We start from the raw sequence: 142,671 nt of genomic DNA on the forward strand, positions 1-142,671 counted from the left end.
TTCAGTGAGGCTCTATCTTAGATACGCATTTACATTTACATGCATACATGTATAAATACTATTTTAAAGTCAGATAACTCAGGGAAATCTGACGGAGAAATCAATAAAGAACTGTTGAGCTCTGTGTCTTCTTCCACCTCTTTCAAAATCTGGACTTCTTCCAACCTTTTGCTGTCAATTTCTTTTTAAGATTTATTTGCTTTTATTTTATATGTATGGATGTTTTACCACTCACATGCAGTGCCCTTGGGTTCAGGGTGCTACAGACGGTAGTTAACCACCGTGTGGTGCTGGCACTTGAACCTGGGTCTACTGGAAGAGTGGCCAGTGCTCCACACCATGGGTGCTCCACACCATGGGTGCTCCACACCATGGGTGCTCCACACCACGGGTCCATCTCTCCGGCCCTACGGCCAGCTTCTTGTTCAACATCTAATTGTATAACAGAGATACCTGCTGCTTTTGAGGGCAACTTGATTTTTTTCTATGTAACTTTTCTTCTGCTTACAAAGACACTTCAGGGCTTATTATAAAGAATTTGGAAGTTGGGCAAGGTGGTAGCTGTCTGTAATATCATTAAATACCAAGGTTTAGGCAAAGGATAGCCGATTCCAGGTCTGCCTGGGCCATGTAACATGACCCTGTCTCCAAATACTGAAGCAAAAATGTTAAAAAATAAAAATAAAAAATATAAAGAAGCTAAAAATACTTTATAATTATGTGTCTGAAAATCACCACTGTTAACATGTAAATTCTATTTTAATACACATTCACATATGCAAATGTAGACATTTTTGTATGATTAAGTTTCTATGTTGTACATACAGTCTAGCATCTTGCTATTGATTGTGGTGTGTGTGTGTGTGTGTGTGTGTGTGTGTGTGTGTGTGTGTGTGTGTGTGTGTGTGTAGATAGGGTGTTCTCATGGATATGCAGGTATTCACAGAGGCCAGAGATCAACCTTTGATGTCATCTTCAGGCACGATCTACTTTGGTTTCTGAGGCAGACTCATCACTGACTCAGCTAGGCTCTGGGTCAGGGAGCCCTCAGGAGCCTTCCATCTCCACCTGCCCAGTGCTGAGATTACAAGATTGGGCCACTACAATAGGCTTCTTCTTCTTCTTCTTCTTCTTCTTCTTCTTCTTCTTCTTCTTCTTCTTCTTCTTCTTCTTCTTCTTCTTCTTCTTCTACTTCTTCTTCTTCTCCTCCTCCTCCTCCTCCTCCTCCTCCTCCTCCTCCTCCACCTCCTCCTCCTCCTTCTTTTATTATGTATGTTCTGGGAATTAAGCTCTGGTTCTCAGGCTCACAAGATGGGCAGTTCATAGCTGAGCTATTGCCTGAGCCTGTTGATTGCTTTTGAAGACCTGAAAAATGACCCTATGTATCTTATCGGTGAAGGACAGTCAGTGTCATAGCACTTATCACAGCTCAGAACTTGAGTCAGATTTCAAAGCAAATAAAGATGTCTCGTCAGAGAACTTATATATATATATATTGGTGTGTGGAGGGGTGAGTCTTGAGGCTTTGAGCTGTCAGAACTTATATTTATATATAAGTTATATATATATATAGGAGTGGGGGGTGGTAAGCCTTGACCAAGAGGCTTGACTTGTGGTCCCCAAGGGCAAACGCATCTGTATCCATTTGTTTCCCTATCATTTTAACAGAGAAATCAGAAGTCAGCTAATAGCCATGGGTCTTGCTTCCTTGGTACACAAAAAAAGATAAAGCATAGCCTTCCCACTCTACAAGCGAAGTGTTTCTCTTCTGTGGCTGCAATGGCCCCCTTTCTCTCCCCTTCCCCACACATCCCCAGAGTATCTGAGATCTGCTACTAAAGCACTGAGAGGTCATGGTCGCTGCTTTGACTACACGCCCCAGGATGCTAACAATGAAGAGCACAGGGATTTACGAACAGGGAGACTTCCTGTGGATTCCAAGGGCATTTCAGTGTATTAAGCAGAGTCGCCCACCTTGATCATCTCCAGCCTGCTATGGGTTTGGCTTTGGGGAGATATTCCTGAAATGTTGGCAAGGATCATGCACTGAGCCAGCTAAAGTCTGTGCAAGATGGAACAGTCCCTTCAGGTTTGGGAACCAGAAGGACAAGGCTGGCCTATTTAGTCTGTTGTTCTCTGGCCACTCCCAGATGGCAGGCCTGGGGACTTCTTTATTTCCTCATGCAGACAGGTGTTTGAGATCTGAGGATGCGCTCTACAAACACAGAAGACAGAACTGCATCTCAGTGGCCTTGTGGGCTTTTCTAGATTTTACTGAGAAGAGCCTCAGGACGGTTTTTCCTGTCCACTCTTCGGTGGGGGGAAATGGGAGTGGGGCTGACCCACGAGAGTGGATCTGGTAAAAGATCTTAGGCTTTGGAATCAGACAATCGGATAAACTGCTTACCCACACTGCGGTTCGGATTTCCCACTTGAAAAAGGAGTTCGGTGACGCCCACGTGTTTTCCGCCTACCGTGGGGACTCTAAGAGAGAAGCGTGTTTCTGACAAGAACACCTGAGTCATTGTCCCCTCCACCCGCACAAACCCAGCAGTGTTTCACATGCTTCGTGTGACACACTGTGGTTGTGCTTGAGAGAGCACACCGACTCAACTTTGGTCTAGTTTCTCTTGCAGCCCAGACCTCTCCTGGTTTCAGAAAAGCCATCATAGATCGGTGCCATCTATTGTTGGCTTTGTTCTTTTGAGACAGGGTCTTACTGGCTAGCTCCAGTTGGCTTTGAACTCACCACATACACCAGGCTGCCCCCTGCCTCTGCCTCCCAGGTGCTAGAACTGAAGGTGTGTGCCGCCATGCCCGGAGTCACTTCATCTTTTCCTCCAGCACTGGGGACTGAACTTGGGGACTCGTTTTTTTTTTTTTTTTGCTGGGCACCACTCTACCACTGAGTCATATCCCCAGGTCCAATGTCACTTTTTGTTGGAGAGTCTTGTGATTTCTTTTCCCAGTCGTCAATGGGCTCCTCCCCTGAGATCCCATCCACCTAATATGGCTGCCTCCCTCCTGTTTGTGGCATGCAAAAATAATTTTAAGAGTACAACAGAGCAGAGCAGGCATGCTAACAGCATCGTGAGCAGGCCCAGCTCTCTAAGCTATGAACGCTGAACTATGAAGGGAGGAAGCAATACCTGCATAGAAATGAGGTATAAATATTCAAGAAATACCATGATCCTCATTTCACAGATGAGGAAACAGGCTCGTGGAGATTAAAGGCTCTCTCTGAGCTGGAGCACAGATGGCAGTTTACATAGGACCTGAAATTCATACTGCTACCTCCGAGTTCCTGTTGTTATACAAGAGCCAAAATGTGCAGGGCGGCGGTGGTGCACGCCTTTAATCCCAGCACTTGGAAGGCAGAGGCAGGTGGATCTCTGTGAGTTCGAGACCAGCCTGATCTACAGGGTGAGTTCCAAGACAGCCAGAGCTACACAGAGAAACCCTGTCTTGAAAAACCAAGCCCCTCCCCCAAAAAAGAGAGCTAAACTACCCATCTCTGGCCCTGTCCAAAGAACTAGCTACTTGCTCTGTCTGCAGTTATGTGCCACATTTTACACACATTCACTAATTCTCTTGACTTTAGTGGACTTTTGAAGTGGGCTCTAAAATATGGAAGATAAAAAGCACCTGTCTATTATCAGTACTTTTTTATTGTTTTTTTTTTGTTGTTGTTGTTGTTTGTTTTTGTTTTTGTTTTTCGAGACTGGGTTTCTCTGTGTAACAGTCCTGGCTGTCCTGGAACTTGCTTTGTAGACCACACTTGCCTTGAGTTCACAGAAATTCTCTTGCCTCTGCCTCCTGAGTGTTGGGATTAAAGGTGTGTAACACCGCTGCCTTTTTTTTTTTTTAAATTTATGTTCATTGGAGTCTTGCCTGCATGTATGTCTGTGTTAGGGTGTCAGAAGCCCCAGAACTGGAGTTATAGAAGGCTGAGCTACCATGTGGGTGCTGGGAATTGAACCTGGATCCTCTGGAAGAGCACCAGTTGCTCTCAACCACAGGGCCCTCTCTCTCCAGCCCCTAGTACTTTTAAAAAAGATTTCATTTAACTTATGTGTATATGTATGTGTCTGGGTGTGGGTATGTGCACATGAATGTGGATACCTTTGGAGGCCAAAAGAGGGCATCAGATCCCCCTGAAGCTTTTTGTTTGCTTGCTTGCTTTGAGACAGGATCTCTCTATAGAGCCCCAGCTGTCCAGGAATCCACTAAGTAGACCAGGCTGGCCTTGAACTCACAGAGATTTGCTTCTGCTTCCTAAGTGCTGGGATCTAAGGTGTGTGTTTCCACACCCATCTTTGATCAATAAGTGGTTTTAACCACTGAGCCATCTCTTCAGACCTTGGTCTGTAGTGGATACCTGTTCTATCTATGATCTTGAAGCACCACCCCCTAGAGATAGGTAACTTTCCTATCTATCTATGTCCTTGAAGTATCTGCCCCTGGGGCGTGGCCTCGGGCTGCCCTTAATACCTGAGATGCACTTACGAAGCTCTCTTCTCTCCTTCGTGGGCTTGGATACTGGGGAGGACTCAGGCAGAAGAACAGTGTGGGACTGTACCTTAGCTTTCCAGGACCCTACGATAAATCGCCTGTTCTGTAGTGAGTCTTCCTTCCTAATAAATTCCTTTACCCTTTAAGCAGACCCCGTGGATTTCTTGTAATACCTGGTGCCCAACATGGGGTCACAGAACAGATATCCACTACACTAGTCTTTGTTCTTACCTGTCAGCTTGACTGGATTTGGGGTGCCCAGGACATTGGTGAAGCACACTACTAGGCATCCCCGGTGAAGTATCTAGAGACCAGTAGACCTAATGAGTGGATTAATCTTGCATGGATTCATAATTCAATGGCATTGTTGGGATATGATGAAAAGTAGGAAGTGGGGCCTGGTTGATGGATGTTGGTCCCTGCTGGGCACTCCCTTGGGGGCTATAATCTTGTTCAGGCCCCTTCCTGTGTTTCCCCTTTTTTCTTAGCTGGTTCTATTGTCATACTATATAATATAATATAATATAATATGATATGATATGATATGATATGATATGATATGATATATGATACAATACGACACAACACGACATAACATAACATAACATAACATAACATAACATAACATAACATAACATAACATAACATAACATAACATATATTCTATGTCTGTCTATTCCCTACCATGATGGACTGAAACTTCTGAAATTGTCAACAACAACAACAACAAAACCCTCCTCCCTTTGCATTGTTCTCAGTGCTCCAGTTATAGACATGCAAAAATAAGTAATAAAGAAAATCAGTAGCCAGAGAGGGGTAGCTGCTGTGACTAAACCTACCCATGTGGTTCTTGAGCTTTTGGAACTGGCTGGAAGTGGGAACCTGGAAATGTTAGGAGCTGCAGACTAGAGAAGTCCTGAAATATTACAAGCATGCAGATAGTTGGTATCCCAGAAGACAGAAGCAGACAGTAAAGGGAACTCACAAAAGTTCATACGGAAATGGTTGCTCCATTAGGAATAGACCAGGGCCGACTCACCTACATCCTGACGAAGATCTTAGCTGCATTTTATCTGTGTCTGGAGGCTTTGTGAGGCTGAATTTTAAAGTATAACCACTGGGAATGTAGCCCAGTCTAGCACCCAGGAACCTTGGGGTTTAGTCTCTAGCATTGTATAAAGTGGGGGTGTGGTGTGGTGCATGACTATAACCCCAGCACTCAGAAGGTGAAAACAGGGGGGTCCTTAGTTAAAGGTCATTCTTGGCTATAGAGTAAGTTTGAGACTCCCAGAAGCCAGAAGACGGGGTTGGATCACCTGGAGTTACAGGCATTTGTGAGCTACCAGACAGGGGTGGGTGCTTACTAAAATGTCTCTCTAGTCCAAGAACAGAATATTTAAAAAAAAAAACTGCAGTTTGAAGCTGGCAGGATGGCTCACTGGGGACAGGTGCTCGCGGCCAAGCCTAATAACTTGAGTAATCCTCAGGACCCACATGATGGAAGGAGAAAATTTATTACTACGTGTTGACCTCTGACCTCCACACATGTACAGTGAGACAGTCACACCATACACACACGAATGCGCGCGCGCGCACACACACACACACACACACACACACACACACAAACTAAACAAATAAGCATTTAAAAACTAGCAGTTTGACTAAAGAAGAATGAAGTTCTAGACAAGGAGGGCATGGTTGGGAAAGAAATTAGGGCCTTTAAAAAGAAACCAATGGCCGGGCGGTGGTGGCGCACGCCTTTAATCCCAGCACTCGGGAGGCAGAGCCCGGTGGATCTCTGTGAGTTTGAGGCCAGCCTGGGCTACCAAGCTAGTTCCAGGAAAGGTGCAAAGCTACACAGAGAAACCCTGTCTCGGAAAAAAAAAAAAAAAAGAAAGAAAGAAAAGAAAAAAAAAAGGAAAGAAAGAAAAAAAGAAAGAAACCAACAAATTTGCATTGAGACGACAGAAAAGACTCTTTGGGGGTACCTCAAGAATTGCCACATTAGACCCCACCCCACTGCAGGCTCGTGGGTATGAAAGAGAAAAGATTCTGAGCTGAGAGATCCAGGGGTCCTGCTCACACTGGGCCACCTATGGGAGCTTTTCCCAAGGGTTAGCCACTCTGGCACTCAGAGGAAACTCGAGTCAAGGTCCAAAGGAAGCCTGGCAGGCTGTTTAATCATCTGCATAATGCTTGTTTTGCAAACGTGCAAAACTCCTGAGTTATGAGGTCACAGAGACTTCTACCTCTATTTCAAAGGAAGGCCCGAAGGACAGTCAGGATCGTACAGGCAGTCCTCAAGAGGACATGTAAAGCTGAAATGAAGACTTGGAAATGCTGGAAATGCCAGGAGCATAGGCCAACTGGCCAGTAAAACCACAGGGAATGAGTTGACCCTGCCTGAAGAGAAGGGCATATGCATTCTAAATGACAAGACCACATGGCTGGAATCACAAGTCACAGCATGACACCATGTGGCCCAGTAGGGCCAGACATGGAGCTACAGGAGTCCACATTTGTTTTCCAAGTTTCGGTCTTTCCTTAATCAAAGCATTCCTTCCCATGTCCCCATTCTTCTTGCTTGGGGTGGGAATGTTTATATTGGGAGTATGTAAAGTCTGGATTTTATTTTTTTTGTACAGAGGTTTAAAGTCAATGTTGCCTTGAGTCTCAGAGGAGACTTTGGCTTCATTTAGTTGGTTTTGTTGCTCTGTGTGTGTGTGTGTGTGTGTGTGTGTGTGTGTGTGTGTGTGTGTGTTTTATTTTGTTTTCTGTGTTTGTATGAATGTGGGCATTAGTGTACCATGTGTATGGATGTCAGAGGTCAACTCTCCTTTCTACCATGTGGGTTCTGGGGATCAAATTCTGGTTGTCAGGCATGGTGGCAAGTGCCTTTTTTAGCTGAGCCAGCCCTAGGTTGGGCTTCTGAGTAATGTTGGAGCTGTAAAGACTATGGGAATTCTTGGAGGCGAGCTGAATCCAGTTTGCATTACGAGACAGATATAAGGCTTTGGGGAAGATCACAGTGGAATGTTATAAACAGCCTCATTTGGATGTCAGACTGACAAAAAGTGATGGTTGATCTTATTGTCAACTTGAGGACCTTGAGAAGCACCCAGGAAATGTGTGAAACTTCCATGATGTAGGTTTCTCTGCGCTACCTCTGAAACCATGAATCAAAACAAGTTGTTTCTGTCGGGCCCTTTGGTCGCAGGATGCAGAAGTAACCAGTCCCCCGACATTTTCCCAGGAACGACAGGAAACCAAGTGAGCAGTTCACACCCAGCAGTGAACAAGGGTGAGCTCTCAGCACACACACTTGAGGAGCTCCATCCTCCTTGGCTTCTTTTCTTCCTCTTGTCTCCCACCTTCCTTTCTTCCCTCTCTTCTTTTGGGGATTCTGAGTCGGCCCTGGTGTAAACATAACACATGCCTGTCACTCACCAATTCAGCCACTTCAACTATCATTGATGGCCACACTTGGAAGGTTAACTAGACCCTGGAGGACCATAATGAAGGCAGGAGGTTCCTGGCTTCAAGGTCTGAGTCCTGAGGTACAGAAAGCCGCACCTTGTCTCAAAAGTATCAATCAGTAAAAGAAATTTTAAGCTGGGCGGTGGTGGCGCACGCCTTTAATCCCAGCACTTGGGAGGTAGAGCCAGGCGGATCTCTGTGAGTTTGAGGCCAGCCTGGGCTACCAAGTGAGTTCCAGGAAAGGCGCAAAGCTACACAGAGAAACCCTGTCTCGAAAAACAAAAAAAAAAGAAAATTTAAAAGCATGAAAAAAAAATGGAAGAAAACCAAAGTGAGTGAGGTTATCAAGGACCATTTTTTTTTTTTTTTTTTTTTTTTTTTTTTTTTTTTTTGGTGAACAATGGTAAGCCAGGTCAGAGCTGCTGGAACATTCAAGTTACAGCTTAGTATTCACTTCTGCATTCTCAGCAAGCAGAGCTAAGAAACTCCCTATTGTCTGTCCTGCCCCCCACTCTTCAACCCAGAGCTTTGTCTCCCTTTTCTGTTCTCCGTGTGTGGTGTGTGCGCAATGCATGTGTGTTGCAGACTCATGCAGAAAGCAGAGCAGGACACTGGACGCCTTCCTCTGCCATTGTCCAGGTCATGTCTCTCTCTGAACTAAGAGGTCACTGTGTCAGTGAGGCTGGCCGGCCAGGGAGTTCTTGAGACCTGCCTCTCTCTACCGCCCTAGGGTTACGGGTATACACAGTCATGCTTGGCTTTTCACAGGGGTGCTGGGGATTCAAGTTCAAGTCTTCATGTGTGCAGAGCAAGCACCCTTACCCATGGGTGGCCTCCCTTTCCACCCTGAGGCCACCACAGGAAGCAATAGACACTCTTTCCACCGCTAACCATCCCAGACCCAGCAGGACCCAAGTTCATCTCTTGGCAGTCAAGCATCTCATGTCTTCATTCATTGGTCTTCCCAAGCATGTTATCCTAATTCTCTTTGTTTCATGGCTGGGCAAATAGCCAGCCTTGGGGAAATATGCCCATCTGCTTGTCTCACACTGCCGTAAAGCAAGCTGGCTGTAGCTAGGGGACCATAACTCTATATTCCCTCATCTCCTTTAAGCTTCTGATTTGGGGTTCTGCCCAGCCTTTGATGTGGTTCATAAACAAGTTACACAGAATGTCTCCGATCCAGTCTACTCCCGCCCTCTCACACTGCTCCTCTCTTCATGTCCATGATGCCTCTTCTCCATCTCCACGCTCAGTAGAGGACTTTGTTCACCAAGTCTCTGAGAGCAACGAAGTCACCACAGAGCCTTCCCAGCCTCTGTCGCTCAATCAGAAGCTGAATTGTTAAGATAATGACAAAACCCTCACAAAAGGTATACAAATAAATACTTGTGACTTTGAATTAGGACATGGTTTCCACAGACCACAATTTGCAAACAACAGAAGAAAGATAAAAGGAACTTTATTCAGAAATTTTTGTTGGGTGTTGAGGAGGCTTGGTGGATGTATAAAGAAAGCATGAGGACCTGAGTTCCAATCTCCAGTACCCATGGAGACAGCCAGGTGTGGCTGCACATCTGTAACCCCAGTGTGGGGGTGCACAGGACTGTTTGGGGTTTGCTAACTTAGCTCCAGGGTCAGCGAGAGACCCTGCCTCAAGCCAATAAGGAAGTACAATGGGAACCACTTGGCCGCTGATCTCTGATCACTGATTTCTGTCTTACCTAGTTAGGTCATGACCATGCCTGGCACAAAGCTGGTATCTGGTATCTGTTTGCTTAATGAATAAATTCTTGTCCTGATTTTGCTGAACATTGTAATATTTAATAATTTAATAAATATATATTAATCACTTAACAAATACATATTACTCATTGCCCTAATGCTATATCTTTAATGTACCAATGGCTGGCTGTACTGGCTGGTTTTATGTCAACTTGACACAAGCTAGAATTATCTGGAAGGAGGGAGCCTCAATTGAGAAAATGCCTCTAGCTATAGACATTTTCTCAATTAGTGATCAATGGGGGAGGGCCCTGTCCATGGTGGGTGGGGCCATCCCTAGGCTGGTGGTCCTCGGTTCTGTAAGAAGGTGGCTGAGCAAGCCATGGGGAGCAAGCCAGTAAGCAGCACCCCTCCATGGCCTCTGCATCAGCTCCTGCCTTCAGGTTCCTGCCCTGTATGAGTTCCTGTCCTGACTTCTTCAGTCAACAGTGATGCGGAAGTGTAAGCCACATAAACCCTTTCCTCCCCAACTTGTTTTTGGTCATGGTGTTTTATCACAGCCACAGAAATGCTAGCAGAGACACTGGCAAACACTCTGGGAACACACTTCGATTAATAACCGCAGAGGTCAGGAATGTCAGACTCTCCAAATTCTTAACCCTGTTGCTCACAGCACCTTGTGGCCAACATTTCTAGAGAGCCGCCGGCCACCGTGAAGGTGTCTGAAGTAGAGCGAACCCTCCTGTTCAGTTCCCAGTTCCCTCCCTGCAGTCAGCTCCGATGACCACACAGCTCCTCCCAGTCCTGTTTCTGAGTCGTCCCTGTGCCCTGGTGGTTGGCACAGCATCCCACACGCAGCAGGCTCTCCAGAGAGGCACACGCTGTGGGCCGTTCCACCTGACCCGATGGAAGAAGGCATCCGTTTGGCCAGAGTCCAATGGGAGGAACTCTGTGGACAGAGGCCAAGAACCAAGGGTGGGAAGGAGGTGGCAGGTCCTGTCATCCTTGTCCTTCCATGCCATCGAGGGGGAGGCCACACCCCCTCAGCCCAGCACCTTGGGAGGACAACTCAGGCAGCTCCTGAGGGTACTGGCTAAGGCTCTCTGTGTGTTCATATGCCGCATGCATGTATGGACCCATTTGTGTGGAGGTCCGAGGCCAATGTCAGGTGTTCTCCTTGACTGCTCTCCACCTTACCCTTGAGGTAGTCTCGTGACATCTGGAGCTGGCCAAGGCAGCTGGGCTGACTCCTGTCTCTGCCTTCCCAGGGCTGAGATCACAGGCCTGGGCTGCAGAGCGCAGCTTTTTAAGACGCAGAGCAAGTACGTCACGGACAGAGCCATCTCCCCGGCTCTCTCGGTTTCCTTAGAGAAATTCCTAAGACCCCTTTTAGAGTTGCTGGGATCATCTGCAAGCGTCTTCCTAAGGTAAGCAACTTCTCCCTTTGTTAACTCATTTAGCAGAGTGGCATCCTGGTACATGAATGTGGTCTAGAGACAGCAGATCTCCTTTTAGCACACCATCATTTTTTTTTTTTTTCTGAGACAGGGTTTCTCTGTGTAGCTTTGGAGCCTGTCTTGGAACTTTCTCTGTAGACCAGGCTGGCCTCGAACTCACAGAGATCCGCCTGCCTCTGCCTTCTGAGTGCTGGGATTAAAGGTGTGCGCCACCACTGCCCAGCTTAGGACATCATCATTTTTCAGGAGTATCCTTTTGGCAAACAGGAACTGTGCTAATAGGGAATTTGGGATACAGATGTTAGAAAGAAACCCACATATACCTGTAATCCCAGCACTCAAGAGGCTGGAGGTAGGAGGGTCGTATAGAGTTCAAGACCAGCTAGAGCTACATAGGAGGGAGGGAGGGAGGGAGGGAGGGAGGGAGGGAGGGAGGGAGAGAGAGAGAGAGAGAGAGAGAGAGAGAGAGAGAGAGAGAGAGAGAGAGAGAGAGAGAGAGAGAGATTGAAGTCATGGAACAGCAGCGATTTTTTCTTATTCTTTCCTGGGATGTAGGTAGGTGGCAGGTGGCTGTTCCAAGCCCATCAACAGACAAAACAGATTTCTGTGACCTCGGCGACCGAGGGAGGAAAAGGTGTTCGGGAAGAGGCTGGGCCTGACCTGAAGTCCGATGTCTTCATCTGCAAAGGTATGGAGGGTGTCTGGGGATGTTTTGTTCCCTAGACCTGCCAGGTTGCTAGCTTTCCAGTTATCCCTGCCTCCCCCACACCCACACTCTGCTTTCTCACCCTCCTCCTTCTTCCCAGGGTGCTGGACCAAGACCAGGGCTCCATGGACCAACCTCCAAGATAGGCAGACTCCACTCTGTCTTCCACCTGCCTCTGCTTCCTGGTGAGGCCCTGTGGGGAAACTGTGGAGACTGCATATCCTGGCCCCTTCTCATCTCTTAACCAGACTGCCATGCTTTCATCCAGGCCTGCACAGAAGCCCCTCCTCGGCAAGAATCCTGCCATCTTCTTACCTGCTCTGTTCCCGCTAGGCAGGGATGGGAGAAAGCCACAGTGTGTCTAAGAAGACAGGTGTTCAGGGAATTTACACAGGATAGACCCATGGCTGCCTGGTCCACTGTGGACTGGAGGTCATACACAGTGCGTGTTTTCCAAGTGGAGGGTGGTTAATGAGTGAAGGAAATGTTCCCATCTAGTCACTCGCCCTGTTCGGTGTGGACTCGGCTATCTGGCACTCATCAATTGTTTCTCTCCAACCCAAGAAGGAAAGGCTGAGTGCTCCTGTGGACAACACCTGACCCCCTTGCATCTGAGCCACATTCTCCAAGGACCTTTTCCTGCTGTCCTTTGAGCTGCCCACTCCTGTGGCCACACCCTGTGCCTTGTCACCGGCTGAAACTGCTCCACCTCTGAAATCTTGAATTCCGGGATCCCACTCTCTCACCGCAGCCTGCGGCTCCTCCCACCCCTGGCTTGCCTGCCTCTGCACCTCCCCTTCCCCTACACAGGCCTCTGCATTCTGTCACCTGCTGGTCGTTCCCTTACAGCCGGGGCCTGAGCCCTGGCTGGCCGGACCACCTTCCATGCACACACACCCCTCCTTAGCCACTGCCTCTTCAGCACACAGATTTCACGCATCCACCTCCTCTGCCCGTCACCCCACCTTGGTCCAGCGAGGGCCTCTCATGTAGTGCTCTCCTCCTGCATCTCGGCCAAGCCGGAAAGAGCCACACTGCTGGACCAGCTGGCTCCGCTCTTGGCACAGGACCTCTCCCTAGCTGTCCCTTTCCTTCGGCCACTTGGCTATTCATGCATTCAGCAAATACACGCTGCACACTTGCTTTCGGCCGGCGCCGGGACTGTGGGAACAACAGTGATGGGCCACACAGGCCCTGATCCTGGGTCTAACCTCTTGATGGGAGAGGCAGTAAACAGAGGCAACCCCCATCAGAGAGCAAGATTAAGGGATGTAGTTCAGTGGTTATCATATACATATGAACAACTTAAAAGGAACTTTTAAAAGGGGAGAGGAAGGCTCACAGTTTCAGAGAGATTTAGTCTATGTAGTGCAGAAGGCATGGCGGCATGTCTGGGTGGTAGTGGGAGTCTGGGGTGTGGGGTTCTTCCTTTTTTTCTTACAATTTTGTTTTGTTTTTGTTTTTCTGAGACAGGGTTTCTCTGTGTAGTTTTGGTGCCCTTCCTGGATCTCACTCTGTAGACCAGGCTGGCCTCGAACTCGCAGAGATCCACCTGGCTCTGCCTCCCGAGTGCTGGGATTAAAGGAGTGTGCCACTGCTGCCCGGCTCAATTATTTTTAATTTTTAATGTGTCTGGGAGCTTTGATGTCTGTGAAACATGTGTATGCAGTGCCTGAGAAGACCAGAAGAGGGTGATGGAGTCACAGGTGGTTGTGGGCCATCATGTGGATACTGGGAACCAAACCTGGTCCTCTGCGAGATCAGCAGGTGCTCTTAACCACCAAGCCATCTCTCCAGTCCGCAAGGTTCCTTCATTGTTGAGGACCAGGAGGTTTAAAGAGCTGCCGAGAATCAGGAACAGGTCCTAATGAGAGGCCAGTGCAACTTTTTTTTTTTCTTTTTCTTTTTTTGTTTTTGTTTTTCAAGACAGGGTTTCTCTGTGTAGCTTTGCGCCTTTCCTGGAACTCACTTGGTAGCCCAGGCTGGCCTCGAACTCACAGAGATCCGCCAGGCTCTGCCTCCCGAGTGCTGGGATTAAAGGCGTGCGCCACCACCGCCCAGACAGTGCAACTTTTAAAGCCCAGGCTGCAGTGGTACACCTGTCAGTCAGTCCACACCCCTTCACGGCTTCAAAACCGATGTCACAAGCTAGGGACTGTGTTCAAACCATGGGGCTGTCAGGAAGAACAGTTCTGATTTGAACAGAACCATTTCCGGAACTCCTTCTTGCCTCCTCAGTACTGGGATTACAGGCCTGAGTCATCGTGCCAGGCTGAGGGCCCGGGTTTGATCTTATGGCAACCACAGAACAGTGGCCTCCTGCAACTGTGTGTGTTCTAAAAAACTGGTTTATTTTTTATGTGTTTGAGTGGTCTGTCTACATGCATATATGCATACTGTATGCCTTGTGCCGAAGGAGGCCAAAAGAAGGTGCTGGAAAGCCTGGGACTGGATTTAAGGATAATTGTAAGCCTCCATGGGGGTGCTTAGAGCCTAACCTGGGTCCTTTGCAAGAGCAGCCATGCTCTTGACCACGGAGCCATTTCTCCTCTCCAGCTGTTTTGCTTGAGGCAGGGTCTCAGGGGGGCTGGGCGGGGCTTTCAAGTGTTACAGCAGAGGATGACCTTGAACTCCTAGTCCTCTTGCCTCAGTTTCCTAAGTGCTGATATTACAGACAAGAGCTTTATGCCGGGCCAAAGCCCTGGACTGGAACCCTGCCGTTGCAATAAGCCAACAGCAGAACAGTGGCTTCCTTATTTAAAACATACTTAATGTGGTGTTATTACTACTGTGTGTAAGGATATGTGATGTGTGCGTGTGCTGTGAGTGTAAGGTGGGGCATGCGTGCCACTGTGTGCGTGGAAGTGAGAGGACACATTTTGTAGTCAGTTCACTCTCTACTCTAATGTGGGTTCAAGGGAGTGAGCCCAGGTTGTCAGTCTGGGCTGCAAGTACTTTTACCCACCCAGCCCTCTCATTGGCCTACATTTTTTTCTTATTTTAGCCAACTAAATATTTATGTACAATCTGTTGTGGGTTAGCTTCCTACTTTCCCAATGACTACTTGTGTAGAAGACATTTGCATGTTTTTTATTGGCCATAAACATACTGATTTTTTTCAGATTATTTTATCTTTATTGAGAACCGGGAGTTCTGTTTGGTTTTTGTTTTATAAATTCTATTTATTTTTTTCTTTACAGGCCTGGAGATTGAACCCAAGATCTTATATACTAGGCAAGATTCTGCCACCAATTACAGCCATTTGTAATTTTTTTTTCAATATTAAGGCAGTATCTCCCAAGGTTACCTAGGATGGCCCTGAACTTGTGATAAAAATCAGATTGGCTTCAAACTTGCAATTCTCCTGCTCCAGCCTCTTAAGTAGTTAGGGTTATGGGTCTGTGTCATCAAGGCTGGCTTTTCTTTTCTTTACAACCTCCCCTGCCAACAGGGTTTCTCTGTGTAGCCCTGGCTGTCCTGGAACTCACCTGGTAGTCCAGGCTGACCTTGAACTCAGAGATCTACCTGCCTCTGCCTCCTGAGTGCTGAGATTAAAGGCATGTACCACCATGCCTGGCTTAATTTTATTTTTAATTTTTGTATGCATGTGTGTCTGTGTCGGGGAAATGTGTGCCTGAGATCAGCTGCCCTTGGAGGCCAGAAGAGGGTGTCAGAGCCCCTGGAGCTGGGGTTTGGGTTGTGAACTGCCATCTGTAGTTGCTGGGAACAGAAAAACAGCAAGAGCAAGCACTCTTCACCACTGATTCATCTCACCTAAGTTAGCTATGGACTATCTTCTTGCCTTAGCCTCCCCAGGGCTGGGATTACAGGGCTATGTATACCACATGCCCAACTAGGGCCTCTTCACAGGGCCCAAATACTAGTTTGTTTTTTGCTAGATATGTATTTTGTAAATATTTTCTCCCAGTCTTGATACATCTTTTTCCAATTTTTTATTGACATACGCATCTGTGTGAATGCACGTGTGTGTGCTTGTGCAGGTGGACAGGCCTGTGAGCACACAGAGATCAGAAGGCATTGGACCCCCTGGAACCAGAGTTACAGGTGTTCGCCAGATGCCTGGTTTGTTGTGCGGCTGCGGCTGCTGGGATGGAAACCCTGGTGCTCATATTGTGCGGCTAGTGCTCTTCACCGCCGAGCCGCCAAGTCGCCTCTCCGTGCCCGGGCTTGAGAGACCTGTATTCATTTTCCTAACCAGGCCTGTTCGTGCTCACCGCTAGGATCGCTCTTCGCAGCAGTGGTGATGGGGGAGTGTGTGCCTGCCTGCTGTCATCTCTGTGTCACCGACCACATCACGCAGGAAACGAAGTGTTCTGTGTCTTTCGTCTCTTGTCACAACCTGTTCGCCACGATTAAGCTTAAGTTAAACATTCACAGTGCCATGGTCCAGTTGCTCAGATCTGCCCTCCAGAGCTAAATGGTGACGATGGACCAGTGTCGTGTTCATGACACAGATACGCTGCCAAGCTGTCTACACTTGTTGAAAGCTGACTCTGGGAGCGAGGAGGCCCTCGCTTGTCTCCACCAAAACCCCCTGTCCTGGGCCAGGCCGGTCGCCTGACTCTTTAGGGGGGTAGAAGAGAAAAACACAAACACCTAAAAACACTGCATCAGGCTGAAGAGAGGGCTCGGCCATTAAGAGCAAAAACTGCTCTTGCAGGGGACCTGGGATTGATTCCTAGCACCCATGCTAGGCAGCTTACAACTGTAAGATCCAACGCCTCGAGGCTTCATGGATATCCACATGTACACACCTATAACCAGTCACAACCATAGCTAGAAATAAATAAACACACTATTTTTAAAGACTTCGTATGGCTGAGAACAGCCGCAAGGGGAAGTATTTCCAACAGATGTTACTGTTGTTTAGCTCATGTGCAGTGGGAGAGAGAGGCCCAGAGCTCATCCATGGCGAGTTCAGTGGGACCCTCCAGCTGACTGCCTCAACCTCGCTCCTTGATTTCCGCGGGATGTTCCTAAGCGCACAAACACGTGGGGGGCTCCCCTGACAAGTGAGGGTCTGTTCTCCCAATTGGGCTGCTCCAGTCATCTCTACCGCATGTTCCCGACACCCAACTTGATGACGGTTTCTGTTTATCCGCTGCTTTTGCCTGCTTCGTGCTGTTTGTTCTTTTACTTTCGCTTGCTTTATACTTAATAAACGCATTCAAGCCCCAAGTATGGCTATTCTAGGTCATTTTCTGGATCTAGAGAACAGCCATGACCCTCTGTGGTCAGGCTCTGCAAGTTGCGAGGGCATGAATTCAAATGTGGTCACAGTGCCAGGCACAGCATCACAAAGACTGGGGTTGGGAAAAGCATCATGCGCAGCAGTCTTGTGGGCAGCCTGTAGTCCACAGACGTATTTAATTAGCTTATGCTTGTCTCAGCGAGTATCTAGCCATCTTTAGTCAAAGGATTCTTTCTAAAAACATATCAAAACATTTTAAGATAAAGGAGCGGGGAGACAGATATGTGGGGCCAGAGGACAATTTGAATCAGTTTACTTCTTCCACCTGGGGACCCCAACCGGTTGTCAGGCTTAGCAGCGAGCACCTTTACCCTCTGAGCTATCTCTGGCCCTTGATCAAAGGATTCTACAGCTGAACAGCTCAAACCTGGTGTGGTGGCACATGCTTTTAATCCCAGTACTCAGGAAGCAGAGGCAGGTGGATACTTGTGGGTTCAAGGCCAGCCTGGTCTGAGTGACAGACGCTCTGGAATTAGTGATTTACGACATAAACACATGAATTTTCACAACAGCCAGCTGCAGCAGGAACTGTCACAAGCCTCATTTTTTTTTCAAGGAGGAACCAGAGGCAGGGGGTTAGCTCTCACTATTCACCAGCACAGGTAGAGCCAGCAGTGAAGCGCAAGCAGCACTCGAGCTCAGAAGTCTGGGACTTAGCCTGACTAGCAGGCATGGAACACAGCCTTGCATCTAAGTTCACTGCTACCTGGGGACCGGGTGCCGCCTGGTTAGACAAGACGCAGCCGCAGCGCTGGAGCAGTCACACTCGGAAGGCGGCTGCTGCCTCCCCAGAAGCCTGTGGGGGAAAGTAGGTCAGCCCCTGGGGCTGCGAGTGTGCAGAGACCTTGCTCAGTTCAAGCAAAGCCCGTGTTCTCCTGCGTGCAATTGCTGACTCTTGGTTGTGCTGCTCTGGTCAGAGAGACAAGTGGGTGTGCCTTGAAGCAAGACATCATCTTCATGGAGGTGTGCAGCATCGGCAACAAAGGCTGCAGCGTGTCCAACCCTGAAGGACTCTGGGTCAGGATGACTTTTTCTTCTCTTCTTTTTATGTGTGTGCGCTGGGGATCACACCCATAGCCTTGAGCTTGTGGGCAAGCTCTTTACCACTGGACTACACTCCCAGCAAGGAGTGCTGTGCTGTTTGTGTCTTCCCCAAATTCATATGTTGAAATCATAGGCCTCAAGGTGACGATATGAGGGGGAGGGGTCCTGGAGGGTTGCCAGGAGGCGTTCTGTGGTGTGACAAAACACCCACGAAAGCAACCTGAAAAGAGTACAGGTTTACACTGGTTCATACTTTCCGAGGTGTCGGTCCATGGCTGGCAGGCTGCGTGGGCTTCAGGACTGTGGAACGATTGACCACTATGTGGCAGGAACATGTAGCCCAGGAGAATGTGTGCCTCAAGGCGCCAGGAAGAGAGAGAGAGAGAGAGAAAGAAAGCAGAGGAAGAGGAAGAGAGAGCCTCCAAAGGTATGCCCCTGGACTAAGCAGGCTCCAAGTTAAAATAAAATAATAAAAAAAACTTAGTATTTTATTATTTTGTGTGGGTGAACATGTGTCTAGAGGTCAGAGAACAACTTGCAGGAATCACCACAATGGGTCCTGGGATCGATCTTAGGTCATCTGGCCTGGTACAGGGGCCGCTACCTGTTGGGCCATTTCACTGGCCCAGGCCCCAACTCTTAAGAGCCTATTCAGCTATCTATTGATCAAGTTGGAGTTTATGATTCAGTCACTACTCAATGTTACCATCAGCTGGGGACCAGAGTGTTCAACCAATGAACATTTTAGGGAGTGTGATAGTTCATATTCAAACCATAGGGGGGGGGTGGAATGCTGGGGTTGAGGGTGGAGTCCTTATGAATGTGACTGGTGTTCTTACAAAGTAGGTTTGGGGAAGCCCATTGTCCTTTCTACCAGGTGCCTTACTTAGCAGTGAGAAAACGCTGATGAAGGAAATCAGCTCCTTCCGGAGCCTGAGGGTATCTTGGTCTTAGACTTAATGGCCTTCAGAATTGTGAGAAATTCTTGTTGTTTATAAGCTACCCAGCCTGAGGGGTTTCGTTACAGCAGTCAGAGTGATCAACTGTTTCATTTTGTCAACAAGCATTTACTGAAAGGGTCCTGTAACCAGTACTGGCTCAGACAAGGGCCACAGGGATGTCACTGACTAGAGGTGAGGGAGGTGGTCAGGAACTACAATCCTTGATGCCAATTACCACAGGTTTGTTTCAAAATAGCCAACAATTCAAGGATGGTAAGGTCCCTAGTGGACTGTTCGAACTGGGTGACATACAGAGGGTCGGAGTATTTGATAGTCATATATTACATTTACAGCAGTCTAATGTAACACACAGGTGGGAGAAAGGAGACACAGAGACAAATACATTAAAGCAGAGCCATTCCCCGGATGAATGAAGATTTACAGGGTCTTTAAAAATGACAGTTTTGGGAGCTGGAGAAGTGGCTCAGTGGTTGAGAGCACTGACTGCTCTTCCAGAGGACCCCACGTGGTTTGGTTCCAGCACCTTCACATTACCTGTAACTTCAGCTCCATGGGGTCCAATGCCTTTGGGTAGGCACCTGCGCTCCTGGGCACATTCATACAACACACACAATTAAAAAATAAACAAACAAACAAATAAAAAAATGTGTTTAATTAACTTCAGGTGGACCACCGTCTCACGGAAACTATAGTGTCTGAAGAAACCAGCCAAGTTTAGAAACAAGACACAGCATTACTTTGGGGCGCAATACTATCGACCTCGCAGGGTGTTTTATATAATTGGGCATTTTGCTCATAGAAATGGACCAGTGAGGGGGAAAAAAAAATCCCAAATCTGTTGTTAATAGCATTTACACAACACAGAAAAGTCTTAACAGCAGATCCGCTCTGCCCAGAGAGAAAAAGCAGACAGGAGTGTTGGAGCCCTCTCAAAGCCAACAGGTACTAACTAGTGAGCCGCGGCCCCGAAGACACATGAAGATGAAAACGACCGGCCCTCGGTAGACCCGAGGGACCTTGAGGATGAGAGCTCGCTTGCCTATGTAACCAAGGGATCCCAGGGGGAGCCAGGAGGTTTGGCGGTCGGTGGTTCCTTCCACAGGACTCTGGAGAAAGCGTTACTTAGCCGTCCTCTCTTTGCATAATGTGGTTTAGCGGGAAGAGGACATCGAGAAAGACTGGAGAGGGCCCTGGCTGGCCGTCCCAAGTCCTCAGACCCGGACCACGGAGGCGGCCCGTGCTGAAAGCGCAACGCAATTCCCGTAAATGGGGAGTGCGGTTATGGATGTCACACACTTGTCTCACCTGCCACCAGATTCGAACGCCCTCCCTCCCCTCCTCTCGTGCCTTCTCGTACGAGCTCCCTTTTTCCTTTTAAGGTTCTTCCCGCCCCGTCTCTCCAGACAGACTCAGCTCTCCACCGGCATCTGCGCTCCCCGTCGCCGGGAGCCCGAGCGGGCGCGCACTTCCGGCGCCCGGAAGCGCGTCACCAGCCCGCGCCAGTCCCCGCACGCTGCCCCGGTGCGCCTGGGATTCGGGCGCCGGACGACTGCAGTGGTCGGGGATCTGCGACCGGCTTGCCGGGTCCCGGCTGCTCCGCGCCGCCATGCAGGTCTCGAGCCTCAACGAGGTGAAGATTTACAGCCTCAGCTGCGGCAAGTCCCTCCCCGAGGTGAGTCCTCATCCCACCGTCGCCGTCGCCGCCCCTCTCATGGCCCTAATAGAGCTTTCATTTACCAATGGCTGCCTGCCGCCTGGTTTTATGTCAGCTTCACACAAGCCAGCGTTACCCGAAAGGAGGGGACCTCAGTTGAGAAGATGCCTCCGTAAGATCCAGCTGTAGGGCATTTTCTTAATTAGTGATGGATGGGGGAGGGCACAGCCCACGGTGGGTGGTGCCATCCCTGGGCTGGTGGTCCTGGGTTCTATAAGAAAGCAGGCTGAGCAAGCCATGGGGAGCAAGCCAGTGAGCAGCACCCCTCCATGGCCTCTGCATCAGGTCCTGCCTCCAGGTTCCTGCCCTGTGTGAGTTTCTGCCCTGACTTCCCTCAGTGGTGGACCGTGATGTGGAACTGTAGCAGAAATAAATTCTTTCCTCCTCGAATTGCTCAAATCTCATGGTGTTTTATCACAGTATAGAAACCGCAAGACAGCACTTTTGTTCTGCTTGTATTAGGTTCATGTGAGAACGTGCTGATGTCTAGAAAAGTATTCTCACGTCCTTTAATTAAAACATCATTGCCTGAAATACAGCCAGAGCAATCTAGTCACAGAAAGTAGCAACTCGCTAACTGCTGAGAGAGAAGGGAAAACTCTGGCCCATCCCCAGTCTCTTCAAAGTGCTATCCTGGTGTACACAATGCCTCAGTGTATACTTAAGGTCTTGAGAGGTGAGCCTGCATGTCTAGAGACTTTTTTTTTTTTTCTTTTCTAAGACAGGATTTCTCTGTGTAACAGTCCTAGCTGTCCTGGAATTCTCTTTATAGACCAGGCTGATCTCGAACTCACAGAAATCTGCCTGCCTCTGCTTCCCAAGTGCTGTGATTAAAGGCGTGTGCCACCACCCAGGGTGATTAGTGACTTCTTCTAAAGATTATTCTGGCATCCAGTAAGAATAGTACATTGATTTTGTTTTGCCCTTTTAGAAGTGTTGGCCTTTTTTTTATTATTAAAAAAGATTTATTTATTATGTATACAGAGGAGGATGTCAGATCTCATTACAGATGGTTGTGAGCCACCATGTGGTTCCTGAGAATTGAACTCAGGACCTCTGGAAGAGCAGTCAGTGCTCTTAACCTCTGAGCTATCTCTCCAGTCCCCCAGATTTTGTTTTTTTTTTTTTTTCTTTCATTTCTTTGGGGCTCTTCACTTTGAATCTGTTGACATTTTGAGCTGGACAGTTCCTTGTTGCTGGTGATGTTTTATAGGATGTTTGCAGCATCCCTGGCCCATACCCACTAGATACCAGGATTACATCTACCAGTGTGATGCCAGACTAAATCTTCAAGAATTGCCATCAGCCCTCTGGGGAGCAGAAGCTGCCCCGGTGGAGACCCATCCACTCAGTGTCACTGTAATTGACAAGTGCGTCCTCATTGCTGTTCTTTCCCCTGCTGTCTGTAGAATCAAATCTGCGTTCAGCGAATGAATGTGTCAGTGAAAAACACCACTTCTTATCCAGGGCTGGCTATCAGGCCAGTCGTAGATCCGCTCTTATTCTTCGTAAGAAACGCATTTTGGTTGGCAAAGGGACACATTTATAATCCCATTGTGTGGGAGGCTGAGACGGGAGATTGCGAGTTTGTGTTGAGTCTGGGGTACAGAGCTACAGAGTGTGACTGTCTCAACACACAGAAACATGTACATGTGTACATGGGAAGGGGTGCTTGCTCCATATAGAAACTAAAACCCATCATTGAGAGCTTCTGCTGCTATCTCTTAGCTTAGATGGACTAGTGTTATTCTTTTTTTAAAATGCTTTGTGAAACAGCTGTCCAAGGCTGAGCGGTGGTGGCGCACGCCTTTAATCCCAGCACTCAGGAGGCAGAGGCAGGCGGATCTCTGTGAGTTCGAGGCCAGCCTGGACTACCAAGCGAGTTCCAGGAAAGGCGCAAAGCTACACAGAGAAACCCTGTCTCGAAAAACCAAAAACAAACAAACAAAAAAAAAAAACCCAGCTGTCCAAAAATTTTTGTTGAGTATATGTAAATGTATTTTTAAAAATCCAGAAAATATGCTATCATGGAGTTAAGATTATAGAATAGTCCCACTTTCTGAGCCAGGTAGTGGTGGTACATGCCTTTAATCCCAGCACTCAGGAGGCAGAGGCAGGCAGATCTCTGTGAGTTTGGGGCCAAGCCTGGGCTACAGAGTGAGTTCCAGGACAGGCTCCAAAGCTACACAGAGAAACCCTGTCTCGAAAAACAAAACAACAACAAAACAAAACATAGAATACTCTCACTTTCCGTTTTATTGTTCCTGTAAGCTTGAGTTTTCTAAAATGAAAACAATTCAGGCGTGTTTTACATTGCCGCGTCTGTTTTCTCCTAGTGGCTTTCTGACAGGAAGAAAAGAGCCCTGCAGAAGAAGGATGTCGGTGAGTATTCCTGGTGCTCCTGCTCCTGGTGCTCCTGCTCCAGCTGTCTGCGGCCCACGGGACAGTGTCCTCAGCTGTCTGGCTTTCCAACGTAGGGTATGGGAACCAAGCTTTGCATCCTTCTTTCTTTGCTGTGATTGTCTTGTTGATGGTGTGGACCTCAGTCTCACCCCCCTTTAAGCTAATGAGTTAGCCTCTCCCGGTTTCATGGATGGCATCCAGGCTCCTGGGTCAGAGTCACAGCCTTTGGTACTCATGATGCCGCACAGATGGCCCGAACATCAGCGTGGTTGGGGTTGTCCCACTTGCCCCTTGAGTCCCTTGGGAGGGCTTCAGCATGGCCTGGATGAGGCATGCACACAGTGGGCCTGCGTTTCAGGGAGAAGCCCAGGAGGGAAGCCCACTGTTTGCTAGCAGGCAGTGAACAGGCCTGGCCTTCTGTGACTCCTCCGTCAAAGTTCTCAGCTGCCAGGAACCCTGAGACATGGTCCAGGTGAAAGTGGTTAGATGTTTGCAGGACTTCCACACGAGACGAGATGCGCAGGGACACGAGGGCCAAGGGGACGGCCTTTCCCACAGGTCCGTGACTGCGTTCTTCCTAGTTAGTGTGTCAGAACCTTTATGTAGCTGACTCTCAGTTTTGCAACAGAGAGACAAGAAACTTTGGCTTGTCAAGACAGGGTTTCTCTGTGTAGCTTTGGAGCGTGTCCTAGAACTCACTTTGTAGACATTGCTGACCTCGAACTCACAGAGATCCGCCTGCCTCTGCCTCCTGAGTGCTGGATTAAAGGCGTGCACCACCACTGCCCGTCAATTAACTTTTTTTTTTAATGAACAAGAGAACTTCAGGTATATAATATCTGAATGTAGTCAATGAGATTGGTTTGTTACTTAACTGACCTTGATAAATTTGTTTCCATTAAATGTTTTCCAGTTGAGGTGCCGTAGATGAGAGGAAACTTATCTTCCTGTAGATTTCATTTAACTGAGTCTCTAAAAATTGAACACTAGCTGGCTGATTGAGATCTTTTGGCAAGCTTCTTGGAAAAATAGACTTTGTATAGTACTAAAGTCAGGTAGAAAGTGGGATTGAGATACATATATATATATCCCCGGAGCTGAGGACCGAGGATTTGACCCAGGGCCCTGCGCTTGCTAGGCAAGTGCTCTACCACTGAGCTAAATCCCCAACCCCGAAAGTTGGATTTTTAACTCAGAAGGAAACAAACGCTGTTTAGAGCTTACAGATTCAAGTTTTATCTGGTTCCCCACCACCCCATCCCCCTCTCTTCTACCTTCCAGTGTGCTCATGTAACAAAATGGATTCAGATTATTTATGGGAAGAATCTGTTTTCTGACCTGCTCAGGACTAATGGGTGTCTAGCAATTCAAGTGGTTCAGTCTTTGATTTTCTTTTGTTCTTTGGTGCCAGGGATCGAACCCAGGGCCTCACACATGCTAAGCCTGCTCTCTGCCACTGAGCCACCCCAGGCCTTCTCTAATCTTAATATTTGGGCTTTGTAAACAAAGCATAAGCACGTCAGAGATAAGCAGTCCTCCCAGTAGTCACGTTTATATGGCAACTGGTCAGAACTCCTGGTAGAAAACATGGTTGGTTGTTTTTCCATGAGAGTAGGTGTTAGTGCTTTGATCCACAGAGGCTGGGCTAGCTCTTCTCTAGCCTGGGGCATCTTGACTAGAGAGGGCAGGAGCTAACAGGCAAGCATCAGCATCAGCTCTAGGATAATTTCTTTCTTCTTCTTCTTTTCTTTTTTTGTTTTTTTGTATTTTGAGACAGGGTTTCTCTGTGTAACAGCCTTGGCTGTCCTGGAACTCGATCTGTAGACCAGGCTGGAACTCAGAGATCCGCCTGCCTTTGCCTCTGCCTCCCAAGTGCTGGGATTAAAGGCGTGCGCCATTCTACACCCAACTTTCTATGCTAATTTCTTATATAAGCCTCAGGTTTTGGAACCTTAGGCTTAGAGATATTTAGGTAAAAACACTCTGATTTTTGTTGCAGCTGTGATTAATGATGGTTTAGTGTTTTCTCTGTTCCTCCTTGATCTGGGTCTTAAAACTGTGCTGATTCCTGTGGTCGTTTTCATTTCAGTTAAAGAAGATGCCCTTTCTTTCTAAAAAGTGAAAAACAAAAAACAAAACAAAACCAAAAAACTATGCTAGTTTTCCATTATTATCCCAGAGTACCTGAGGCCGACAGCTCAGAACAAGGAGAGGTCTGGAGCTTTCTATCCATGTGCCGCTGGTTTTTTTTTTTTTTTTTTGGGGGGGGGGCTGCAGTGAGGCAGCACACGGTGGTGGAAGGGACTCCTCACTAAACAGGAAGCAGGAGGAGACGGAGCCAACGAGTGTCCTGTCCTCTCCTTTGAGGGCATGACTCCAGCGACTAAGACCTCACTGCGTCCATGGCTCAAAAGTTTAACCACCTCCCAATTAAACCGTGAACCTGGGAACCAGACCTCGGCGAGCTTGGGCCTTTGGCGGCATTTCAGGTCCAGACTTAGCAGGGAGGAGCTGAGAAGGAAGCGGGGTGGGCCGTGCTGGGGTCGTTCTCCCGGCCGGGAGCCTTCGGGTTGTGTGCTGCTGCTTGCGTAGCTGAGCCTCCCTGGCATGCCCTGCCCTCCCCTGATGCCCACGCTGAACTCGTTTTTCCCCTTCTCTCTTTGTAGATGTCCGGAGGAGAATCGAACTTATTCAGGATTTTGAAATGCCTACTGTGTGTACCACTATCAAGGTGTCAAAAGATGGGCAGTATATTTTAGCAACAGGTAAGCATCTTTGTGGGTTCAGTTTGAACGTGCTCCATAACAGGAAGTGCTCTGGTGAGAAGGGTTACTCTCCTTCTTTGCCCCAATGTTCCATCGTAAACATTTCAGACACAAAGAAATGCTTAAATGAGCACCTATTTAACTGCGACCTAGATCCTGCCGTGAATAGTTTACTGTGTTTATCTATCAATATATATATATTTTTTAAATGAGTTTTCAGAGTGGGTCACAGATTGCAGCTTTTTTATTTTTATGTTTTGGTTTTTGATTTTGGGGCTCTCTATATATCCTAGTCTGGCCTCAGACTCACAGTCTTCCGCCTCCCCTCAATTTCCGGGTGCTGAGACACAGGCCTGTGCCCTCACACCAGGCTTTGCTCCCTTTGAACGGCTTCATACACACCAGCCAGGCCCGTTGTGCTGTGTTTAATGGCTCGCTCAGCACCCGCGCTAGCCACGTCTGTAAGCCTCTGGGTTTTCTCAATTTATTATTTTTATTTTTTGTGTATGAGTGTTTTGCCTGTATGTGCATAAGTGTGTACACCTTCTGCCCTGGAAGCCAAAAGAGGGCTTTGGATCCCAGAACTGGAGTTATGCGTAGTAGTGATCCATCATGTGAGGGCTGAGAACCGAACCGTGGTCCTTTGGAAGAGCAGCCAGTCTCTTAACTGTGAGCTTATGTTTTGAGAAACTAGTCAGGAGGGTTGAGAAGATCTGCGCTGTTTGGACAGAGTTATTGAGGGATAGAAGGGGCTCAGACCTTTAGTTTAGGTCTCGGTCTTCTGGGTCTCGAGACACTAGAAGATGTGGCCAGTGCTCTGGGGTGTAGAGTTAGTGAGAGGGGGGGGTTTTGTTTTGTTTTCTTTGACAGATTCTCACTCTGTAGCCCAGACTGGCTTCAAACTCACAGAGAACTACTCGCTGCTGCCTCCCAAGTGCCGGGATTAAAGGTGTGCCTCATGTTTCCTGGGTGGGTTTGCCACTCTGTCTAAGCATTGATCTGTCAGTGGAGCTCATTTGTGTGACAGAGTTGCAGGGGACGTATTCCCACCGCTGGTACGCTTGTGGCCGGCCTTCTGTAGTCCCAATTTGTGTAAGTTGAAGTTCAGTTTCAAAGTGATTTTCCATCCCGTACCTTACAGGTACTGGAAATTATCGGGCAGGTTCTATCAGTTTGTTTATGAGTGATCTAACTTTGACCGGCACAAATATTAGGCATCTTTTTCGTCTTTTGTATTCTCATGGCAAGTGTTGGATTGTTTCTGTCTACTTTTACTGGGTTATTGTGAGTCTTCTTAGGTACTGTACTTCGTCCTCTGTGGCTTGCTAGTTTTCCATGTTGTCCCCTTCGGGATGCTTGTGTGGGGCTGCTGTTAAAGCCCTTTCTTTGATTTGTGAGAGCCACCTCACCTCAGGCAGAAAGGACACGCAGCAGTTCTGTGGGGTGTGACTATGAAAAGTGTATCCTTAGGTTTTACATCATGTTAATTTTTTTTTATAGGAACTTATAAACCTCGGGTTCGGTGTTATGATACCTATCAGTTATCCTTGAAGTTTGAAAGGTGCTTGGATTCGGAAGGTAAGAGGCTAACTGTGAACTCATAAGCAGCTTTTTGAAATGGGAGTGGGTGTGTAGTAGGTTTTGGTTGCTGGAGATGAAGTAGTTAAATATGATGCTGCACTTACCAGGCTGTAGCCCACACTGGCTGGGCCCTCGGCTCTGCACAAGCCTACTCTCAGTGGGTGGGCCAGGTGGGCTCTTTAAGCTCTTCAAAAGTCTACTTCCAGACTCACTCAGCTTGTAGTGGCTGTGGAACTGGATGGTGGGGTCTCCTTGCTGGTTCTCAGCCAGGCTCCATTTGGTTTAGAGAGGCTGCCAGTTCTCTGCTCTAGCTGGAGACATCTTTTAGATCTTCCTTTTTATCCTCATTATTTTATCTTATGTGTATGGGTCTGCCTGCATATTTATCTGTGCACCATGCCTGTGCCTGATACCATAGAAGGCCAGAAGAGGGCATCTGATCTACTGGGACTGGAGTTAAAGATGGCTGTACCCTGCATGTGGGTGCTGGGACTGGAGTTATAGATGGCTGGGAGCTGCGTGTGGGTGCTGGGACTTGGATCTGGCTTCTTTGGAAGAGTAACAAGTGCTCTATGGATAGGAAGCCCTATCCCTGGCCCTGAGAGGCCTCTTCTGTTGAGAGTCATGTGATGAGACAGATGTTCCCCGTTGCCGTACTGCATAGCGTCATCCCCGCGAGCAGTGTCTCAGTGACTCTCAGGCTCCACCCGTGCCCTCAGCAGGGGACACTGCACCCTGAAAAGGTCACAGGGTCATTGCAGAGTTCCTTCTAACTCAGCAAGCAAGTTAGAATGGCACAGTTCTACTTTAATAGGATCAAGGGGAATGACGCTAACGGATACAGTGTTGTGTAGAATTATCAGATCATCTAGTCACCACACTAACAGATGCAGTGTTGTGTAGAATTCCCAGATCATCTAGTCACCACACTGATGGATGCAGTGTTGTGTAGAATTCCCAGATCATCTAGTCACCACACTGATGGATGCAATGTTGTGTAGAATTCCCAGATCATCTAGTCACCACACTAACGGATGCAGTGTTGTGTAGAATTCCCAGATCATCTAGTCACCACACTAACGGGTACAGTGTTGTGTAGAATTCCCAGATCATCTAGTCACCACACTAACGGATGCAGTGTTGTGTAGAATTCCCAGATCATCTAGTCACCACACTAACCAGTACAGTGTTGTAGAATTCCCAGATCATCTAGTCACCACACTAACGGATGCAGTGTTGTGTAGAATTACCAGCAGATAATCCTAGTCCACCATTTTCATCTGGAGAACAGTAGGAACTTTGTGTGCCATTCATAACTGTTTATTTTTGTTTGGAGGTAAACTTTGTATAAGCAAAAGCTACTGTTGCCTCTTTTTCTTTTTGTTTTGAGACATGTCTTCTCCCTGCAGCCATGGCTGATTGGGAACTTTTTATGTAGACCAGGCTGGCCTCAAACTCACAGAGATCCTCCTCCTTCTTCTGCTTCCCAAGGCATGAACCAGCATATGACTTCCTAGCCTGGTATTCTTTTTTAAAGTAGTGTTCTAAAGGATGCTCTTTCATTTATATTTGAAAGTCTGAAAAACTATTTAGAACGTCTCAGCAAGGCAGTGGCAAAATTTTTTAGGATCATAGTTTGTAAATTTTCTTTAGGCCTATAAAAAAATCTAGTGGGAATTTTCTTCTTTTAATATATTTGTGTAAAGTTACTCACAGTTAAAACCAGTTAGAATCCTCACAAGAAGCTTGTGTTTTTGTTAGAACACCGGTTGATAATTGTGATTTCTTTTTTCTGTTATTTTTCAGTTGTCACCTTTGAGATTTTATCTGATGACTATTCAAAGGTATTTACTTTCTATTCTTATTTGTATGTCTGTGTGTCTATGTGAATGTGTACCACGTGTGTGCAGTTGCCCTTGGATGCCAGGAGAGGGCATCAGATCCCCGGGTGGTTGTGAGCTGCCATGTGAGTGCTGGCATCTGAACCCAGGTCCTCTGCAAGAGCAGCAAGTGCTCTTAACTGCTGAGCTGTCGCTCCAGCCCTGGAACTTACTTTTCTAACAAATATTTCTGTTATTGTCCCAGTGTTGAATTAAAAACCACTGTGTAGTAATAGATAATTTATCATTTTATATTGATTTTTGGTCAGGTGCTTGTATGATGTGTAGTATCCTTTAAAACAGCATTGGAGAGAGAGCCTTCGATCAACTAATGTAGTTGGTTCTCAGCACCACCGGGCCTCGCCTTTTTTCTAAGGAACTGGTAACAGTTGCCCTTTGCCAGGCGCCAAATGGTCTCCATCTGTGGTTCTGATAATTGACGTTAGCCTAGGCATGTTTGCCAGCTTGCCTTCACCTCCTTATTTATACAAGATAAGGAAGCCATCGGGTTTTTCAGGTCTCATAACTCAGCGATAGCTTGTGGTGTGCTCTGGTACAGTTCTGAGTGCAGTTGAATAGACGTCTTCTCCCCTTTTCCTATTGCCATTTCTCCGTCTTCTGGTTCTTTTTTTTTTTTTTCCTCCCGAGTGCTGGGATTAAAGGCGTGCGCCACCACCGCCCGGCGATTCTTTCAATTCTTATGGTCATTTCAGTACTTATAAATTGTCAGGGAAGCCCTTACTTAATTTAAAATGGAAATGATATAAAGTGCCATGGTGCCCTTTAGTTATTCACCAGTTAAAACCAATTCAACAGATCACACAGTAACTTTTTTTAAATGTCAGATGTCATCTTGGAAGAGTTGAACTCACAGTTGAATTTCATGGCTTTTCCCTCTGGCTCAGTTCCTCCCACTCTGAGGGACAGATTTCCTGTCGGCTGCAGTAGCCGTTATTCCTGGCTTTGAGTATGGCAAGTCTATAACTTATTTTCTCTGTTATTGACAGATTTGCATTTGAACACTGTGCAAACTTCTCAGACACGCTCTGTAGTGTGCTGAGTGTGTGCACACAGGTCTGTGTGTGCGTACAGAGTGTGAGCAGGGGAGAGGTGAGAGTGTTTCTTGCTTGGTAGTTTTAGTGACGCTGAAAGTTAAGCGAACGAACTTTGATTGTTTTCTTTTCAGATCGTCTTCTTGCATAACGACAGATACATTGAATTTCACTCACAATCCGGTTTTTACTACAAAACCAGAATTCCTAAGTTCGGCAGAGACTTCTCTTACCACTACCCGTCCTGCGACTTGTACTTCGTTGGTGCGAGGTATCAGTCAGTAGTTTCCTCCTTCCCACCTCCCCACAGCTACCTTCACTCAGATTGTTTGCAGCCTTTGTCTCCTTAAGTGTCCTTAATAGAGAAGGTGATGCGTCATTACTGTGAAAGGGGATCGGTCTTAGAGAAAAAGCCCAGCAGTCTGCGTGTTGATGCATAGTCTTCAGTAGGTGGAATCACTGTAATGCTTTAGCACTGCTGCTCTACTGAGATCCTTTTAAAGACCTGACGTGAAAATATGCACGTGTCGGGTGTTTTAGCTGGAGCCCACACAAGTCTCACAGGGTGGCCCCGTTGCTGGAGTTTACAAGACACCGCTGTTTATTTTTTCTTGTGACCTCCTGAGTTTATAGTTCCTGCTCTAAGCTTGTCCAGTGTTTTGTCGTGAATGTCATGTATAGTTGTGGACTTGTTTAGGGGCTGGGGACGTGGGTCAGTGAGTAAAGTCCTTTCTGTGCAAGCGTGGGGAGCTGAGTGCAGGTCCCAAGTGTGACACGAAAACCAGGCATGGCAGGGCAGGCCGGCAACCCCCGTGCTGAGCTGTGGAGGAAGAGCCCCTGGAGCTGGACTGGCAGATGGTGGTGAACGGTCCGGAGGGGGCGGGGAACTGAACTTGGGTTCCTGCACGTCTCAGCTCTTAACTACCAGGACTTGGCAAATTCTTGAACAAAGTGAATCTGTTCAGAATAAGTTGTTTATCAGCTTTTCAGAGAGAAGTGTTGGCTCACGGGTGACAGCTTTGCATGTGCTTCTGAAGTTCGTATTTACTCACAGGGAAACGCCGCGTGTAGTTCACCAGATTCTCTGTTCCTTGCAGCTCTGAAGTGTATAGATTAAACTTAGAACAAGGGCGGTACCTGAACCCTCTGCAAACGGACGCCGCGTGAGTACTTCAGCCCTACGGCTGCATTGACTTTGTCCAGGAGATGGCGCCAGAGACTCATGCCATCAGATGACCTAGTTACACTCACAGCCCACAACCTGGGCCCCAGTTGATAGGGTATCATTAACAACTGTGTTCTGAGCTGCAGTTCTGATTGAATTCAATGTCTTCTCTGTTCCTGATGCCATCAGTCCATCTGTGTTGGTGGTCTACACCAGGCCTAGGTTTGCTGCTGAGCAGATAAATCCATGAAGGAGTCAGGGTTTTTGTTGTTGTTAAACAAAAAGATTTGCTGAGAAGGCCAGACGATTCCTTAGAAGTTGAAGTTCTCATGCAAAAAGATTTGTAATTTAATCCCAGCACTGGGGAGGCAGAATTGGGTGGATCTCTCAGTTCAAGGCCAGCCTGGTCTATATAGCAAGTTTCAGGTTAGCCAGGGCTATATAGAGAAACTCTGTCTTAATATAACAACAACAAAACTTCTGACTGACTTTTAAAAATGCAGTTTATTATTTTTACTTGTAGTATTAAGTTTTCACCCATGCTTTGTTTTGTGGTTTTTTTTTTGTTTGTTTGTTTGTTTTTTTTTTTTTAATTCAGCCTCCAGTGACAGCTGGTTCTGTCAGGGTCTATTCTGTCTCTATACACTGGGATAGGTGGCCTGCCCAGGGCCTCTGGCCTTACTGGGATAGGTGGCCTGCCCAGGGCGTCCAGCTTCACTGGGATAGGTGGCTATCCAGGGGCCTCTGGCCTCACTGGGATAAGTGGCCTGTCCAGGGCCCTGCTGCCCCACTGGGATAGTGGCCTGCCCAGGGCCTGCAGCTAGGCAGACTTGGAAGCTGGACTCCATCTGTACTTACAGAACTGACTTTGCCTTGTCTCTGTGAGAGGTTTCTGAGAGGAGAACATGGAGAGGTAAAACTTCCAAGCTGGCAAGATGGTTTTGTTCTGCGCTGGCCTAAAATACTTTTAATTAAAAAAAAAAAAAATGTAACTTCATAATACATGATTACATACTAAAAAAATTATCTGCTCTTCAGCTGCTTGATTTCTTGTTCATAACTCTGTTATTTATTACGTATCCTTTATACTCTGGACACGGTTGAACATTTTGTTCTTTAATTTAATCCTCACAATAACCCATTGAGGTAGGTCAAAATTCACTTCAGTGAGTAAGAAAATGAGGCTTTGTTTGTCCTCCAGGTCTTGAGATTGCCACAGTGATGACCTGTGTTCTTAAGAATGTGGCATTGCCTTGGAGGAAATAGAAGGGCCTTTCTTCCCATGGTGGAATAGTATTTCAGAGGGAGGGCCTCTCCTGTCTGCCATCTAGCAGGTGGTGTCACCCTGGGTAGCGGGGGCTCTGGTGACTGTGAGCCAAGCCCTGACTCACCCGTACCTCGATGCATTCCATGGAGATGACAGCCTGTGTGTTTCTCCACGGCATTTGGGTGGGCTACAGACTTAGAAGGCTTGTGGGTTCCTCTTCCCTGGCCTAGACGCTCCCTAACACTCCTGTCCTGGGTTTGCTTTCCTCTCTTAGGGAGAACAATGTTTGTGACATCAATGCCGTGCATGGCTTGTTCGCCACGGGGACGATAGAGGTTAGTGCGTGTTCGCTTCATTTTTGTCAGTGTGTTTCCGTTTGTTTGCAGGTCCGTTTAGTGTGTGTGTGTGTGTGTGTGTGTGTGTGTGTGTGTGTGTGTGTGTGAACATGCGCACACTTGCTACAGTGCTGTGTGGAGATAAGAAGGCAACTTACTGGAGTTGATTTCCTTCTTCCATATGAGCCCTGGGGTTGAACTCAGGTTGTCGGTCTTGCAGCAAGTTCCTTACCCGCTGAGCCGTTTTGACGGCCTGCAGCTCTGTCTTCATTTTCTGGGAGCCGGAGAGATGGCTCAGCAGTTCCAGGTGAGTCTTGCTCTGGTGGAGGACTCAAATGTGTTTCCACCTCCCGGGTAGGGCAGCCCGCACTGCCTGTGCCTCACACTCTGGGAAGCTGACGCCATCTGCTGGCCTCCTTGGGCATGTGCACCTACAGGCTCACACCTCTACACAGACATGCATATGTCGTAATGAGAAATAGAGGCCTGCCTGGCATGGAGGTCCCTAGCACTGCCTATGTCAGTGAGCCAATCAAGTAATTAAGCCAATTAATTAATCAGGCCTCAGCATTTAATTTCTGAAAAATTTACACCTTTAGAAATGTTGGAAACAGCTGGATGGGGTGGCGCACGCCTTTAATCCCAGCACTCAGGAGGCAGAGGCAGGCGGATTTTTCTGAGTTCGAGGCCAGCCTGGTCAGTCACCCAGGGCTACACAGAGAAACCTTGTCTTGAAAAATAAAAATTAAAAAAATAAATAAATAAATGAGAAAATAAATGTCGAAAACAGTTCAGTGATTGCATTCTATAAACCCCTCCCTTTTTTTAAAATAAAAATGTTGATTTATTTAAAAAATATTTTCTGAGCCATTTGAAAGTAAGTCATGGATATTATGGCATTTCATGCCTGAATGTTTAAAGTATAATTCTTAAAAATAAGGGATTCAAGGGCCTGGAGAAATGGGTCAGAGGTTAAGAGCACTGGCTGCTCTTCCAGGGGACCCAGGTTCAACTCCCAGCACCTACATGGTGGTTTACAACTGTCTGTAACTCCAGTTCCAGGGATTCCAGCACCCTCACATACATGTAGGCAAAGCACCAATGCACAAAAAATAAAAAGAAATTATTTTTAAAAAATGACCCAAGCTGAGAATGGTAGATCATACTCCTAGCATTTGCTGGACATTGTTGGAGAGTCAAAAGAGGAAGACGAGCCTTGGCTACACAGTGAGTACCCCAGGCTAATCTTGACCATGTAAGTTCTCATCTCAAAAAGCCAAAAAAAGTAAAAAGTAATACAGATTAAAGCAAATACCTGTCCCGTAGTCTTAGCTACTCAGGAGGCTGACATAGGAAGGAAGGAAGATCACTTGAGCCCAGGAAGTGGAGGCTAGCCTGGGCAACAGAGGGAGGTCCTTATTCACACAACTAACAGACATAAAATCAGTACTTTTAGTATTATTAAGAAGTTTAACATTGATTTAGGTAAAATACAAATGTCTTTATTGCTCCTTCTTTCCGTAAATGCCAATCCAAGGTTTATGTGTATAGATGGAACTTTTTCATTACTCGTTTCCTTAATTATGAAAGGAAATCACCTTGCGGTGAAGCATGACAGTGCCAGGATTATAGGTTCAAAGCTAAGCTGTGATTCTTCATGAAATTAGTGGTAATAAATCTTAGTTTTGGTACATGTTTGAAAATTTTCTAGTAGCAGCTTTTACTTAAGATTGGGTTTTCTTTTGTTCAGGGCCGAGTGGAATGCTGGGATCCAAGAGTGAGAAAGAGAGTTGGCGTGTTGGACTGTGCGTTAAATAGTGTCACAGCAGACTCAGAGTAAGTAGCAATCGGTTGCCTTCGGATAGGTCAGCGTGACAGTGTGTCGTGAACTGCTAGCAGATGGAAGTCCTTCTGCCTCACACCTGAGACCGGTGTCTGCGATGGTTGTAACAGTTCTTTCCTGTGAAGCTGGGGGCAGGCCAGGGAGATGGCCTCCCTCCAGGACTACCCAGAGCGCACGGCACGCTGCTTCAGCTGCTGTGGGATTGTCTGGTCTGCTGTTAGAACTGGTATTTCAGTTCTGCAGGATCACTGATCGGGTGGGACCATTACTTCAGTTAGCCGGTGAGTTAGCGGGCTGAAAAGTGTGCTTGGAATGCTCTGTGGAGGGGGGCAAGTGATGACGGGTTTTTTTCTTCTTGGTCGATTTCCTGCACTTGAAACATTTAGAAAGTGGTACATACTCGAGAGAGAAACCCTGTACCACAAGTAGTGGATTGAATTAAGAGGCAAGCATCTTTGTGTGTGTGTCCCCAAACTCACCGGTGTGGGCTGCCTTCACCGGCTGGCACCCCTGCCCAGGTGTTTGCTGTGGGATATGAAGGCAGGTCCCCCTCTGGCAGATCCTTGCCCTGGGCTTACTTGTTGAATCAGTTCAGAAATGCCTTCCTCTGGACTCCTGTATTCACCGTCCCCCGCCCTCCCCGCCCCCCATCCTCAGCCTCTGCAGAGAGAATTGACATCCTCTGTTGACGTGCAGGTTCAGTCCTCAGTGGGAGAGCGCCTGGAGTGTGTGGGGCGGGGGCTGCAGGTTCAGTCCTCAGCACCACAGTAACAAGCAGTCCAGTGGAAAACAGAAGAGCAGAAACAGAGAGATATGTCCTTCTACATAGACAAATCTTACTCTGTGTGTTAAGAAATACATTGATTTGTGTGTCTGGTTTAAACTATTACATTCAGAGTGACAATAGAAGCAGTTGTTAAGTGGTCATCAGCGTCATTAATCATGACACGGTGTAGAGAACATTAAGCAATTTTAAGCCAGGAAGTTCACTCCCACATAGAATAAACTAATGCAGAAATGCTTAATAAGGTTTGTTGTTGAAGATTAGGCACGTGTGTGTGTGTGTGTGTGTGTGTGTGTGTGTGTGTGTGTGTGTGTGTGTGTGTACACGTACACTAGTGCAGGTTCCTGAAGAGCCAGAGGAGAGCACTGCACCCTCGAGAGCTTGAGCTGTAGGCGGTTGTGAGCCGCCCAGTGGGTGCTGGGACCAGATTCTAGTCCTCTGCAGAGCGGTTTGCGCTTTTTCCCCCCCAGAGCCAGATCTTCAGTGCCCAAGTCAGAAAAATGAGTGTCTGCAGAAAGTAAGAAAATCAGATATGTTACAGGTTCTGAAGGAAGTAGAGAGGTTCGTTTTCTCTCCCCGCTAGGCATTGGTTTGTCTTTGAATTACAGTTGAGATGTGTGCTCTGTTCACTCTGTCGTGAACATCACATTCTGGGCTTGTCTTCCTCCCTCCCTCCCTCCTGTCTTTCTGTTTTGTTTTTTGTGAGACATAGTCTTACTCTAGCCCTGCCTGGCCTAGAACCCTGTAGACCAGGCTGGCCTCAAATGCTGGGATCCAAGGTGTGCGCCCGATATCCTGAGTCAGTCTCTGGGACCCACGTGGGTGGAGGAGGACTGACTCCAGAGAGTTGTCCTGTGACCTCCAGGTACACTCCTGTGTGTATTCACACAACTTTCTTTTTAAAGCAAACAGATCTGTAGCAGTCACATACTATATCTTAAGGCTATATAGAAATTCAAATAGAAATGTAGTGACTATAGGAGATGTGATACCAGACCATCTGAGGAAAAGTCATCTAACTTTGGTCTATAGAAATAGGAGAGTACTTTTTTCTTTTGGTTTCTCAAGACAGGGTTTCCCTGTGTATCCCTGGCTGTGCTGGAACTCACTCTGTAGACCAGGCTGGCCTCGAACTGGGAGATTCGCCTGTCTATGCCCCTGCAGTCCTGGGATTAAAGGCATGGGCCACCACATCTGGCTGAAATATGGAAATATCTTTTAAAAATAAAATTGACTCCCAGGGCAGCCAGCACTGTTGGACAGAGAAGCCTTGTCTCCGGGGGAAAATTGACTCACATTTTGTACTGAATTCTTTTGTCCTTTAGAGGTAAGGCATTTCCAGCTGTCATAGTTGAGTATATTTGCTAAAAGCAGTCATTTTGACAATAATTATATTTAGCTTGACCAAAGATGCTAAGCCATTTCTGAAACAGAAAGGATAGCAATAGCTCACCTGCCATACAGTAGAATTTAGCCAACCAGAGCCCCCAAGAACATCGTGAAGGCTTACAGCTGAGTAATTATTTCCCAAACATCTGGAATTCGAATTTCTAGGTTATAGCATACATGTGTGTCCAGGGGCTTGGATACATGCTCGGTTGTCCTACAGAAATTGTCCTACAGAAACCTAGTATAAATGTAAGCGTCTACCGACCTATCGAGGGGACACTGTCTCCCAGGACACAGCTTACCCTCCTCCCTAGCAGGTCTCATCATTCTTCTCTTCTTTTTCTTTTCAGTTTTATTACATTTACTTACTTGTTTTTCATGCGTGGGGCACACCCATGCTGCTTCATGGATGTGGAGGTCAGAAGTCGTCTCTCCCTCCACCGGTGGGTCCAGTGCCAGGCTTGGAAGCAGGTGCGCGCCCCATGTTGGCCCCACTGAGCCTTCTCTCTAGCCCGTTTGTTCTGTGAGCCAGGTTCTCACTCGTGCGTGCTGTCTGTATTCCTGGGCTTAAGGGGGTCCCCTGAGTCAGTTTCTGGTACACAGTATACACACACCACCACACCCAGTTTATTGTTTAGAAAGAGCAGAGGATGGCAGGTAAATAAAGCTACCTAACTGCTTAGCAGATCATGATTTGGGTTGTTTGGGTTGTTGTTTGATTGGTTTTCGAGACGGGTTCTCTGCCCTGACTGTCCTAGAACTCACTCTGTAGACCTGGCTGGCCTCGGACTCCCAGAGATCCGCCTACCTCTGCCTCCTGAGTACTGGGATTAAAGGTGTTCCACATCATGCCTGGCTATTTATTTTCTCTTTTTATATTAAAACATGTTTGTTTTTTGAGATAAGCTCCCTTGTAGCTTCAGGCTGGCCTCGAGCTCACTGGGTAGCTGAAAATGGCCTTGAACTCCTAATGCTCTTCCTCCCTGGTGCTAGAGCAGTTTATGTTTGCCAGAGACTTGGTGAGTCCTCTATATACAGGAAGTGATGTTTTCGTTAGGTACTTTACTTTGATGTGCTCTGTAGAAGAAAAACTCCGTCAGTGGCATGCTCGGTGTTCAGCTTTTGAGAACTGTTTCAGAAGCATGTTCGTGGAGGGAAGGGTATGTGAATATACCTTTCCATGGGAAAGAAAAACCTACAGTTGCCACAGTGTTTTATTACATTTTTGTGACCTTTCTATAAACAGGACAATAGCCTTTTGTGGGTATAGTCATGGGAACACACCCAGAGGTATATCAAAATGTTCAAAATAGTTGGCTGATTAAGTTTCAAATGATCTTATTGTATTCTATCATTTTTACAAAGATTTATTTGTTTTTAATTATATGTGTGTGTGTGTACCTGCACGTGAAGGACAGAAGAGGGTACTGGGTCTCTGAAACTGGCACCACTATCTGGGTCCTCCAGAAGAGCAGCTGGTGTTCTTAACCACTGAGCCATCTCTCCAGCCCCGTATTTTATCTTTTATGTTTAGCTTTATGTTTTCCCTGCAGCCCTGCGGCCTGTCGTTTCTGTTAATAAACTGCAGAAGGTGAAGTCGCTATCACTGGACAGAGGGGGAGGCTGCTCTTCTTTTCCATGAGTGATTGACATCTGTCTTGTCTGCCTGAGGAAGTCTGCAGACTTACCAAAAAACCAGGAGGAACTAATGTGGCAGTTACATAATTTGGTTAGGAAATTAATGTGCATAAGTCAGTGACTTTGGTATTGATTAGCAATACCCCAGTAGGAGGAGGCAGTAGACCAAAGTTCTCATAACACGAACTCCACAATTACTGAAGGATTCATTTACCTGAAGAAAGTGATAAAAGTTGCATTATAAAATAAACCTTGGTGAAGTAGGAAAATACTTCCGTATGAAAAATTATTCTAAAGTTCATTTGGAAGAGGAGTGATGGAATTTTTGTAGACCAGAGGCCTCCTTTCCAGCTGCTGCTCAGAGCAGCTCCGGGCTGGGTCTTTAGGTGGCAGGAGAGGCTTGCTGATGCTCTGGGTATCAGCCTGGCCTGGAGTCCTGGCCAGCAACACGTGGTCCTAAGGACTGAAAGCAGAGCCGTTGTCCTCTTGTTTGGTGAGGTGTGAGCTCACTGTGTGGCCATGGCTCAGCCTCCTGAGTGCTGGGGTTGCAGGACACAGCCAGCCCCTGTCCACTGCTGACCCAAAGTCTGGTTGTCTACCTCCATCTTTAGTGCTGGAGCATGAGGACTGTGGCCCTGCCCCTTGTTCTACCTGCAGTGCGTTAGAGGTCCTAAGGGCCTTCATTCTGGTATTCATCTTTTATTTCAGATGGATGGAATTGACCTATTTCATTTTGAAACATTTTTTTTTTTTTCCTGGAGCTGAGGACCGAACCCAGGTCCTTGCACTTGCTAGGCAAGCGTTCTACCACTGAGCTAAATCCCCAACCTGGAAACAGTTTTAATTATGGATGTCTGTGTGTATATGCCCGTGAGTGCAGGTGCCTGCAGAGGTCCAAGGTGTCAGGTCCCCTGGAGCTAGAGTTACAGGTGGCTGTGAGCCACCTGACGTGGGAGCCGGGACTTGAACTTGTGTCCTCTGCAAGAGCAGTACATGTTCTTAACCACTAAGCTCTCTCTCCTGCCTCGGCGAAGTTGATTTTACATCGGATGTAAACACACCCATGTCCCAAGATAAATTGTTTCCCTGAGTGAAGATGGGGCTGGGGAGATGGCTCATTCAGTGAGATGCTTGCTAGCTGTACAAGGCATGACTTAGTTCAGATCCCAGCATCCCTGTCAGCCAGCCACAGCAGCACTCACACGTGATCCCAGAGCCGGAGACGTAGAGATGGGAAGATCCTGGAGGTTCCTGACTGGCAAGCTCCAGAATTACTGAGTATCCTACTTCAAAAGTACAGTGGATTGCACTAGAGGAAGATAACTGAGGTTGAGCTCTGGCTCACATGCATGAACATGCGCGCGCGTGCGCGCGCACGCGCGCGCGGGCACACACACACACACACACACACACACACACACACACACACGTTTCTGAAAACAGGCTTTCATTGTCTGAACAGAAAGGAAGGTAGAGGTGGGTTAGGGTTACATTTGTATGTGAAATGTCTTTTCTATTGTGCAGGTTTGGGTGCAGTTAGACTGTAAACGGAGAGCTGGGAATAGGATTTTCCTTGTCAGATTTGAAGTGAAGACAAATGATGAGCCTGTTATTTAGTAAAAGGAGGTTTGGTCCACAGTCACAGAGAACAACATTTGTCTTTCAGGATAAACAGCTTGCCCACCATCTCTGCACTGAAGTTTAATGGCGCCTTGACCATGGCAGTTGGCACATCCACAGGGCAGGTAAATACGTCCGAAGTGGAAACTTCACATGTAAGCCAGTATTTTGGATATGTATTGGGAGGCACATACTTGGGACAGGGAGTGAGGCTGTTCTCTTTTGGCCAGATGGAAAGAGTGTTCCAGAATGCTAGATCCTTCTAGCACCTGGGGAGATTTGTCTAGGTCCTTTGGAATTGGAGTTGAAGTGGGATAGTCCTCAAACGTGTGTGTATGTGATTTTTTCCAAGATGTTTCTCTGTGTAACAGCCCTGACTGTCCTGGAACTCACTTTGTAGCCCAGGCTGGCCTCAAACTCACAGATCCAACGGCCTCTGCTTCCCCAGTGCTGATGTTAAAGGCGTGCACCACCACACCAACTCAAGGTGTTTTTTCCCCACGCAGTACTTCATCCTAGTGTCCACAGAACTTGCCTTGTCTTCCCAGTCTGGATGTATGTCTTTCCTTCCTTCTTCCACACTCTTGTAAGTTGTCCGACCCCAGAGAGCGGAGATAACCTGCAGTAGATTTACTGCATCTCATGGGGCCTGGAGGGGACCCGTCACCTAAGATGGGAAAACCCAGCTTTCTGCGCTCCCCTGCCTCTAACGATGGAAATCTGTCTTGGACCTGCCAGGCCCTTTCCTGCTGAGGCATGCACTGGCCACCTTCTCTGTCATGTCATCTGTCACCTGCTGTGTCCTGGGCCATCCTACAGATCCTCTGATTAGCAAGTGAAACACCACCCCTACAAACCTCTGTTCCTTCCCTGTGTAGATGAGTAATGGTCAAATCAGTATACCTAAAAGCTGCTCCTGGGCTTGACGTCCTACAACTGTATTCTAAGGGCTGACTTTCCTGTTAGCACTCTGTTAGCTGAGCCCCTTCCCCAGTTCCCGGCGTTCCTACTTTTCAGTGTGCTGTTTTGAAAGTGGCTTGTCTGACTAGGACGAACTATTCTCTTCTAGGTATTGCTCTATGATCTCCGCTCCGACAAGCCATTGCTAGTCAAGGATCACCAGTACGGGCTGCCCATTAAGTCGGTTCATTTCCAGGACTCGTTAGATCTGGTCTTGTCTGCAGACTCCAGAATTGTCAAAATGTGGAACAAGAACTCCGTACGTACTTTGTGCTGAGATTGCTCCCCGTTTTCCTTGCCTCTTCCTGGTGCTTCTGTTCATTCCGTTGTGGTTTGGAGGCTTGTGTGGGTCCCTGAGAAGGGGGTGCTGAGTGGCCGTCTGGGAAGGAGCCTGTCTGCAGGGAAGGAGCGTCCCACTTGACTGGCCCTGGCTGGCGGCATTCTTCTCATTTGGCTAAGTGCACTGTGCTGTCCCATGCGTGAGGAAGCCAGGACAACTGAGGACTGAACCCAGGGCGTCAGGTGTGGCGGCGAGGGTCTCTGCCCCCAGCTGTCTTTCCAGACCCTGGCTTGCATGTTAGAAGTACGTTAGAGGAGAAAAATCGACGTGAAAGGCAATCTGCCCCTGAAGAGCCAGCCTCTTGTCTTCCTGTGGTCTGTGAGGGTGCGTGTGTGCTGTAGCGCCCTGGGGATCAGAGGGTAGCTTGGGTGTTAGTCCTTCCACTATGGGTTCCTCATGGAATCATGCAGGTCCTCAGGGAGGCCCAGCAAACGCTTTGACCTGCCCAGCCATCTTGCCAACTCCATCCCGAGAGCTAGAGGCTCACTCGCCACCCCGGCAGAGTCTCAGGGCTGTTGATCATCTTTCCACGATAGTGTCGCTGTGTGGCCCAGGGTCATACCTCCACCAAGCAGGTTTAGAGATGGTACCTGTACAGTAATTTCATATGTCTGTCTGTCTGTCTGTCTTTGGTGGCAGTACTAGGATTGAGCCCAGGCCTTGCATGTGCTTGGCAAGCACTGTACCACTGAGTTACATCCTCAGTGTTCTTTTTATTTTTTATTTCAAGAGAAAGTTTTGGTGAGTGAATAGTGTTTTCCTAAGAATATTTGGATGCCGGGCGGTGGTGGTGCACTCCTTTTAATCCCAGCACTTGGGGGGCAGGGGCAGGAGGAACTCTGTGAGTTCAAGGCCAGCCTGGTCTACAGAGCGAGTTCTAGGAGAGCCAGGGCTATACAGAGAAACCCTGTCCCCCCCAAAAAAAAAAATAATTTTGTTTTTTTTCTCCTCAACTCCAAGTGTTAAAAGTAACACAATTCTGTATTGCTGATTTTAATCTACCTTTTTTTCCCTCATTTATTTAAAAGTGGTTTTTTTGTTTTGTTTTGTTTTGTTTTTGTTTTTTTAAGGCAGGGTATTATATAGCTCAGGATATCATCAAAGGGTAACCTTTAACTCCTGGCCTGTCTTGTCTGCTGGGCCTCCAGAGCACATGATTGTAGGTGTGTTCCACCAGGCTTAGTCTCATATTTTTCATTTTAAAACTCAAGTATTAGCTGGGTTGGATGGCTCATGCCTGCCCTCTCAGTACTTAGGAGGTGAGGTAGGAAAATCGAGTTCAAGGCCAGCCTGGGCTAGAGTGAGACTCTGTCTCAGAACCATTTGAGAGGACTGAGAGTAACTCCATCACATCAATAAAACAAATATGTCGAAGTTTTATTCGTGTGTGTGTGTGTGTGTGTGTGTGTGTGTGTGTGTGTGTGTGTGTGTGTTCCTGCCGAATTGCTCAGGTGCCTTCCATGGAAAGGAATTGCAGGCATTTGCCAGCTCCCTAGGGTGCTGGGAGCCAAGCTCAAGTCCTTTGGAAGGGCAGTGAGTGCTCTTAACTGCTGAACCACCTCTCCAACCCCGTAGACTCTAAAAATTCTGTTTTCAATATATACACTAATTCTGCAGTCCAAAAAGTGTCCATTTAAAAACAAAAGACTGTCCTGAGGTGGCAGGAGGCCCAGGATTAAAAATTCTAGGTCATCCTCAGAAACCGGAGGGGCCTAGTCCGCACTCGCTACCTAGGGCAGGTGCTGGGTTCTCTGGCTACGAGCGACTCCCCACAGTCCAGCCACCATCACTCTGGCTACAGCAACTCCCCACAGTCCAGCCACCATCACTCTGGCTTTTCCAGCCAGTACTTGGGGGTTTTTAATTTTGCATTTTAGAGCTAGAGAGATGGCTCAGTAGTTAAGAGCACTGGCTGCTCTTCCAGAGGACCCAGGTTCAATTCCCAGCACCCACATGGCAGCTCACAGCTCTCTGTAACTCCAGTCCCAGAGGGTCAGATGCCCTCTGCTGGACTCCCCAGGCACTGCATGCACATGGTGCATAGTCATACATTGAATAAAAATAAGTTCTCAAGATCTTACTTTCAAGCTTTGCATTTGTATCTCCACAAGTGGTGACCTTATTTTCTTTATTCTTCTGGCTGTCTTGGTGTTCGTTGCCCTCCTTGAGATGTGTTCTTTCCATGGACTGTTTAGCTTACGAGAAGAGGACCAGCTTACAGCATTTCTGAATTCTTGGAAACATTACCCTGATGCTTGCAGGGGCCTTGACCATGCTTCCTGCTTTGTAGACTTTGGGTTTGGAGGGTTTGAGGACTCTTGGGGGATTTGGCATATCTTAGACGAATAATTTTTCTGGCAATTTTAACTGATGGAAAAACTCTATTTAACTGGGTAGGGTGTGCTTGCCTATAACTTCAGCACTTAAGAGGCTGACTGAGGCAGGAGGACCAAGAGTTCAAGGCCAGCTTAGACTATGCAGCTTTAGACTCTGGATCACATAATAATCATAATAATCAAATGAAAAAGTCTTGCTGATTGTTTTAATTGTATAAGTGCATACATTTTATTTATTTAGAGATAGTCTCACTCTGTAGATAAGGCTTCCCTGGAACTCACAGTGTAGCTCAGGCCAGCCTCGAACTCACCCTCCTACCTCTACTCTCTGAATGCTGGGATTATAGTGGTGTGCCACCACAGCTGCCTCTTATTTCTGAAATCTCCCAAGATACTCTAAAGAAGGTGTTCCCTTGCCCTGGCTTCTGTCCTCCATAAGCTGGCGACCCATTCAGTTTGGCTGTGTCCTTCCAGGCCCCTTATTCCTGCATTCCTGTGCTCCAGGGTCGTGACCTGTTGTTCTGTGTGCTCCGTGTCTGTCGCTCAGGCCATCAGCTTTGTTCTCTCTTCTTTTCCTTGCCCGCTCCTTCCCACTTGAGTGGGAGATAGCCGGGCGAGTTTCACTGCTCTGATGAACAAAACTTGGCCACTGTTCTTCCTGAACCTCGAAGTAACCATCCTGCCTGGGCTCCGGCCCCACCCTCTTCTGGCAGTACCACATCCTGGTGTCAGTCTTCTGGTCCTGACTTAGGGCTGCCGGAGCTGGCCGAGCTTGTCAGCGCCCCGCTTGAGGACACACACCGTGACTACAGCCATCAATTCCATCTTGGCACTTCTTGTTTCTTAAGACTGAACGCTTCCTCTTGACTAACAGATTACCCAGCTCTGTGTGACCTGCCTTCCTTGTTTATCTTTCTCTGGTCTCCTCCACCCCTGCCTCCTCCGGGCCTTTGTTCTTCTCCTCATTTGCAGCAGTACAGTGGACTGCTCCCACTTTGAAAGTCGAAGGTCTCAGCCCTCACGGGGTAGTGACTGGTGGTTTGTGTTCACGGGTTCTGTCTGGGACTTCGCTGCCTTTGGGTTAGGTGATGCTGCTGCAGAGCTCACCTTCACCTGTCATCCTCTCCTGTGTGACAGCGTCTCCAAGACTTGGAGTCTTCTGTTTTGTTTTCAACAGGGCAACTTTCTGCTGCAGTTTTATTTCTAAAAGGAGGATATTTGATAGGTTAATAAGACAAATAAGATTTTAAAGTATAAATTCTTTCAATTAGGTTATTTCTTTTACGTAGCACTAGGTGGATTGGGTCTCCATTTTTATTTTCTTTATGTGCCATTGCTAAAAAGCTGTCTTTGATGATCTTAGTAACTCACTTTTGCTTACTGTTTTAGGGGAAAATATTTACTTCACTGGAGCCAGAACATGACCTTAATGACGTCTGCCTCTATCCCAACTCAGGTAGGCACTCACGTCCTGTGGTGTAGTTTTAAACTGCATTTGCTTCATGAGATAACATTGGCTCGGCCAGGGCAGTTCTTGAGTTTTTCACTTACTTGGAAGAAGAGAGAGCAGGAAGTGGTGTGGATGATTCAGAAAGGGTCACCCTTCGTGACTCAGTGCTCAGCCCGCCTAGCTATTCGTAGAAACTGCTAACAAACTGCAGGGGGTGGGAGGTGAAGCCTATTTTTGTGTTTTCCTTTATGTGATTAGTAATAGCATGTGGAAATTGAGGTCAGGGATTTGGAGGAGGCTGGAGTCACCTGGTGACACAGATGGTTATAAAGGTTTGGGATCTACAAACCTTTCATCATCATCATGTTCTGTTCAGCAAATTATATGATAGGTTTCAGATTTCAGCACCACGTTCAGGGCAGATCCCGAACGGGGCCTGTGAGAATGAGAGTCCTCTCCGTCTCGAGCTGCGTCCCCTAAGGATTAGAGGCACACACAGTTGTGCTGACAGGACGTACAGCGAAGCCTGAAATGTCACCGTGCACGTGGAGACAGTACTGTGCCGGTGTGTTACCAGGAGTCAGGAGGCAGAACCGCAGGGCGGGGGACGGGGGCAGAGGAGGCTTTCGGGGCTTCCGTGGAGGGCAGTCATTGAGTGGGGCTAGAGTGGCTTTGTGGTGAGGAGATCACTGAAAGACAGCGTCAGAAGGATAACAAGGAGGGTTGTGGGAGGGCTGAAGTGAATGGACAGGTGGCTGCAGGTGCTGGCAGCCCAGGAGTGACCTGAGTGTCACCAGAGGGTCCATGCAGATGAAGGTGGGCTGGCTTGGAACTGGCGTGCCTAGGAAGTAGTGTTCTGAGTGAGGCAGCAAGCACACATGAGTTTCTGACATCTAAGTATTAAGCAGTGCCAGGAGAGGCGTAGTGGCTGTTTGCCGCGGCTGGCACCCGGAGCCCCCTGGTGCACCGTAGTGTGACACATGCAGCTGGCCCTGCACTGACCACGGGCGGCACCCGGACCCCCCTGGTGCACCGTGGCATGTGGTCTCCAGGTAAGCAGGTGTGTGAGAATGTTCTCAGACAGGTAAACACACATTGATGACTGAAGAAGGGGAAGTGGTATGATCACCACAGGGCACATGTGAGGTTGTAGCTAGCAGTAGCCATTCCGTCGAGAGCAACGGGGAGAAGAGAGAATGGAGAAACGTCACAGGACTGGTACAGTGGTGAAGCACCAGGCATTTCTGACCTGCGGTAGAACCTGAGACGGTCTGTGCTTGCAGCTGGGCCTGGAGGACAGAGCGGACTCACTGGTGTCCAGTCTGAGTGCAGCGGTGTCGGTCTGTCACTCACGGACTCCAACCTGAGCAGTCGGGGCTCACAGTTGTTCTTTTTGGCTGGCTTTGGGCTTTATTTTTGTTTGTTTGTTTGTTTGTGTACTGTTGGGGTACTGAGAAAGAGTCTCCCTGTGTGTTGCAGCAGCTTCCCTGAAGCTCACCATGTGGCCCAGCCTGGCCTCAAACCCACATTCTCCTGCTTCAGCCTTCTGGGAACTGGGTTGTAGGCCAGTGACATCACTCCGGTTCTCTTTCTTTCTTGCTCCATGAGCAGTCCTAACAGTTGGGTAGTCGGCCAGGGTTAGGACCTGGCTGCTATGTGGATGGCCTTGGTTGGAATCTTCTGAAATGGATTCTGGTCACATGCTGCTAGGGAGGGGAGGTGACACTGAGGAGCTTGTCACTTGCATGCCACCTGTAAGAGCTGCAGGGTCTTCTGCAGAGTGGAGGGCTCGCAGGGGAGGGTGCTGAGGTCCTAAGTGAGGTACTGAATGACCTGATGTGGATTCTGGGCCACAGAGGAAGCTCAGAGACGAGGGAAGAGAGGGGAGGAGGAAGGTGGCGGGTGAGGGAGGAACAGTCTGAAAGGGTGGCAGAGGGTGGTCGGGGACCTTCATTCCAGAGGATACGGCCCCACGGACCGTGTGTGCGTGTCCCCATCTTGTTCATTTGGTAAGGCCGGCCAGTCTTGTGGTAGACCGTCTGTCTGTCTGTCTGTCTGTCTCTCAGATGTATGTGGTTGCCCTCTTGGTGTCATTTAATTTGTTTTCTGTCCCGTCCTGGGCCTAAAGTAGCAGTGAAGGGTTGATTGAGCTTAGCAGTCAAGTCCCCCAACTTGATGGAACTTAGTGAGGTCCGCTACCTAGCGTGATGAAGTGTCTTTAGGTTAAAGATCATGGACAAGCTGGGTATGGTGGCGCACACCTTTAATCCCAGCACTTGGGAGGCAGAGGCAGGCGGATCTCTGAGTTTGAGGCCAGCCTGGTCTACAGACCTAGTTCTAGGACAGCCTTGGCTACAGAGAAATCCTGTCTTTTGAAAGAAAAATAATAATAATCACGGACCAACGTTAAGCCAGACTGCATGCTCTGCACGTCAGATCTCACCCAGCAGGATCCTGCTGGAGGATAAGTTTGGTTTGGTGTGTTTGGGAATCTCCATGTGTGGTTTGGACGAGGAATGGCTTTTTCTGTCAGATGACTTAAAAGAGGCGGATAGGTGCACACTAGCCAGGCCAGTAATTGTTTCACGGGACCGTGGTGTAGTCAGGTGCTGGCCCCGGCCCGTTGGCGTGGGCTCCTTGCTATGCTCGGAGACTCTGTTCTGCGCTTGCGTTACATACTTACTCTTCCCCTCTGCTCTGTGCTGTGGTCTTAATCTCTAGGTGCTTAATCGGAGTTTAGAAAAGCTAAAACCCCCTTTTTATATGTTCCCATACTCATTTTTGGAGCAATTAGAGCCTAATCATGACACTTGTTTAGTAATGTTTTTCTGTTTGTAAGGCAGCTCAGAATATTGAGACATGATTTTTCCTTACTGGCTCATGTCCTGCTCTTTATCTGTCTGCTCGGGCAGCCCCTGGCACAGCTCCCATGCATCGAGCAGCCATGCTGCACAGGTCAGGGCACTGGCGGGCAGCACAGCTCTGGGACCCGGTGTGCACGCTTCGATGATGCAGGAACCACGTGAGAAGATGATGCGGGATCGGAGGTTCAGAGCCATTGGTAGAAAGGGAAGAAGGTGGGCTTTGGATGTGAGAAGACCTGCTTCAGGCTTAGTTATGCCCATGATGCCCCTCAGCTTTCTCACCTGCCACACAGAGCTGCAGGAGAGCACCTGGACTGTGGGAAATGCCAAGTCGCTCTCCCTCTCCCTCAGCATTCTCCAATAGCGCATGGCATGGCCAACAGCCACTGCGGTGTTTGCACACGGAGCCTTCCACGGTGAACTTATACTTCCCGTGTCAGTGAGAAGCTCATCAGGCAGATGCATCCTGCCGTCCCTCTTCCCAGAATGTCTGCCCTGACCCATTCAGTGTGACTAAAGCTGTGTGTTTCAGTGCCGTGCTCTTCAAGCATGGCCAGACAGCTTGCTTGCCAGCCTGCCAACCTGCCATTCTGTGCTTTTAACCTGCTGGCCCCTTGCAGGTTGACACTTCTGTACAGTACAGAAAAGATGGATTACTAGCAAAACGATCACACGTGGGAAAACGCTGTCCTGTGGTTTTCCTTTGTCCTTTTTGGACACTGCCGTGTTAAGCCGCCTAGGGGCTCTTAGGTTCCTTTTATTTTCTGTGCTCTGATCTCCAGCCTGGGAGCAGGTTACAGGTGGCCCAGAGAATGCACCCTGAGTAGCACTGCTTCTGGACTTGTGTCTTGAGCCTTGGTGAGCCTTTTCCTGAGTATGTGTGTGTGTGTGCGCGTGCGCGCGCGCTTGCACTGTTCTGTCAGATCTCTGTTCCCACTCCCATTGGAGGAGATGTCTTTGACTCCAGATGCTTATGTCTTTTCTCCCTCTGAACAGTGTGGTTTCTCTTGGGAGCGATGAGCAGCAGCATTTTGAGAAATTGAGTAGAAACACTGTCCCTAATTCTAGTCACCTCCCAAGAGTCGGGACTGCTCATTAGAAAAGGTGGCCGCATTAACCCGTGGTCCCGTTCTGCTCTTGGAGACAGTGCCGCTGTTTAGTTTGACATTACGTTAGAAACAGAAAGCAGGCTGAGGAAGGCGGCTCGGTCGCTACAGGGAGATGGCGGGGGTGTCCTGCATCTGTTGGTGAGATTTAGACTATTTAATAGACCATTTGATAATGTAAGAAGCCTTTTTATTTTATCTGTTTTGTGTAAGTTTTCGTGTTCCACATTATATGGGCTAGTGATGTTTATTGTAAAGGGCACCATGCTCACTGAGATCACATGGAAGCTTATCAAGGATCATGCATTATCTTGTAGAGGAGCTCATGACTACACATGAACTCAGTGTTGGCTGAGTTCATGTGTAGTCAGTCATGAGGATTGGCTGTAGTGCATCTTGCCGTCTTGGAGGTGCTGCAGAAAACTTGGGGGTACTTGCTGGCAACTGAACCATCTAATACCTGACACGAAGTAGCTAAATGTCTACAAGTGATGGATTTCTGGGTTGCTGGGGTTCTAGGGAATCCTTTGTTGAATGACAGAGCTCCCCTCCTGCCTGGTTTTGCTTTCTTGCAAGGGGGATGCCGTGGAGACTAAATTAACTCCCTAGTGGTTCATTCTTTTAAAATCCCCTAAGATGATCGTGGCACTCTGACATGTGGGTCTTAAGAAGATGTTTTCTGTGTACGTGCTCTGCTTAAATGTGTGTCTGTGCACCACATGCACGCTTGGTGCCGAGAGTGGGCAGAAGAGGATGTCGGGTCCTCTGGAACTGGAGTTAGAGACTTGTGAGCCGTCATGTGGGTGCTGGGAACTGACCCTGGCTGTCCGTCTGCAAGAGCAACAGGTGCTTTTAACCACTGAGCGTCTCTCCCCCTTGACGTGTGGGTCTCTTGGGGATAGCTCTATATAATGCTCCCTTAGGCATTTGATCTGCGATCAACGGTAAAGTTCAATGCAAACATTCTGATGCTGGCATCTTTGCTCCCTGGAGTCCTGACTGCAGGAAGGGACCTTTCTCTCTATTTATTCTTCTCATATTGTGCATCTAATGCATGAAGCTGGAAATGTTCCAGATCTGTGTAGAGCTGACTGCCTCTCTGGAGCCTGCTCATGGCCTGAGCTCCTCAAGAAATTCATACATAGGGGTTCACATATGGGGAGTCAGCTGTCCTACGACTGAGATCCCTTGCCCAGAAAGACAGCTTGCAGGTACTGGCAACTCAAGCCTTTCAAAACGTTAAACAAATAGAAAAGGGTACTTCTTGTCATGGCGTTAACTTTTTCATTGTGTTTGTTTTTAGGGATGCTTCTTACGGCCAACGAGGCCCCCAAGATGGGCATCTACTACATTCCGGTAAGAGCCAGCAGGAGCAGGCACAGGGTCTGTGTGTGACTGGTCATGGGACAGCCTTTGGGCTCTGGGTGGCTGGGCCGCACTGCAGACTCACTGTAGACTCAGCGTGCTCTGCGGCTGAGTAAATGTCTCAGCATGCTGCTGTGGGATTGTTTCGTGCCGTCTTAGCACAGGCTTGAGAAAACCAGTCTTCTCAGGCGTGTGGTGTTGTTTGCTCTGCTGTGGAGTGGTTCAGGATCTAGAACTCGGGGCTGTTGACTCAGAGTCCAGCACTCCTCTGGTTACCTCACGGCAGCCTGTTTCTGTTAGAAGTAAGGTGCACTTGAGAGAGGTCGTCTCAGATCACAATCTGTTATTATACTGTCACCCCTCAAGAATTGTTCTTCTGCACCAGGAGCCCCCACACTTTACCGTTTAGACTACAGAAGGAGAGAACAGAAAGATGTTCTCTTAGGAAGGCTGCCTTCGTGTAGAGCTGGCATTAGCCATTCTGAGGTCTCGGGGGAGAGGTGGGTGACGGGTCTTACAGATGGGAGGACTTGAGAGCCGTGGACTCTGACTGCTGTGGGCCACCAGCCGTGGGAAGTCTCCTCGGAGTAGCTCAGCTGCGTGTGGGTTGCTTTTTCCCGCTCCGCCCGCTGCTGAGTTGTGTTGTCTTGGGAATCTGATGCCGGCTCTCCACTCCGAGGTGTTTGTCCTGAGGCTGTTCAGACAGGAAGCTGCTGCTTGTCCTGAACTGTCCCTGCCCCTCCCCCAGCCGCACGGCCTCCGCTTGTGCCCCGGTCCCGTCTTCCCTGGTTCCCGCTGGTTAATAGGTATCCGCTGGCTGCCTCAGCCGTGTGCCAGGCACGGTGCCGGGTGCCAGCAGCGTCACCGTGCAGTCTGTCACCACTGCTCCATCCGGGGTTAAGACAGGCGGGTTGGGGTCTGGCCGTGAGCTCTAGGAGGAAGACTCTTGGAGAGTGCCTGGGAGGAGAGGCTCCTCCCCCACTGGGGGCTAGGTGCCTGTGGGAAACTGAGTAAAGTGCCCAGAGTGACTTCAGGGAGAGCCTGGAGGTTGGTTCTGTAGACTAGCTGGAGGGGTGGGTGAGCCACAGGTGGAAAGGAGCGGCAGGAAACTGCCTGCCTGTGGGGAGAGCGCTCAGCGAGACTCCTGGGGCAGGGCAAGTGCCAGCCTGGGAGGGGTCAGAAGTGTGGGCGAGGGGCACCGGGAGCCTGGCCAAGGGAGAGCCAAGGCTGCCCTTCGGAAAGGTGGTTTTGGCTTATTTTTTTGTTGTTGTTCCAAGTGATGGGGACTTGGGGTGCAAGAGCGAGAGGTGCTGATGCAGCCACCAGTGAGACGCGGCCTCTCGACTCCGGCCTCTCACAGGCCCCGAGTCTCAGCCTGGTAGCGGACATTGGACAGGCGGCTGTGGGATGGATCCAGAGCTCGGGTGCCTGCACACACACGCAGGACCGGTGTGCACAGAGGTCTCGCTAGGCCGAGCTGCAGGCTGTCCTTTGCTCTCCTTCCTGACCCCGTCTGCCCCCCACTCTTGCCCCAAGTCCTGTCCCTCAGCGCTGGCTCTGTCCTTGGCACCTGCTCCCTCCACTGCTCCTTCCAAGAGCGAGCTCCGGGCTGAAAGCTTGCCATTTGCCGAAAGATTGATATCAAACTTGAGGAGCTGCATTTGGCCCAGGGCTCGGGTGAGGCCTAGAGAACCAGAGAAGTGTGTGTTTAGGCCATGGCTGGTGCCAAGTGTAGGAGGTCTGACCTGTGATTTGTAGGAACATCTTATAAATCGGGGCGGCCTCCCCCACGGCCCTGCAGGCTACGCTGCAGCAAGGCAGCCTGGTTTCCCCCGGCGTGTTCGTTTTTGCCCTCGCAGCTGATCCCATCTTTCCTGAACACTTGGACTCCAGAGACCGACACAGTCCTGACTTCAGCTCCCCGCACCCTTGTCCGTGCCGATCCTTGGAGACCGCGTGGGTCCCCTCGTCTCCATCCCGCTCTCCGGCCCTTGCCTCTCTCTCAGGAGTTCTGTTGTGTTTGTTATCGCACTTGCTTTAGCGGCTGATTTATCAGTGGTTCCAGAAACAAGGACAAGACAGCTGTCCAGGCTCGGTTCTCTGCAGTGTGGCTCCATCTCAGGCTAATTCTGCGGAGTGAACACCTTTGGCAACTGTAGACGCCTGAGGGAATCCAAGTGCTCTGTGACACACCTCAGAGTCCAGCCATGAGGTTGGCACTGCACTGGGGTGTCCCTGACTTGCTCTGCATACAGCAAGCCCCTGTACTTGCTGGCGTTGCAGTCGCTGGGTTCCACAGCCAGGAGACCCAGGGTCCCGAGTTGCCTGCATGTTCCATATGGATGGGCATGCACATCTTACCTGCCCGGCCCGGGCTCTCCTCCCTCCCTCTAAAGGGTAGGACACGTGACTCAGAGCCTGCCTTTTTGTCTGCGTTCACTTCTGGCGGCTCATCGCCCGGTGCTTTATGACCAGCCACCAGATTCCTCTCCAGCTGGCCGTCTCCTCACCTGACAGGTGTATCCCTGTCTCCTCAGTGCTCTCACTCTTAACTGTACACCACGTGTCCGTGTGCCGCCTCGGCAGCAGCCCTCGGGCTGCGCATGGCTCCTGCAGGCTTGCCTGGGGTCACCATCTCGGCTCTTAACCCGCTTCTCGTTTTACTTTTGTCCCACGTTCAGTCTTGCCCCCCCCCCCTTTTTTTTTTAAAGATGGAGGTCTTCCTGTGCCGTCCAGGCTGGCCATGAACTTGCAGTTGTCCTTACCTCAGCCTCCAGTGTTCTGGGATCACACGTGTGCTTTCCCATAACTGGCTTTGCAGTCTGTTTTCCGTACATCAACTAGCTTGACTTCAACAGTAAAAATACAGATGGAACAAGCATACATCAGTTCTGTAATCTGCTTAAAACTGGTCCAGAATAATGTCCTGACTCCTCACACAGTTACGATGTTCTGTATGATAGCCAGAAAGGGCTAGAGACCCGATTCTCTGTCTCATCACCCTCTTCAGAATAGATCTTGGTAAAAGCCATTTCTACTAAGAATGATCAGACCAGATTGCCAGCCAAGCCAGTCATATATTAACCAAAACCCAAGCACAAAGTTATTAGAGAGGAAATGCTTTTCTGGGTGGGTGGTGGCCTCTGGTGAGCTGCCTAGGTCTCGCTAGTTTGACTTCAGCTGGAGTGGCCTGGGAAGAGGGAACCTTGATGGAGGGGTTCATTATCTTCATCAGGCAAGGCTGTGGGCATTTTCTTAATCAGGTACTGCTGTGGGAGGTCCACCCCACTGTGGGCCGTGCTCCCCTTGGACAGGTGCTCCCCTCAGAGGGTGCTCCTGGAGAGTGTCAGAAAGCAAGCCACGGTGGCACACACTTTCAACCCCAGCGCTTGGGAGGCACAGCAGGCAGATGGATCTCCGTGAATCCAAATCCAATCCTGTTTGCATAGTGAGTTCTAAGCTAGCCAGTAAGACCAGACCCTGTCTCAAAAAGGAAGGGAGAGAGGGAATGATAGAGGGGAGGACAGAGGAGAGGAAGAAAGGCAGCTGAGCAGGCCCCCAGGAGCAAGCCAGTGAACACATTTCTCCATGGTTCCTGCCCTGCTTCCGTCCTTCCTGACCTCTTTCATGGTTGACTGTGATTGAGACATGTGAGCCGAATAAACCCTCTTCTCCCCGAGGTGCTGGCAGTCATGGTGCTGATCACAGCAATACAGAGCAAACGGGACCCCGGGGCCTGGACACAGGGCCTTGTACATGCTGGCCCAGCACTCTACACGGGCCTCCCCAGTCTGCTGCTTCCTCGCGTCACCTGTGGGAGCCAAGGTGCACGAGCCTGGACCAGCCAGAGGGAGGTGCATCTTAGGGGATGTTTACCCTCGTCTGTCTGTGGGCCATCTGAGAGACCTCCAGAACTGTTCAAGAATAACTTTTCAAAAGTTTGTGAGGTTGGCCCTTGTGCGCGCACATAGTACAAAAAAAGCACTTGGAAATTTGTTTGTTTGTTTGTTTTTTGAGACAGGGTTTCTCCATGTTATTTTGGTGCCTGTCCTGAATCTCGCTCTGTAGCCCAGGCTGGCCTCGAACTTACGGAGGTCCATCTTGCTCTGCCTCCCGAGCTCTGGGATATTAAAGGCGTGTGCCACCACTGCCCGGGCTAGCACTTGGAAATTTTAACAAGCCGCCAGTTAGGCGAGGGAACCAGTATGTTTCCTAAGCAGATCCTAGGGGAAGTCTGGGGAGGTAGACATTCACTTGGATCAGGTTACACCAAGTGGAAACATGCAGGCACAGGAGAAGCTTCTCCAGAGGCCTGGAGGGCTGACTGGCCGGCCACCTGTGTCACAGTTACAGACTGGGTCCCATCACACCAGAGTCAGATCATCTTGAAGGCCGTACTCTAGACCAGGGACCTTCTGTAAGCAAGGCTTTACTGGAAAGCAGTGCCCTCCAGCATCCTCACTGAACACAGCTAAGTGGTTGTGATCCAGACCAGGTGGCCTGCGAGCCCTCCCCTACCCCTCTGTGCTTACTTACCTGTCTCCCTGTACGTCCATCCCCACTACTAAACCATAGGTTGTAGGGAAGTTGTTTCTTTCCCCCAGCACCCACAGCAGTTTGCCTCACTGTAGATCTGTGTTGAACAGTCAGTGAACAACTAAATACACGTGAGGAGTCTGATGGCCAGATGCTGGGGGCTCTAGGTGGCGGTTGTGTATTCCGACAGCTTTAGCTGTCTTTAGAGCAGACTGGCATTCTGCATGAGTCAGGTACAGGAGTGGAGCCTGCTCCTATGTCCGAGCATGCTTCCTGTGTTCTGAGCAGCTCGGCTCTTGTTCTCTGGAGGCACATTCTGATCAACCAGTGTAGGGGTCCAGCCCCCACACTTATTTACCCCAGGGACTCTAGAGGAATGAGGGATAAGAGACTTAGTTAGAAATAAAGGGGAGAGAACAGAGAATCAGCACAGGATAGACTCAGGTGGGGCTGGATCCTTACCCACCTGCCCAGAATGTTATTCTAAAGGTCTATTTATAACAATGCCAAGGGGTGGAGCAAAAGACCTCCCCCTTGTTAGTTACAGTCACCTGGTACCCAGGCCCGTGGTCCAATCAACCTCATGCAGTCCTGCTGGGTACAGCCACTAGGAAACCTAGTGGGCTCCAACAAACCAGCACACTGCAGTTTTGAGTGATGCAGGACCTTTGTATGGAGGTGCTGACAGATTGCTACAGCTAAGGCTATCCAAAGATTTGACAGTGATTCTGTTTGCAGAATAGATTGATTCAACCCTCTTCTTTTGCTGCCGGGGGCCACCCTCAGCAACACGGGACTCAAAGGGAAATCCACAGAGGGGCGTACTGTAACTTTTTATCTGGGCGGGGGGCAAGGGAAAAGACACTCACTCTCTTTTTCTTTATTCTTCTTTTTAGTTCTGATTCTGTATTCTCTATCTCTATCCAGAAATGTCCCTTCTGTTTCTCTTGATGTGTCTTGTAACTCTCTTAATGTTTTCCTCCTAATTCTCTCGTTCTTGATGTGTTCCTTCTCACTGTTGTTTTTTTTTTTTTTTTTTCCTTATTCTCCATCTTTATTTTTCCTCCACAGCTCAAATACCCCAACAAAATCTTTCAGGCAATTTAGAAATTACAACGTGCTTGCATTCTGTTTTTCAAGTGAATGATTACAATGAATACAACATTTTATGGATTACAGGTGAAAAACAAATTATCTCCAAGAACCCACATACATTCTTACCCAAGCAACTTGCTATGGATTAACAGAGTGTAAGCAAGCAAGGTATTCTTCTCAGTCAGGTCTTTCGGCTGCATTTTGCAGTTACAGAGAAGGGACCAATCACTTTATTATTTATCTTGAAAGATAATCTTATAAGGAATCTTAAAGGAATCACAAACCTAAACTTTTATACATGAAAAACAGTCAGCTCTCCTTTAAATCTTTAGGGTGCATACCCACTCATCAACAGTTTTTTATATCAGGAGATTGAGGGCAGAAATGGGTATAAGGAATTAATCATCAGCTTTGGTCATCAACCAATCGTAGCAAGAAAGTACACCAGTTAGTAATAATTGGGCTGTTTTGTTCTTGTTTCCTGACCTTAACGAGTTCCTCACTCAACTATGCGCCTTTCTAAAACTTTAGATTGTCTTCTTGGGTTTTTCACCTCAAAGCTATTTGACAAAAACATCTTAGTCTAACTTCAAGTTCTTTTCAAAGCTTTGTTTCATCTATGATGCACTCTGAGACTGGTGAACACATCTCCCAACACTCAGGTTAAAAGAATTTAAGCTAGCTGGGCTGCTGGGACTCAGTTGTTTTCCTTAGTCATGAACCTAAGCCATAGTCTATGTGGCTCCTCAATAGAAACCCATATGTTCTAGCTGTGTAACTCTTCCTTGTTTTTTTTTTTTTTTTTTTAATCATCAAAACTCTATTTAAACTAACATTATCAATTAGACAGTACAGCTTAGGAAGAAATCATCTTCACAATAATCCACAGGTAAAAATGCCCAGTAGAATGGGATGTTTCCATGAGATAAACACACTACATTACAGGCAGTGGGGGTCTCCTCACACCCATCCACACCGTGCCAGACACCAGAGAAAGATGGCAGCAGCAAACGTGAAGGCACAGCAGGAACAAAAGACACTCCGGAGTCTGTGGTCTCGGGGGCCTTGTCTATCCGAGATTTGCCTGTCAGGGGGTTCCCTCCTGGTGGGCTGACACCTGGACTTCTGTTGCCACCTGCTGCTCCTCTGATATGGTCACTGTCACTTTTCCTAGCAAACTGCAAGCCAAGGCTATGTAGCTTTTCTGTCTCTAAGGATATGTATTTAGCTTTTGCTCTCTATAAGGATCTATATGTAGCCTTTTCTGTCTGTAAGGATCTATATGTAGCTTTTGCTGTTGTCTGTAAGGATATATATGTAGCATTTGCTGTCTGTAAGGATATATATGCAGTGTTTGCTGTCTGTAAGATATATTTGTAGCTTTGCTGTCTGTTTATTGAAGTTTCTGCAAAAGTTACTTTGTGTGCAGTGCGCATGTGCCACTATGGTACATGCGTACATGCGTGTGTGGAAGACTAGACATAGATTTTGCTTTTCTCCGGGTGTGGGTCTGTGCTGTTCCCTGGAATTGCTGGAAGTGCTGTTCAGTCTGCTTTCTAAGATCTGGGGTCCAGTCTGCCTGATGGGCCCTGTGGATTCGATTCAGCTCACTGCCAGCAGCATAGGCTCACTGTGAGTACTAACTTGATACTCTAGAGAGCTCCCCAGATGAGCTATCTGTTGGCATAGTAGTATGTGCTGAAACTGCTGTTACTGTATCAGTGTGCATGTAAATTGTGGAAATGATTGATGACATTTTCCTGTAAAAGGCTCATTAAGTCAGAGGACTGTTGGACACAGTAACAGAAGTAATTTTGTTAGAAATTGCTGTTTTATAGGACTAGTAGCAACATAGTCCCTTGGTTTGGGGAAGTAGTGCCATAGGCAAAGACACTATCCCCCAGGGACTGTGCCAGCAAGCGGAGGATGTACAAGCCAGAACACAAGTAGACAAGTAGCTGCTGCAACGCCCTCCCCGCCAAGGTGCCGAGTGTGTTTGAAGGGAGGAGGAAGCTTTGAAGCCCAGAACAGAGAGCAGGAAGGAATCCTTGATTTACAGCTGAGCACCGGGTTATTTGTTCAAGGTCAGATAACCATTTGTTAACAGGGCTGGATCGAGGGGTGGTTTCCTCAATTTGTGTCACTCAAGGGAGGAGCTCAGGTTTTAGATGGAGGTAGAGCTGAGTGAATACTGGCCTAGGCCCTGAGTCACCTTCTTTCCAAGCCTGTTTCCTGGTCACAGTGAGAGTGGGGAGCCAGTGTAGGTGCTCACCTTTGGAGCCTTTGAGTTAGGGTTGGCTTGCTGCTCCCGGGCACCTGTCTTGGCCAAACCTTGGCCTGAGAGAGAGTTCTCGGCTGGTTCCCATTCCTTTCCCTCCTGTATCTGGGGTAGTGCTCGTGATGCATCATCACCGGGCGCCTGAGAACACAGCCGGGCCGTCATTTCTGTTGTGGGCTGTGGTTGAGATGAGCAGCAGCACCAGGGAAATACTCGGTTCCCCACATTCTCACGGTGACAACACACTGAGAGGACCCCTGGTCATTCAGATAACAGGGTTGGGACGTGACTCACCACTACTGGGCACAAGTCATCTGCTTGTGTAGTGTTGCTCCAGGAGGGAATGGATGCCCCGGAGCGTTTTTAAGGTTTGGTGGTGTTTGTTTGTAGTACTGGGATTGGAAGCTAGGCCTTTATCCATGCTAAGATGCCTGTTACTGCTCCAGCCCTTTTTGTGTATTTTATTCTGAGATATGGTCCTATATGGCCCTGCTAAGTGTCCAGGCTAGCTATGCACTTAATCTGTAGTCCAGGCTGGGCTTAATCTCAAGATCCCCCTGCCTCAATCAGCCAAGTAAGTGGTTGGCATAGGAGGTCTGTGCTACCAGGACCAGCTTATTTTTCTTTGTGAAACAGGGTCTTACCATGCTGGCCCACTCTAGATCCTCCAGTCTCTACCTTCCATGTGTGGGGGTTACATATCCTACCATATTACCCATGACAGTTCAAATTAATGTTTATGTTCCACTTGGTTATAGCCACTTGACTTTAAAACCCACTGTCTGTGTAAGAGTTTAAATTAAGATTTATTTTTTTTTTTTTATGTACATTTGGGGTTTGCTTGTATGCATGTCTGTGTGAGGATACCAGATCTCCTGGAACTTGAGTTACAGACAGTTGTGAACTGCCATGTGGGTGCTGGGAATTGAATCCGGGGTCCTTGGAAGAACAGCCAGTGCTCTTAACCCTCTCTCCAGCCCCCGAGTTTAAATCAATGAAATAAAGCTAAGAAACGTTAAATACAATGAGTAGGGTACAAAAGGGGAGGATTTGTAAGATCCAGTTAGAAAATTCAGAGCAGGCAAGGAAGCCCTTAGCAGCCTGTGGGAAACAGCAGAGGGCTTTGGTCAGCTGTTGAAGGTCAAGACCTTAGAGACTGCCCACGTGTGTGTGTGTGTGTGTGTGTGTGTGTGTGTGTGTGTGTGTGTGTGTGCATGTGCGTGTGACAAGGTGGGGCAGTGAGGGCCTCCTGAGGTCCCTGCTATTCACAGAGAAGTGTTTCTGGTAGCTGTGGATCAGTGAAGACTCAGAAGGAAGTTCAGGAATTACAAGGTACAACCCATCGAAGAAAGCATTTTTGCAAAAGGTAAGGAAAGAGATCTTAAAGGCAGCGTGTGTGCGGTGAGGAAATCTTCCATCACCGAGTGCGCAGGCAGAGCTCTCGACCATGAGAGGGGCACACCACACGGCAGAGCCACCAGAGCAAAGAGAAGGCAAGTTTGACTGAAAAGATGCGATCCACTTTCAAGTTCAAGTTTGTCTTGAGAGACGGGTAGTTAGTTTTCAGAGGTCTTGCTATCTAATAAATCTAACGGAACATCTGCTGACTTTTTACCTCCAAAGAAGGCAGAAAGGTAAAGCCAGGTCCACGGGAAGATGTGGAAGGACGGGGTATCTCATGGGTGCTCACTTGCGGGATGACAGATGGGAGGTGTTGGTCGGTAGCACTTGGAGTTGGAGTCCATGTTCTAAATGTTTTCACCAACTTTTCTTTCCAACTAGCAAAAATGGGAGAGTGTTCTTTTGTTTTTCCTTCCTAGCCCAAGTTCACGACATTTCTCTCATAAGTGGACTTGGTCTGTGTGTGAGCGTGCAGTCCAAGGCAGTGTTCTCGTTTGGTGCTGCTGGCCATTTATGTCTGTGACTGAAGTGAGAGGTAACACTCGGTGTCAGCGGCCGCATGTGCTCTGTTTTTAACTTTATACACAGGAGACGGGAGCTTCCTGTTCTAATCTAAACACTCAGCAGTGACAGTATCTGTGGCATTTTTCTTAGCAGAGGAAACCCTCTCCACTTCCCATCACAATAATTGGGCCACAAAAATAGCAGACATACCTAAGGCATTAATGTGTGAAGGTCAGGAAGTAATTTTCTAAGTATCCTGCCATATTTTCAGACATTCATTTCAGTTCTGATTGGGTTAAAAATACTGGGTTAAAAAAAATTATAAGTGGGAATATTTGCCCACTTATGGCATGTGTTATATTGTGTTAATGTATCAGGTAATTCTTGACACACTTACAGCATGTGTTATATTGTGTTAATGTATCTCGTGATTCTTGACACGCTGACGGCCTGTGTTATACTGTGGTCATGTATCGGGTGATTCTTGACACGCTGACGGCCTGTGTTATACTGTGGTCATGTATCGGGTGATTCTTGACACGCTGACGGCCTGTGTTATACTGTGGTCATGTATTGGGTGATTCTTGACACGCTGACGGCCTGTGTTATACTGTGGTCATGTATCGGGTGATTCTTGACACGCTGACGGCCTGTGTTATACTGTGGTCATGTATCGGGTGATTCTTGACACGCTGACGGCCTGTGTTATACTGTGGTCATGTATCGGGTGATTCTTGACACGCTGACGGCCTGTGTTTTACTGTGGTCATGTATTGGGTGATTCTTGACACGCTGACGGCCTGTGTTATACTGTGGTCATGTATCGGGTGATCTTGCTTTGCTGAAGTGGGCACATGTCAGGCTGCTCGTTCTTGAAATGAATAACCGCCTGTCTGACTCTGGCTTGAATCTGATGACACCCACGGCCTTGCCTCCACAGCTCTGTTCTTCCTTCCATCTTGGGGCTTTCTGGGCTGACCTCTCTGCCATTCTTTGGAAGGAAGCCTTGTATGCCAGCATTCTGGGAGTGAGACCACTTAGATGGCAGAGGTAGAAGACAGTGTTTGGACAGTGATTGGATTCACCTTTTGAGACCGGGGGACTGAAATCATCAGGTGCGTTGTCTTTGATTAATGTGCCCATTAGCTGTGTTTTCTTAGAAATAGAGGGCAGAGGGGCCAGTGACATGGCTGAATGATAGAGAAATCGGGCTTAGATAGAAAAAGGCAGAGAGCTGTGAGAGTTGGACTGTCTGTCCTTCATCAGTGCTCCCAATTTCAGCAAATCTCTTTCCTACGATGTCCCCGAGAGAGAGCAGCTTGTATGGCTTTGCTCTTTTTTTGTTTTGTTTTGTTGTTTGTTTTCCGAGACAGGGTTTCTCTGTGTAGCTTTGCGCCTTTCCTGGAACTCGCTTTGGAGACCAGGCTGGCCTCAAACTCACAGAGCTCCACCTGGCTCTGCCTCCCAAGTGCTGGGATTAAAGGTGTGCGCCACCACTGCCCGGCTCTTTTGTTTTTTTAAGACAGGGTCTTGTGTAGGCTGGCTGGCCTTGAACTCCCGTGTACTTGCTTTCTTGGTTTTGAGATAGTCTCCGTTGCGTTGCCTAGGCTGACCTCAAATTCCAGCTCTGAAGCCATTCTCCTGTCTCAGCCTCCTAAGTAGCTGTGACTAAGGTGCACACCTTTATGCTCAGCCTAGTACAGCACTAGCCTCTTAGGGGACAGTGGTGGTGTTGGTTGGGAAGAGAGTGACAAAACACTGAAGGTCAGCTGCTTGTCCCTGTTTCTTGCGTGCCTGTCCATGATCATATGCCCTCGTTCATCTGGTCATCACTAGTTTCTGGACCGGTTTCTAGTTCACGAAGGACATGGTTCTCATACCTGCCTTCCTATTAGTATTCTATAACACTTGCCAAAGCCGCCCTGAGTCTCCATCGTCAGCCTGTGTCCACAACTTGCGTTAATTGGTCACTCAAGGTGGTGTACATTTGGTAGATTTTCACAAATGCACAGGGTCATTGGTTAATGTGATGGTGTCCTATTAAAAACCTGTGCATTAAAAACCTGTGCGCTCCGTCTGTTCCTCCCTCGCTGTCTTGCAGGCCCCCAGGAGCCCATGGCCTCCTATTGTCTTCATAGTTTGCCTTTTTTTCTAGAATATCCAGCAGCCATCCACTACACAGTTGTTTCCGTCTTTCCCACAGTGATTTGCTTGTAGTTTTCCTGAGTCCCTTCTTGTGGCTTACTAGCTTATTTCTGTTAGGAAAAAACCCATTGCTTGCACGTGCAAGCTTGTTACGCCTGCTGACCAGCTAGTTATTTCCTGTTTGCTGTGAGAAAAAGGCTAGTCACATTGTGTGCACAGTCAGGCCGCAGGGAGGGGACTGCAGTGCCCAGCTCTCTCTTCTCAGCCTTGCCTTGGGGTGTGCTGCCAACATTAGGGGGATCTTTCTCAGTCACACACACTCACATGCACACACACACACACACACACACACACACACACACACACACGTTCACACCCATTGTGTCTGTGCTGATAAAGCCTTTGGGGTTTGCCCTAGTCTGTACTGTACCCAGGGTTACCTGGGATGTGACCAGGATGCCTAAAGGACTGAGCTTTTAAGCTTGTTTTTATTTTAATTTTTCCTTAAGTAGCCACGTGTGGCTAGCAGTGACCATGTTGGCATGTTTCACGGTACAGCCTTAAATATCACAGACAGGCTTGGCCATTAAGCCCCGTAACTTAGACTGCTTAGCTTTGATCTTCATAAATGACAGCTCAGGTCTGATGAAGTTTCTTTTGTAGACCTCCTTTAAAGGAGGCCCTGACAGGTCTGTGAGAGCCGGCTTCAGTTCAGCCTCAGAAGTGGGGTTCTCCTTGGGTCTGTTGGTGTGTCCCTCACCAGGTCCTCTTCCCTGTTGCATATCTTCTTTTGCCTTGGTGCTAAGCACCCCAGGGTCTTTGCTTCACCCAGAACAGCTGGTTCCTGCCAAATTGTGTGATTCCTTCCCTGCTCAGTGTCTCTCTCTCCCCCCTCCTCCCCTCTCTCCTGTCTCTCCCTCCTTCTCTCTCCTTCTATTCTGAGTGTAAGAGTACATCATGAGGTGGTGGTGGTGGTGTTTTGAGTTTCTTTCCGGAGCTGAGGACCGAACCCAGGGCCTTGCACTTGCTAGGCAAGCGCTCTACCACTGAGCTAAATCCCCAGCCCCTGTTTTGAGTTTTTTAACCTAAGCTTTCTTCACAATCATGTTGGTCAGATTTTGCGTGGTGCCTGGGATCTAGCCTGAGACATCACTAAGATAGATTATTAGAACAGCACTCTTCCCTTCCCACAGCCTGCATCCACTCCCCATCTTCAGATCCTCAGTACACTCAGGTGTGGGAGTCTCAATTACCCTCCCGGGAAAATGCGACCACTGAAGTCTCTCTGGGGCCTTAGAAGTCGGCCGCGTTTTACCGTTGAGTCTAGATGGGTGACGGCTGCTACTGTTGGCTGGCTGGTTTGTGCCCTTTCGCCCTTGACTTTATTTGGAGACTGTGGAAGTCTTTTCCTGGGTTTGAAATATCTGCTGCAGGGTTTCCTGGTCACTGCATGTCCCCCTGGAGGTAATGAGTAACCACAAAGGGGCAACAGAGTTTCTGACCTTCCTAGAATAGCGCTGTTGAAATGCGCAACTTTGAGAGAGTGTTGTAGAATTTTTAATAGTTTTATCCGTTTGTTTTTTTCAGGGTTTCCTTCCCTGGATGTTTTTGTATATTATATATAGCACCCTTGGTTTTACAGACTTGAGAATTGAAAGCACAGGGAAGGCCCTGAAAACTTATTAGCTTGTCCTTCGCTGGCAAGGAAGTCGGGTAGAAAGGAAGCAACTGCTGTGCGACAGCCAAGGCCGGCACACTGAACCATCTGGGGTTCTTGGCAGAAGCCAACGGGGAAGCAAGATCTTGGGGGAGTGCTCACTTCCAGGTGCACGATCAAAGCGATAACTCCCTTCTCCAGTGGTGAAGTTGGCCGAGTGCCTCTCATGTCCATGGGCGTGTGGGCTTGAGTTTGAGCAGTTCGGAGGGAGAGCCTAAGAGGAAGAGGCTGCGGCAGACAGAGGACCTTGCTAGCGTCTTGTCCCTGCAAGCTCTGGGTGTGAACTCTAGGAAACACTCTGGAATTCAAGTGCACTATGACACCAATACCAGATTGTGGTTTGGAGCCGAGGGGCAAGGCCAGGCTCTCAGCGAAGAGTGAGTGGCTGGGGGACCTTTAAGAATTTGTTCTTCTCACTCAGCTAACAGTGGACTTGGAAAGAATGAGACCATGTTAACATTGCCCTCCTCCTCCTTGTGTGGGTTTTCAGTCGGTACTGAAGGAAAATGGAAGCTGAGGAGTTTTTCATGTTATTTAATTCCCCATTCTGGATCCATGTCTAGCTGGAGAGATGGCACAGAAACTAAATGCCATACTGCTGACCCGAGTTTGGTTCCCAGCCCCATGTAGGGCAGCTACAACCACCTGTAACTCCAGCTCCAGGGGCTCTGATGCTCCTGCTAGCCTCCATAATACTGCATTCATGTGTGCAAACCCATACATAGACAAACACATGCACAAAGAAAAAAATTAAAAAATTTTTAAGCTGTATGCCATTTATGTATTTATTTATTTTTTAAGTATTTATTTATTTATTTATTATATATACAGTGTAATATCTGCACGTGTTCTTGCAGGCCAGAAGAGGGCACCAGATCTCATTACAGATGGTTGTGAGCCACCATGTGGTTGCTGGGAATTGAACTCAGGACCTCTGGAAGAACAGACAGTGTTCTTAACCGCTGAGCCATCTGTCCAGCCCCATTTATTTTTTTAATGCAAAGCAGAAAGAGATATACTTTTCATTTTTACTTCATGAGGATTGACTCTCTCTCTCTCTCTCTCTCTCTCTCTCTCTCTCTCTCTTTCTCTGAGACAAGGTCTCTATTTAGCCCTTGCTCTTCTGGAACTCGCTATGTAGATGAGGTTGGCTTCAGACTCAGCTCTTCTTACCTCTGCCTCCCGAGTGCTAGGGTTAAAGGTATGCGCCGCCATGCCTAGCTCTAAATATGTCTACTTTTGACTGTCTGAGACAGATGATATGAGGCAGGCATATCATGTTCTTGAATAAGATATTTATTCACGTAGACGAAGGGGTTCACTACTTGGGTGTCTTTCTGCTTCCCCGATCTCTAGTTTAGCAGGAGCATCTGGTCCTTGCTGAGCTATTTGGTTCCAGGTTCTTCACGCTCTGGTAGGACAGTCTTCAATGGATGCTTTTCATCCGCTTCCTTGACGAAGTCCGAGCCTTCAAGTAATGTTAAGGTTTATAAATGCAGAGGGGTGGGCTGATTCTGTGTCCTTCTGATGAGCTAGGAAGCAGTGGTTCTCTAGACAGTCTTCTCAGGGATGGAATGGGGACCTTGAAAGTACTTGGGTCTTTCTGGCCTCTCTGTGGCTCAGCTGTGCCAAGAATGGTCCCTAGAAGTTGGTGAAATTGATCCCTAGAATCATGTTGCTGCTGTTCCCCACCCAGTTTAGTACCAAAATTTGAAAACAAATGAAAAGATTTAAAGATTGATGTAGATATAAGTCCTACGAAGCCAAACACTTAAGGCGGGAAGTGTTTCAGGACTGTTGGCACACCTCCCTGAGATTCCTGCCGGAAGTGTCTAATTACGAGGGTAGTCACCATAATCTACTTATGAGGAGCATTCTAAAGGATGGGGACCTGGGTAGGCCAGCTGGCCTGAGCACTAGAGAATGTTCCCATCTGAGAGGCAGGAATGGTAGGGAATCTTCTGGTTAAGTGCCCCCATATGATCCTTAATTAGATTTTTAAACACAGCAACTTTGTCCAGAACTCTCGAGTTTGCCTTTCAGAGGCTGAAGTCTAGTGGCTTCTGTGATCTCGGAGTCCCGCAGTTGTTCCCTCCAGCTAACTGGAGGCTGTTTCACACCACAAGGAAGCTGCTCACCGTCTCTTCCTCTCCCTCCGCACTGTCCCACCAACCACCGTCTCCTATCACTCGAGTGTTCCTGAGCATCTCATAATCATGGATGTTTGGTTTTGACCTGTTTTCAGGGCCCATCTATGCTGTGGTGTAGATCAGAGAGTTCCTTCCTGCTGAGTGGTAGAGTTCGTCCATTTTGTGTGTACAGCGCTCACCCGCCGTTTGTCGGTGCTGGGTATCTTCATGACTTCCCTCAGAAGCTGTGTCCATCGCCCATCTCCAGCACATGGCCTCCCCTCACCCCATGTCCTGCCGCTTGGTTGTTGATGAAACCAGCAACTTGGAAGAGAACGTAGCAGCCGTGGAACTGAGTTGGTTGGGGCACATGTAGCAAGGCTCCTGGGCTAACTGTGAAGTCTGCTTTCTCTGTTCTGTGGAGCCCCAGAAGTCTCTGTTTGCCTTGCTTAATTGTCAGTTCATGATTGAACAGGGATTTCTTTAAATGCCTGGAACCAGCAAGTCTCCAGCCTCTATCAGAGAATCTTGTAAATGCAAGTCAGATCATGTCAGGCCTGGGCCAGAACCCTCTGATGGCTTCTGTCTCGCTCAGTAAGAGAAGGAGGTCCTGCAGTGGCCTGCAAGAAGACCGTTTGGCTGACCTCACACAGGCCCAGCAGCTCCAGAGGTGCTCTACAGTCTCTGTTGGGTCTCTGGCCTGCCCACCCCCTCCTCTTCCTCCTCACACTTGTCCTCCCATTTCCCAGTTCCTGGTCACAGTGTAACTGTTTCCTTGTCTGTGGTTCTCTTACGGAATTTAAGCGCATGGGGTGGGGGTGTTCCTCCTTAGTTTTCCTCTTTCTCTACAGTCAAAGGTGTTTTTGCTTGATGGTCTTGGATATCTTTAGCAGTCAGTCCGTCCTTGTGTGAGAGGAGGCAGTGGGGTGAACCTGGGATCCCGTGAGAGGAGGAAGTGGGGTGAACCTGGGATCCCGTGTGAGGAGGAAGTGGGGTGAACCTGGGATCCCGTGAGAGGAGGAAGTGGGGTGCTGCTCCTGGGATCCTGTGTGAGGAGGAGTGGGGTGAACCTGGGATCCTGTGTGAGGAGGAAGTGGGGTGAACCTGGGATCCTGTGAGAGGAGGAGTGGGGTGAACCTGGGATCCTGTGTGAGGAGGAAGTGGGGTGAACCTGGGATCCCGTGTGAGAGGAGGAAATGGGGTGAACCTGGGATCCCGTGTGAGGAGGAAGTGGGGTGAACCTGGGATCCCGTGTGAGGAGGAAGTGGGGTGAACCTGGGATCCCGTGTGAGGAGGAAATGGGGTGCACCTGGGATCCTGTGTGAGGAGGAAGTGGGGTGTACCTGGGGAATCCCTGTGCATCTTTTCTCATCCCCTGGAAGTTTCCCTGTTGACTCTTTGAACCAGTTTCTAGACCCCAATGCCTCAGGACCTTCTGGGCCCTTTGGCTTTCTGTAGAGAACAGTCCTGGTTCTTCCTGAGGTAGAAGAAACACAACCGTGTATGCTCGGCCTCTGGCATTCAAGGGACTGGGAAGGGCCCTGATATCTAGACCAGTTGTCATTTTAGCCCACAGCGAGGGTCGTGTGCCCCTCTGTTCTCCGCAGCCCCGAGGCCGTGTGGTGCAGAGCCCTGGGTTCTCCTCCAGAGTCCTGTGCTCTGCTCTCCTAAAGGTGTGGGAATTAGGCGTTCACTAGCCCCGTCAGTCACCTGCCTCCCCCTTCTCACCGCTGGCCGCCTCCGTGCATGCTCTCCTGTGCCACGGCTGTACAATCTTCTGTCCTTCACAGCTGAGTGCTTTCATAGGCGTTTGTGCCATTTTAGCAGGGCTTGGGGTTGGGAGCTGCCATTACTAACCGGAAGCTCCTTGCAGTTCTTAATGTTGGCATTAATTTTGTACTGAACTGTTTGCCCGGAATGCCCAGTCTCCCTGGCTCTTGAATGTCGACATACTGCCTAATGCTCCTTTGTGCTTTGAGAGCCTTGCACAGGACAGAGAGAGAACGCCGTAAACAGGGTCTGTTTGTCTCACTTGGCCTTATTTTTCTTATTATTTCAGTGTCTAAATTACGTTTCTAAACCAAATCAAAATTCAGTCATAGAAGATTTTCTCCTTTTCAGTGGTAAACCTTGCTGCGAGGTAGTGCAGGTCTGTGATCCTAGCAGCTGAGAGGCAAAGGTCGGATGATTAGGAGTTCAAGGTCATCTTTATGAATTGAGGCCAGCCTGGGCTAAAATTGTTCCCGAGAAATAAAGTAAGTCTTAAGCACTAAGATTAAATCCTAATGATGCTAACCTGAGTTTTAGGACCAGAGGACAAAAGGCTACAGCAGAGCAGCACCTTTGAATGACTCATAATTACTCAGGCTAATGCATGTAAACTTGGATGTACAATTAGGCAGCTCATTATGCTGCAAATGCAATTACATGCTCAAAGACAGCCCCTCCCTTTGGCTCACCCAGTCTGTGATCGCTCTTTATGAAGTCTCAGCTGTCAGAAATGAGAACACAGGCCAGTGATGGGGGATCCTGTAGCCGACAAGGAGCAGGCTGCAGGAGGAAATTTCCTGAGTTTGTCTTAGAGTTGAGCATCTTAAATTACAACATTCTAGTCTCTTCCCTAGAGAATCATGCTGTACAAGCATAAAAATTATGATGAATAAAATAGCGGCCCATGATGTTTATATTATAGCTTAGCTAAGTTTGGTGTATATTCACTACATGAAACTGTATTTAGTATGTATATTTGTATTGGAGTACAATGTTGTCATCTCTTTTTTACCTGTCATTTTTATATTTTAAGAAAAAGAAGCAAAAACTCCTTTTTTCTTTTTCATAACTGACCTGGCTCCTTAGGGCTCAAGCTTGACCTAGATTGACATTGATGAGGCTCTTTATTATCTTTATTTTGTCCCCAATAAGTGGTATGAATATATGTGATTCTGCTGTAGACACTCTTAATGGGTTTACTAATGGGCCACTAACCCAGAATCCACTGGAGATTTACTGTAGTATTATTTTTTTAAGATGCCAAAATTCTGGGCTGTAAAGTTGTGGAGGTTAGAGGACAACTTTTTCGACCACGTGGGTCCCAAGGATTGAATTCAGGTGTCAGGCTAGGCAGCAGGCACCTTGTCTGTCAAGCAGCTCATCCTTCAGCATCTGGAATGTGTTACTTGAAAACATGACATGGTTGATGGAATGGTAATGACCATAGATTGTTAAGGGGAAAAAAAAGTAAGTTTTCCTCAAGTTGTAAAAACAAAACTTAGTAAGTAAATTGATATGTCTTCAAGGATTAGGTGACAAGTAACATTATGCCTTGGAAGACAGCAAGGGACTTTGACATGTCAATATGCAGTCATTGTATGCACAGCAGAGCCGAGACCAGGATCTTTGCAACTGAACGATAGGCCTATGAAGAGCGCTGGCGTGGGTGGATAAGCGCCACTTCCTACGGTGGCTATAATGTTTCCTCTGAAAAGGAAGTGGGAAATGTGCTCAGTAAAGTGCTCACCACTAAATTTCGGGTTTTGTGGGAATATTTCCTCCTATAAAATGTAATGGCTCCAAATCTGATTGTAGAGATTATTTATCCTAAATAGGCCTGTCTCCTGAGAAACAAGTTAAAACAGTTCCATGAAAATCCAGATATTGAATCAAAAGGAAGGTCACAGATGTTCTGGGGGCCTGTAAGATGGCTTGGCAGGTAAAGGTTCCTGCCACGAGCTTGATCCCTGGGACATACACGTTGAGGAAGAGGCCATTTCCTGCTGATTGCCCTCTGCCCTCCATATGATACCTTGTGTCCCCACCACACATACACTAATAAATAAATGTAATAATGATTTTTTTAAAAGAAGGCTGGAAAACTAAGTTTAGAGCTGGTCTGACATTGGCCATCCCTAAGAGAAGTCAGAGCATGAAATCCCTCTTTTCTTGGTTCTTCAGGTCCGAGTCTGTAGCTGCCTCCATGGTAGGGCTCCAGCTATCCTCACCTAGAGTTTTCTCACGCAGCCAGGGAGCTACTTACTGAATGAGGCCTACATAGTGTGTGACAGAACTTTCCCTTGGGGAGACAACACACACACACACACACACACACACACACACACACACACACACACACACACACACACCTGTTCACCCCAGACAGAGAACCAGCGACAGAGCACAGTGTGGATGCCACCAAAGTCCAGCGTGGCGGACCATGAGTGTCGCTGGGGTTACCCAGCAGAATGGGTGAGGGATCATTTACAGGAGCAGAAGTTTCTCAAAAGACAAGTGCATCACCAGAGCCTTCGCCAGCACAGGTACAGCTCACTAAGCCGGGAACCCAGAGCCTACTGCAGAGCCTGCAGGCTGCCCAGCCGGGTGGAGAGTGTCTCCTCTTCAGCTCACCAGGTTGGAGAGTGTCTCCTCTTCAGCTCACCAGGTTGGAGAGTGTCTCCTCTCAGGCTGCTCACCAGGTTGGAGAGTGTCTCCTCTCAGGCAGCTCACCAGGTTGGAGAGTGTCTCCTCTCAGGCTGCTCAGCTGGTGACTGCTGCTGGGCAGCTGGTCTGGTCTCAAACTCTTCCTTGCAGCTTACCTTGTCTGAGAGGGACTCTCAGATTCTGTTGCTCACTCTGACAGGGAGGGACAGACCTAGTGACTCCAGTCAGTTTCAAGGACTTCCTGAAGCTGTTTTGAGTTGTAGCGCTTCCCTTCAGAATGGACTCTTTCAGTCTTGGGGGAAACTGTTATGTACCACTTGGGTTTTTTATGTGGGGACTTTAGGGTCACTTTGCCCTAGGCAATATAATAATTATTTACACAGCACTTATTTCAGTATTTGTTTGTTTACTTTTGTATTTTCAAGACAAGGTTTCTCTGTGTAGTCCTGACTGTCCTGGAAATTGCTTTGTAGACTGGCTAATCTGGAACTTACAGAGATCCACCTGCCTCTGCCTCCCAAGCACTGAGGACTAAAGGCGTGCGCCATAACTGCCTGGCTGCACTTATATCAGATTAGCTTTTTTTTTTTTTTTTTGGTTTTTCGAGACAGGGTTTCTCTGTGTAGCTTTGGTGCCTGTCCTGGAACTCACTTGGTAGCCCAGGCTGGCCTCGAACTCACAGAGATCTGCCTGCCTCTGCCTCCCAAGTGCTGGGATTAAAGGCGTGCGCCACCACCGCCCGACCAGATTAGCTTTTAAAGTGATTTTTTTTCAATGTTTATGTGTGTGTGTTCCTACATACGTTTATGTGTACAGTGGGGACCGCCCCCACTGTTTCCCCGGGGTACTCTTGAGCAGGGAGAAGTGGGAAATATTTAGATAGAAATATAAAGAGAGGGAGAGAGAGAAACACAGGATAGCCTCGGGTGGGCCTGGGTCCTCATCTGCCAGCCCCTTCTGTCTCTACTAAAGGGCTATTTATAGAAATGCCAAGGGGTGGAGCAAAAGACCTCCCCCCAGCACAGCCAAGTGCAGACCATCGCAGACACCTGTGACCCTGCACGTGGTCCAGTCATCCCCTAATGCAGCCCTGCTGTGTGAAGCAAGCTCAGCTCTCACTGGGAAACTTGTGGACCCCAACGGTGTACCACATCCATGGAGGAGCCTGAGGAGGCTACAAGAGGGGAATGGGTCCCCTGGAACTGGAGGTACAGGCAGCTGTGAGCCCTCTGATGGGAACTGAACCCAGGTCCTCTGCAGGAGCAATAAGCACTCTCCAGCCTCACCCCATACCCCAAAATTAAAAAAATTTTAAAATATTGCACTGGATGTGGTGGTGCCCACCTTTAATCCCAGCACTTGCGAGGCAGAGGCAGGCGGATCTCTGAGCTTGAGGCCAGCCTGGGCTACAGAGTGAGTTCCAGGACAGCCAGTGCTACACAGAAACCCTGTCTTGAAAAACAAAGCAAAAACAAATTGAAAATATTACTTTCATGTATAGTCTACAGATGGTCTTTTGCAGTGATGGAGATTGAACCGAGGCCCACACATCTGCTCAGCTGGCCTTTTACTTTAAAATATATAGAAGGACATTCTAGTTATATAGAAGGACATTCTAGTTCACAAGCGTATCAGCACCTGCACAGTTTTGTGTAGGTGGGAGACTTGGAACTGGTCTCCTGACGACACCAGGAGACCCTTGCACCGCAGTCAGAATAGATCTGATGTTCACCAAAAATGATCTTCCCTCTGGGGGTAAAGTTTAAACTTTCAGAGGGATCATTGCCAAAAAGTTCTTTATATATTGTAGTGTTGAGTATAGGTGTCTGTTGATTTCAAGCTACTGCCCCACAATTACTTAAAACCACAGCAGCTCCTTTAAGAGAGTCCTTCATGAATTGTAAAAACTGTGTTGCATTTCTTGAAGGTTGGAATCAAACCATTTCACTTATCATTTAAAACAGTGTAAATTGTAGTACTGGGAACTCCTTAAGTCTTGGTTTTCATGTTCTTAACCCCGTAGCCTCTGTGACGTGTGACGTGTATGGGGCCTTTTGCCCCTTTAGTAGAAGAAGGTGTTAACAAGGGCCGTTCTCTTGTGATGCCCCTCCCTCCTACCTTCTCAAAGAGTTAGAACTTGAGTCCCTAACTTGCGTTGTGGTTTTGGTTTTCCCCTGTGTAATTTCTGCTGACGTAAACAGGTAAGGTGTGATCGGAGGTTCCATTGTGCCGACCCCGGGCTCTCTTGTCTGTAGTATCCCCAGGGAATGAGCAGATTTCCCTGGAAATAAGCACTGACCCAGTGGATGTGGCACGGTGCAGGGAAAGAAACTGTCAACCGTCAGAAGGTACCCAGCACTCACAGTGTTGGAGGAGGGTGGGCCTCGTCCCATTAGCCTGCTGCCATAACCCCGTCCAGTCTAGTGGGTGTTTACTTTAGGTCAGGTCTGACGGAGTCTGTGTATGGAAAGGTGTGGTGTACTAATGATAGACAACATTCTTTGTATATAAGGTTTATTAACGACTGGCTAGAACCATACTTGGGTTTTTTTTAATAAGAACATTTAAAATCTCCACACTCTCAACAGTTGTGGCGAATACAATACATTGCTAATAGGTATAGTCTAGAATTTAATTTTGTGTGTTTGTGTGGGGGAGGAATCACCCAGGTGTGTGAGCATATGTAAAGGGCAGAGGTCAGGCTTGGGTATCAATCCTCCAGTGCCGTCCATCTCTTTTTCGACTCCTTTGTCGTTGCTGGGCTGTGACCAGGCTCCACTGGCCGTCCAGTGAGCCCTGGGATCTGTCATTCTCCATCACCAGGGCGGACCCGCTGCACTCGTTCCCACGCTGGGGGCCTTGGTGTTTGGTTTTGGTTTTCACATGGGTTCTGAGGATCACCGAGATCTCCACCCTTGTGTGGGCTAAGCACTTTGTGATATTTAAATGGGCCACATTAATTAGGATAGAATTATCAACTGGGGAAATCCTTGAAAGGAAATCATTCTTACTTTAGACTTTTTGCTTTTTTAAAATCCTAGTGCAAATATATATTGTAGAATTCTAGCACTGTCTTCATTGAGGGACATGGTAGGTAAGTGAATAGAAGTTATCGTAAGTATCTGAATTGCTTGTCTGTATTTTGATAGTTCTAATGTAACAACGTAATAGCTTTGCACTTTTCCCTTTCAAGTCTAAATTCTTCTACTTTATCCTTTTCCATTATATTCTGGCCATGTTTGCACATACGGTAGCTGTCTTCTGATCGAAACAAATACAGCTAGGATTAAAGCCTCTGCTATATGGTATTATGGTTGACACGTGACCTTTAATAACCTCCAGGTTTTGGGGCCTGCTCCCAGATGGTGTTCGTTCCTGGACAACTTGACAGAAGAGCTAGAAGAGAATCCAGAGAGCACAGTGTATGATGACTACAAATTTGTCACCAAGAAAGACCTTGAAAATTTAGGTAAAATGTGATAAAGTATTTATGAAATTGTCTTGTTTCCACTTTCAGGAGTTTTGAACATTAGAATAGACTGAGCCATTTTTATCTGATTTTCCAAATGTCCCATTTCTGCCAAATCAGGTATCAAAAGTGTTCTAAATGATCAAATTTATAATCTCTCCTCAGAAAAAGGCTTAGGTAAGTTCAACCAGCTGATGCTGTCTGTGCCGTAGCTGGGAGAGGCTTCCTTTTAGCACACTGGCAGCCTGTCCAGAGAGGAGAGTGTGTCCAGAGAGGACAGTGATAATGGAAGTGTAATAACTTTGAAAATTTGCAGGCAATAAGCAGGTGGTTCTTGGGTCTCTTTTAGATGTATTTATTCATAAAAAACCTAATCCAGAGCTTAGGACTCAAACCTCCCAATAGAATAGACTCTTAAGGCAGGCTAACATTCCAGCCTGAAATCTGAAGGGCTCCAAAGTTGAGAACCTTTTGAACACTGACTTGACACTCGGATGTTCAAGGCTTTTGAGCCTGTATTCTTAAATTCAGGACTCACAGCTTCCCATCACTGTAGCCAACACCTGACCTCACCAGTTTGCAGAGAGGTTGATTTTGGATCAAGCTGTCTAGATTTTGCAGTCTCTGACTAGTCACACTCACTGGGTAGACCCATAGTGAGATCAGTCCCTAAAGAGCAAATATATCGATACTTGGGTAATCAATCAGAGCACACACCCTGAGGAAAATGTAGGTGCTAAGCACATGCAGCCACATACTTAAGTTGTGTGTTTTTACATGTCAGTACAGTTCAGTCTCTGTGGTAAGGCTCCAATGCAAAAGTCCACCCTCGCAACTTCACTAATATGTTGAACTCGAGGAAGTTGTTCCTGATTAACTCTCACGGTTACAGTAGAAGAAAACCCTAAGTTCAATTCTGCCTTTGTTGTTGTTGTTGTTCCAAAGTGCATACTACTTTAGACGGCTCCATGTTTTTCCAGTCTGATGCTCAGAGCAACAATGAGATAGCCTGACAGCACATGCCCGTAGTCTCACTCACTGCAGAGACCGAGGCAGGAAGATCACAAGTTCCAAGCCTGCCTGGGCACTGAGTGAGACTACCTCAGAATAAAAGTGAAAATCGGGCTCGAGTTGTGTGTCAGCGGTAGAGAGCTTGCCCAGCACGTACAGGGCCTCTTGGTTCAGCCTTCAGCACCACCAAAAAAGAAAAGAAGAGAGTGACTTGATACTCTTCCAGAGCTGTATTTCATGCATCATGCAGTTTCTTTTGAAGATAAATCATCTCATAACATCCATGGTTTGTTTGCTTGCTTGTTTTTTTTTTTCTCTTTCTCTGGATATTTGCACCTAAGTAATTTCTAGAGAGTGGAGAGATGGCTCAGCAGTTACGAACACATCCTGCTCTTGTAGAGGACCCGAGTCCGGTTCCCACACTCACATCAGGCAGCTCATAGCCATCTGTCACTCAAGCTCCGGAGGATCCACCATCCTCTTCTGGACTATATAAGTACCTGCATCATTAAAAACACGTTTTTTTTTTTTGTTTTTGTTTTTGTTTTTTCCGAGACAGGGTTTCTCTTATGTAGCTTTGCACCTTTCCTGGAATTCACTTGGTAGCCCAGGCTGGCCTCGAACTCACAGAGATCCACCTGCCTCTGCCTCCCAAGTGCTGGGATTAAAGGCGTGCGCCACCACCGCCCGGCCTAAAAACACGTTTTTAAAAGAACTAGTTTCTGTGACATAGCAGAGAGTTCTTAAGTGTTTCCTAAATGTGTGTGCACTTAATATGTTCCCTTCTAAACTTGTTATTGTTTTATTACCACACGTGTGTGTGTGTGTGTGTGTGTGTGTGTGTGTGTGTGTGTGTGTGCGCGCGCACATGATGTATTTTTGTAGACAGCTTCATGGAGTGGGTTCTATATCCTTTTGTCTTTATTGGGTTCCAGGGATCGAACTCAGGGCATCAGGTTTACATGGCAGTTGCTTTACCTGGTCCTCTCTCTCTTATCAGCCCCTGTATTCCTATCCTGAATGAAATGTAGTTTCGATATCCTGAAACTTTGTGTGAGTAGTGAAGACCTTTGGACAGCGTCTATCTGTGTAGCCTAGGCTGGCCTCAGTCTTCTCCTCGCTGTGGTAGCCTCCTGGGTGCTGGGATTGTATTGTAATCCTGAGTTACCATGCCTGGCAGTGATATAGATGTTTGTGATGCTAAGGTTGAACTCAGAGCCTTGTGCTAGACAAGTGTTCCACCTGACCTGTACCGCAAGCCCGGTAATGTAGGTCTTAATGTGCGTGAGTGTGTGCGCGCGAGTGCAGTTTGTCAGCTGTTGGTGTGTGGGAAGGCCAGGCCTTGGCATGGTCCTTTGTTTCTGGAGATGTTGACAACTCTGCTTCAGCTTTAGCTTCCCTACCCTATTAACAGTATATACGCCTAAACTCTATGTTTAATATGGTGGCTGTCCTGTTCTCTGACCCCAGATAAGTTTATTAGGGTGCACAGTATTTTGGGGAACACAATACCACCACAGTAGTCATATTCATAAAGACTTTTCCATCACTTTATACTTAAGACATTTAAGACAAGTGAGAATAGTATTAATAGAATTACTTAAATCTTCCCCATAGATAGTCAAGATTAACAGTTGTTTCTAGTCCTTAAATATTTTACTCTAAAAGGAAACTGAGTCATAATTCAGTTGTGTTTAAGAAAGCTTCAGCTTTACTGACTGGAGAGGTGGCTCAGTAGTTGAGAGCACCAGCTGCTCTTCCAGGTTAGTTCCCACACCTGCAGGCTGCTCACAGCTTTCTGTGACTCCAGTCCAGGGATCCAACACCCTCCTCTGGTCTCTACGGGCGTGCATGCATGTGGTGCTCAGACATACATACAAGCAAAACACCCACACCACAAAGGTTCAGAGACAGAAAGAGAAACTGAAATTGTAATGAAGACCTCATAAAGTCCTCTCCTCTTTTGTGACTCTCGCAGGGCTCACACATCTCATCGGATCACCTTTCCTCCGGGCATATATGCATGGATTCTTCATGGATATCAGACTCTACCACAAGGTAAGTACGAGCTGTAGGTATTTCAGGGGATGCTAAGCCATCCACAGCTGCCACCGCCTTACCTGTGCCTTCATAAAGCATACTTCTGCATTGTAAGGGATCCGTTTTCTTTGGTACAGTAGTCATGGTGTATACATGCTACTAAACATTACCTCTCACTAATTTCTTTCTTTTGTTCTGAAAAGGTGAAGCTGATGGTAAATCCATTTGCTTATGAAGAATACAGGAAAGATAAAATTCGACAGAAGATAGAAGAGACACGTGCACAGAGAGTCCAGTTAAAGGTAAAGCTTCTCCTCATCATTGAGTCTACCAGAGGAAATAGTTAAGTCTGCCATCATGCTGTGGTTCTCCTTCTTTTAGTTCACATCTTTGTTGGGCGGGAGGGTGGTCAGGTATTTGGGGAGTAATACATACTTGAGCTTAACCAAAGACCAGGACCCCGGGCGACGATCTATCTTCACGTCTGCTGTCAGCACACTCAGAGCATCCGATGATGCTGACAGATGTTAGACATCTGCTTGTCTCGTTCTCCGGTGTCCTTGGTTCTCAGGTTCTCTGCATCCTGGGATACCTAATGCAGAGCCACGGAACAAGCAGCAGCATTGTATTGATGAGGAGGATTCAGTGTACTAACTGTCCACCAGGCGTTAGACCCCCAAGAAGGCAGAAACACTGAGGTGGGCATGAGAGGGCGCTACCTGCGGGAAGCACCTGCCACTTTAGAAAGATGTGGTCTCGTGAGGGGGACCCAGACTCAAGAAGGAGCTGCAGGCTCGTGCTCTTGAGGGGCATGGGAGTGGTCCTGGGTGTGGTGAACATTGCAGACTGGTGCCCGCCACGCCTGCTGAGGCCACCTGCTCTTCCCAGGGCCAAGAAGTGCTGTTGGGTGGTTCCCGCCAGACCAGGAGCAGACAGGGAGGAGCTTCCTGTCTGCCTGTCCCTGCCTTCCTGGCTCTCCGGCATCCCGTCCATTGAGTCAAATCACTGAGCGATAAAATATTTATAACTGAACATTGGTTTAGAATGTGTGTGTGATATCCGTACATTCTCAGTAACAAAGACTAGTGGCTTTCCTGAGATTACTTCAATACTTGCTCCATTTTCCACAGCTCAGAATTTCAAATAGCAGAGAGACTGTGGGTGTGTCTGTTTTCGCAGGAGAGGGTCTGGACCTGCCAGAGTTGCATTTCAGTTAGTACGTTAAATGGAACACAGTGTGGAAGGGGACAGTGTGTGGGCGGCCCATCGTTTATCTGAGAATTCACCCCTTAGGGAGCAGGACGCAGCGAGCATTTCAGAGGTTCCCACAGCTGTGACAGAGGGCGGGACAGGTGGCTGCAGTTCCAAGGGTCCCAGGCTCTTGGTGGCTAGCTTCCCAGTGAGTTGGAGAGAGCTCGCTCCCAGGTCTGTGCCGTTTGGGCACCTGCTGCGGTTCCTTCTGTCATTCGTTCCTACCACGGGCTGGTAAAGTGAGAAGTAAGAGTGAACGTCTTAGTGAACTCACACTGCTCAGAGCTGCCAGCCTGTACGATCAATGCCTTCATCTCAATGCATCGTATTCTCTCTACCAGAAACTGCCCAAGGTTAACAAAGAACTGGCGCTCAAATTAATTGAAGAGGAAGAGGAGAAGCAGAAGTCCACACTGAAAAAGAAAGTGAAGGTAAGACGTCCTGAGGCAGAGAAAGCGTCAGTGAGTCGCTTTGCATTTAGTGGGCAATAATGTGTATCTTTTTATTGTTGGGGTTCCCCACCCTTGCTGTTGAGACAGATCGTGCTCAGTGTGGGGAGTCTGGAGAATGAGGGGAAGTGTCGAGTTGGAAGTCGCCCTGTAGTCTTTCTTTAGGGAGAGCCTTAGTGTTGGGGGACTTCCTCCGGTCTTAGTCCCCTTAAAGCTACACGCTATAATATCGAGAGTACCGTGTATATGCTGAAATGTTACCCTGGTTCTAGAAGATAACAATGTTAGTTTCCCACGTTGTTGGAAATTCTCTGTGTTTTAAATGGCGACATATTCTGTTAGAACTTTCTTATCCTTTTGTTTCTAACTAACTGTTGCTCTTTTATGTTCTGACGAGGCTCTTCGTTGTTGTCTCTGACTTTTATCTGCATTTATTTATGTTGAACTTCTGTCTGTGCGGCCGCCTCCTCTTCTGGCTCAGGATCAGTTTGCTCCTGTCCGTTAGGATCGTCTGCATGTGGCAGGGGGAGCTGCCGTTGGGGTTAGCTCCTGTGAGCTCTGGACTCCAGTGGTGCATCTGACCCACAACAGAACTGCCGCCTTCAGCATCAGTCTGAACCCAGCCCTGCCGTGGCCCGACCACCCCTTATTACTCCGCCATTATGTCGTGGAAGGGCACACACACACGACTTCTTAGAGTGACACCTTTCAGATCAGCACACCCTTGATGTTCTGGAAGTGAACATGGAAATCTGAGCCTCTTGATCTGCATGATCTTGAGGGGTTTTCTGGGTCAAGGGTTTTTAATTCTAGAAATAGCTGCTTTGGGGTTTTGACGTGGCATTATGGGAGGTTATGTGCTGACATGCAGCTGCTACCTGCCTGCCTTTCTGAGGTGTCAGTAGACAGGGACCAGCCAGAAAATAGTAAAGGTCAGCGCAGTCCTGGTATTGTCCCGAGGTGAGGAAATGTGCCTCCCTTTTCCAGATCTCTAAGGACTCTGGAGTCCCCCCTGAGTCCTGTTCCCTCCTGTCGTGCTGAGAGCAGACAGGCAGAGAGCCAGTGTGCTGTACTGCCCCCACACCCCACCCTCACCCCCGAGGGAGCATGAGGACCTGGCTCACGGAGTAAAGTGGGCCGAGCTTTGGGGGTTGCATCCCAGGGGCTTCTTGGCAGGTTGTTTATTCCTTCTCTCTGCCCTCCAACCAGGGGGCGAAGGCAAGCTCCAGCCGCACGAGCCTGCTGTGCTCTGGCCTCTCGGCCTTGCTCAGAGCCCAGGCTCTTACTTGCGGCTGTCTGTGCACTTGTTGTGACGGCGCTTGCTCCCTCAGCTCCCCCCGTTACCTGTAACATGTGAGGACAGGGAGGGATGTCTTAGTGCTGGGATTCTGTGGGAGTTCTGACTCCCCATCCCATTTTGCTGTCTCTCTCCCCCAGCCTCTCCCGGCAGCCTTTCATCCTGGTCCTTTACATTCTTTAAGGAAATTATATAAACCTTAGGCAGCCCTTTTAAAGTAAAATACATAGATGGTTGTGTGTTTGCATTACGTGACTACTAAACCAGTACTGAACAGTGACTGAAGCTTACCCATTTAAACTTACATCTTTGTACTGTGCCTCTGCACCTCCCAATGTACACCGGTGTGTATGACCATGTGTGTAACAGGCTGGAAATGTGTGGCTTCCTGCTCTGCTGGTACACTCCCCGAGTGTCACATTGACCTTGTTGGCTGAGCCTGAGGATGATTAATTAGCCTATGACGTCACAGTGTCACTTACAAGCCACGTGAAGTGATCATTGTACTTTCTTGGCCTGGAGCTCCTAGAGGAAGAATGGAGCTGGTTTAGACCGTAGATGTATGCACTTAGGGGTGGGGTGCACGCTGTGCTGGTGGTCCTCAGCACAGCCGTGCTGTAGGGTCCGTGGACTAGATTCCGTTTTGCTGTTTTGAGCAGCATGGTGTACGGCCGAGCCTTCTCACGAGGCTGTGATGATAAAGATGCAGAAGTCTGCTCACCCCCTTTGGGGGGCTGTGTGGGGAGGGGTCTTTGTGTGTGTGTTAATGCACTGAACATCGTGCCTTCCTCAGGCGCCCTCCACGCTGGTTTTGAGACAGTGTCTGGCTGGTGCCTGCGGCTCATTGATGAGACTAGACTAGGTGGCCAGTGAGCCCCAGGGCTCTGGTTGTCTCCACCTCCCCAGTGCTGAGATTAGAGGGACACTGCCACACCCAGATTGTCATGCTGGTGCTGGGGACACATTTACCAACTGAGCCATCTCTTCAGCCCTTCCGTCCAGAGTCTTTGGTTGAGGTTGGATGGAGGCAAGGGCGTACAGAGTGGTAGAAATGACCTTGAGAGCACACAAAGCCATGCTCATCGTCGGTGGGAGAGTTAACGTTGCCCCTTCCCCAGGGGTTTCATGAGAACTTCAGAGACGCTCACCCCAGTCCAGGGAAATGAAAACAGGCAAACTGAGCAGGAGAGGACATCCTCGAGTTTTGTTCATTCACTTTATTTACTTACTTATTTTGTAAACACTGTTGAATAGTGTGAACAATTCCTGCTGTCCTTTCAGTGTGGACCCAGAGTTTTCCTCGTCCTAGCAAACTGTCAGGCTCGTCTTAAGTTTCCGTGGCTTCCAGAGTTTCATCCTTGGCCCTGTTAGTGTCATTAACTGTCTCTGAGAGAGTATCCATTTCTGCAGCGCTGGGCATTAAACCCAGGGTCTCGTGTCTTCCAGGCAAGCCTTATGCCACCAAGCCCCTCCAGCCATTTTAGAGTTCCTTTCCTAAGAATGGTGTCGTTCCAAGGGAGAGACTTCCCTTCTGCTACAGCTGCTTTCTACAGCTGTATTTTGAGACATTTGCGTCACACTGGACAATGTGACAACCAGGTGACAATGACCCTCTTTCCACTCCCAGCTCTTTGCTCTGTCCCCCTCCCTCCCTCCGCTACATTTTCATCTCTTTCTCCCTGTTACTTAGCAGCTTGGTAAAGTGAGTGTATCCTTGGGATTCAGGTGCCAGCATGGCTGCGCCATGCTCCTGGGCTGTGTAAACTGGTGACCTGGTGCACATCGCTAAGAGGATTGAAAGAAGCACCGTGATGGCCCCTGGTCATGATCCTGGCTCCTAGTCCCATAAGAGTGGGAGTTTGTGGGAGTTTATACTTCATGCTCATACCACAGTGGAGTAATTCAGAGGTCACTGGAATTTGAATCCTGTTTTAAGGGCCTGCATCTGTGGGCTCCCTGTGAATAGACTTTCTGGACATCACTTCCAGGCAAGTCCCCTGTTCCTCTGCATCTACTCTTGCTAGTACCTGTTCTGGACTCCACAGCCAGGATGGCGTGCGTTTACTGAAGGTTCTGCCTTAGGGGCGAATTACTGGGCTTGTGCTCTTTGTGCTGGATTCAGAGGGGGCGAAGCTTAGAAAATGTTACGTTCTCATGTCACCTGCAGTGACCTACCTATCTCCTCCTGGCTCTTTATAGCTGTCTTTATAGCTCCATCACTGACCACCAAATTCTCCTAGGAAGGAAACTCGCTAGTAAAATGATTTACTTTTTATTGACTTAAGTCAGGCCCTGTTATCATCGTTCAGTCTTAGTCTTGAAATACAGGCTTAATATATGATCTCCTAAAAAAAAACATCTGTTCTTAGACGAAGTTATATAATTTGTCATCCAATGGTTTTATCCTCAAACCAAACTGCTCACAAATCAAGGGGAGAACTCTCTCTCCCTGCTCCCCAGTCATTCGAGAGTGCTTGAAAGAGTTGCGGGCTGCTGCAGCCCGTCAGTCCCGCCTTGAGTGGGAGTCTTCAGAGCACCTCTGCGCCTCCTGACAGAAAGTGAGCTCTGCCGCGCCTGCTCCTGGAGCCCAACGAAGCGGACGAGAAAGCTCTTCCCAGTTACTGCTCCCACTGAGGATGTAACGGAGTCCGGCAAGCAGTTTACCCTCCAGCCCGTCCATGTGGAGCACACCGCGGGGAGGGAGCAGCCTACAGTGTCGGGAGCACTGTCTGAATGCTCTTGGAACTTAGAGCTCGGTGGTGCTAATTCCGATTGCCTCCAGCAAACACAGGTTGAGCTTCCCAAAGGCACGGGCAGCTCTGAGATGTGCGGGCGCCTGGGCCCTTTTAAGGGCCCCACAGCATCGTGTGCTGCTGCGCGCCAGCCCTGTTGGCTCAGCCTCCCTCTGCTGCAGTCTGGGTGGTGCATTCTTCCTGGGTTCTGTGTGTGAGAGAGACTGCATGTATGCTGCGCCTGGAGCACACGGGACTCAGTAAGCACCCTTGAGGCTCCATATTAAAGCGATAATTCATTGCTCCTGGGACAAAATATGAGTATGTGCAAAGATACTGTGTTATATCAGTTTTAACGTTAGAATTTTATCACTTAAAGTTTTTTCAACTGCCAATTACAATTCGTGTGTTTGCTTTTAATCACAGTGATAGGGACCCTTAAAAACTAGATGTTTCTGTAGGCCTGCTGGGAGGGTTGGCCATCACACCTCATCTTCCCTCGTCGTCCCGTCGTCCCATCCTGCCTCGTTTATGCCTCTGTGGGGACTCGTACTTGCGTCTTTGTGGCTTGTTATTTTGGTATACAGCTCTGACCTGCTGTTGCCTTTCATGCTGGTTCCTGACTTTTTCCTTCCCACTGAAGCTGGCTGGTAATTTTGGTCAAGTCAGAATTGGGCATTTACAGTGTTGTAACTATGTAAATGCTATTTGTAGCTGAGCCACCTCACGTGACTTTGATTTCCCCTGGAGTTAGGAATTGTTCTGTGTTGTTATCACCCATCAGCACCTTGCTCTGTAGCACAAGTCTGGACCTGGTGGCAGGAGTCTGTGTGGATCAGCTGTATCTGTCTGTGCGTCCTAAGACTTTCTGGGCTGACCGTCACCTTCCAATCTTGGGGTCTCCCTGTGCTGTTTCATGTCCTCCGCTATGCTGGACAAAGAGTTGGGAGAACCCTGGGTTTCTGAAGGAGTGTGGTTTCTTCCTGAACACTTTCTCCAGATGAGTGTCCAGTAAGGGCTCATGGGGGCAAATACAGAATGCCGGTCCTCACAGCAGCCTCCCACGCCTGGCCTGTGCTCTCCCCAGCCAGTGATGCGCGGGTCACTCCTGAAATAGGAGAGGCAACATCCCGGCACTGCCCTCCTGGCCACCGTGCCGTACGGGGCGCACTTCCAGCCTGCAGTCCGGCCCAGGCGGGTCGCTGGCCGCTTGCTGAGTCGCTCAGCCTAGAAACCCCGTCTTCAGTGTTGGGGAAATTCTCTTAGCGGGGAAGTTGTTATTTTCTACCATGGTCTTGGTTATTCATAGTTGGGCTAGGGGACTAGAGCTGCAGGGAAACGCAGAGGTGGGGACAAGCTGAGATATTTGGGAGATGGCCCACATCAGCAGCTCTCAGGTCTGCAGCCAGGTGCTCCTGCTGGAGGGGAGGAGGCCCGGGCGTCAGCATCCTGAGGATGGTCACCTGCAGGCTGGGAGAGCACCCCCACCTGGCCTGCTGCCTCATTTCCTCCCCAGTGACTGCAGCACACTTCCCTCTCCCGGGACTGCCCACCCGCTGGGCTCCCCTCGATTCTTCTTGGCCCGAGGTGGGCTGGAGAGCCAGTGCTGTAAGCAGCAGGCATTCCTTGTGTGTTCTGTGTCGGGACAAGGTGACGGCAAGTGTCCGCTCAGATCTACAGATGTGATTCTGAGGGAGTGCTGAACACTAACCACTTCACGTGTTTTCCAAATACTGACGCGATAGTGTGTGTGTGTGTGTGTGTGTGTGTTTGTTTATAGGGCACATCACTAGCCAGACACTTGTAAACTATTTCAAGAACATTTCTCCCTTATTCTTTTTTTCTTTTAAGACAGGTGTGAAAACAAGCAATTAGACAAGGAAAAATCCCTAGGGGAAATACTTTTACAGCTGGGTCAAAGGAGTTTTGTTTTATAATCCTTCATGTAAAGCACACTTGTCTTTAGGCAGAATAATTTGTTTGTTGTAAACTAAGAGGAAAAATCTTTAAAATACCAGCAACATATTTTACTTAACAGTTTGTTATTTTAAATATAATAACTTTGGTAAATACAACAAGGTATTAATTTTTTCCTTCTTTGTTTTTTAACCTAAAAGTGGGCCCATAGCTCTTGGCCTGAAATATTGGTTGATCGCCAACATCACCTTTCCCACATCTACAGGTGACTCTGAAATTCACCTGGTAGCCCCTCCTGTCTGCTGAGTCCTGTGTGAGTTACTGTTCTCAAGGCACCCAGTGGTGTCGTTCAGAACGTGGATGTCGTCTCTGTCACACATAGTCTTAAATGAACATTATTTCTCGCCCTTTGCTCTAGTCCACGGCTTTCATCCTGACGCCCATGATGGCTCCAAACTCACCATTCCCAGCGGTCCGCTCACTCAGGCTGGACAGCGAAGAGCTGTCTCCAGCCTGCGTCTAATCCTTATCAGTCCCGCGGAGACGGGCCTCCCAGTGGTGCTCCCTGACTGGCATCAGCCCCTCCCTTGGGTTTCCGTCACCCAGTTCAGGCCCTGGTGTTGTCTTCTCGGGCTCCAGGGCGTCCCCTCGGCCCTGTGCTGTGCGGCACATGGCTGCCGCTCTGAGCCGTTCGCTAGCCTGGTGCTGCGGCCCTAACGCTCTCCAGCCTCTCTCCTCTTCCTGCCTCTGTCCCGAACAGTGGCCCCCAGACCTCAGGAGAGCAGTCCTGGAGTGGTGAGCATTCTGTGGTCCGGCTTGATCCGGTTTTAGCTTTGTTTTTTAGGATACCTTTTCTGGTTTCTCATATGCTGTTGCCATCCGGTTCCCTGCTCCTCAGTCAGATGAAATGCTCTCTTCATCTTTCTTCTTTTTTAATTAAAATACCTACGTTGTGTGTACAAGTGTGAATGCTGGGGACAGAACCTAGATCCTCTGCCACAGTAGCACGGGCTCGTAACTGCTGAGCCGTCCAGCCCCACTCTTCAAATTTCTGTATGTCAAAACTTACTTGCGCTGAGGGGCTCCCAGCTGGATCAGGCCCTCTGAATAGGTGAGACAGTTGATTGGCTTGATCAGTTTGGGAGGCATCTAGGCAGTGGGACCAAGTCCTGTGCTCATTCCATGAGTTGGCTGTTTGAAACCAGGAACTTATGCACGGACACTTGGCTTAGTCTGGGAGGAAGGGACTGGACCTCCCTGGACTGAGTCTACCAGGTTGATCGCAGTCCTCAGGGGAGGACTTGTCCTGGAGGAGGTGGGAATGGAGGGTGGGCTGGGGGTAAGGGGAGGGCGTGGGAGGGGGGAGAATAGGGGAACCCATGGCTGATATGTAGAACTGAATGGTATTGTAAAATAAAAAATATATATCACCAAAAAAAAAAAAAACAAAACAAAAACTTACTTGCTTTCCAGTTTCCTCCTCAACACTGTCCCCAGAATGCCCTCATGGATATTTCTGTGGGAATACTTTCTTTTCCCGAGTACCTTCATATATCTGCACATCCTTCATTCATTCTGACCATCCTTCATTCATTCTGATCATCCTTCATTCATTCTGATCATCCTTCATTCATTCTGAGCATCCTTCATTCATTTTGACCATCCTTCATTCTGACCATCCTTCATATATCTGCACATCCTTCATATATCTGCACATCCTTCATACATTCTGACCATCCTTCATACATTCTGACTATCCTCATTCATTCTGACCATCCTTCATACATTCTTACCATCCTTCATTCATTCTGAGCATCCTTCATATATCTGCACATCCTTCATACATCCTGACCATCCTTCATATATCTGAACATACTTCATGCATTCTGAATGTTTGCCTTGTAGCAAACACATTGTGGCTTTTTTCTTCCCTTTGAAGTTGTGGTCAGGAACTAGAGCTTTTCTCTCCTTGGTCTATTTTAGGAATGTTTACTCAAAGAAGACTTTTGAACTTGGTGTCTCTTAGAATTTTAGTTAAGGGCTTATCAATTTAGAGTCTCATACATGTAATAAATGGGCCATAGGCCCCCATGTGATTTACCATGTTTTTATGTATCTCTGCCATACAAATGCAGCATTCAGAACTTAGTTCAGAGGCAGAGTATCAGCCGGTAAAATGAAGTCTGTTTCGTAAAGCAGAAGCCATCCCAGGCAGGCTGGCCTGTCCCAGCTCTGTTGCATGCCGTCACTCCGATTTATCATTGTTCCTGGGTGGCTGCTTTCCTCCGGCTTCCGGGCCCTGAGCGTGAGATGACTGTCGTCTATGACATGAACGCAGACCGTCATCTGTGTGATGTGTTTATTGCACACGTTAGGAAGCTTGCTACCTGAAGTGGTACAGATAAAAGGGATTAACGTCAGTTCTGAGTTGTGCACATGACTCCGACTAGCCAAAGCTTTATTGTGTAGTGATTGTACTGTTTCTTTAAGAATAAGTGATGGTCCAGGAAGAAAACTAATGAACTTATCCTTAGAATGCGTGCAAGTGTCCCGGCTTCCAGATGACTTAGCTGAAGTCAGTAAGCTGCTGCTGCCAGCCTCCTACACATGCATGCCGACTGACACTTCAGCGCCTTCCGCTGTAGAATGTGAAGTCGAGAAGCTTCCCTGTCTTAGTTTCACGTGGTAGCTGTGCTTTAAAAGCTATCGTAAAATTTTATGTGTTTCCTTGGAAAAATGTTGGGTTATTTGTTTTGCACTAGAAATATCAATTGAAGAAAATTACTTCCTATATATTAAGTATAAAATTAGCTCCAAAGATTCATTCTTAGATCATTATGTGTAATGGCCAAAAATTAGCAACCAGCTGCTAAGTATGCCAATAGAATTCTTTCGTTGGTGGGAAGTAAAACCTAGAATCAACTGGAAAGTTCTAGAGAGCAGTTTTAAAGAAGTTTTGGACATTTTACAGTGTTAGTGGCTATACCTTGTGTGCTTGTTGGTTTATAATAGAGACGTTGTAAAGCTCTTCCGATGAGATCTGACTAGGTACCAACTTCAGCTGCCCCTTTCTCCACAGAGCCTCCCGAACATCCTCACCGATGACCGATTTAAAGTCATGTTTGAGAACCCCGACTTCCAGGTGGATGAGGAAAGTGAGGAGTTCCGCCTTCTCAACCCGCTCGTCTCGAGGATCAGTGAGAAGCGGAAGAAGAAGCTACGACTCCTGGAACAGCAGGAGAAGCCCAAGACCGTAAGCACTCCCGCCACGCGCGCGGTCTCCACTGGGCATGCACAGTGTCGTCCCGTCCCTCCTCCTCCTCCCCCCCCTTCCCCACGTTAGTCCCTTGTCCCACTAGACGCTGCTCTTCTCCTCTCATGTCATATGTGTGTCATGTGTGCATACGTGATTCTGTGTGTGTACAGAAAATCTGAGAGCCTCAGTGAAAGAAACCCTGACATTTCACAGAGATACTGTCTGTCCGCTGCTGCTTTCACACACAGTTCTCTGTGAATTACAAAGCCTTTGACTGTACACGAGAGGTAATTAGTTGCATGCTAATTGCTTGACATTCACCCTGGAGTATATCTTATTAATTAAAGGCACGTCTTCTGATGTGCGATGGAGCGGCTGTCACGTCCTCCGAGGGGCTGCAGCCTCTAATGAGCCATGTTTGGCAGGGGAAGAGCTCTTCTTGCTGTTTTTATTTCAGGAAGAGGAGGAAGAACCGGAAGGGAAGCCCAGCGATGCAGAAAGTTCGGAGGAGAGCTCGGATGAGGAGAAGGCCTGGGTGGAGGAGGTCAGGAAGCAGCGCAGACTTCTGCACCAGGAGGAAAGAGTGAAGCGGCTGGAGCAGATGAGGGAGGACCAGCAGACGGTCCTGAAGCCCCAGTTCTATGAGATCAAGGCGGGGGAAGAGTTCCGGAGCTTCCGGGAGTCGGCCACCAAGCAGAGACTGATGAAGTGAGTACCCTCCCCGTGCACACCGCCCGGCCATGGCTCCTGTCCTCCAGGTGGTGTGTCCCACGGGAAAGTGGGGGGACGTGGAGGAGGGGGCCCGCCCCAACCCCTGCAGGAAACTCCCTGGTAAAGCCCCGGGCCCTCGCTGCTCGTTAGACACCTCTTTGCCGTTTTCATCTGTCGACACGTTAGAGCACTTCTAACCGTTAGGTGCCACTCTGGTCCCTGTGTTTTCCTTTGGGCCCCTGACCTCCAGGCACTTGCCCTGTCCAGGCCCCGGAGGTCAGGCAGCGGTAGCAGAGGCAGCACCGATTTTGTCACTTCACAAGAAGTGACGTTTAATTAGTTGGTTTTGAGACAGTTTTGCAGTGAAGTCCAGGATGGCCTCAAACTTGCCACTCTCCTGCCTCCATCTCACTTTTTGAGTCCTGGAATGATAGGCTAACGGAAATTTTTGTTGTTGTTTGGTTTTTGCTTTGTTTTGATTTGCTTTTTTGAGACAGGGTTTCTCTATGTAGCTTTGCAACTTTCCTGGAACTCACTTGGTAGCCCAGGCTGGCCTCGAACTCACAGAGATCCGCCTGCCTCTGCCTCCTGAGTGCGGAGATTAAAGGCATGCGCCACCACCGTCTGGCCAGAAATCATTTTTAACAACCAGATCAAGGCCTGGGGAATTCCTCAGTTGGTAAACTGTTTGCTGGTCCAGTGTGAGGGCCTGGATTCAATGCCCAGCATCCATGCAAAAGAGATGATACAGTTGTTCATGTCTGGGAACATCTGATCCCTGGGGCTTGGCCGGTCAGTCCAGCCAAGTCTGCAAACACCAAGTTCAGTAAGAGATCATGTCTCAGAAAACTGAAGTGGAGACCAGCTGAAGTGGTGAGCACTACACTGGGATTAAAGGAGGCAGAGGCAGGAGGTCTGCAAATTCAAGGCCAGGGCCTCATAATAAGTTCCAGAGTAGCCAGGGCTGTGTGGAGAGACCCTGTCTCACAAATAATTTATGAATTAGTTAATTTTAAAAAGTAAAGTGGAGAGTGATTGAAGGTACTTAACTTCAGCTACCAGCCTCTGCATACATGTGCACACATGTGTATGTGCATTTACACACACACATAGGCAAATGTACCAAACACATGTGAGAATCTTGGTCGTGTTTACCTATCTCCGTTACCTGGTTATTGGAATATTACTCAGACATTTGCTAGAAACTGTCAGCCCTTTGCACCCGAATGGAGGGATGTAAAGGACAGCAGACAGTCAGCTATGAGCACAGACAGACAGACAGAGAGCGGTGGCTGCCAGGGCCTTTGGAGGGAGTGTTTGGGTGCAGTGGGCACAGAGTGTCAGTGGGGGCCGCGGAGCCTGTCCTGGAGCTGCTGTCGCTGGTCATGGCTGGGCGGCAGTGTGAGTATGTATGCTCAGTGCTCCCGGCTCTCCGCCTTACATGGCTCAGATGGTTTCTGTCATAAACGCTGACCATAATGGAAAAACATCAACCCTCAGAAAAATTGTATTGTTTTAGACTATTTTCATTTGTCAAGTATCAAATGATTCTTCCATGTGAGGTTCTGTAGACGGAGCATTGACATAACGGTTGGACACTCTAGGTGGTCTTTGGAGGCGTCCTGAGAGAAAAGCTGGGATGCCCTTGGGAGCAGCTGTGAGGCCAAAGAGGACTGAGCAAGGGTAGTTAGAGCCGGCCCCGTGTCCTGTCCTGGGGCTTCTCCAGCACCCAGCTTTCCATTCAGGAAAGATGGTGTTCAGAAGGCCGAGGGGGTGAAAGGTCGGGTGGGGAAGGCATCTGTGAAGCTTCTGGGGTTGGCAGTGCCTACCACATCTTCCCATTCAGCAGCTCATCGAACGCCGGGGACGGCAGACGGTGAGGGGTTCCTTCCCTTCACGTGTGCCTGGTAATTAATCAGAGGAAGCCACTGAGACTGCACACACACACACACACACACACACACACACACACACACATAGATAGAGTTGTGCTTTGGGGGACTGCTGTTTGTCGGGTTTTGGTTTTTAGAGACAGTCGCACTCTTCAGAGAGCCCAGGCTGGCTTAGGTTTTCCTCCGTAGCTCAGGCTGGAGTACGCTCGCAGTTACTTGTGAGTGGACTCACATCGTATTTATTGTTGCTCTCTGCGCAGCCTTTTGAGCAGCTGCTGAACCACTCTGCAGGGTGGGTGCATCGTAACTGGCAACTTGCTTTGTCCAGGCGTCGCTCGCTCTTAGGCCTTGTGTTGGGACAGAGCGTGTGCGGAAGCTTCTGCAGGGTGCATGTCTTGGTCAGATTTTCCGATGCATTTGTCCTGCTTCCTGTGCCTGGACCAGAACAGGCACAGGATAGGGAGCCACTGACTGCCAGTCACCCCTTCCCAGTCTGCCTGGGGAACCACTGCTGGGAAGCTGGAGTATTGTTTCAGTGTAACCATTGGAACTAGGCCACACTTGGGGGTGGGGGTGGGACTCAGCTCGCTGACATTCTTCCTGGGGGCTGGAGCAGGAATGTAAAAACAAAGAGGGTAAAAATCGGTGTTTAGGGCCGAAGAGGTGGCTCCGCAGTTAAGAGCATGGGTTGTTTTTGCAGTAGACGAGGGTCCAGTTCCCAGCACCAACATGGTAATTCACAACCATCTGAAATGCCAGTTCCAGGGGATCTGACTCTGTCCTGCACATGGTACACACACACACACACACACACACACACACACACACACACACACACAAACATATATGTACATGAAACACTCATACACATAAAATACATTTTTTAAAAATAATTCTGATTTAATGGAGCTGGGGAAATGGCTCTGTGGTTGAGACTGCTAGCTGTTCTTTAGAGAACCTGAGTTCAGATCCAGCACTGACATCAGGAAGCTCGAAACCACTGTGTAACTCCAGCTCCAGGGAAATCTGACTCCTTCTTCCAGCCTCTGTAGGTATCCCCACGCACGGCACACACTCTTGCAGATCACACATAGCACACACTCCTGCAGATCACACCCAGCACACACTCCTGCTGATTACACACAGCACACACTCCTGCTGATCACACACAGCACACACTCCTGCAGATCACACACAGCACACACTCCTGCAGATCACACACAGTACACACTCCTGCTGATCACACCCCAGGCACAGCACACACTCCTGCGGATCACACACAGCACACACTCCTGCAGATCACACACAGCACACACTCCTGCAGATCACACACAGCACACACTCCTGCAGATCACACCCCACGTAGTTGTTTTTTTGTTTTTGTTTGTTTTTTTAATTTCAGGATACACAGCAGATCTGGCAAGGTGGCTCTGTGGTCCAGACGCTTGCTCATGACCTGAGTTTGATCCCACATCCCACACGAGGGAGCAGAACAACTGATTCTGCTATAAAATGATATCACACATGCTCCTCCTCCGCACACTAAATATAATCACTAAATTTTTAAAATAAAAAATAAGCAATAGCTGAATGAACCCACTGTAGTAAAACACTTAGAAAATTAAACATTCACTTTGAAAAGAGCTGAGGAAGTTACTTTGCTTCTGTGGGCCTGAAAAGCCCTGCTACTTGAAGAACTAACCCACTGGAGTGTGCTGGCATTGGCCAAAGCAGCTTATTGGACGCTAGCCTGACTGGATTATTGCAGCAAATCCTGACCATGCATATCCTAATACTGTTTAATGAACCATTGAACCATTCTCCTGCGGAGAGCTGAAGTGACTCCTCACATTGACTCTGTGAGTCACCACAAGGCAGTCCAGAAAAGACAGCATCAGAACTGGATGTGTTATGTCTAAGTATTCACTTGGACTTGCCCAGCCCGAAAATCATTTTTGTAGCCAAGAACGTAAATGCAGCCGGTAGTCAGTAGGCTTTAGATAAATATATGTCTATCAACACAAATTTCCATGCTTTGCATGTTGCTAACTGTATTTGTGAGTTATTCAGCCACTTATCAGCTTCCCCGCCCACTATCCATTCATCAAACATCCAAGGAGTTCCTGGTGTGAGCTAAGACCCTCCTAGACCCTGAGGACAGGAAGGAAGGAAAGAAGGAAGGACGCACGCACGCATGCCTGTGTTGCTCTTATCCTAGCAGATGTCTTCTGAGTCAGAGAGGTGTGGAGGAGAGACAGAAGAAAGAAAGGGGCTTAATTTAGGGAAAACTCAAGAAAGTCTTTGTGAGAGTCATGTTGGAACCGGTTTTTTGAAAGGCGTAAAGCTCAGCACTCAGTGGGGTGGGGACAGGTCCCGCCAGGCCCCTGGAAAGCCACGGAGCACTGTCCAGCTGAGATTAACATCATCAGATCTATCCCAGTCTCTCCCTGAGTAATAGAAACACTTGTATAATAACAGTACTGCATGTCTGTGGTAGAATTAAGGCATAGAAGTGTAAGAGACCCCTAGCTAGAAACCCACGGCACAGCACCTCAGCTCTAGAGCAGTGTGTGGGAGGGTGAGAGATTCCCTAGCTAGATACTCATGGCACAGCACCTCAGCTCTAGAGCAGTGTGTGGGAGAGTGAGAGATTCCCTAGCTAGAAACCCACGGCACAGCACCTCAGCTCTAGAGCAGTGTGTGGGAGGGTGAGAGATTCCCTAGCTAGAAACCCATGGCACAGCACCTCAGCTCTAGAGCAGTGTGTGGGAGAGTTAAGAGGTCCCTAGCTAGAAACCCACGGCACAGGACCTCAGCTCAGCTCTAGAGCAGTGGCCCAGGACAGTCTGGAGGAACCACTCAGACAGTCTTAGGAGAGCTGGAGCCTAAGCCTGCTCGAGGCAGGAGGAGCTGACAGACCCCGAGCCAGGTCATTACCCAGAAGGCCGTTGAAGAGGGGCGGGACGGGAACAGATTAGTCCAAAGGCGGAATGGAACAGTCAAGGGTGGTGTTGAAGTGTCCAGAACGTTCCATGTGCATGTGGTGCAAATGTAACACATAAAGAATGGAGCTGGGTTTCAGCATACGAACTCTACAGTCTGTGTCCTCTTGGTGGTGTTCAGTGGGACAGTCTGGGACTGTTTCTCAAACCGAATGCCTGACTGGACTGGACTGGGTAATGCTCAGGAGATTGTAAAAGTATTTTAAACAGGAGAGTTGATCTCAAGAGATCTGGCGGTGAAAAGGTGTCAGTCTCCTGGTGGGACAGTCCTTTAGGCTTGAGAGGGTGTGTGTAACGGGCCGGGAAGACTCACCCTCGGGGAGTGGGGATTGATTGACAGTGGGTTAGTGAGGAAGCAAGGAGTGAGGGGGTCAGGGCCACGTCAAGAGAAGAGCCTCCCAAGGGCAGGTGCTCCTCAGAGCTGAGGGACCAGGAGGGTAGAAAGATGTGAACGTGCTTCTGGCCTTGGGTGGGGTGTAGGCACATAGGCTCTTTTGGGTGTGGGGGGCAGCAGGACCTGCAGGACCCAACATGGAGGACAGAAGCCAAATGGAGTCCCTAGGTAGCTTCTAGGTGGTTCTTCTGATGCGCTGTGTACAAGTGTTTGAATCGGTGCTCTGGGGTAGGATCTGGGAATTCAGAGATTTTCTGAAGTGATCCTGCCTTGGAGGACCTCATCTGTGATAGGTAGTTCAGTAGATCTTAGTGAGTGTCCTGTCATGGTGACCACACTGTCCGTCTGTGGCACATTTTCACTCCTCGGCCACTTTTTCCCAGCTTCCCCCATTGAGAGCATCACATTCTTCTCTTTTTCTCAGCTTCCTGAGTGCTGGAATCCAGGCATGCTTCACCAGGTCCAGCTTCAGAAACCTAATTTTGCTATGAATCCCTTACTTGAAGGACAGTGTGATAGCGGTCATACATGAGCCTGAGCTGTACCTGCAAAGAGTGCACCTGTCAGGTGGCACCCAGCATCCTTCCTTGCTCCTATGGAAAGTAGCTTCCTCCTTCAGCAGGCCCAGGTCATGGCAGTCATGTTGCTGGGCTTGTTCTCTTCACAGTCTTAGAAGTTGTGTGTGTGTGAGAGAGTATCATGTCTACTTTGTGGCTTCACAGTGGTCTTTGGGATGGGTGTGGCTCCTGCTGTAGTCTCCTCTTGGTGTGTGTCTTCAGGTCATGTGCCGCTTTCCATTTCTCATGGCTGTGAGTGGACTCAGATGCGAGTATTTCTTCAGAATGTGTTCTCAGTGACACATGCCGGATCAAAAGCTGTCCTTAGCAGAGCGGCTGCTTCCCGCAGCTGCGGCAACTGTTGAGCGTGCTGGGGGATGAGGCATCGCATTGTTGGCTGCTTGAACTGATCCCCTTGCAAATGAAGCACCGTTTGCAAACTAGAAATCTTGAGTGTTTCCAGCCTTTATAGGAAAGGCAGAGATTTGTCGGTTATTAAAAGACTGCCTTTTTTAGAGGACATGTGTATGTGCTTGCATGAATTTATATGCATCATGTATGTGCAGATACCTGTGGGGGCAACAGGGTGTCGGGTCCCCGGAACTGGAGTTTTAGGCAGCTGTGAGCTGCCAGTGTGGGTGCTGGGACTCAGACTCTGGTCCTCTGCTCTTAACTGCTGAGCCCCCAGAGTTAGTGATTCAGGAATGCCTAAAAGTCAATTGTGAAGACGGAAGCACTGTTTGTTGGCTTCCGTTTGCCGGTGACTGGACTCTGCTGAGGAACACTGCTCTCCATTGCCTTCTGCTCTCCAGGTGGCTCTCCCCTGCAGAGGGATTCGAAAAACGTAGTTGAGGAGTGATTTTTAATTCAGTGTTGCTAATTAAAGAAATTATAAAGTATGTGTGTGTTTTAAACCTCAAAGAAGTAAGTCATTCCCCTTTCCTGGGGCAGCTAATAAATATCTCATTTGATTTTTCCCTTGTAGTTTATGCCCATTTTCTTCTTTATAGTAAGGTTTCCTTACTAATCATTTAGGCTCTTCCCCTGAGAGGCCTCTGTGCTACCCTGGGGAGCTGAGGAATTGGGCTTCTCATCTTAACTCCTGTGTCTTCTTCGAGCAGTCACCTAGCAGTCACCGTGTTTTTCTGACCTTGTCCTGCTTACATTTTCTTTTCCTGAAAATACGTAATTGTACCAGTTACAAAGTGCCATGTACCATCACCCCCACACACACCCCAGACCCGAAACCTGGAGTGGGGGGCAGGGAGAGACAAGGAGGGCCTGAGGTAAGACAGGAAGTCAGCCCGCCCTCCCTGTGTGCTTCTCTGCATCTGTCCCAGGTGTTGTGCGGCTGTGTCTGTCCTCCGTGGTCCGTCTGACCAGTCGCACCCAGGCAGCAGACACTGACCTGCTGGGTGGCAGCCGCTGGGGGGCCACGTTCAGAGGGAGGGAAGTGGGGCTTGCTTTAATGTAGAAGTCTGCACGGCATCCCCAGCTGCCTCTGATCTCCTGCCATGGCTCGTCCGAAAACTCAGCCTGCCTCTCCAGGCAGCCTAGACAGAACAAGTTTTTACAGGCGCAGGAGGGGAGAACATCGGGAGAAAAGCAGTTATATGCCCCAGCGTGGAGGAAGTCAGGGATTCTTAAAAGAGGAGTAATTTCCCACAATTGACTTGAAAAGTCTTTCACTTCCCAAATGAAGGCTCTCTGTGGCCCACTTTGTCTCTGCGGCTCCACAGTTGTTCAGAATTCCTGTTAACTTTGAAGCTCACCGTTCAGAGCTGTAAAAGAACAAACGGGAGCAGCTGAGGAATCTGCCTAGGTGGACGGTTTGCCGCCCTGCAGTCAGCTGGAGCCTTACGGAGTTCTTTACCACCGTGGACTGGGGTTTAATGTCTTCTAGTTGTTACGTGGAAGCTTGTCACTGAGAACACTGGATGGACAGTCTCCTGAGGAGACTGCGTAGATCCAGTGTGGTCTGACACACACGTGACACGCACAGCTCCCTCCCCTGAGCCCTGGCTGTAGCCGTGATCCCCACCCGGCCCCGGGCAGTCATTTACCATCACCCCCTTTTGCCGTCTATAAAGGATAAATACTCTGTCTCGGGGATGTTGAAAGGATTAATTAGTTAGTCTGTCAAGAACTTTGAAGATGAAAAGTGCTTTAAAAGTGCTTCTTAATAACATTATCACCTGGAAAAGAGCGCCGCTTTCATGCTAACCGCTCACACCTCAGACTGTGAAACGAAGTGCGCTTAGCACGTTACTCGGGTCGTAAAGTGAGATCAATTTCTCCTGGTGTGAACATCAAACATCGGCTTCAGAGTCTCAGAGGAACAAGCCTGTGGACCAGCTCCCTCAGGAGCGGGCTTCCAGGCCGCAGTTCGTCACAGGCGAGATCGGGAGGGCAGCTCCCGCTCGCCTTTGCCTCTCGTTCCGTGGGTTTTCAGCCGTGGCTTTCACCTCAGAGCCCGTTGGTGGGGCCCCTCGAGGGGGGCGAGGGAGAGTGGCCTTCACTTTGTTTTATTCTTCGCTTGTGTGGAAGAGAAGGAAACGGAATTGAAAGCAGAGCGTTTTCTCCCTCGGGTTCCCTCTTCTGTGCCCTCCTGGTCTCCTCAGAGGGTCTGTGTGGGCTGCAGCCATTCTGAAGCGGTCAGGGAGCCGTACGTACTGCGTGACTCTAGGTTTACTTCAGTTTGCTCCCTCTGAAACAAGTTGGGGGCTGTCTTGAGATGTTCTGATTTATGATAGAACATTCCGCAATTTGCAGGTAAGTTTTATGTATCATTGCTGCTTTAGAATTTGAGTGTGATATTGGTCCTGGAGAGTGGGCCGTGGTGGTACATGCCTGTGATCCCAAAACTAGGGAGCCTGAGGCAGGATTTTGGACTATTGAATAATAAATAGTCTTTGTCTTAGTACAGGCTCTCACGCACGTGTGTGTGCGCGCACGCGCGCACACACACATACACACACATCCCGGCACTGGAGATCACATGAAGGATTTTTAGGTATAAAAAAGAAAAGTAATTACAGATCACCCAACAGTAATAGAGATTCCCACTGTATAAAGAGACTGGAATAGTTTAGAAAACCTGATCAGGAAGTGAATTGAGATTTAACTCTGGAGTAAAACGTGTCAAGACCTTATGATCGCAGCCAATGTCTCGGTAAAAAGAGATCAGGTAGAATTTACCCAGAGTATCCCAGGACAGCCATGACTGTTACATGGAGAAACCCTGTCTCCAAAAAACAAAAAAAAAGGAATTTACCTGAAGTGCAAATCGTTTTTTCTGTTCCTGGACAGTCTGGACAGATGGATTTGTGTTCAGGTTGTCCACACAGAAGATGGGAACTGCTTAAAGCGAGGAAAGAAGAGCCAGGCGAGTCCTGGCAGCGCTCTGTGGCTGAGAACTGAGTGTGCGCCTAGTGCCTTGTGGAAGATGAGCGAGGGGCCGCATGTCCACCCCTCACGGTTCACATACCGAGTGGATTAGGGTCACCCCGTCACTGCAGACCGTCACAGGAAACCCTGCGCCAGAAGCGGGGCTCCTCGCATTTTGGCTTAGGACTGTAATTCAGGAAGATGAGTGCAGCCCTCGAGGTCTGGTTCCCTAGACAGTGGACCAGTCGGTGTTTTCACAGTGTGCTTATGGAGAGGGACAGTTTGAGGACAGCCGACCCGTCGTCCTCCGGGTCCTGCTAGACAAGGGTTACTGTGACCGTGTGCTGCGGGAAAGACTTTCCTCCATGCCATCAGTCCTGATTAAATCTTGTTCCAAACGGTGAATCAAAGCATGTTCGTTAACGTGCCGTTCTTTCAAATCTCCTACAGCAAAACTCTTGAAGATCGGTTGAAACTTGAAGCAAAGCAGGGGACATTGAATGTTTCGGACACCGCGGTGGGCAGCAAGCAGTTGACATTTACGCTCAAGAGGGTGAGTTGTTCCTGGTGTTGTTCTCGTTCATTCAGGAAGGCAGGGGGTCTGTGTCTGGCTCCCGGACCACTTTCCCAGACTTCTCTCACGGAGGAAGATCTGCTCCCTAACCCAGCGCTTCCCTGCAGGGCGACAGCTGAGGAAGCGTGGCTGGGAGTGTGGTGGTGACGGGGAGGGGACCTCAGGCCGCAGACGGCCCTGCCTACCGGGGACCGCTGTTCCTCTGGGTCTCTGTGGGCCCCTGATGGAGGAAGGGGATGAACACCCAGTACGAACCTGGAAAGGACTAGGAAATGGCTCGCTGTAATGCCCCCCAGGAGCCCATGTGGCTCGCCCAAACACAGCCATTTCCCAGCATGCTTTGCAGCCAGTGGGAATCCATCGCCAGCTGTCTCGATCCATTTCTTCAGCCGGCTGCGGTGTGAGGCCTTTGCACACTGTGGGGGACTGAGCTGCTCGGTATCCGCCGTTAGCTAGTGAGTGGGACAACGCGGTCTTCTCTTCCTCAGAAAATCATTTTCCCGCTCCCAGTCAGTCCCTCAACAAAGTCATCGGTGACAAGGGTGACCGCGACCCCAGCTGAGGCTCCGTTTCTAAACTGGCACGTCACTTACATGCCGAACACTTACGTGCCCGCGTTTTTCTTTTTAAGGGTGTGTTTCTGTCATCTTCTCCGATGCCGAAGGGGGGCTGTGTGTTTCACACGGGAAGACACTTTGGCAGTACATTTTTTGCAGTTTTCTAAAACTGTCAGTCTGTCATTTATCAGAATTTTTAAATTAAAACCACTTGATAGATTAGATTTTTTTCCAAAATCAAATGAGCAGAGTTTGACTTGTGTTAACAAAACTTATTGTTAACTTGCTGTCTCTACTCTGTGAGCACAGCTTTGTCACCTGTGCCGGCAGGCTCCCCCTAGAAACAGACCTTTGCCGGCAGGCTCCCCTCTAGAAACAGACCTGTGCCGGCAGGCTCCCCGAGACACAGACCTTTGCCTGCAGGCTCCCCCTAGAAACAGACCTTTGCCTGCAGGCTCCCCCTAGAAACAGACCTTTGCCGGCAGGCTCCCCTCTAGAAACAGACCTTTGCCGGCAGGCTCCCCATCTAGAAACAGACCTTTGCCTGCAGGCTCCCCCTAGAAACAGACCTGTGCCGGCAGGCTCCCCATCTAGAAACAGACCTTTGCCTGCAGGCTCCCCCTAGAAACAGACCTTTGCCTGCAGGCTCCCCATCTAGAAACAGACCTTTGCCGGCAGGCTCCCCTCTAGAAACAGACCTTTGCCTGCAGGCTCCCCATCTAGAAACAGACCTTTGCCGGCAGGCACCCCCCTAGAAACAGACCCCCAGTTTCTCTGTGTGGCTCTATGCGGCCCCAGCAAGTGAAGACCAGAAGCAACCCTGGGCCGACTCTGAGTGGAGCTGGAAAACACGGAGCGGAAGGAGCGCACACTGGCGCTGTCCTCACGTTTCCTTTCTCTCTGCCCGGTGCTGTTGGCCTCCATGTCCGTGCACATGCTCTGCAGCCTCTACGGCTGAACCACATCCCCGGCGCTCGCCAGTGCTCACCACGTCTGTAGCCCGCTCACTCTAACCCGTCACCGCCGAGCGAGGGAGATGGCGTGGTGGGGGCGCTGGTCAAGAGGATTTGGGCAGGGAGAGGATGCGGTCATTTCACACCACACCGCACCACACCACACTACCACACCACACCATACCACACCATACACCACACCACACCACCACCACACCACACACCACACCACCACACCACACCACCACACCACACCACACCACCACCACCACACCACACTACCACACCACCACACCACACCACCACACCACACCACACCACCACACCACACCACACCACCACACCACACACCACACCACCACACCACACCACACCACACCACCACACCACACCACACCACCACACCACACCACCACACCACACCACCACACCACCACACCACACCACACCACACCACACCACAACACCACACCACACCACACCACCACACCACACCACACCACACCACCACACCACACCACACCACCACACCACACCACACCACCACACCACCACACCACACCACACCACCACACCACACCACACCACCACACCACACTACCACACCACCACACCACACCACACCACCACACCACACCACACCACCACACCACACCACACCACACCACCACACCACACCACCACACCACACCACACCACCACACCACACCACACCACCACACCACACTACCACACCACACCACACCACACCACCACACCACACCACCACACCACACTACCACACCACACCACACCACACCACACCACCACACCACACTACCACACCACACTACCACACCACACCACACCACACCACCACACCACACCACCACACCACACTACCACACCACACCACACCACACCACCACACCACACCACCACACCACACTACCACACCACACCACACCACACCACACCACACCACACTACCACACCACCACACCACACCACCACACCACACCACACCACACCACACCACATCACCACACCACACCACACCACACCACCACACCACCACACCACACCACACCACACCACCACACCACACCACACCACACACCACACCACACCACACCACACCACACCACCACACCACACTACCACACCACACCACACCACACCACCACACCACACCACACCACCACACCACACTACCACACCACACCACCACACCACCACACCACACCACCACCACACCACACACCACACCACCACACCACACCACACCACCACACCACACCACACCACACCACACCACACCACACAGAACTTTTAAATTAGAAAGCTCCACGTTGAATGTCACTTCGTAAATTTGTGGTAAAATGAGAAGATACCCTAAGAATTGCTTGAAGGGACCTCAGAATCCAGTGGAGGCTTTGAAACATCAATTGATGTTTGATTTGTGTGTTTTTACTTGGTTGGCATGCTCTCAATGGTTAAGTCTGTCAGTGGTAGCTGTACATTTAGAGAATGTTTCCGTGTTTGTCTATAGAAGTTTCTTTGACTTCTGTTTATTGTACATGAGGCATCGAGGGAACCCCTGGAGTTGTCCAGGGCACCCCTGGGTGCTTCTGCGGTGCAGTAGACGTCACTGGGAGACTGACTGCTCTGGAGAGCACTGCATGCCTGTCCTCTCCCTTCCCCGGGAGGGCTCCGGCCGCAGCAGGGAAGTCAGGCCAGGAGCAGGAGAAGGAGGGAAGGCCGACTTGGAAAAGAGCTAATTGCCCCATAAATCCAGATGAGTGGGTCACACAGTGGCAGTCTCCCGTGCAGCCTTGGGGAGAGAGGCTAATGAGAGAGCTTTGTCTGCAGAACAATAGTGGCCTCTCCCCAGCTCCTCCTGCCAGTCCTGAAAGGACAGGGCCCCACCGCCACACGGAGACTCCAGAAAGCTCTTACCTCAAGCTCCTAGCATCCTGTCCATCTGGACTCAGCATGTCATTTTCCACCAGTGTCTAAGACGCATCTCATAAGCCAGACGTGGTAGTGCTTGTCTCTGACCCCAGTCCAGGCACTTGGGGCCGGAGGCAGGGAGATCGTGAGTGTGAGGCTAGTCTAGGCTGCATAGACACTGTCTCGGGCTCGGGGTGCTTTTTAGGGAAACTTGGTTATCCGGAGCTGCAAAATGTTCTTCCCGTCTTCTGCTCCTGACCCCAACCACTCATGGGAACAGACCCAGAACCTAGATCGTCATAATCAACAGCTGTGTCAAGCTCTGCTGGGGTCGTGATGTCGCAGCCTGGTCTGCAGGGCAGGTGCAGCCCCCAGGTCCCAGAGTCCTCCATTAACACAGGAAAGCAGTGCACTGCTCTGAAGTGCCACCCAGCTCAGCCCTGGGTCTTCTTCCTACGGTTCTTTCTGCTAAGGAAATGGACAGGGTAGGTGACACATTACAGAATTAGCCCAGAGCGCATGCTCCGGAGGACGTGCACCTGTGACAAGGAATTGGCCAGGGTTTTAGGGAGCAGAGGCCCATGCCGACATGCATTTTTTATAGATTTTATTTATTTTTATGTGCGCGTGTGCGTGTGCGTGTGTGTGTGTGTGTGTGTGTGTGTGTGTGTGTGTGTGTGTGCGCGCGTGAGCTCGTGTGCATCCCGTGTGTGCCGTGTCATGCATGTGGAGGTCAGAGGGCAGCGTGTGCCGTCAGTTCTCTCCTCCCCCATGTGGGCCGAGGGGATTGAACTCAGGTCATCAGGCTGATGGCAAGCACCTTTATCCACCAATCCACCGATCCACCCCAACAGCCTGACGTATGTTTTTATTTTTAAAAACGTGCTGGGCGGTGGTGGCACACGCCTTTAATCCCAGCACTCGGGAGGCAGAGCCAGGTGGATCTCTGAGTTCAAGGCCAGCCTGGTCTACAGAGTGAGATCCAGGAAAGGCTCAAAGCTACACAGAGAAACCCTGTGAAAAACAACAACAACAAAAAACCGCATACCGGCCATGACCAGAGGAATGAGCCAGGAGGATGTGGTTGTGTCGCCATCCCCACCGCCACTCAGTGAGGAAGGGAGGCTAGGGGAGGGAGCACTGGGTGGCTTAGTCTGAAAATGCGCACGAGATCCTGAGTGTGAGAGAGCACCGAGGATGCAGAGGTGACTCTGGCCTCATCAATGGCTTCCCTTCCGTCACTCTCCCACCGCACTGTTCAAACGCAGACGGTCTCCTCAAGAGGGAAACGCTGGTGCGTCATGAAAGCTCCAAGTGCAGCAGGCACTGGGCTCTGTGAAGCCAGGCCTCGCCCTGTGCAGCCCAGCAGCCACTGGGGAGCAGGCAGGGTCTGGGAGCATTCCCTCGGAGGCAAGTGAAGATGGAGAACTCCCCTCCATCAGCCTGGTACACCCCGGAGCTGTGAACCTGGAGCCGCCTGCCAAGCCTGGCAAGGGTGAATGAGAGCTAGTCTGTTCCTTCCGGGGAGGCTGGATTCATCTGTGCTCCCTCCCTCCTCCGAGCACCCAAAAACTCTTTGGAGCTAGTCCTAGTGAGGGAGTTAATCAGGTTTGGGTCATAACGCATTTTGATAAAATAGGACATTTCTTGTTTGACTTGAAGTCTCTGTGAACGACTTCACAGTTCTGGTGTGCAAGCTGAGTGAGCTTGAGTGGTTCTCTGGCTCCTTAAAGCATCCCAGGGTCTCCTACGGTATGCTGGGTGGGTGTGGGGGTGCTTCTCCTCTTGCCCAGGGATTCAGAAGCTCTCCTTTGGACAGTTGGCCTTCATCCGGCTGCTGCCACCAGCCGCCAGAACATGATGCTGAGTCGTGCAGCACTGGTCCCAGGACTCCATGACCGGGCAGCCCTTCGCTGCATCCCAGGGTTCCCAGGCGACCCCTGGCCTTTTCTTTTCCATCCCTCTACTCACCTGCCTTTCTTTTAGTCTGAACAGCAGAAGAAGCAGCAGGAGGCCGAGAAACTGCATCGCCAGGAGAGGAAGAAGCTGCGGAGGTCTGCTGGCCACCTGAGGTCCAGACCCAGAAGAGGCCGGCCCTTTCACTGACTGGGGAACCGCCTGTGTGGCCAGGAAGCAACACTTCTTCAAGACCGTGGAGTCTCACGAGGGAGTCAGACCCAGGCGAGAGAACTGAGTGGTGATGGTGGTCTGACCTGGCCCGCCACCCGGCCTGAGCGTCCCGGGTGCTTTTTCTAAGTTGTTGCCCCTTAAATACTGTCGTCTCTGGAGGTAATGGGGAAAGCTGGCACCGTTTCTATTAGAACGGGCTACGTGAAACGAAAAGTTTCTGCTGGAGACAGGGATTGTCATGTTGTAGGAATGTCTGGTTTGGTTTGGTTTGATTTGGTTTTTCGAGACAGGGTTTCTCTATATACCCCTGACTGTTCTGGAACTCACTCTGTAGACCAGGCTGGCCTTGAACTCAGAGATCTGCCTGCTTCTGCCTCCTGAGTGCTTGGACTAAAGATGTGCACCACCACTGCCCATCCAGAACGTCCTTGCTCACAGTGTCTTCTGCCCCTCAGGACTGAGCCACACATAAGTCCCACTCCTGGTTACCTGGTGTCTGCTGATTGGCCCTGTTTATGTCCATGAGTTTATGTCGGCAGACTTACCTGCCTGCTTTTATAGTCCTTCGGGGTCCTTTTTAAGCTATTTTTATATCAAGAGTATAAATTAATGCTAATAAATAATAAATGGATGCTACTGGCTATTTGTTTTAACTTGTCACAAAATTACATAGTTATTTTCTGCTGAGGTACTATTTGTGATGGGCAAATGCTTATTAAAGAAAAAGGAGATGCTTTCATTTGGACAACTTCTCTGAGGAGGACTCCTTCCTGTGGAAAATTTAAAAACTCACTTGAGCTTCCACAGTTTGGAGTTTCTTGTGTGTGTGAATGAAATGGGAGCTCTTTGGACGGAGCCTGTGTCGAGTCCACGCGTGGACTCGTGGATTAGCACAGTCTGGTGCTGTGGGAAGGCCGTAGCCTCCTCAGCACGCCCCACCCCGTCAGCGCTGTGGACTTGGTCACACGTCTCCCTCTTTCAGTGTGGCCCCTGCCTCTTCAGCCTGTGCTGTGAACTCAGCATTTACCCCCACCTCACACCCACACAGTTCACTCCCTACGCAGACCCTCGCCAGGCTGGGTCCCTGCCCCCCTCCCCACCCCCGTCCTGAAGTTGGCTGTGCATGTCCTCGGCTGCGTCTCTGGGTTTACGGTTGCTTTTGTACAGCTGTCCCCGAAGTACTCAGCACGGACACCGTGAGCGGGGGTTCACCTTGGCTCTTGGTCTCTGAGGTGGTGAGAAGTGCACCCCCAAACCCGGGCACCAGGGTGAGCACCTGGGAGCCGGTGTGGGAAGTGCACCCCCAAACCCAGGCACCAGGGTGAGCACCTGGGAGCCGGTGTGGGAAGTGCACCCCCAAACCCAGGCACCAGGGTGAGCACCTGGGAGCCGGTGTGGGAAGTGCACCCCCAAACCCAGGCACCAGGGTAAACCCAGGCACCAGGGTGAGCACCTGGGAGCCGGAGTGGGAAGTGCACCCCCAAACCCGGGCACCAGGGTGAGCACCTGGGAGCCGGTGTGGGAAGTGCACCCCCAAACCCGGGCACCAGGGTGAGCACCTGGGAGCCGGTGTGAGAAGTGCACCCCCAAACCCAGGCACCAGGGTGAGCACCTGGGAGCCGGTGTGGGAAGTGCACCCCCAAACCCGGGCACCAGGGTGAGCACCTGGGAGCCGGTGTGGGAAGTGCACCCCCAAACCCGGGCACCAGGGTGAGCACCTGGGAGCCGGAGTGGGAAGTGCACCCCCAAACCCGGGCACCAGGGTGAGCACCTGGGAGCCGGTGTGGGAAGTGCACCCCCAAACCCGGGCACCAGGGTGAGCACCTGGGAGCCGGTGTGGGAAGTGCACCCCCAAACCCGGGCACCAGGGTGAGCACCTGGGAGCCGGAGTGGGAAGTGCACCCCCAAACCCAGGCACCAGGGTGAGCACCTGGGAGCCGGTGTGGGAAGTGCACCCCCAAACCCGGGCACCTGGTCACGGGGACGGAGGTTCCTGAGTGACATGTCCTCTTCTGCTCCAGATCCCAATCAAAGCTTGGATACCCTAGAGCCAGTGCCTAAATCTTCTGTTTCAAGTCGTCTCAGCAGTGGTCCTTAGAGAGAAGGAGGCGTGCTCAGAGACACATGGCTGACCCGGACGGACATACTGACACAGGGCAGCTTAGGGCTGAGAGACCAAGAAGGGCACCTGGGAAGGTTCGTTCAGACCCTCCTCCTCAGCATCCCCAGAGGCTCACTTCCCACTCCTGACATCCTGAGTCCCCGAAGGACCCGGCCTGGCACTGACTCCCCTGTTGGCCATCAGCACACCGACCTTCCTCTTTTCGAAAGCATTCCAGGCATTCCCTCGGCCTCCACACATTCCATTCCTCCAGGCTGGCTCTCAGGTTACTATCCCTGTCTGCTCAGTTCTTCCTGTTGAAATTGTCACCCCCCAATGCCAGCATGCCAAGATTACAAATGATACTCGATATAAATACGCTTTTCAAACCTTACTGTGGGGCCACAGAGTGAGTAAAGGCACCAGCTGGCTTCCTGAGTGGAGGAAGAAACCGGCTTCAGTAAGTCAGAGCACACACACACACACACACACACACACACACACACACACACACACAAATAAAACCTTCAAACATTTCAAACCTGACTACGGAAAATGTCAGTACGTACAAAATGGAGAACAGTTGGATGAACCAGCCTGTCCCCGCTGGTAGCTTCCACCCCACCCCACCCCCTGCTTTGAGGCAGCAGCCCCCAGCAGCACGCGCCTTGCTCACCATGAAGGTTCTAGGTTAACTTGTCCAGTGCTGGCTCCCCTTCCCAGAATGTCAACTCAGTAAGGGCTGGGGAGGGTGTTTAATTAGTATTTGTTTGTGGCTGTGTATCTAATTTCTAGAACAGTGTCTGCCACACCGTGGATATTTAGTTGAGCTGTTATGGGGTGCCCAGCGGAGAAGACCTCTCAGATATAGCCTAGAGCCAGTTGAAAGTCTTTAGTCCAGCCGACTGAGACAACACTCAGGAATTCAGGACCCAGGTATAGCACCAAGCCTTTGGGGTAAGGGGTTTTTCAAAGACAAAACCACATCCTGGTGTCTTGCTTGGCAGCTGCAGAGGAAGATTTTATGCAAACAGGCAGTTTAACAGAAGTTAAGACAAGCAGCTGGGGGCGGTGTGCAGAGCAGGCACTGTAACAGAAGGTACGGCGGCCTAGCTGGCCATCTTGACCTCGCGTTCTGAGGGTAGAATTGGGTGATGATTTTCCATGGGATTCTCCCTGGAGGAGATGAAATTCTAGTTAAACCTACATTGGCCTCAGCAAGAATCCAAGATGGAGGACCCCCTGCAGTGCCTTGCCCTGTCACCAGGGACTGAGTTGAATGGGAACCAAAGGATAAACTTTGTCCTTAATACCGGAAGAAACTCTCTCTATTCCATACCTGAGGAGTGCTTCCCACCTGCTGTTCCCGGGCAGGGTGCTAAAAAGATGAAATTGGAAAGATTGGAGGAAGAATTGGGGGAAAGGAAGTTGGAAATAACCATTACCAGTAACCCCTGGGAGACACTGTAATAGAAGGGAATGGAAAATGGGATGTCTGAGGTCAAGAAAGCATTGTCTTTCAGCTGGGAGAGGTGGCGGTGGGTCGGGATGCCATCGGAACTAAGAAAGAAAAGGTGAGGGAGGGGCTGGCTGGGGAGGTGTTTCCGTAGCTGAAGGTGCTTGCTGCCAAGCCCGATGACCTCGGGTTCAGTCTGTGGTGAACCCCATGTGGTGGGAGAGAATTGACTCGTGCAAGATGTCCACTGCACACCTGTGTGCACATATACCCAAGTAGATGTTATAATAAAGACTGTTCTAAAAGGAGAAAGCAAGCATGACATTAGAGAAATCAGCTCACGGTGTCTGTACAGAGATGGCGTGCTGGCCGGTTTTATGTCAGATAGACACGAGCTGGGGTCATTTTCGAAGAGGGAACCTCAGTTGAGAAAATGCCCCCACCGTGGTCAGTGAGTGCGCCTCCTAGAGGCCTGGAGGAGGAGTAGCAGGATGGAGGAGGCCTCCTGACCCATCCGTGAGAGCCCCGGTCCCTGCCCCAGCACACACACACACACACACACACACACACACACACACACACACACACACACACACACACACACACACACACACACACACACGGAAGAGGAAGTTCCTATTCTCTGATGGTCCTTGCTCCTGGTCCAACCCGAAGGGGACTTCAAAGCCGGCAGATGGAAGGAGTCCAGCGATGTTCTTCAAGGAGCCTTGAGTTTCTTTTAGATAGAGGACAGAGTGATGAACCCTAGACTCAGGATTGGAGGGCTTTTCAAGTCCAGCCGGCCGGAACAGCCACTCGGTTGGATTTCCCCGACTGTACCCCCCTCCCCACCCCACCCCCCGGCTCACGTCCAATTTCTGCTCACACGCTGGCTGATCCTAGGCCTGCAGCCTTCTCTTCCTCTAGCCCCTCCGGAGTTCTGCTGCATGAATGTAACCTCAGAAGCTCTCCTCCCCGGGGCCCCACTCCCACCTCTGTGCCCTCCCCCCTGATGGCCGCTGTTCCTCTGTTGGAGACCCCTTGTGCCCACCAGTCTCGCAAGCATGGCCTGGCCAGTGGTTGCCTCTTCCTGAGAATTTCCCTTCTAGTCTGGGCCTGCCTGCTCCCTGCAGTTAGTTCCCTTTCACACAGGGGACAGGCTCTGGGGTCCCTTCCTGGAGGGGGCGTTCCTTCTCCTGTACCTCTTCTTGATGTCCCACGGCCAGCTGCCAGACTCATGGCTGCTGGTCCCCTTTCTGCTTCCCCGCTCCCCCAGGGACAGAGTCCTGGTTTGATCAGTTGATTCACCCACTAAACAGAGGCCCTGCCAGCCTGGGCAGCTTCTGTTTTCACAGGATGACGGACGGACGGAAGAGTCGCAGGAATGGAGGCCGGGTGCTCTGTGGTGTAAGACTGAACAGAATCCCAGCAGGCCCCAGAGCTTACATCCGAAGGCCTGTGGCGTGGTGGGGGGCTGACCTGGGGACCCCAGAGCCACAGCAGACTGCAAGGTGAGCTTGGCTGCAGTGCTCAGGGAGGACAGAGCCTAGGCTACCGTGACTGGTAGAGAAGAGGGGACTCAAGCCGGGACAGGTGTGTCTCCATATCAGCTCTGTCACCCCAGGCCATGAGGATGAGTGACGCTCTACAGTCTTAGGTCCTGCCCCCCCCATTTCCACAGTCCCACAGCCACTGCCACTGCCCCTGCTCCCCCTCTCCCCTCTGCACCCCATCAGTGTTTGCACACAGACGGCAGAGTCAGGGATCCTCGGACCAGGCTGTGAGAAACTGTAATCCTTTAATGATGGAGGGCTCTCCGAAGCCAGCATGGAGTCTGTTAGTGGAGACAACAGAGGAAACAGGAGGAGACCTGGGTCTGGTCTAGACTTGCTCCTGGCTGAGCTGCCGGTTAGTGGCACAGCCACTTAACCTGCTGTTCCTTGGTGTGTGCATCTGTAAAATGGGTTTAATAGTATCTGTCCCCTGAAGACTTCAGAGAGACTTCGTGGAGCTTAATGAGTGAAGTCCATTAAAGCCCTCAGAAGAAAGGTGGAGCACTATTGTAATTACCCTGCAGGTTCCCCGAGCCAGGTCGGATCTTGTTTTAAGAGGGTTACCATGACGATGGATTTGTTTTAAAAACTCGAGTTTCAAAGGCATCGCTGCAAGTCTCCAATAAGGAGTGAATTTCATCTTGCTAGTTTTTGTTACGGGGGGTGGGGAGTGGGGTTCAGCGCCTCACAACCACTGACTAACTGTCAGGTGATGATGCCCACAGCCGCTGTTGAGGGTGACTTCTTGCTCTGAGTGGCAAGGACCAGAGTACCCCTCCTGAGCACCTAGTGAGTCTCTTTTTGAGAGAGTCTCTCTGTATAGCCTTGGCTGTCCTGGAACTCACTCTGTAGACCAGGCTGGCTTCGAACTCCACAGCCTGTCTCTGTCCCACTGGGATCAAAGGCATGCACCGCCCGGCCTGGTGAATCTTAATGAACATTGTTCATTTCGTAAGTCCACAGCACCCAGTGCTCGACATGCTCAGGGTGGTTGCTGGTCGCATGGAGGAGACACAGTCCCGATAGTACTGGAAACAGAATTTGCTAAAAAGCTGTTACCTCGAGTTCTGAGAGGCCAAGAAGCCTCCAAGGTCTGCAGTTTTGCAAGCTGGAGATTCAGGGCAGCTAATGATAGAAGCTGCAGTCCACTGGCCACGGTTTGCAGACCTGTGAAGAGCTGGGCTTTCAGACCGGCTCTGCCTGTAGACAGCGCAGGACTGGAGGGCACTCAGCTACACCCTGCCATTCCACTCTGGCCTTCCATGGGCTGGGTGAGGCCGGCACTAACGGTCACATCCATTGCTTTAGGCAGCGTGTGGATGGGGTCCAGTCAAGTTCACATAGACTTCCTACCTCACTGACATGTGCCATGCTCCGGTGACATGACAGCTAAATGGTTTACATGGCTTCTCTTCTGGTGTTGGTCGGGCCTGAGGCAAAGTTCTTTGCTGTATGGACCTTCATCTCCTCACCTGAAGGATGGGACTAGAAACAGGACCTGCCTCGCAAGTCATGTTCATCATGGTCACTCAAGGTATGAAAGGGCAGACCAGCTCAGCAGCCCGTGTGTCACGGGAGGTCCAGAGCCTTGCCTGAGGCCCATGTCTCCTGGACAAACCACGATCCACGGGTCCCTCTATGGCCCTATTGGGTCATCTCTGCCCCCCTGGGTCAGCGGAGACCTTCTCGACTGCAGCAGCATCCCTAAGGTAACAGAGACTGGGGTGGAGGGAGGCCGATCTGAGGTGGTTGATATTAGCGGAGTGTGTTAGTGTGGTACGCACAGGCTGGAGGTGTGGCTCAGTCCTGACATCACACAAAATAAAAGGGGCATAGGGAAGAAGTCATTGAAAAAGCGCTCCGAGGCGGCTGGGGTGAGTTTGGTGGACAGTACTCACATTTCAGCTACCACCAATGGAGGCAGGCGAGAGTCCTCCCAACCTACCCCCACCAGGTAAGAGTCCTTCCAACCTACCCCCACCAGGTGAGAGTCCTCCCAACCTACCCCCACCAGGTGAGAGTCCTCCCAACCTACCCCCACCAGGTGAGAGTCCTCCCAACGTACCCCCACCAGGTGAGAGTCCTCCCAACCTACCCCCACCAGGTAAGAGTCCTCCCAACCTACCCCCACCAGTTCTTGAAGGCCAGGTCTGAACACCAGCTCCAGATGAGAAAACTCAATCCGTCACTTATGTTCTCTGGGCATCAGAGTCCTCCAGTCAAGCATGAGCTAACAGTCCCCACACTGCAGGACCCCTGGCCTGTTGCCTGCCTATCCTGGGCAGCCTTTCCTCAGGCGCTGTGCCCACCCAGGCGAGAGCTCCGAACACCGAGAGTCCTCCCTCTACGGAAGCTCGTGGAACTAGTCTGGACCGGCAGGCACATGGACCTCGTGGAGCCCTGACCATTGGCTTCAGCAGTTAGCAGCGCTTTGGCACCGTTTGGATGCATCAGTGAAGAAGATTTGGGAACCAGCTGTACGACTCGGGAATCGATACCGATTATTAAAAGATGGAGAAGGGCGGCAGGACCTCCCTCCTAATGAGTGACGTTGAGGACAATAGTGAGGCCAGTGTTCATTCCCACTCAGATCCTGAGGTGGTCGAGGCGGGGATTTTCTTACCTGTTGCTACAGAATGTTTTCTGTGTACGTGAACTTAATGGGGCAGTGCAGATTCCTCCCAAACATCATAAGCTGGGGCTGTAATCACAGGCCAGCCCGGAGCACTCACCACGCGGAGCACTCCCACAGGCAGAGCACTCATCACAGAGCACTCCCACACAGAGCACTCCCACACAGAGCACTCCCACAGGCAGAGCACTCACCACACAGAGCACTCACCACAGGCAGAGCACTCACCACACAGAGCACTCCCACAGGCAGAGCACTCCCACACAGAGCACTCACCACACAGAGCACTCCCACGCAGAGCACTCACCACACACAGAGCACTCATCACAGGCAGAGCACTCACCACACAGAGCACTCCCACAGGCAGAGCACTCCCACACAGAGCACTCACCACACAGAGCACTCACCACACAGAGCACTCCCACAGGCAGAGCACTCACCACACAGAGCACTCACCACAGGCAGAGCACTCCCACACAGAGCACTCACCACACAGAGCACTCCCACAGGCAGAGCACTCCCACACAGAGCACTCACCACACAGAGCACTCACCACACAGAGCACTCCCACACAGAGCACTCACCACACAGAGCACTCCCACACGCAGAGCACTCACCACACAGAGCACTCCCACACAGAGCACTCACCACACAGAGCACTCACCACACAGAGCACTCCCACAGGCAGAGCACTCCCACACAGAGCACTCACCACACAGAGCACTCACCACACAGAGCACTCCCACACAGAGCACTCACCACACAGAGCACTCACCACACAGAGCACTCCCACAGGCAGAGCACTCACCACAGGCAGAGCACTCCCACACAGAGCACTCCCACAGGCAGAGCACTCACCACAGGCAGAGCACTCACCACACAGAGCACTCCCACAGGCAGAGCACTCCCACACAGAGCACTCCCACACAGAGCACTCCCACACAGAGCACTCCCACACAGAGCACTCCCACACAGAGCACTCCCACATGCAGAGCACTCCCACACAGAGCACTCCCACAGGTGGAGCACTCCCACACAGAGCACTCCCACACAGAGCACTCCCACACAGAGCACTCACCACACAGAGCACTCCCACGCAGAGCACTCCCACACAGAGCACTCCCACAGGTGGAGCACTCCCACACAGAGCACTCACACACAGAGCACTCCCACACAGAGCACTCCCACAGGTGGAGCACTCCCACACAGAGCACTCCCACACACAGAGCACTCCCACACAGAGCACTCCCACAGGTGGAGCACTCCCACACAGAGCACTCACACACAGAGCACTCCCACACAGAGCACTCCCACAGGTGGAGCACTCCCACACAGAGCACTCCCACACACAGAGCACTCCCACACAGAGCACTCCCACAGGTGGAGCACTCCCACACAGAGCACTCCCACACAGAGCACTCCCACAGGTGGAGCACTCCCACACAGAGCACTCACACACAGAGCACTCCCACACACAGAGCACTCACCACAGGTGGAGCACTCCCACAGGCAGAGCACTCCCACAGGCAGAGCACTCCCACAGAGCACTCACCACACAGAGCACTCCCACAGGCAGAGCACTCCCACAGGCAGAGCACTCCCACAGAGCACTCCCACACAGAGCACTCCCACACGCAGAGCACTCCCACAGGCAGAGCACTCCCACACAGAGCACTCACCACACAGAGCACTCCCACACGCAGAGCACTCCCACAGGCAGAGCACTCACCACACAGAGCACTCCCACACAGAGCACTCACCACACAGAGCACTCCCACACAGAGCACTCCCACACAGAGCACTCCCACACAGAGCACTCACCACACAGAGCACTCCCACAGGTGGAGCACTCCCACATGCAGAGCACTCCCACACAGAGCACTCCCACACAGAGCACTCCCACAGGTGGAGCACTCCCACATGCAGAGCACTCACCACACAGAGCACTCCCACACAGAGCACTCCCACAGGTGGAGCACTCCCACATGCAGAGCACTCCCACACAGAGCACTCCCACACAGAGCACTCCCACACAGAGCACTCCCACAGGCAGAGCACTCCCACAGGTGGAGCACTCCCACATGCAGAGCACTCCCACACAGAGCACTCACCACAGGCAGAGCACTCCCACACAGAGCACTCCCACACAGAGCACTCCCACACAGAGCACTCACCACACAGAGCACTCCCACACAGAGCACTCCCACACAGAGCACTCCCACACAGAGCACTCCCACACAGAGCACTCCCACACAGAGCACTCCCACAGGTGGAGCACTCCCACATGCAGAGCACTCCCACACAGAGCACTCCCACACAGAGCACTCCCACACAGAGCACTCCCACAGGCAGAGCACTCCCACAGGCGGAGCACTCCCACAGGCGGAGCACTCCCACAGGCGGAGCACTCCCACAGGCAGAGCACTCACCACAGGTGGAGCACTCCCACAGGCAGAGCACTCACCACAGGCAGAGCACTCACCACAGGCAGAGCACTCACCACAGGCAGAGCACTCACCACACACAGAGCACTCCCACAGGCAGAGCACTCACCACAGGCAGAGCACTCCCACACAGAGCACTCCCACAGGCAGAGCACTCACCACAGGCAGAGCACTCACCACACACAGAGCACTCACCACAGGCAGAGCACTCCCACACAGAGCACTCCCACAGGCAGAGCACTCCCACAGGCAGAGCACTCACCACAGGTGGAGCACTCACCACAGGCAGAGCACTCACCACATGCAGAGCACTCACCACAGGCGGAGCACTCACCACAAGCAGAGCACTCACCACACGCAGAGCACTCACCACACGCAGAGCACTCACCACAAGCAGAGCACTCACCACAAGCAGAGCACTCCCCACAGGCGGAGCACTCCCACAGTGGGTATGCTGCCCTGCTTTCAGAGGCTGCTTGCCCTTGGCTGTGGGGCCGTGCAGACTGCAGTGAGGCTTAGGACTCATGCGTGGGGAACTTGGCCACATCTGTTGTTCTCACTGGAAGGAGAGCGGGGACCTCAGCATGTCTGTGCCTGCACACGCCTAGGGTCGCAGACCTGTGTGGGTAAAGGTCTCCACTGCACCTTGGAAAGATGTTAGGTGTCACAAATTGTCAGATTCAGAAACTCAGGCTTCCCAGGTGAAAAAGAGGACAGAAGAGTAGACAGGGCTAGGGCAGCTGGCTAAGGGGTGGGCTTGATGCCGCCTGGCACAGTCTGTGAGGTGGCTGGGCCGAAAGAGGGAGGGAGAGGGAGGGAGGGAGGGGGGAGGGGGGGAGGGAGGGAGAGAAAAAAGAGAGAAAGAACAGAAGGAAGGAGAGAGAGAGAGAAAGAAAGAAAGAAAGAAAGAAAGAAAGAAAGAAAGAAAGAAAGAAAGAAAGAAAGGAAACAAAACAAAAACCTGAAGGAAGGAAGGAAGGAAGGAAGGAAGGAAGGAAGGAAAGAAAGAAAGAAAGAAAGAAAGAAAGAAAGAAAGAAAGAAAGAAAGAAAGAAAGAAAGAAAGAAAGAAAGAAAGAGGGGAAAGGAAACAAAACAAAAACCTGAGTTCCGGTGGGAGACTACGAAGTGACCAGCCAGTAAATGGCAGAGCCGGGATTTGAACGCAGCAAGGCTGACTGGCAAGTCCTCAGGGACTGGACAGAACAGTGGCAGTAAAGTCCCCGGTGTGGCTAGGACCCACAGGGAAGGCGTGCTTCAGAGAGAACCGACTGAGGCCGGCACGGAACCCTGGGGCTCCCTAATGGAGCGTCCAGTGGAGGAGAAGAAACGGAGGCTGAAGCAGGAGGCCTGAGAAGGGAGGTGGGGTGGACCTTCCCTGGGACGAGGTGGGGAAGCCTCCTTCACTGGGCACCAGCTCAGGAGGTCTGTGGTGAAGAGTATCAAGCCCACAGTAGACTGCTCCAGAACTGTGAGCTCACCCACGGCGGCAGGGGGGACGGGACACATACACTCTTTGAAGACATTTCTGCTGCAAAATAATGGTTTGTCCCTCAGGGGTTGGCCTTGCAAGTAGGGTCATTGCCTTTCATGTAACCAAGCAGAGCTCCATGTGGAGAGAGGCCAGGACTCTGCACTGTGAGACCGCTGTGGTTTGCACCCCAACCTCCCCCCACTGCCCTCAGGCTGGGAGTTCTCAGGGCTACCACCCCAGAGTGGCCCATCTCCCACGGTTCTCCTTTTGCTCTTACTTTTAAATCTTAGCTTTCCTTAGCCGGCCTGGCTCTTGACTTAACCCTCACTTCAGCTGCTCCCAGCCCCGGCAGGTTCCAGGAAGAACAGTTTGTGTGCCTGGCTCCTAGCCAAGAGATAAATAATAGGTGACCACGGTGATCATGGCCAAGGCCAGGAGCAGACCATGTCTCCTCCCTGGAGAGCTGAGGGTCCTGAAAAGGCCAACATGGAAAGCCATCAGCCTGCTGGAGTTAGGTGAATGTTACCAACTGTAAAGAAGGTCTCCCTTTCAGTTCCCAGTAACCATTGTGACCCCATGGGCCACACTGCCACCGCCCACCCGGTGCCCTCACCTGCATGGCCACCTAGGACCCTGATGACCACACACGCAGTTCTAAGAAAAAAGCAGGTTCGATGCTTGGGTTTGCATTTAACTGAGGGGAACAAAGGGGCCAGCGGATATGTCAGAGGAGGATAATGAGGTGCCCATCTGGATATTGTCCTCATCCTTCCTGGCTGTGTGTGTGTGTGTGTGTGTGTGTGTGTGTGTGTGTGTGTGTGACAGCTGTGGCCTTGGAAATGCTGCAAGACCAAGGAGATGAAATGGAATGGGGCTGTGAGAAGACTCCGCAGGGCTCCGCAGGCAGACTCCCCTGGTGCTCATGGTGCAGGCCTTCCGTGCTCCAGGGCACTTGTGGGGGGACCCCATGAGTGGATCTTTGGGTTTCTGGGCACCTGGGAAGAGAAAAGCAGAGACTGAAGCCCAAACAAGTGCAAACAGGATCCCGGGGAGGAGGGGGGGGGTCCCTCGATTTCATTGGAGCAGGTAGAGTGAGCACCCTTTGGAGACTGGGTGGCCCTCTGCATTCTGGTAGCTTTTTTTTTTTTTTTTTTTTTTTAAGCTCAGGTCATCTCCAGAAAGCAACCTAGAAGACCCCAGGCTTCCTGCCAGCTGCAGCCTTTTCCTGTGGAAACCCTAGAGGCCCTGGGCCCCAGAGCTGGAGCATGGCCCCGATCCCGCCGGATATATTTGCAGAAGTGCTCAGAAGTGCTCGCCAGCACTCCCCGTTTGGAAATGTCTTAAGATAGGAAACACAGTTGTCCCTGATGAGCGCCTAGGTGACAGGGGATGCTGCAAAACAGAATCATTTCCTCCCAGGCTGCCAAGTGTGGGGGTCCTGCCCTGCCTCTGCACATCCTGCAGGAATGACTCAACTTGAGTTTCCCTTCCGACTCTTAAGTGGTTTCCATTCAGGAGGCCAGCGTCTGCAGGGGCTGCGTCCTCCCATGCCACAGCAGCAATATGGCTGCCTTCGGTGCCTAGAAAGCAGGCCCAGCTCGGCCGCGCCACAGTCACTGTGGCAATCCCCGACAGAAGCGGCTGGAGAAAGGAAGGGCTGGCTTTGGCTCACAGTTTGGGACTGTCGTTCATAGCGGTTGGGGAAGGCATGGCGGCGGCGGCGGCAGCGTGTGGCCGCTGGATCCATTGCATTTGCGGTCCAACTGAGAAAGATGAGTGGACACCGGTCCTCAGCTCTCTCTGTCCTTTGTCTTCAGTCCAGGACCCCAGCCCAGGGAACGGTGCTGCCCCCAGTGAAGGTGGGTTTTCCCACCCTAATTAATCAAGAAACCCTCAGACATGCCCAGAGGTTTGTCTCCTAGGTGACTCTAGATCCTGTCAGGTTGACAAATTAGGCAGTGCTGGGGGGGGGGGGGGGCGGGTACATGCCAAATGACCTTTTAACCATTATTCTTAAAAGATTTTTAAATTTTTATGTGTATATGCATGTGTGTCAATGTGTGTGTACATGTGCATGCGCGTGCACACTCGCCACATGGGCAGGTGCCTGTCTCGGCCAGAAGAGGGGCTGGATTCCCAGGAGCTGGAGTTTCCTGCTGCCCCATGTGGGTGATGAGCACTGAACTCCGGTCCTTGTGGAGCATGACCTCTCTCAACTGCAAAGCCGTGGCTGCAGCCCTCATTTTAACAGTCTTTAAGCATGCGGGGCAGTGGCTGAGGTATGTGCACGCTGCTGTGTGGCATCCCCACCATCCACCTCCAGAGCTTTGTCATCCGCCCTGCTGACACCCTGCGCCCCTTGACCCTAAGCCTCCCAGCTGCTGGCGACCTTTGTGCTGACTGTGAGGTTGCCTCATCTCCTGGGATCATCCAGGCGTGACCTTCTGTGTCTCGCCCCTCTCACTAACGGTGTGGTGTTCAAGGCTGGTCTCTGTGGCAGCACGGTGGGTGTCTCCCCTCCCCGCGGCTGAGTAACAACCCTCTTGTGTGCGCGCACACCACCTTCTGCCCATCTGTTCCTTGGTCACTGGGGACAGTTGGCTCCCTCCCTCCTTCTGGTTATCATGCCTTGTGCAGTTATGAACACTGTTGGACCTTGTGAGGAGTTACTAAGTTTTTTTTTTCCCCATCATTGTAAAGAAGGAGTTATTTAGTGTGTCTGTGCGTCTGTGTGTCTGTATGTCTGCCGGAAGAAACCTTGCAGTTGATTCTCTTTTTTTCACTGTATGGGTCCTGAGGATCAAACTCCGGTTGTCAGGATTGACTGCAGGCACCTTTACCCTGCTGTGGAATATTCCTTTAACTATGTAAAGGTGTGATACACCTGTTTGTGCTGTGGAATATTCCTTTAACTATGTAAAGGTGTGATACACATGTTTGTGCTGCAGAATATTCCTTTAACTATGTAAAGGTGTGATACATTTCTTTATGTTTTGGAATATGCATTAACTATGTAAAGGTGTGTTGTATTTGTTTCCGTTGCATTTGTTTAACGATTGAAGATGTGTTGCTTTGCCTGCCTAAGATACCTGATTGGTCTAATAAAAAGCCGAACAGCCAATCGCTAGGCAGTACAGAGACAGGCGGGGATGGTGGGAATAAGTAGGAGGAGAAATCTAGGCTCAAAAGGGGAAAGAGAGGGAGACACCTGGAGTCAGTCAGCCACCAGCCATCCAGACACGGAAGAAGCAGGAAAAGTAAGACATACAGGATGAAGGAAAAGTAAAAAGCCCCGAGGCAACACGTGGATGAAGAGAAACAGGTTAAGTTAAAGAGCTAGTGGAATGAGCATAAGATGAGGTCGAGCATTCATAACTAATACTAAGTCTCTGTGTCATGATTTGGGGGCTGGCGGTCCAAACAAAGCCTGCTGCGTTCTCACTGAGCCATCCCAGAGGCCCCTCCCCATTTCCCCTGTAGCCTCTCAGCATCTTTCCAGGGGCGTAGGAACCACCAGAAGAAGAAACCACTATCCAAGCCCTTTGCCCACTTTTAATTGGGTCGTATTTTATTGTTGTTGCTTCATGGATGTTATTTATATATTCTGGACACTGTCCCCATGTCCTGGTATTTTATTTGTACCTGTGCATGCATTTATTGCTGCAACAGGAAGTCAGGTTTGTGGGGAATGGACTGGGTGGCTTCTTAGTCACTCCAGGGTCCCAGTGTTACTAGAGGGCGTCTCCAGGGTACCCCGTGATCAGTGTCCAGGTTCTTTGTATTTCGAGCAACAAGAACAGAGTAGCATCGAAAGTGTAGATCTATTAGGAGTGGGTATGAAGCACAGAATGCAGTCCACAGAATGGGAAAGGACTCCAACAGCCATGGGACAAGGGAGCCCCAGTGTGGGGTCCAGAGGATCTTATTGCACAGGAAAGAGAGGTGTTCCCTAAAAGGCAGAGCCTTCTTTGACTGTTGTAGGTGATGGTGTTTTCTGGAGAGGGGGTGCATAATCATTGGGGTGGTCTAGGGCAGTCTGAGTGACAGGTTGTTGGGTAGAGGAGGTCCTGGAGTTAACTTTTTGTTTTGTTTTTTCGAGACAGGGTTTCTCGGTGTAACCTTGATTGTCCAGGATCTGGCTCTATAGACCAGGCTGGCCTTGAACTCACAGAGATCCACCTGCCTCTGCCTCCCAAGTGCTGGAATTAAAGGTGTGGGCCACCATTGTCTGAATGGAGTTGATTTTTTTACGATTCATAGCCACATGTATCTGAATCTCTCTTCCTGCCTCATAGGGAAGAGAAAGGGTTCTCAAAGACTAACCTAGGGAGAGAGGGGGGTAGTGTCAGAGTTGAGCCCACCAAAGTCTACACCTCTGGTGACTGATGTCTGCAGTGCAATATCCAGAGGGACCTGTCCTGACTGGTTTTATGTCAAACTGACACAAGCTAGAGTCGTCTGAAAGGAAGGAACCTCAATTGAGAAAATGCCTCCATAAGATCCAGCTGTAAGATATTTTCTTAGTGATTGATGGCTGAGGGCCCATCCCATGGTGGGTGGTTTCATCCCTCGACTGGTGGTCCTGGGCTCTATAAGAAAGCAGGCTGAGTAAGCCATGGGGAGCAAGCCAGTAAGCAGCACCCCTCCATGGCCTCTGCATCAGCTCCTGCCTCCAGGTTCCTGCCCTGTTTGAGTCCCTGTCCTGACTTCCATTGATGATCAACAGTGATGTGGAAGTGTGAGCCAGACAAACCCTTTCCTCCCCAAGTTGCTTTGGCCATGTTGTTTCATCACAGCAATGGGGTAGCCTGAACTAAGCAGGACCTTTGGAGACAGGTGAACTGGAGCCTGCTTCTTCCCAGCTCCCATAATGGACTCAGCAGTATGTCCAAAGGTGATGGCATGTCCCCTAAGGCCAGCAGACCCTTGAGCTGTCTAACCCAGGCACCTCTGACATCACCTAAGAGAGTTGTTTGCAGAATTTCCCGGTAACCCCAGGCTCCCAGGAAAGGGTCACATTCTTTCTCCCAGCCTGACTTCCGGCTGGCTCCCTCCAGGCACAGCAGGCCGCCTCTGTCCTATCCTCACAGGTAAGTGGAGAGGCTGCCTGGCCTTTCAGAGTTCAAGGCCAAAACTAATAAGTACCCTTGAGGCTCTCCCAGTGGGGAGACTTGTCCTGGGGTGGGTGCCACCAGGCACCAGTCTGGGAAATAGCCATCTCTCGTGGTGGAGACAGGACACTATATTGAGTCGAATGTCAATTCTGTGACTGAAACCTCTGTTCTCTACCCCCTAAACCAATGTGATTGATGGATGAATGTCTGAGGGGGGACAGTCTGTTGTCTTAGGTGACCTGCTTCAGGCTGACAACGGATGCACCCATCCTGTACCCAGGTGTTTGTATAGTAACGTGTACCCAGTAAACCTTCACTCATCTGGACTGACCAGTCATTTTCGAGGTTATGAGAATAAATAAGATTATTAAAGTCTGGCACAGTGATGTATCCACAAGATCCCGGGCACATATGGAACCCTTCCAGTAGCCCTTGAGACAGAGGCAGACCGCGACTCCATTTTGCCTGAGTGCAAGTTCACAGGTTGCTTGTCCAGACTGGCGGCAGTTAGGTTAGAAGTGGACCGGGCACATGACCAATGGTGGGGCCACTCACATTACACTCTGCCAGATGCCGTCAGATGTGGCGTAACATCTAACGGCCTGGAACTTCTCTCATCCCATAGAAGGAATGAACAGCTGGGCAGACAAATGGAGCCGGCCACGGATGTAGCAGGGTCCACGCGCTCAGACAGTGGAGCAGTGGCTTGCCCACTCTCCTTGGGAGAGCAGTGGCTTGCCCACTCTCCTTGGGAGAGCAGTGGTTTGCCCTCTCTCCCTCTCTCTCTTCTGAGATCTGGACCCAAAGTGTGCTGACCTTGTTTGAGATGTGAAGACGAGAGAACGTTTATAGAACAGTGGTCCTCAGCCTGTGGGCTGTGACACCTTTGGAATCGAACAACCTTTCACAGGGGCTGCCGAAGACCATCAGATATTTACATTATTTACAGATGTTTCGCCCAAGAAAACAGATATTTACACTACAATTCATAGCAGTAGCAAAATTACATTTATGAAGTAGCAATGAAAATAATTCTGTGGTTGAGGGGTCACCACAACATGAGGAACTGTATTAAAGGGTCGCAGCATCAGGAAGGTTGAGAACCACTGGGCTGTAGGATGTAACAGAACCTAGAGACAAAAGGAATCTGGGTCTCCAAGACCTTTCTGGAGTAGGGCTTCTTAAACTTTCCCCATTGGTGATCTGTCTCCCTCCCCTCCTCCCTCCTGCCCCCCTTCCTCCTCTCTCTTAGAGTAAATTTAATTGAATTAATAAGAGAGAGGGAAGCTGAGCCGGTGGTGGTGGTGGCGGCCATGCCCCACACCTTTACTCCCAGCTCTCAAGTGGGTCTCTGTGAGTTCAAGGCCAGCCTGGTCTACAGAATGAGTTCCAGCACAGCCAGAGCTGTACTGAGAAACCCTGTCTCGAAAGAAGAAAAGAAACAAGAGTGAAGCTGTGTTTGCTACCTACATGAAATGAGACCTTTAAAGAACAGTGAGCCAGGCATGGTGGCAGCACACTTCTAATCTGACTCAAGAGGCAGAGGCAGGCAGATCTCTGAGTTCCAGGCCAGCCTGGGCTACAGAGCAAGTTCCTGGCTAGCCAGGGATGATATATGATGAGACCCTGTGTCTTAAAGTTTCTGTTGCTGTAAAGAGACACCATGACCACAGTAACTCATAAAGAAAACATTTAATTGGGGTGGCTCCCTTCCAGTTTCAGAGGTTCAGTCCATTATCATCATGACAGGGAGCATGACAGCATGCAGGCAGACGTGGTGCTGGAGCTGAGAGTGCAACATCTTACAGACAACAGGAAGTCGACTGATTGTCACCCTGAGGGAGGCTTGATCCAAAGAGACCTCAAAGCCCACCCCCACAGTGACGCACTTCCTCCAACAAGGCCACACCCCCTAATAGTGCCACTCCCTTTGGGGGTCATTTTCTTTCAAACCACCACACCCCCGTCTTTAAAAAAAAAAACCAGGAGCTGGAGAGATGGCTCAGCAGTTAAGAGCACTGCTGCTCTTGCAAAGGACCTGGGTTCCGTTCCCGGTGCCCGGATGGCGACTCAGAATCACCAGTAGCTTCAGTTCCAGGAGGTCCAATACCTTCTCTCACCTCCCCAGGCACCAGGCATGTATGCATGTGATGCATGCGCATGTATGCATGTGGTGCATGCGCATGCATGCGGGCAGAACACTCACAAAAAATAAAAATAAATATTTGAAACAGCAAAAAAAAAATGCACAAAAGGGGCAGCTGTGCTGATGACATTTTCTCCGTGTCTGTCCCGGTTGAGAACAAACGGAAGTTTCCGTTTTAAGTTCCTTTTCAAAATGCCGAATGGTGACGTAATCTGACTTCATGTCAGTGAACACCTTTAACAGTTCTCCATGTTACCATTTCTAAGTCTCTTTGGCATGATACGGTCATAAATGATTAGCCCAGGAGTTCCATGTTTTCAACATGAGCAGCAAAAATACCTTGCTGAAGAATTAACACGTTCCTTCCACAAGACCCTTTCTGTTAGTAACTCCAGCAGGCTTCCCTCGGCACAATGGAAACTTGCGGAGGGCTCGCTCAGCATTTACCCAAGTTAAGATCTTAAAAGGTGAATTTCTTGTTCAAGTCAAGAACAGTATTGGCAGAATCGCTCTATAAACTCTGGTCCAGGCACACTGGCAAATTCCATCTCCTCTTCAAAGCTCTCAGTGTGTTCTTGGTCTGGTAGCAAGCGGCTGGGATATCTGCAGGAGGCTCTGTAGGGTGGCATCATCTTTGAGGTTACATTGACCAGGTGATGCTCCTCCAGAAATGACGCTTGCATGCATGTCCAACTCGAAGGCTCCAGCACCAGGCTCCTCTTTGTCCAACTGGGTCTGGGTGTTATAGTCCTCCATGACAGCGTGGGGAGGGATGATGAGCACCTCCTCACGGCTCTTGGACTCTCTCCCTCTGGGACAGAGCCAAGTGGAATGTCTCCTTCGCACAGTGTGCCTGGGGCTGGAGGTGCAGGCTGCCAGCTGCCAACTGCAAAGGTCGCCCAGTCAGCCAAGGTTCTGGGGCAAGGCTTCGCTGCAGAAGATGCCACTGAGGTTAAGACAGCTTGCTGAGACTCAGCCTTCCCCACTTTATACACAGTCCCTTTTCACCAGGGAAATTTTGACACGACCTTGAGAAAATAAGTAGATAGATTCATGTATACAAACCAAATGTTTACTGACAATAAATCATAACGTTCTTATAAAACAACTCTTTTAGTATGCATGTAATTTTGCTCTGCATTAACAAGGAATGCAAATTTGCATACTAATGATGGATGTGCATATATATTTTTACATAAAGAATTAAGGCTAGGGGTTGGGGATTTAGCTCAGTGGTAGAGTGCTTGCCTAGCAAGCACAAGGCCCTGGGTTTGGTCCTCAGCTTCAAAAAAAAAAAAATTATTGGGCCAGGTGGCAGTGGTGGTGCACGCCTTTAATCCCAGCACTCAGGAGGCAGGCAGAGCCAGGCGGATCTCTGTGAGTTCGAGGCCAGCCTGGTCTACAGAGCAACTTCCAGGACAGGCTCCAAAGCTACACAGAGAAACCTTATCTCAAAAAAACAAACAAACAAACAAAGAAGAATTAAATCTTGGCTAGATACTGTGGGATATATTCATTATTTTTCAGATGTGATCAGTGTTTGTATTTTATAACCATCTATGCTGAGAATGCTGTTTTGCATAAATATTAGTGTAAAATGAAAGAATTATATCCAGGGCTATTCCAGAAGTTGTTAGAAATTCTGACCCTCATCTGAAACCAGATTCATTTAAGGCAGCAGTTCTCAACCTTTGGATCACAACGCCTTGGGGGGAGGGGGTGTCACCTATCAGATACGCTGCATATCAGATATTTATATTATGATTCATAACCATAGCAAAAATTATACTTGTAAAGTAGCAATAAAATAATTTTATGGTTGGGGGTCACCACAACATGAGGAACTGTATTAAAGGGTCGCAGCATTAGAGAGGTTGAGAACCACTGATTTAAGGTTTGTATATTTTATATATATATATATATTTTTTTAATATATATATATTTTATATGTATATTATATATTTATATATCTTATATAATTATGTTTTTTTAATGTAACTTAAATCCATAACTCAAACAGGAACTTTGGAAGTGTAGCACTCTCGCACCACACATTCTGAAGGTAGGCTGATTTGATATTCTTGTGCTGAGGCGTGATGGTGGAAAAATATTTCGGGTATTTGCTTTTCATAATTCAACTGTTGTTTGTAGAAAGGTAGAGAATCTGTGATAGGTAAAATCATTGCACATTCTGGCACAGAACAGTCTCAAACCTGGACTGAGGTGTCTCAGGAAGCATTGGCTGGTGTCGTGTGGCATGACGTCACGCACCGCACAGACTGCGTGTCGCGTGTTCTGAACCCAGACTGCGGTGACGTCATGTGGTGCGGCACGGACGAGCTGGCAGAAACGGGTCAGATTTGTTGCGCGTTTGGATTCAGTTTTGGTAATTGCACACCCAGAGGCCCTTTACCACTGGGCGAAGTTTCCACAGCACCCTGTGCTCAGTTTCACGACCCCACGTGAGAGGACGCCTCCCTCACAGTTAAGCCGGATCCTGGATCGGATCCACTCCACAGCCCCGTCTGTTTTCTTCCAGGCTGTTTTGTGAGGGGAACGGGCGCTTTCTTCAGGCTGTTGTGTCCATCCCTCTTGCTGCTCAGCTTCCCAACTCAATGTGATGTGAAGCCAATCTTGGGGTGTGGTCTCTAGGCTCCTCTCCATGCCCTTCTGTGGGGTATCAGAGGGGTGACTTCCCACTACAGCCGACAGATGGCAGGCCCAGAGGAAGCTCACCTTTCCTCATGCCAACAAAACTGAGATGTGGCAGGCTTTGGCTGTGGCAAGTCCTACGTGGGGACAGCCTGGTGACCCAGCTCTTGCTCCGACCATGGTGTCGTTGGGTAGCAGGACACAGAAGACAACTGCCCCACCCTTGTGTTGAAAACCCCTCTCCTGCATGCCTAGAGGATTGGAGGGGAGCCTTTCCTGGTCTCCCCACAGAGAAGTATGTTGTGTCCTTAAATTGGCTCAGCAGGGAGTCCCCAGTGGGTCACCAGCACAGGGACTGTGGCAAGAGGTTCTCCCATAAGGTGACAAGGCAGAACTTCCCTAAGAGCTGGGCCACTGAGATGCTTCTGCAGGGACAGGCTGCTGGGACCTGAGGTTGCGCATGTTTTCCCGAGAACAGGGCACACGGGCAGCTCCCTGTGATGTGGGTAAAGGTGCTTGCCACCCAGCCTGACAACCTGAGTTAAAACTACATCCCAATTATTTCACAGGATCCCCACATATGAACTAGGGGCTGGAGTGTATCCCAGCCCCCCCTGCAAATGAGCACATTGAAGTTCAGGTCCCCTAGGATCTCCAAATACAACCTTAGATAGAGATCGAATCTTTATGGGAACAATCAAATCAAGATTCTGTGATTAAAGGCGAGCTACAATCTCATATGACTGGTGTCCCAAAGGAAGTGGAATTTGGATACACATACACACACACACACACACACACACACACACACACACACACACACACACACACACACACGGGAGGATGCCATGTAGATGTGGTAGCAGAAACCAGAACAAGAAACTCATGAGCTGAGTGGTCGTGTCAAAGACAGTCAGCAAAGCATTGATGCTGGGAGAGACCTGGGGCAGACCCTTCCTTCTGGCCCGAGAAGGTGATGGCCAGGCCACACCAGGGCCACTGGCCTCTGGCACCAGAAGCTTGTGTCCGAGCCATCTGTTGGTAGTGATTCACGACAGCAGTGACGGAGAGCCAACAATCTGGAGCCCCTGGTCACAGCACTTGGATTCACTTGAAGGGACCATGGGTCCCGGAAGAGAAGGGTCTACGCTGTCCACACCCTTACAGATGCCTGCAGTGGCCATTACTCCCACCCGGTCCCTCGAGGGCAGTAAAAGGACAGATCCTGTGAAGCTAAATTAGGCCGAAAAAGAATGTTCTAGGAAGAGGGAATCCAAAGCCCCCTCCTTCCCCCTGAGCAGCAAGGCCCGGAGGCTGTGGGTGTTCGGATGGTACCGGAGGAGCTTGTTTACTGGTGCATGAAGAGGGGTGTCCCGGGGGACTCAGGGGTCACGGTTTGCAGACGTGGCCTGCCGCCTGCCCTGTTTCTCTTTCAGGGCCCAGAGGATGCTCTGCTTTCGGCATTCAAGCAAAGCGAGGTGGGATTATTGCTTCCTGGATGGCGAGGGTTAGGTTTCCTTCCTGTGACCAGCACGCCCGGCCTAGCGGCTCCCTCCCTGGAAAAAGAGCTTCAGACACGTGTATCCTGGCCATCTGGGGCTGAGAGTATTTCCTCTGGATTGTTTAAAGGAAAGTTCACGGGTAAATATGGAAAAAGCCGGCTGAGCCTGGGCAGGTCACCTGAAGGTGTAGCCGGCCAGAGAGTCCAGCTGCCCTGCCTCAGCCCTGCAGCCCCAGCCCCCCCCCCATGCCTGGGGGCTACCTTGTAACAGTGATATTAAGGTTTCCACATCCCACTTCGCAGCGATAGAGCCCGAGAGCTATGATGTCTGGTAAGACAAAGCGGGGATTGACATTCAGGATGTGGGGCTCCCCACGGCTGCAGCGGTGTGTTTTTGTGAGGCCCTAGGGTTTTGAGGGTTGCAGAATGGACAGGGCCAGAGTGGGGCTCTCCATGGAGAAATGGCCTATGAGTCACAGCGTTTAAGAGCGGTGACCAGTCTCTTAGCCCTTCACTGCTCTTCTTGGTGACACCAGCCACCCTTCCCGCTGCCCCATTCCAGCCCCCCGCCCCCACACACACAGCCTCCCTTTCTGGAGGGGGTCCTGTCCCTCACCATGCAGAAGCATCTATTTTCAAGACCTAACAACTGCACACACCTCAGAGACTACAAGGGCTCATTTGCCACTGGTCATCATCCTCCGCTGCTGGACTTAGGGTGACATTGGAATCAGACCCCCCCCTCCCGTCTCAGTTCCCCGCCTCCTCCCTGCCTAGCACAAAGCCGGCTGTGTCTCATTGCCAGGAGAGGGATGCTAAGAGCATGCCGGAGCTCAAGCTGAAGAACGAAGGAGGCGAGGACCTGCAGGTGACCAGCGCCTGGACACAGGTCTGGGGACAACGGCCTGCGAGCGTGGAGACTCCGACAGTCACTGAGAGGAAACACCACAGGCTACCCCACGTTAGACCTCTGTGGATGGACCGCAGTACACAGCAGCTCCTGCCTACTGCCAGCTGCCTGCCGGGCACCCGGGTCCCCTCGTGTGTCCTGTGGTATGCATGAGCTACTTCACCAAGCTTACACCCCGGTTCCTCTTCCCATTCTCCCAACACATCCTGGGCAAACGCTGCCTCCACCTCCCTCTCTGCTGCGTACAAAGAGACCTGAGCTGGAGTGAGTTGAGGCACGCCGTATCTGGAAGCTCATATGCCTGACAAGGTGGACATCAGCAAGGCTTCGCGCATGCCAGTCTGCCTCCGCCTCCAAGTGCTGGATTAAAGAAAGGTGTTCACCACCCCTGCCTGAAGTCCTAAGCTCTTGGACATGAGATGGCGTTACTCTGGAATTTTCTGCCTGGAGACTGCCAGACCTAACCAGTAATGAATGGGTAGGTCACGGCACTGTCCATGATTGGTTTCCCTTGGAGACACAATGCCTTACATTTGCCTTACACTCCTTGTGGCATACAGCATGTAGTAAGTGCTTTGGTTTGATTTGATATGGACTTCTAAAAATCTGAGGAACGACAAAACTTTCGTGACTTCCTGCCATCTCCAACAATCCTGCCTCTTTTCCTTCTGGACATGCTTCGTGACAGTTCCTGAGGGCCCCCTTTGAAGGATGCAGAGCTCATTTTTAACCCAGTCCCCGCTGGTCATGCTAAAACCCAAGTGACCTCACTTCTTAGATCTAATCTTCCGGATGGGAAGCCCCGGGGGCTGCTGCATGGAGCACTGGCTAGGCATCACAGGATCGTGAGTGAGGCCACACGTCAGACTGGAGAGGGGAAAAAAGAAAGGCTTCCTGGAAGGAAGGGCTGAGGTCAGACAGACGCACAGCCCACAGTGGTGTGGACGGCCGCACATGGGATGGCCACGGCATCAGGTCCTGCTAGCCACCGCAAGCTGAAGGATGCTGGGTTACCTTGACACTGGCCCTTGTCCTTACAGCGACAGGAATAAACAGGACATCGTCTGTGGGGGCCACAGGGTCACTTTCCTTTGAGTCTAGAGGTAAAATAGCTGGAGGCATTTTTTTTTCCACCAGCAAGAATCTCACTCTGGCTAGGGCTCTTTCTCCCGATGCTGGCATGAGGTGGGAAAGTCAAGATGCTCTGGATTGTTCTGTGTACACATCGGCATTGTTCATATTTTTTAAAAAGTTTACTCATGCTGGGTGATGGAGGCACATGCCTTTAATCCTAGCACTCAGGAGGCAGAGGCAGGTAGATTTTTGTGAGTTCAGAGGCCAGCCTGGTCTACAAAGTGAATTCCAGAACAACCAGGGTTGTTAAACAGAGAAACCTTGTCAAAAAAAAAAAAAAAACCCACAAAGTTATTTGCTTATTCCTTGTTCCTACCACTTAAAAAAGCATCATTTGAAGTAGACTTTCCAGTATTAAGTAAAATGCAACTCCTGGACCATCCACTGTCTTCCCCTGAGAATGGGACTTGACAATCATGTGACTCATCAGACAGAATGAACCTCTTCAAAGACCCATCAGAAAAAGCATTCAACCAGATATCTGAATCCCCCTAGTCCAGTCAAGTTGACACATAGAATTAGCCATTATCCTAACCCAAGATGGCCTAACAGCTGGACGCTGTGTGTGATTCTTCCTACTTGGTCTCTATCAACTGCCCAAATGGCCACTGAATGGCCCAGAAGGAATTTGAATTCATGCCTATTAGTCCTCCGATCTGAACTGTACATACTCCAGGCTGCAATAGTCCTGGATGCCTGAACGGGCTTGCAGGCACTGTGTGTGCCTCCAGACGGTCCAGGGTGTTAAAACTAACGTCATTTCTATTCCTACACTTGACGTTTCCTTATCAGCCATCGGCTGTGTGCAAGGCCTCATAGTGAGCTCAGCAGAGGTATGAAGAAAGTGACACCAGGGTTTCCTCCCAAGACCTGGCATGTGACTGGGATGCAGGTGTACAGAGAAGTCATGTGGGGACCTCAGGTGACAGAGGAAGCCCCTCCAGGGACACAGCTGTCATAGGGGACATGCAGGAAAACTAGGCCGCGCTGAGCTGTAACACCTAAGTAGGGCTTGCTTGAGGAGGTGAAGAACAATCCAGAAGGCAGAAATGGAATAAGCAAAGGTCAGAAATGGGCATATTGGGGGGGGCGGGGAGGGGGGAGATGGCAATGGAGCAGCCCGGCCAGAGCAGCGAAGGCTGGAGCAGGGCCTGGAGGGCAATATTTGGGACACGAAATGAGAGACGATTTAGCCTTATGGAAGATGGAGATTCAGACATGCACCATGGCTTCCCTTCGAGTACATCAGGCAAGGCAAAATCAGGAGACACAGAAGGACAAACAGGTGCCTGAGGTCCCTCGAGTGGCCAGATGCAGAGAGCCAGGAAGCTAAGCAAGCGGCTGGTAGGAGGAGGAATGAGGAGTAAGTATAGAGTGTGAGATCAGGGTGAGAAAGTTCTGGAAATGGATGTTGACCATGGCTGCACAACAACACAAATATGGGCAGTACTTGTGAACCGCAAGCTCATGCACCGTGTGGAGCATGGTGATGTAGGCTGTGCTCTTAGCACTCAGGAAGTTGAGGCAGAGGGGCCATGAGTTCGAGGCCAGCCTTGGCTACACATTGAGACCCTTTCGTGACGATTCTCATGTGGCACATCCATCTGTTGAAAGGCTAAATGCTACATACTACTAAGAAGATTGCACAGCAAACCACCTCAAAGCCTAAGGTCTCCCAGCAGCCACTGTTTTATCCGCCACAGCTCTGTAGGGCGGGGCTCAGCATGTCACGTCATCTTAGGGTTTCTGTTGCTGGGAAGGGACACCGTGACCACAGCAACTCTCATAATGGAAAACATTTCACTGGGGCTGGCCTACAGTTTCAGAGGTTCAGTCCATTATCATCATGGTGGGACATGACGGCATGCAAGCGGACATGGAACTGAGAATCCTATATCTTGTGCAGGCAACAGAAGGTGGTCTTTCTCACTGGGTGTGGCTTGAACACATATGAGACCTCAAAGCCCGCCTCCACAGTGACACACTTTCTCCAAGAAGATCACACCTTCTACAATGCCACTCCATTAGGGGGCCATTTTCCTTCCAACCACCACACATGATGTGTTTGTTGGTTGTGTCCTTGCGTCCTGGCTAGTTTTATGTCAACTCGATACCAGCTAGAGTCATCTAACAGGAGAGAGTCGTAATTGAGAAAATGCCTCTGTAGATCTGGCCATAGGCAAGTCTATAGGGCATTTTCTTAAGTAGTGACTGATGGGGGAGGGCCCAGCCCATGGTGGGTGATGTTATCCCTGGGCTGGTGGTCCTGGGTTCTATAAGAAAGCAGGCTGGGCAAGCCATGGGGAGCAAGCCAGTAAGCAGCACCCCTCCATGGCCTCTGCATCAGCTCCTGCCTCCAGGTTCCTGCCCTCGCTGCTTTTGATGATGAGCTGTGATGCGGAAGTGTAAGCTGAATAAACCCTTTTCTCCCCAAGTTGCTTTGGTCATGGGGTTTCATCACAGGAATAGAAACCCTGATTAAGACAGCGTGGGTTGCTTTCATTTGTAGACTGGGGCATCTGAGATGATGAGAGATAATCTGCTCACGTAAACTCGGACTGCAGGGATGGATGGAAGACTGGCACCTGTCTTTGCTAACTGGTTGGATGGATCCAAGGGTGAAATTCCCTAGTGACCAATGCATTGAATATCTCAGAGACAGATCTTATTAGTTCTACTGCATTCTACTGCTCCAGAGAGGCCCAGGTTCAAAGTGAAGTGAGAAACTGCCCCCTGCCCTCCCCACACACATACAAGGAGAGAGGTCAACTAACTGCAAGAAAGCAGGATGTGGGGTTGGAGAGATGGCCCAGAAGACACTTGATGCTTTTTGCACAGAACCTGGGTTGGGTTCCCAGGACCCACACAGCGGTTCACAATTGCCTGGAACTCCAGATTCAGGGGATCCCAGCCCCTCTTCTGACCTCCACAGGCACTGCATGTACATGGTGCACACATATACTCAGACACGCTCACACAAAATTAATTAATTATTTTAAAAGTGAGATGGAGATTATTATGGGCCAGAAAAGAATGTTCTGGAGCAACATTTATAAGTGTTTCTTTATTGCAAACTGCACATGAGTTATTGCTCTGATGTCTCTGTGAAATTGACACTAAAATGGAGGGAATCCTAAGGTCTGAGCTGTGATCATTCTGACGTGCGTCTTCATTGCCCAACCTCCACCCACAGCCATCGACGTGACGTGTTACTGGTGGAGCACCACCACTGGGGATCGCTTCTTCTAGGGACACCCCACCTTGGTAATTTGCTTAATGAGCTGAATGTCGCTTCTAAGTTATTGGTTTATTTCGGATTTGGTTCGGGCGGCCTTCACAGCTAGAAACACCCAGCCAAAGATACAGACAAGTGAGGGGGAGGGGCTCAGTGGTCCACCAGACTGAACTTCTGCTCAAGTACGTTGTTTCCTTTAAAAACGTGACTGATTAACTCCCCACGTCCCCATTATCAGCCTTTTGCTTTTGCAAATTAGCAGGAGAGGTTTGAGTGCTCTCTCTCTCTCTCTCTCTGTCTCTCTCTGTCTCTGTCTCTCTCTCTCTCTTTCGCCCCCACCCCACCCCCTTCTTAGACAAGGTTTCACTATGTAGAATGTAGACTGGCCTTGAACTCACAGAAGTCCACCTTCCTCTGGCCCCACCCCCAAGTACTGAGATCTAGGATGTGACCAGTGCCCCCCTGTGTGTGTTGAGATAGTGTCTCTCTATGTACCCTGGCTGTCCTGGAACTCGCTCTGTAGACCATGCTGGCCTTGAACTCACAGAGATCCGCCTGGCTCTGCCTCCTGAGTGCTGGGATTAAAGGCATGTCCACCATGTCCCGTTTCAGTTTTTATATTTTGAATAGCTGTGTTGAAAACGCACCTGCTCTCCTCATCGGAAGCTTGTAAGTCAGAGAATTATCCTCCCCACTTGTCATCAAGTTGTCTCAAGTTTTTTTAGGTGAGCAGATGTGATTTGTTTGTTTGTTTTTCGAGACAGGGTTTCTCTGCGTTAACAGTCCTGGCTGTCCTAGAACTTGCTTTGTAGACCAGGCTGGCCTTGAAGTGATTTTTTTTCTTACTGGACACCGATTGTTAATTGTTTACACAGCACGGTGATGTTTCTTAACAGATTTTTCAGACTGTCCAATCGCACAAATGAAGGGGTTGCTTTCCCCTGCTTTTCAGTTTTACGGTGCTGGAGAATGAACGCAGGGCTGAGCTGTGTCCTCAGCCCAGTGATTGCTCTCTTAGGATGAGCCCAGCACTTTCCCCTGAAGGTACCCCTGTGAGCCTGTGAGTGTGTGCGAGTGTGTGCCTGTGTGTGCATGCCCATGTATATGTTTGTCTGAGTGTGTGTATGTGTGCATATGTGTGTGTGTGTGTGTGTGTGCATGTCCATCTGTATGTGGGTGAGTGTGAGTATGAGTGTGTATATGAGAGTGTGTTTTCAAAATCTAGGGAGCGACCCACCACCCACAGTAGCTGACACCAGAGGAAAGGTCAGTGAGTCCACCGGCTAATCTTTGGTGTATTTGTTTGAAACTCACAGAATCTCTTTAATGTTCTGCCCTGATCATCTGTGGACTTTTGGAACAAAATATTTTATTCCCTCTTTCCCTCATTTCAAAGCATTGGAAAAATCCATGTCTGCATAAGTTCCTGTTTTTATCGAGGGGACAGCCCCATGGAGTATGTGTCCTCCCCTCCCCCAGCCTCAGGGACAAGGCCGTGAGTTCCTGTCTGTCTCTGTAACTGGACCCTGATTTTCTTATCTTTTTAAATTCCAGGTCAGATGCCACTTCAACAGCTCTGAGTGTTTCAATAACATGTTGTTTCCCCCGGGGAGGTCAATTACAGTTGAGAAAATACTTCCTTTCCCTGTTATCACCACCACCACCCACCTCCACCACTTCCACCACCACCACCACCACCTCCATCACCACCACCTCCACCACCACCTCCTCCACCTCCATCTCCACCACCACCCAAATATTTCTTAAACTGCACCTATTGCTCACTTGAGCTCAGATACTAGGATCAGTCTCTTTTGGGGACCCCCCCAATAGTTCAGCTTGTCATTTAAGCATGCTTAGTAGCCACTAAGCCACATGCCCAGATTAGATTAGTTGTCGTAATCTGTGGGGCACTCATGCCACACTGCACAAATGGAGAATTTCAAGCTTTCGATGCCAACATTTCCACCACCAAGTCATCTCACTGGAACCTAGTAAACTTTTAAAGGCATTTCTCTAACTTCAGAAACGATTTACATGGTGTGTGTGTATGTGTGTGTGTGTGTGTGTGTGTGTGTGTGTGTGTGTGTGTAGATGCTCATATGCACCAGGATCCATGCATGGCACCCTTGTGGAGGTCAGAAGTCAACTTGTAGGGAGTTGGCTCTGTCCTTCGGCCACGTGGGTCCTGAGGATTGAACTCAGGTCCTCAAGCTTGGCAATCGGCACCTTGACCCACTGAGACAACTCTCCGGCCAGCCCCGGCCATTTCTCTATTTGAATTGCTTTGGCTAAAATTAGGTAATATGATCGGATATCTCCGTAGTGAATTCTCTTCATAGGACACATGTGATGATAAATGTCACGTGAGGATACAAAGGGACAGGTGTGGGTGGGAGTCTGAGTCTTCTTCGTGCAGTGTTAACTTGACCTACGGCCCAGTGGTTACTGGCGATAATTCCATTTGATAAACATTTGTAAATCTGACTTTGTTAGGAAACTGAATCACAGAGGATCCTTGAGAGCTGGTGACTCACGGGTCTGGCCACCCCATGAACGTGTCCTGGATGGAATCACAGGGTCGGATGACAGCACTCTCGCCCTTGAGAAGCCCACAGTCCAGTCATCAAAGGGCAAACCCCAAACTCCATCACGGGATACAGAGTTGGGGGCTGGAGGGGCTGAGGTGAGGGAAACGGCTTTAAGTCGGTGTTGAGTCAGAGGGGAAAGGGTCAAAGGTGAACTTCCCGGAGGAAATGAAGCCTGTTGCTAAACTTCAAGGCCGAAGTGGAGATAGGACCCATGTTGCACCCACAAGGTTCAGGAAGCTACCAGGGACGAGTCAAGTCATCGGGAGAGCTCCCAGGCTGGCCCGGAGGAAGAGGAAGGTCAGAGGAAGGCCACAGTGCTGGTCTTCGCGTGCAGGGCAAGGAGGTCACAGGAGCCTCTGAAGGCTTGAGGGGGCTAGGGGTTACTCAGAGGAAGCCAGGGGTACCAGGCCCTGCTGGGTGTTAGGACAATCTCTCTCACAATGGGCAGACCAATGGTTTGGCAAGGAAGAGCTCGGAGCCACGAGGCTGATCAGAGAGGTCAATGTGGCTGTGGAGAAAGGCAAAGAAGCCGAGGTCCTCAGAGAGGGGCTGCGACCTGGAGTCAGCCCAACGCAAGGCTAAGGACACAACCCACGCAATGATGGCCTCACACACCAGTGACCAGTTCAGGGGTCTCAGGCCGCCTCCCTTTAGACCCGCTGACTAACTACAAAGGTGTCCACAGACTCCCCCCATTTCTATCATCCCTTAGAATGCTCACGGAATTCAGGAGAGCACCATACTGAAGGATTACGGCTTGTTGAATTGTATGATCATTGTGGGGATGTAGGATGTGTGTGCCGTTGTGTGCATGTGGAGACCAGACAACCACTTCCTGGAACCAACTCTCTCTTTCCACCTTTCCGTGGAACGTTCTAGAGGTTGAACTCATGCTGCTGGGCTTGCGAGCCAGTCACCTGGCTCACGAAGCCATCTTGCTGGCCTTGTTTGCTCCTGCATTTTGCAGCAAAAGGATGCAAATTAGAGCTGATCAAGAAATTGGGAAGAAAGTAAGAGGCTCCCAACAGGAAGCGTCTGTCATCCTCAGGGTCCCACCAAGTTTCCAAATTAAACTGTGACATGTACAGACTACGGCCACCCAAGGTTGCTTGACTATCTGGCCAGGGCCTCAATGCCCAGGTTTAAAGGGGGTCCATTACATATATTCACAGGTGACAGATCATTGTCCATGTGGTTGAACTCAGATACTAATCCCTTCTCCTACATCCCAAATCAGTTTGACCTCTTATGGCTCAAACACCAAAAAAACTTTCTAATAACACAGTGGTTTCTGATATCACCAGTCCCCCACCCTGAGCTCCTAGTTAGCTGAATATGCCAAGGACCACCATGAGTTACCGCATTACTATTAGTTGTGGTCCCAAGAACCCACCATGAATGATACTCTTGTGGTCCAGGGAATCCATAGAGCTTAGAGGCTCCCTCCCCTGGACACTGGCCAGTGAGATGCCTCAGGAGCTAGGATTGGAATGCAGAGTTGGGGGATGGGGGATAAGGCATACCCTGGAAAGCGGAGGTTCGGTAGGGTGCTGAACTGGTGTGGAGGGGGGAACTTTCTGGGAGGTGGAGACTGTTGTTTTTGGGTTTTTTTTTTTTTAAAGATTTATTTATTTATTACATATACAGTGTTCTGCTTGCATATATGTCTGCAGGCCAGACAAGGGCACCAGATCTCATTACAGATGGCTGTGAGCCACCATGTGGTTGCTGGGAGTTGAACTCAGGACCTCTGGAAGAGCAGCCAGTGCTCTTAACCTCTGAGCCATCTCTCCAGCCCAGCCTGTTGTTCTTAATGTCCTCATTGGTTGCTCTTGAGGCTCAGCCAAGCACAAGCTGGCAGAGGTGATTTGTACCAGATTAGGCAGGCTCACTTCCCTTGTCTGTGTCCTTTTCTCTGGCTCCACACCTGCCCATGTAGTGAGGTCTTGCTGTCTGAGCCATCCCTGGTCAAGACTGCTGCTGGATTCTGGATCCACAAAAAGAAGCTGGTCAGGGTCCATAAAGACTCAAACCACAGTTTATCTCTTAACTTGGCTCTGAGGCAGGTTAGGTCACATCGTGTTTACACATCATTAGTTCGTGATGTGCAGAGAAACCTTTAAGTCAAATGTAAATTATGTATGGGGCCAGAACTGGGCCAAATTTAATTCAGTTTGACAGCTGGCTTTGCCCAGGAAGGCTTAAATGTTGCTGATGGAAACATTGCCTCTGTGTGGTAATTTGGGAAGTGGCTGTTGGGTATTGGTAGTTGCTGGTGGGACAGAAACTTCTGGTTACATGAGGGGGACAATGTGAAGGAGAGGAGAGGGAGGAGAGGGAGGGAGGAGGGGGAGGAGGGAGACCATTAGCCACTTTGAGAAATATAATCTTTCCAGACATCAGACCAAAGCTAAACAAACCCCAAAGGAATATTAGATTATAGCAGCAAAAAAAAAAAAAAAAAAAAAAAAAAAAAAAAAAAAACCCACAGCCTGGCTGTGTTGTTTATAACCTGTGAAGACTGTGACTAAAAGATCCATCTCTTTCCTCCCAGGATGGCCAGTCCTACCCCAGCCGGATGGACAGGAGGATGAAGTAACTAGCAAGCGTCTGTTTGTCACAGAGCCCACTGGGGAGAACTCAGCTCTGACTTGAAGAGCCAGTCATCACACTAAAGATGCCTAAAACAGTATAGCAGAGCCCAGAACAAAGGGCAACTCCAACAGCTGATGCCAGGCTTGAAGGACTTGTTCTGGGGTGCACCCTGGGACCCCACCACCCATTCCACACCCCCTGGAGAAGAATGCAGGAGAAGGAGGAAATCACACAACCCAAAGAGTCAAGAGGATAGGGCCTTCTGTCTGTAAAGTAGATGGGTGTCTGTGTTCTTCCAAAGACCTGGCTTGTCATTAACAACAATGTATATAATTTGTCTGCTTACATGGGGAGTGCCCATAAGTAACTACTCTGGTTTACCTCACCTGTCTAGGGCACCTTCTGATTGGTTTAATAAAGAGCTGAGTGGCCAATAGCTAGGCAGGAGAGGATAGGCAGGACTTATGGGGAGAGAGAGGAACTTGGGGAAGAATCTGAGAGGCAGAGATTTGCCAGTGAGACACAGAGGAAGTTGGATGTGCAGTACTAAGGAGAGGTAACAAGCCACATGGCGGAACATAGATTAATATAAACAGGTTAATTTAAATTTTAGGAGCTAGTTGGGAACAAGCCTAAGCTAAGGTCAAGCTTTTGTACTTAATAAGAAGTCTCTATGTCATTATTTGGGAACCAGCAGTCCAAAGAAGGTCCAACAATATTTAGTGCCCAATGTGGGGCCTGAACCCACCACCCTGGGATTAAGAGTCCCATGTTCTACTGATTGAGCTTGAGGCTAGAGAGCATCCATCCAGATGTGCTCTTGGGTCTTCTAGAAATCAGATGCCCTGCAAGAAACACCTCCCCCTGTGAAATGTCAAGAGGGGACTGGACTGCGAGGTGAGAGGGGGTGACATCGTGTCCCTGTGTAGTTAGGAAAAATATATGTGCAAGTAGCATTCCCCTGGGAGGGGTGATGATGAAGGGAGGGAGGGGACTCCTGTGTCACTTAGGGGATAGGTAAAGGAGGAGACCGAAAATGGACAGCGCCCCTGGGGTGATTGTGTGCTAACCTCTCCATTTTCATCTAAAGCCCCTTCTAGGGCTGGGTTGGAGGGAGGGAGGAGGGAAGCGTGGACAGAGGACTGGCCTTGATAAGAACGAGTCCAAGTAGGGCAAGAGACTCCAAGGCAGCAGCTCTGGAATGTCCTTGCTGGAGGCCAGGATGCTGAGAGATCTGGTTCCTTGTTATCTCACATTCCTGCCTGGAAGCCACGGCGAAGGCCTGATGAACCCTGAGAGGAAGAACCTGGCTTACCCCAACTGCACTGACCACGTCCCATGCTTCACCCCAGTTTCTGCCAACAGTCCTACAAACAACCCCCAGACTAGCATCTTGAGGGCATCCCATCTCCAGAAACCAGCTCCTCCTACATAGGAGCTGTGCTCTCCCCCCAACCTCCCCCTCCTCCCCCCACCCCCATCCCCTGCCCCACTGGCTCAGGTCAGCTTTAGGTGCTGTTGAATTTTCTGAGACCCACCCCCTGCTCCAGGCTTAGCAAGAGCTGAGAACAGCTGCTTCCAATTCAAATACACCCCTTAAATGTCCCGTACCATCCGAGGCTCTGACTCCCAGATTTGGCCTCTTAGCAGGACACCGAACATGGGGCACCAGCCTCAGGAGCTGCTTGGAGACAGTTGCCAGAACAGGAGACAGGGTGGATCCGGGTTTTCTGGACCCTGAGGCTCATTCTGTTTCCAAAGCCCTGTTTAAGAAAAATAACACATAATTATGAGCACGAAATTGCTGGCTCCTCTAGGTTCCTAGAATAGCTGCATCCAATGGGGTCAGGAGCCGACACAATGGGAGAAGCATCATCAGGACCCAGAGAAGGAGCCTGAGTGGGGACCAGTGATGGCTGCTGGCACATGGGCTGTGGAACTGTGAGGGCCCCCACGGGGCCTTGGGAAGGACGGAGACAGAAAGGCTCCTGGGAGCCTGTGTGGGGAGGCAGCCAGTGATTACAGGAGAGCTGAAGCAGTTTGGTAAATTAGAGGGCTGTTGTGCAGGATGCTCTGAAAGACAAGGCAGGTAGTGTCCATTAAGGGAGACATCCTGCTTCGGTACTGGGAAAGCAGGGTCTGCCGGCAGCTGGTGGAGCCCAAGGCTCTGGGCTGCAAGGCCCAGACTGGGGAGGAGAATAGAATTCCAGGGCAGGAGGAAGACGAGGGAATTGTGAACCAGAGCACCTGCAACTGAGGTGGGGGGAAAGAGAGGGGGGCAGGAGGGGAGAGGAGGGGGAAGAAAGAAGAGCAAGGACCCCAAGACCAACTTCTCAGCATGAAGGAGATTTACGTGCAGCGGAGGGACCGAGGGCAGAGAATAAGAAACAAAGACAGGAGGTAGAGGATGAGGGAGAAGGGGAAAAGATATTTGTCCCAGAGAGACAAAGGACTGCCTCTGGATAGAAAGGAGACAGACATGGCCCGTAGGCAAATGGCAGATTATAAAGGTAAAAGGAGAAACCCCATATTAGGATGAGTTGGTTAATTTTGATTGGGTGTGTTAATTAGATGAGCCAAGGGGGAGCTTTTGATTGCTGAACTTCAATACTTTGATAGCTGGACCTTGGTGATCAGCCTCAGGAGGAGAAAGTGGCCAAATAAGGGAGTAGACCTTGGCTGGCTTTAGGAATGTAATCTCAAGGTTTAGCAAGGTGGAGGAGATGGGAGAGAAGTCAAAAAAACAAACCCTCTCAGTACCATGCTTGCCGTGCTCGGGCCTGCTGGAGACCTTCATTTCCACCTTTCCGTTTTATTATTGGCTGTCTGGGTGTTGGGTAAGTGGGCATCGGTCTCTCTGGCTGCTTCCTGCTGACGTTGGGGCGTTGTTGTTAGGGGACCCCAGGAAGCTGGGTTGTTGGTCAAGGTTGGGAAGAGCAGATTGTGTCAGCTGATGTCTGGGTTCTGCGGGACCATCTGAGGCTAGGGAAGTGTCGTCTGTGAGGCTGGACCAGGATGTAGATTCTGAGGAGACAGCTAGGGTTGGCAGTGGAGTTGCTGGAGCAACCTGCCATTGATTTGACATCTGTTGGGACAGACAGACTACAGACAGAGGTGAAGTTAAGTTTAGGAAAAAAGATTGACCTTAGATGTACGATTGAAACTTTTAGGCCCATGGCCCTGGAAGTTGGGAAGAGGAGTCTAAGACCAGGGAAAGAGGAGAGGTCCCACCTCAGGAATAGACAGGTGAGGAATTTTAGGCTACGGATTGACAGGAGTGTTATCAGGAGTCTGTCTGAGGAGCCAGGGAAATTTAGATTGACTGTGTGAGGTTAACTGGGGGCGACTGTCACTTGAAAGCAGGGTCCACTAGTGTCAGGGAGAAAACAATTTGAGAGGCTTGGGGAGGTGAGAGCCTGAGACTCCGGGAGCTGAGGAATTTGAGGGGTGTGGCCTGTCAGATTGTCTATCTGTGAGGGAAAGGCTGCAAAGGAGGGGTCACCCACACACTGAAGCAGGCCAGAGAGGGGAGGGGGAGGCAGAAGGAAGTCCATAGTCAGTGCCTGGCCAAACAGGTGGGTCCGAGATCAGCCACTTTATTTTTTCTTCCCCGATTGATAAAAGGATCCCTCTGTGAAAAATAGTGTTTGGGTGTGGTTTGTACGTAATCCAGGGTCCAGGAGGGATCACCCATCTGTGTGTGGGTCTCTTCAAGAAGAGCTCAAAGACGCCTGTGTGGCCTGGGCAGGCGTCTCCATGACCGGTAAGGTGACCTGCTGACGTCCCACGCAACCCAAGTCAGAAGCTCATTTTTTAGTAAAAGGGGGACTTGTAGGGTCCTGGCCCCCGTTTTGGGTAACTGTTGCCTTGCTTGCTGACCTTGACCTTGATATCCTCCCTATGCTAATTCCCTGCCAGGTTCCACCCTCCAGAATGCTTAAGGGAAGTTCCTTGTCTGTGTATCCTGCATAATGGGCGTTAACAGCTTAGATGCAAGATTGTAAAACATCAGTAGCGAACTTCTGCCCTCCGGGGTTCTCCCATTGTGCTGTAAGCCTGTATTTAAGACCTCTTCCCTCCTTCAATAAACAGCATTCGGCATTAAAAAATAAATAAATAAAAACCATGATCACACAAAAAAAAATGCAACAATAGAAAGAAAATAAAACAATTCCTAAGGGGGGAAAAAAAAGAGTTCAGAGCAAAGGGAGGAAGAGGCAGGTAGTAAGCTCAAGCCTGAAATCGCAGCACTTGAGAGGCTGAAGAAGGAAGATCGCTTCGAGTTTCGGGCCAGCCTGGGCTACTGAGTGAGACCCGGACTCAAAAAAAAAAAAAAATGAAAGAGGAAAAGAAAAAAAAAAAGAGGAGGG

At 49.6% G+C, this 142,671-nt stretch overlaps 1 protein-coding gene and 2 long non-coding RNA genes across 4 annotated transcripts in view; 2 read left to right on the top strand and 1 right to left on the bottom strand.

Annotated features, from left to right (window-relative positions):
- Window positions 1–10,528: 10,528 nt before the first annotated feature.
- Window positions 10,529–16,093, top strand: LOC143270058 (uncharacterized). Its single transcript, XR_013046931.1, has 3 exons — window positions 10,529–11,144; window positions 11,730–11,862; window positions 11,981–16,093. It is a non-coding gene; the product is annotated as an uncharacterized LOC143270058 (long non-coding RNA).
- A 4,569-nt stretch (window positions 16,094–20,662) lies between these two features.
- Window positions 20,663–105,401, top strand: Nol10 (nucleolar protein 10). 2 transcript variants are annotated; one of them, XM_006976609.4, is made up of 21 exons: window positions 20,663–20,830; window positions 23,209–23,254; window positions 25,942–26,040; window positions 27,541–27,618; window positions 29,428–29,465; window positions 30,688–30,824; window positions 31,651–31,716; window positions 33,260–33,320; window positions 35,071–35,156; window positions 40,641–40,719; window positions 41,664–41,813; window positions 45,620–45,686; window positions 50,954–51,006; window positions 74,597–74,723; window positions 77,713–77,792; window positions 77,978–78,076; window positions 79,367–79,456; window positions 88,500–88,673; window positions 89,134–89,384; window positions 99,070–99,172; window positions 104,622–105,401. In XM_006976609.4, exons 1-21 carry the CDS (start codon window positions 20,765–20,767, stop codon window positions 104,739–104,741), a joined length of 2,070 nt encoding a protein of 689 aa, XP_006976671.1. In that variant the 5' UTR covers window positions 20,663–20,764; the 3' UTR covers window positions 104,742–105,401. The 2 variants fall into 2 exon arrangements, with proteins under 2 accessions (XP_006976671.1, XP_042122776.1); XM_042266842.2 differs by lacking the exon at window positions 20,663–20,830 and having other exon boundaries at window positions 23,211–23,350.
- A 35,637-nt stretch (window positions 105,402–141,038) lies between these two features.
- Window positions 141,039–142,671, bottom strand: part of LOC121825172 (uncharacterized) — a 17,096-nt gene continuing 15,463 nt past the window's right edge. The window contains exon 4 of the long non-coding RNA XR_013047046.1: window positions 141,039–141,403. This is a non-coding gene — a long non-coding RNA (uncharacterized LOC121825172). The remainder of the gene's footprint in view (window positions 141,404–142,671) is intronic.

Source organism: Peromyscus maniculatus, chromosome 22 (assembly GCF_049852395.1).
Source record: "Peromyscus maniculatus bairdii isolate BWxNUB_F1_BW_parent chromosome 22, HU_Pman_BW_mat_3.1, whole genome shotgun sequence".
Classification (NCBI taxonomy): Eukaryota; Metazoa; Chordata; class Mammalia; order Rodentia; family Cricetidae; genus Peromyscus; species Peromyscus maniculatus.

Coding starts and splice junctions, on each gene's coding strand:
- Nol10 (XM_006976609.4), top strand. CDS start 20,765: ATGCAGGTCTCGAGCCTCAACGAGGTGAAGATTTACAGCCTCAGCTGC. Junction 27,619..29,427: donor AAGGTGCTTGGATTCGGAAG/GTAAGAGGCTAA, acceptor GTTATTTTTCAG/TTGTCACCTTTGAGATTTTA. Junction 29,466..30,687: donor TATCTGATGACTATTCAAAG/GTATTTACTTTC, acceptor TTTTCTTTTCAG/ATCGTCTTCTTGCATAACGA.